This window comes from Helianthus annuus, chromosome 9 (assembly GCF_002127325.2).
Source record: "Helianthus annuus cultivar XRQ/B chromosome 9, HanXRQr2.0-SUNRISE, whole genome shotgun sequence".
NCBI lineage: Eukaryota > Viridiplantae > Streptophyta > Magnoliopsida > Asterales > Asteraceae > Helianthus > Helianthus annuus.
The window spans coordinates 139,541,551-139,659,319 of NC_035441.2; the positions used below are offsets into that span (position 1 = coordinate 139,541,551).

The 117,769-nt window shown below is 37.5% G+C and overlaps 6 protein-coding genes and 2 long non-coding RNA genes across 10 annotated transcripts; 2 read left to right on the top strand and 6 right to left on the bottom strand.

Annotated features, from left to right (window-relative positions):
* Window positions 1-19,911: 19,911 nt before the first annotated feature.
* On the bottom strand, window positions 19,912-20,544 carry LOC110887900. Its single transcript, XM_022135460.1, has one exon. It carries the CDS (start codon window positions 20,542-20,544, stop codon window positions 19,912-19,914), a length of 633 nt encoding a protein of 210 aa, XP_021991152.1.
* A 9,486-nt stretch (window positions 20,545-30,030) lies between these two features.
* On the top strand, window positions 30,031-30,735 carry LOC110887901. The gene has a single exon (XM_022135461.1). It carries the CDS (start codon window positions 30,031-30,033, stop codon window positions 30,733-30,735), a length of 705 nt encoding a protein of 234 aa, XP_021991153.1.
* Window positions 30,736-46,335: 15,600 nt separating this feature from the next.
* LOC110891855 lies at window positions 46,336-46,949 on the top strand. Its single transcript, XR_002565609.2, has 3 exons — window positions 46,336-46,465; window positions 46,554-46,632; window positions 46,715-46,949. It is a non-coding gene; the product is annotated as an uncharacterized LOC110891855 (long non-coding RNA).
* Window positions 46,950-74,763: 27,814 nt separating this feature from the next.
* LOC110889803 lies at window positions 74,764-75,461 on the bottom strand. Its single transcript, XM_022137367.2, has one exon. It carries the CDS (start codon window positions 75,311-75,313, stop codon window positions 74,828-74,830), a length of 486 nt encoding a protein of 161 aa, XP_021993059.1. The 5' UTR covers window positions 75,314-75,461; the 3' UTR covers window positions 74,764-74,827.
* A 1,315-nt stretch (window positions 75,462-76,776) lies between these two features.
* On the bottom strand, window positions 76,777-79,185 carry LOC110889804 (chloroplastic group IIB intron splicing facilitator CRS2-B, chloroplastic). 2 transcript variants are annotated; one of them, XM_022137369.2, is made up of 9 exons: window positions 78,997-79,185; window positions 78,706-78,910; window positions 78,546-78,630; window positions 78,401-78,468; window positions 78,129-78,179; window positions 77,977-78,050; window positions 77,808-77,866; window positions 77,184-77,260; window positions 76,777-77,042 (listed from the first exon to the last, which is right to left on the bottom strand). In XM_022137369.2, the coding sequence occupies exons 2-9, from the start codon at window positions 78,904-78,906 to the stop codon at window positions 76,926-76,928; spliced, it is 732 nt and encodes a 243-aa protein (XP_021993061.1). In that variant the 5' UTR covers window positions 78,907-78,910; window positions 78,997-79,185; the 3' UTR covers window positions 76,777-76,925. The 2 variants fall into 2 exon arrangements, with proteins under 2 accessions (XP_021993061.1, XP_021993060.1); XM_022137368.2 differs by having other exon boundaries at window positions 78,992-79,183.
* An 8,611-nt stretch (window positions 79,186-87,796) lies between these two features.
* On the bottom strand, window positions 87,797-90,129 carry LOC110889807 (LEAF RUST 10 DISEASE-RESISTANCE LOCUS RECEPTOR-LIKE PROTEIN KINASE-like 2.1). Its single transcript, XM_022137372.2, has 3 exons — window positions 89,346-90,129; window positions 89,164-89,217; window positions 87,797-89,058 (listed from the first exon to the last, which is right to left on the bottom strand). The coding sequence occupies exons 1-3, from the start codon at window positions 90,091-90,093 to the stop codon at window positions 88,001-88,003; spliced, it is 1,860 nt and encodes a 619-aa protein (XP_021993064.2). The 5' UTR covers window positions 90,094-90,129; the 3' UTR covers window positions 87,797-88,000.
* A 4,766-nt stretch (window positions 90,130-94,895) lies between these two features.
* On the bottom strand, window positions 94,896-96,827 carry LOC118482132. Of its 2 annotated transcripts, XR_004867393.1 has the most exons (4): window positions 96,423-96,827; window positions 96,262-96,308; window positions 95,496-95,604; window positions 94,896-95,071 (listed from the first exon to the last, which is right to left on the bottom strand). It is a non-coding gene; the product is annotated as an uncharacterized LOC118482132 (long non-coding RNA). The 2 variants fall into 2 exon arrangements; XR_004867392.1 differs by having other exon boundaries at window positions 96,262-96,827.
* A 14,646-nt stretch (window positions 96,828-111,473) lies between these two features.
* On the bottom strand, window positions 111,474-115,113 carry LOC110889806 (LEAF RUST 10 DISEASE-RESISTANCE LOCUS RECEPTOR-LIKE PROTEIN KINASE-like 1.4). Its single transcript, XM_022137371.2, has 4 exons — window positions 114,158-115,113; window positions 113,131-113,160; window positions 112,686-113,036; window positions 111,474-112,613 (listed from the first exon to the last, which is right to left on the bottom strand). The coding sequence occupies exons 1-4, from the start codon at window positions 114,966-114,968 to the stop codon at window positions 111,676-111,678; spliced, it is 2,130 nt and encodes a 709-aa protein (XP_021993063.1). The 5' UTR covers window positions 114,969-115,113; the 3' UTR covers window positions 111,474-111,675.
* Between the last annotated feature and the right edge of the window lie 2,656 nt (window positions 115,114-117,769).

Consider the following 117,769-nt stretch of genomic DNA (forward strand, 5'->3'; position numbering starts at 1 on the left):
ATACCAATCTGGTATCAGATTATTCCTACTATAGACTAGGGAAAAGTATAGCAATTTTCCTAATTCCCTATAGTTATGGCTCTGATACCAATCTGTCACACCCCAACCGATGGTGGAAACATCGAGATGAGACGAACAAATCGCTCAAAAGCATCATAATACTAATTGTGACAATATAGATTAAATCAAATTTCATAAATGCTAAAATGTCATACAAGATTCAAACATTCTATCAAAAATAGTTCCAAACATTGTTTATTCTAGATGGCTTTCTAGGTTCATCCTAGCTTGTTTTCTTGATCGCTTCGTCTATCAACCTGCAACATGTATTAAAATAACATCAACAAAATGTTGGCGAGTATACAAGTTTGATACATAGCATAGTAAAATAAAATGTTTAAGTACTCGTATCCAACATGAACAACATAAAACAAGTTACTAGTTTGCCTTTCCCAATAGACTAGCGGGAGGTTAACACGTTCAATATGATCAACTTGTTCAACACGATCAACTTGTTAGATACGATCAACTTGTTCAATACGATAAAGTTGTTTAATACGATCAACTTGTTCAATACGATAAACTTGCATAACACATGAGATTAACAAGCAGCAAAATGTTTCGTGTTTAAATGTGGATAGAGTGTGAATATAACAAGTTTCAAGCGTTGCATGATTTTGTATAGAATACATGTTGCACCCAAAGTGTTTAAATGTAAAAATGGGATCGAGTATACTCACATTGATTGCGTTGTGCTTTCTTGTAGGAACGGACGAGTAAGATTGGAAAATCCAAGAGGACGAACGTATGGTTATCCTAGATATGTAAAATACCACATAACGAACTCATTAATATAAGTTGCATGATATTCCTATGTTTAAGGGTTCATAATATAATTAGTTTTGTATTTATAATTTATCTACTTATTAACTATATGAGAATTTATTTATAATTTATTATATTATTAATCCCTTTAAAAATGTAAAAAAGGAAAAGAGTTACAAAAATAAAAGAAAAGTGAAACTTAATAAATAAAATAAACTGTTATAAATTGATTAGGAAAATAAAATCAATAAGCTTTAAGGTTTTTATACATTAACTGTTATTGTTCCATATAATGATTATGTATATAAAAGAAAAATGGCAACGAGAAAGCAGGAGGCACGGCTTCAAACCCGCGACCTCTGCATGTCATCTTCATCAATTAAAAAGTAAACGTCAGTTATGTATTATACCAAATGAATATATATTAGTTTGATGTTTCTTTAAGTACTAGTATATATATCAGTTATGTATTGTAAAAAAAATGAACCATTGTTTAATATACTGAATGGCTTAATTATTTGGTTAAAGTTCTAAAAGAATGTTATAGTATGTAATGGATACTAACTAAATGTTATATTAAACGAAACTGAATGGAACAAGGAAATATATATACCGAAACGGTTCGCACCGAGTTCCGTTGTATATCCGATGAGCTTGATAGATGTTTCTCCGGTGCCTACTTCTCCGGTGAAGTCCGTTACTCCGACGGCTTGTTAATGAAACGGAGAGGGTGAAAGGGAGGTGTCAAGTGTGTCGAAACAGGTTGTGATTGATCGGGAGTGGAAAAGGTTTTCCGAGTTTCATAGTGGTATGAGGTTGGAGGTCGTTTATATAGCATTCACAAGTTTTGCCAAGTATGGAAATGAAATCGTGATTGATTTGCATATGTTTTATAACATAGACTAGGTGCATGATTGTTGTATAAAGGAAGGAAATCAATTACGAGAAATCAGGAAGAAAGAAAGAAGGAAAGAACAGGTGTACGCGTTTCTTGGGCGGCAAAGTTGAATTACAACTGCGGATTTTTCGGGTTAAATGATTTTCACACGGTTGTTATCACCAAACATGCAACTGGTGGAGTGGTTTTGTTGTGTTATTGTGACAGGAATGACCCGGGTTCGATCCCTGGTGTCTACCTGTTTTAGCTCTTTTTGATTAGAGGTTTTAAAAGTTACAACAAGGTCCTTCCATTTCACTAACTAGGTTAACTTAACTAGCTTTAAAACCTTAACGAGGTTAACTAGATTATTATTTTTATAAATAAAACTTTTAAATTGTAAGATTAATTAATTTAATTAGTTAAATAAAATAAGATAACCATTTTTATAACGGATTAGATTAACGATAAAAGTCTTTCAACGAGTATTTATTTTGCGAAGATTTCAAGTTGAAGGATTAGGATACGAATTTCATTATTTTGCGAGCTTTAATTAGTCTAACAAGAACGTCAATTTACAATAAAGGATCAAGAATCTTGAATAATATATTGTTTAAAATGCGTATTTGATTACAGTTGCACACAAGTCTAACATGAATACGCGAAAATAACTTCGTTTTCATCATGATCAATAGTCTCGGATTACAAATTGAAACAAAAGTAGATTACGATGAGAGTACAAGTGTCCAAAAGTGAAAAGTACAACACGACTTGCTAAAATAAGAAAGTACGAAAATGCGATTCGTTACAGTTTGCTCTGGGTATTTGCTGTTCAGCACCCATTTTTCAACTTCTGCGCGTGGTGCGGACTTGCTTGCTTTTGCCGGCCTGATTTCGTCAGTTGCAAGGACTTCCTTGCTTGCGTAAATTATTGCTACCCCTGTCTCTGTTGGGAAACCAACAGCTGAATGCGGCCCTGAACAAATCATATTGAAATCTCTTTGGGATTCTCTCCCCAGAAGGATATCATGTCTAGAATGCGCGGGTAACACCATGAATGTGACTTCCTCTGTTCTTGAGTTTCTTCCGTCTGAGAGCAGCAACGGAAACGATATCTGGCTGAGAGGAAAGATGGCTTCATTACAGAAACCAGTTAATGGGTAACCTACTGGTTTCAAGTGCGCCTTGTCTTCTTGGTTGAATTGATTAAAGCATTGTTCGTAGATGATATCTGCGGTGCTCCCTGGATCGATGAAAATGTAATATGTCTGGTAATGACCGATTAGCCAGAAATGACTATAGGCCTTCTCTACCTTGGACCCCCTCGTACCACAGGGAAAACGACTTGTCTTTCGCGCCAAGAGTCATCTTCTATGCGCTTGTTATAATTCTTTCGCGGCCTCCGTGGACCCCCTTGGACCATATGTGTTTCTAATTTCCGAAGCTTTTTCTTATCTGGCCCTTCTTCCCTTCTTTGAATTTGGCGGTTATCGCGCTTTTCGCCTTTCACCAGATGGGTGAGTCTTCCATCTCTCAGGGCTCTTTCTATCTCTTGCTTTAGGCTAAAGCAATCATCGGTCAGGTGACCTGTGTCTTTGTGGAATTCACAGAAGAGATTCGGGTCTTGACCCCTTTGTTTTGCATCTGTAGAGGGGGTTTAAACTGGTGGTTCTCGGTTGACAGGACCTCGGAAGGGGTCTTTGTTAGGGGTGTCCACTGTTTTTCTCTGTTTTCTCTTTTGACCTCTTTACGATGAGTGATCTGGTTAATTGTATTACGCACATCTTCTCTTACTGGGCTTCTTTCTCTGTAACCAGATGTTTTCCATGATTGGCCTTTTCCTTTCTTGTTGCGCCGATCATTGTGGTTATAACTATATTGACGGTTGTCATCACCGGTCAATTGTTTGTCAGTGCGCACAATTGTTTTTGCTGCCTCAATGAAGGTTTCCCAATCTTTGGGGCCCTCGTCTCTCCCTTTCAATCATTTGATCAAGTCGTCACACTTTACTGCCCTCATGAAGTGTGCGCGCATCATCTTTTCGCCTACGTCTTCCATTTCCAGGCATTCTTTGTTATATATGGTGATGAAGTCTTCCACGCTTTCATTGTCTTTTCTCCATATATTCAAACAATCAGCTGGATCTCTAGTATGCCTACGCTGTTGGGAGAAGTGCGCGAGGAACTTGTCTCGAAAATCGATCCATGACTTAATTCTTCCTGCTGGCAAGCTATCAAACCAGACGTACGCCGCGCCGACAAAGGTTTGTGCGAAAAGATGACACCAAGTTGGTAAGTTCCATCCATCTGTTACCCCTGCGCCGTTGAAGACTTGGAGGTGGTCGTCAGGGTCTGTTAACCCATTGTATTTGCCTACATTATGTGGCAGTTTCGTCTTGTCAATATCGGCTGTTGCAATCTCTCTGATGAACTTGGAGTTTTCAGCCATGCCATAAGGGCCATAGCTCAGTGAGTAATCATGTTCTGCCTTCGGATTGTACCCCCCCCCCCCCCCCCCCCGCGCTTGTGGGGTCTGTACGCCTCGTGTTCTATTGGTAATCTGCTGAATACCGTGCTTTCTTTCTTGTACGTCGGGTCATCTTCTTCATTATAGCTATCCCATTCATCGTTTATGTTGCGCGGGCCTAAACGACTTTGTACCGGCTTTCTCTGTTGATGAGAGTATTGCACATAGTTACTTTTCGTTTCACCATAAGTATCGCGCGTATCATGCGCACTTTACCTTCTGACAGTGGGTGCTTTTTCATGATTTAAGTTCCACGCATTGGTCTGGTGAGGCACGTGGGTGCTCGGAGGCCTTTGCGGTGGAGTAACAAAAGCGGATTGGTTAGCTTGTGCTTGGAGCAAGGCTTGCTGCGCGCTGAGCTGCGCATAGACAAGGTTTAAGGAGGTTGTTTGTTCGGCGTACCAGGAAGCCAAAGTCTTTCCTTCGGGTAGCCCTAAGAGTGCCGAAAAGTTCAGCTGTGTTTGAACCGATGGGGTTGATAGGCCAGCCCCATGGTTTGGTGTGGGAACTTCCGGAGGTGTTTGATTAACTACCCTGGGTGTGGGTTGGAAAGTGGCTCCATTTATAGTTTGGTTAACGATTCTGCACGGAGGTTGGAAAGTGGCTCCGTTTGCGGTTTGACCGACAACGCTTGATGTGCTTCCAAAGATATCAGGAAACTCGTTGTTCATTCGCCCTTCTTGGATGGTCTTGTTCCCCTGGACTCTTTGGACGTGTGCGGTGTCCAAAATGAGTTCAAAGGAAGAGACTTCTCCGTCCATTTGAGGGGAAGGGTTTGGTTCAGCCATTTAAGGAAGTTTTTCGAAGAAAAGGGAGATGAAGATGGTTTGCAAAAAATGCGGTGGGCGTCAATGATGAACACTGGTTAACACTGATGGTTAACAAGTCGGATTGTCTCTTCTATGGGTTCAATCTTCTTCCCTGCTTGCTGAATGATTGGGGTCCTGCAAAACAGCAACACCGTTAGCTCGTTAAGAGGGGAATATGGGGGTTTCCCACTTAACCGGGCTCCGGCGTGAGAAAAAGTACTGTTCTGAGGAAGAAAACAGTGTGTGTTGAGTGTGAGAGTGTGGAGAATAGAATAGAATAACCTGAATGACGAAAGGTCCTATTTATAGTCGGAGGGTGAAGGAGGGAGGAGCAACCTTGCCAGCTGCTATCGGGGGCCAGTTGTCCGACCAAGAGGAATATCCTCTTGGTCCCCTCTGATGTGGTCAGGATGGTGGTACACGTGGCACGCCGATATTCGTCCATGCTGGAGAAAACGTGCAGCTCCTGTCGGTCTGCTCCCAGGATCCGTTGCAGGTCTATATGGCGCTCGGTTACTGGTGACACGTGTCGTCCTTTCTGTCGGAAGGAGCATCTTTGGTGCCACCTTAACGTCTTCCAGAAGCTTCTGGATTTATTTGCTGATGTAGGCGCCATGCAGACGAAAAAGTGGTGTGGTCCCTGCCATGTAGATGTGGGATTGGGACCATACCTCTTCAATATGAAAGAAACCTAAACTTTAAATCAGGGGTGGACCTGAGTTATAAATACAGGCGTCTTGTGACACTAGTAGCTTTTTAACATATTATTATCATTCAACACTAGTACTGAAGACTCAGTTACCAGTTGGTCCGAGCTAACTGTGTAAGAGCCTCAGAGAGTCTTTTGCTGCAACCTGAAAGATCACAACCAAGAAGGAAACACACTGTTAGCCTTGTCACAGGGAGAGGGGCCTCTTTGTGACCAAGCTCGGGCGTTAGAATAAGTATGGGAGAAAATGAAGTAAGTCAGGGAGAGAGAGAGAGAAGAGTTAGAGAGAGAAAGTAGCAATTACCCCTCGTGCAAGGCCTTAGTAGGGTATTTATACCTTTTGGGTATGCTGATGTGGCGAGGTAGTTATGGCCGAACCAGCCACTATCAGACAGTTAAAGTTGTGGGCCCCGAGTTAGTTAGGGAAGATCCTCTAGGTCGATCGTACCTGTTTGGGTTGTCCGCCTCGGTCCAGTGGCGTCTTACCTTCGGTGACTTATCGTTCGACCTTTGACGGGGGGTGATCGGTTCGGTGATAGACGGTGTTTGGTTCGGTCTAGCACGTATCCTCATAAGTACATTTACTAGTTTTTTATTTACGTGTTCAACATTTGTGTGACACCCAACATTTCATGTTGTTATTCACCATGTGTATATGATACAATTGTGCGGATACTCATAGGATAAACCACAAAATTTTGAAACAATATGTGACTTTATTATACAAACAAAAAAGACGATGCAACAAAAAGTATCTATATTGTTATTAAAATTTTAGAGTAAACTAAATAAAAAGTAAAGTATAATTATAAACAAATATTACAAGTAATATTTATAGTATAAGTGGCAACTGTTTTTTTTTATATTAGGATTTATTTTCTATGATAACATTTCATCAATTATATATGTGTAAGGCTTGGTGGGTTGGTATCACACCTTTAGGGGCTTTATCACGTCATGTAAGCGTCACATAGGTTACCCATAAACGGGAGGTTTTATCATTAACTTGTATGGTGTGAAATAACGCCCCATATTAAGCCTCTTTTAACTATATTAAAAAAAATAAATAAAAACAAAATCTGATTGATTGATGGAGGTTGGCTCCATTGCTTTCTTCCTTTCATCCCCGTTATTCCTTTGGCGGAGGGCAAGGATAACGCTCCCATTAACAGATGTGAGGTGGTGTAGGGGCGCCATGAAGCACTAAGTGAGGTGACAGGGGACGCAAAACCACACCGGGGATGATGTAAGAAAATGACATCCTCAACGATTAGCTATATGTCTAGAAATGGCAATGGGTCGAGTTTCGGACGGGTTTAGGTAATCCCAAACCCAAATCCGATTAGATAAGCTTGTCCCAAACCCGTCAAAAAACCCGTCGGGTTTCTAGCAGGTAAATACCCATCGGATATCGCGTATACCCGCGGGTTTCGGGTAAACCCGTTAATTTAAAATGATTACCCGTTGGGTATACTCATCTCAAAACTCATTGGGTATCTATCGGGTAACTACTAACCGGTTACATTTTGTATTGTTATTATAAAAATATATATCAAATAACTATAATGTATACGGAATAGAATACATATATGTGTAAAAAATGGATGTATCATATGTAAGATTAAATATATTATGTTTTAATATTTAATCTAGTAGCCATTATAATCATTTACATTATATAGATCAAAATATATAATAACTTATTAAATAATTAGTTGGTAATTGTTGATACACCATATTACCCTTATTAACTAATTAGGTTTCCTTTTGGGTGCTTATATAAGGAGACTTATGTAGAGGTTAAAAGGTTACACACTTAGACACATAACCTAATAATCATAACATCAATATCGACCTCTTCTCCATAACCGAACTCCCTTATTCGGTTTCATCATCACCATCATCAGTCAGCACCCTAAGGAGAAACCAGGTCACATTGACTAAGATGTCGAACTCTATGGCTTCTTCTCTCACTGGATTCTCCTCTGCACTGTCTGCTGTAACAGGTATGTTTTCATGTTTTCCATTATGTTTAAATAGAACTGATTCAACATGTGGTATCATAGCATATGTTGATTAGTCAGTTCTGTTTTCGTATCCATTATTCTGGGATTGAAATCTGAAAAACAGAAATTTTAAAAGACTAACATAATTCACAGCATGGTTTCGAGTCCCTTATGAAGTCATCGATATCACTATTTTTTTTTTTTGTTGAAAATTTAGATGCTTTACTATATGACTCGAAACCAATATGGTTAAAGTTCATGTCTGAAATCTGTTTAGAAGCCTTAAAGATTCAGATTTCGGGTTCCAGAATTATGTTTTATTTTTTAGGGTTCATCATATGTTCCTAGGAAAATTCGAAAATTCCTTATGTTTTGGAATATGATTCGGATTATTGAGTGTTTTTTTCCTGTTTTGATCTGATTTTGTCCTCTAAAGATTTTCGAAAACTGTTAAAAGATAAACAGATTATAATTTTCGAAATATTTGATGAAATTAGATCACCACTAAAACAGGAAACCATATCTCAAAATCCCTAAGAATTCGAATTTTCAGTTATGTTTTTACATTAACAGATGTTAACAGGAGTTTCGAGATAACTTTTAACGACCTGAGACTAAGATCTCGACTCGAGACCACAAGTTCTCGACTCGAAATCATAAGTGTTCTCAAATCTTTACAACTCGAGACAACGATTTCGACTCGAGACCATAAGGTTTCGACTAAGGGCTTCAATCTTCACAACTCGAGACCGTAGTTGCGACTCGAGACCTCATCAAGGAGTCGAGATCTCATAAAACACAGTAGTCGAGACCATGATTATGACTCGAGACACTGAGGTTGCGACTCGAGACCTTAATGAATCGAGACCTCATAATGTTGCAAGATGAGTCGAGACTTGACTCGAGATCTCACTCGAGATCTCATAACTGAGTCGAGATCTCACTCGAAACCTCATTATTTTAGGCTGTTTAAGTTCGATCCGCGCTAACAGGTGGTTAGCTATTAAATAATTGGTTTTTGTAAATACTTAGTTAATTAATCAGAATCAGATAATGTTTTACAAAACCAAAATGGCTTAACTTGAATGAGCTTTTGATGTATCATTTCTGGCCAAAGCTGATTTGATACATCTACTTATCGTTCAAGTATTACGAAAGCCATGTTAAGTGTGCATTACTAACGTTAATGTCTTAATATCTGGCCAAAGCTGATTTAATTCTTTCATGTATAGCATACTTAACAAGTGTATAACTAAAGTGATTGTCTCAATTTCTGGCCAAAGCTGATTTGTTACAATCACTTTGCACACATGCTTAAATGATTACACTTCTGGCCAAAGCTGATTTGTCTTCGTTTAAGTAGAATTTTAACTAAGTCTATTATTTTGATGTTAGTAATAGACAATATCACAGCTTCATAATTAAAATGGTCATTATTTATGCCTGCCTTAGTATTACGTGCCCTTAGATCACATTAGGACTTCTTCCTTAGTATCATAACTTGCTCATCTTATTTCCACTATCAGCGCCCAATTGCGGGATTCCACCTTTGACTGGTGATAACTTTGCAGCATGGAAGGATGCTCTCATGCTTATACTTGGATTGCTGGACTTTGACTATGCTCTAAGAGAGAATAAGCCAGTGGACCTTACTCCACAAAGTACTGCTGCTGAGCAGTTGACTCACGAAAAATGGACTAGGTGTAACCGCATGTCTCTCATGTTCCCGAAGCAGTCCATAAGCAATGCAATCAGAGGAGCCATTCCTGATTCTGAAGATGCTAAAACCTACTTGGCTTCTGTGGAGGCATAGTTCAAGGGGACGTCTAAAGCACACGCTAGTACCCTTATCCCTAAGCTGGTGACAACTAAGTATGATGGGAGGAGCGGCATTCGCGAGCACATCATGATGATGAATGACATGGCCAATAAGTTGAAGGGGCTAGAAATGGAAATCAGTGATGGTTTCCTCATTCATTTCATCATGAAGCATTCAAGATCAATTACAACACTCAGAATGACAAATGGACGATGAGTGAGCTGGTCGCTATGTGCGTACAGGAGGAAGAGCGTATGAGGATGGATCACACTACTGATGTTGCAAACTTCACCACCTCAAATTCTAAGAAGAGGAAGAACAATCATCAGAGGAAGGATGCTTCAAAAGTCCAAAGGCTCAATCCTAATACAAGTGCACCTTCCAGCTCTAAGAACTCCTTAGGCAGAATCCACTGCAAGTTCTGTAAAAAGGCAGGACATATGCAAAAGGAATGACCTGACTTTAAGGAGTGGCTAGCTAAGAAAGGTAACGATTATTTTATGATACTTGAGTCCTATAATTTAAATGTTCCTGCTAATTCTTGATGGTTTGATTCTGGTTCTATGGTTCATGTTACCAATTCAACTCAGGGATTCCTTACAATCCAGAAGCTGGAAAGAAACCAAAGAACGCTTAAGGTTAGGGGTGATCGAGAATTAGAAGTGAAGGCCATTGGAACATTACAATTATTTATGAAAACTGGTTTATGTATTAAACTTTATGATACCTTATATGTCCCTAAGGTAACTCGGAACCTTGTATCAGGACCAAAGTTAGACATGGACGGTTTTATTGTTTCCCATGGTCATCGCAAACTCTCTATCCTCTATGATTCTATTCTTTATGGTACTGGTATTCTGGATGGTGGTCTCTATAGATTAGAACTAGATGATAATGTTTCCAAGTCTTTGTTGTCATATAACATTAATGAATCACTCACAAAGATGAAAGAGAAACGAGACTTAGAAACTTCATCCATGTTGTGGCATCAACGTTTAGGCCACATCTCAAGAGAACGATTAAATCGTCTCGTAAAGGATGAAGTCTTATGTCACGACCCCCGACCCCATCCTATCCGGAATCGGGAGTCGCGAGCAGCCCGTGGTACCGGTGGTTATTTTTAATTTTTTGAAAACATTGCAGCGGAAATTTCATCAGGACCGTGAGTTAGGAAAAATATCAGAGTTTAGAAAACACCGGATTTTATTTAAATAGATGGAATAATTCCATGTTTTACAAAGGTAGCTTTTAATAAGGGATAAACCCAAAAACAATATTTCTTAAGTTGATTTAATTAATAAAATAAGCCACTTCTTGAAGTCCTTTAGTGCCGGATCCAATCCTTACTCCAATCTACTGTAATTACTTGAAACACGTTTTAAAAAGGTTTTGTCAGCAGGGAAATACTGAGTGAATCATTCATTTTACTGAAAATGACACATTTGCTATAATTCACAGTATTAAGAGCGATTACAATGGTTTATATCTTATAATTATCTGGCGCTCTGTCACAATGGTGACAAGTCACAATGGTGACGATGGTCATACCACTATTAGATCAATGAACCTAAATAGTGATGATTATCCCTAGTAGGTCAATGAACCTAACTGGGAGCAAATTAGTAATGTGCACAATACCCCACTAGCCAGTGATTAAGATAGCTACGACTTAATCCCTGTAATTATAACCTTTGAAAATAATTTGAGGTATTGTAAAACAGTTGATAAAAAGAGAATGACTCACTTCATAAGCATGTAGTATTGATTTAACAAGCTTCTTGATTCTACTCCTTCTGATAATTAAGCGTATATTTTATTGTTCTGGATCTTCTGATGATTTAACAGCTTGTTTGATTGTAAGTGTGTAGTTGGGAGTATTCTGGTAGTTAAACATATAGTTTAACAGAATGGAATACGTATTTGTGTAAAACCCAAATCAAACCTTAACGGTAGTCACGATATTCGAACCTTAACAGAATTCACAAAGTATAGTACTTTGGCATCCGTTTAACGAACTCACAAAGTATAGTACTTTGGCATCCGTTTAACGAACTCACAAAGTATAGTACTTTGGCATCCGTTTAACGAACTCACAAAGTATAGTACTTTGGATTCCATTTAACGAAATTCACAAAGCACAACACTTTGGCATTCGTTAGATGGTTCCTGAATCGATCGGACAGAACATCGCTTTGGTGATTATTGGTTAGAACACCAACGTATAGAGAGAAGAAGAAAAGAAATGAGCAAGGAAGAATGAAATCCTAGGTTCTTATTTAAAGCAAGTAAGCAAGCACCTCAACAATCTTTCGTGGGATAAATTGACATGTCTACCTACCTGCTTGACATGCTAGCTAGCTTGCTTATATATATTAATTCAGCTGCTTCACTCGTTTTTCTCGTATAACTTTTAAAATATGACGTTTTATAAAACGACGAATATGTCTTTAGAACGAGCATATTTTTATCTATCTTTTAACCTAAGTTTCATTAAAAACGGAGTAAGGTCAAAAATAATATATTTAATTATTAATAGTAAACGTTCTCATATAGTCGACCCCATATATATTTATTTTTCATGTATATCTATTTAGGTGATTAATAAATCTTACTCAGCTTAATTAATCTTTCTTAGCTTAGCTTAACTAATCCTGCTTAGCTTAATTACTCCTGCTTAGCTTAATTAATCTTGCTTAACTTAATTAATTAATTAACTACTTAACTAATTAATTTATCTTAATTCTTATAATTTGCTTAGTTGATTACTTAACTTAATTAGCAGATTAATTGACTAGCTTAACTGCTAAGTTTCCTTAACAACTAAGTTTACTTAACTATTAAGTATTCTAGCGATTCTCTGTTTACGAGTTCTAATTTCTAGATACAATGGAACTCGTATTAGTGTATTAACTCAATTCAACTTTAACGATAATCACGAGATAGAAACCCTCACAACGAATGACAAAGTGCGATACTTAAACATCCATCTAATTCACGACGAATGACAAAGTATAACCCGAGTTTGAGTAGCACTTAAACATCCATCATATAGTCTCAATCGATCGGATAAAGTATCGTACCAGTGATTAGAGTTATTACCCTAATAACGGGCAGAGTTTCGAAATTTAGAAGGTATAATCCCGAGCTACTATTTTACTATAATAGAAGCTAATAGAAAGAAAAGAATTGAGCGAAATGGAATGAAACCATCGACTGCTATTTATAGGCTGAAACTAGGGCGCCTCGCGGCCCGCCTGAAATCCAAATTTCTTGTTTTCTTGGTTTTTCATGTACATTAGGGTTTCAGGGGTTCGGGTTTCCACTTACGGAGCGTTTTAGGATATTTTTGGGTGAGTCGTTACATCTTACCTCCTCTCGATTTCTCTGATTTTGGAACATGTGTCAAATGTCTTAAAGGTAAAATGACATTAGCAAATAAGAAAGGTGCCACTAGGAGCTCTAATTTATTAGAACTCATTCACACTGAGTCCCTACCAAATCGCTGGCATAACAGGACATACTTCATTTATCACTTTTATTGATGATTATTCTCGTTACATGTACTTGTATCTTATCAAGGAAAAATCTCAATCTCTTATAACTTTTAAAGATTATAAGGCTGAAGTTGAAAAGCAATTAGATCGTCAGATTAAAGTTGTGAGATCAGATAGAGACGGTGAATATTATGGAAGACATACTAATGTGGGTTAAGCTCCTGGTCCATTTTATGAGTTTTGTAAGGGCCAGGGGATTGTGAACCAATACACCATGCCTGGTACACCTCAGCAGAACCGTGTCGTTGAAAGAAGAAACCGTACCCTTATGAACATGGTGCGAAGTATGTTAGCCAACACTAATTTACCATTATTCCTCTGGACTGAAGCGTTAAAAACAACTGTTCATATACTCAATAGAGTTCCTTCTAAGTTTGTCCCTAAAACTCCTTATGAACTTTGGACAGGAAGGAAACCGAGTCTTAAATATATGAAAGTACGAGGCTGCATTGCTGAAGCAAAACTTTACAATCCTTTCCTAAGGAAACTTGACCCTAAAACAGTTACCTGTTTCTTTATCGGGTATCCTGATAATTCAAAGGGTTACCGTTTCTATTGTCCTTCCCATGTCACCCGTATTGTTGAAACCAAGCGTGCTGCGTTCCTGGAGGATTTCAAGGTCAGTGGGAGCAGTACCAACCCTTACAAAGAATTGCAAGAAGTACAAGACGCGGGGGGGGGGGGAGAGACTCGTCGCTTACTATTACTCCGATTACTCCTCTTGTACCCAATGCAACTACTGTACCTGAAGCTACTGCACCAACTCCAAATTTATCTCCACAATCTGAACCCATTATACCTCATGATGAAGGCACATCAAACACTCAAAACCAAGACAACGCTGAACCCGATAATCCACTCAGGAGGTCATCTACGCAAAGAAGGCCTACTAATTGGGATGATTATGTTACCTACCTGACTGAAATGGATCCCGGAAAGCTCAATGATCCTATCTCTTACAATGAAGCCATTAGCAGTGATCAGTCTTCTGAATGGAACAAAGCAATGATTGATGAGCTTGAATCCATGAATGAAAATGACGTTTGGGATATGGTAGAATTACCCAACGGTGTTAAACCCGTAGGATGTAAATGGGTGTTCAAAACAAAACTGGATCCGAATGGGAACGTTGAACGCTACAAAGCGAGATTGGTTGCAAAGGGCTACACTCAGAAAGAGGGAATTGATTATCAAGAGACGTTTTCACCTGTCTCTCATAAAGATTCATTAAGGATTGTCATGGCCCTAGTAGCTCATTTTGATTTAGAGTTACATCAGATGGATGTTAAAACCGCTTTCCTTAACGGAGACTTAGAAGAAGATCTTTACATGAAGCAACCCGAAGGCTTTAAACCTGAAGGTCAGGAGCATCTAGTCTGTAAGTTGAAGAAATCCATTTACAGGTTAAAACAAGCATCACGTCAATGGTACCTCAAGTTTGATGAAGTCATGAAGTAACAAGGTTTTATGAAGAATCAAGTGGATCAATGCACCTACCTCAAGATGAGTGGGAGCAACTTTACTATACTTGTCCTTTACATAGATGATATTCTATTGGCAAGTAATAGTTTAGACATGTTGCATGAGTCGAAGCGGTTACTCTCGCATAACTTCGACATGAAGGATCTTGGAGATGCTTCTTACGTCATTGGCATCGAAATTCACTGAGATAGACACAAAGGGATCTTAGGATTGTCTCAAAAGGCCTACATAGATCGTGTCCTTACACATTATAACATGCAATAGTGCAAACCCTCCGTCGCTCCAGTAGTTAAGGGAGATGTTTTCGGCTCATTCCAGTGTCCGACAACAGAGGTTGAGAATGAGTAAATGAGCCAGATACCTTACGCGTCAGTATTCGGGAGCCTGATGTATGCTCAAGTCTGTACTCGCCCAGATATCGCTTATATTGCTGGAATGCTAGGCCGTTATCAGACTAATCCTGGCTTAGATCACTGGAAAGCAGCTAAGAAGGTAATTCGATATCTGCAAGGGACGAAAGACTATAAACTGACTTATAGAAGAAGTGATCATTTAGAAGTGGTAGGCTATTCTGATTCTGACTTTGCCAAATGCAAAGATGACAAGAAATCCACTTCGGGCTATATCTTTATGTTAGCAGGTGGACCTATCTCATGGAAGAATCATAAACAACAGTTAACTACAACTTCCACAATGATGGCAGAGTACATTGCTGTTTATAACGCAACCTGTCATGGAATGTTTCTTAGAAATCTGATCACTGGACTCAAAATCGTTAATTCCATTTCTAGACCATTGAAGCTTTACTGTGATAATTCAGCTGCCGTTAGTTTCTCGAACAGTAACAGTTCGACTAGAGCTGGTTTATATCTCGATACAAAATATCTGTTCGTACATGAACGAGTTGAGGAAAATAATCTTTGTATCGAGTATATTAGTACTAAAGATATGATTGCGGATCCGATGACTAAAGGTCTCCCTCCTAAGGTTTACAAAGAACATGTTCGGAATATGGGATTTAGTAAAGACCTTGTTTAAGCATATTATACTAGCTTATGTTTTATGATTAATGAAATTTCCTCAGTTTGATTTTGTATGTCTCTTAGAATATGTTCAACCGGTATAATGGCATATAGACAAATAAAGTTACAAATCAAACAAAGGGATTATGCGCATGGTTGTAAAACAAGGTTTCCAAGGCCGAGTACTCCCCGAGTAGTCGCTACAAGGTAAGCTGCCTAGGCGACTTTCTTTGACTCCGCCTAATTACTCAGAATCGGTCAAACGCGGTCAACCTAGGCCAAAATCGTATCTAGTAGGTCAACTCGGGCCGAGTTTGACTTAGAAAATAATAAAACATAGTTTCTATACCTATCATATTAGAAAATGAATATTATTTTCACGTATTTTGTTATAGATATTAGTAAATTTATGTTATTTGATATATTTTATTTCCAAAAACTAATTTCTTTATAATTTTACATGTCCGAGTACTCCCCGATTACTCTCCGCCTAGGCCGAGTACTCTCAACTCCCCGGTCGACCGACTAGGGAGCGCCTAGCGACTTTTGCAACCATGCTTATGCGTATTTTGATCATGACAATTAGGTTTTAAATTAAGGCTATAGTATGACTAATGGGGGTCCTGAGTTGTATAATGATTCAACGGCTGTATTTCTCTGCTATAGTACTTGTTTAAGGCTAAAATGAGTGTTAACTCCTGATCAGGCTTATCTAATACTCATAGTAAATGATTACTCGGCTAAGTGGGAGAATGTAAGATTAAATATATTATGTTTTAATATTTAATCTAGTAGCCATTATAATCATTTACATTATATAGATCAAAATATATAATAACCTATTAAATAATTAGTTGGTAATTGTTGATGGACCATATTACCCTTATTAACTAATTAGGTTTCCTCTTGGGTGCTTATATAAGGAGACTTATGTAGAGGTTAAAAGGTTACACACTTAGACACATAACCTAATAATCATAACATCAATATCGACCTCTTCTCCATAACCGAACTCCCTTATTCGGTTTCATCATCACCATCATCAGTCAGCACCCTAATGAGGAACCAGATCACCTTGACTAAGATGTCGAACTCTATGGCTTCTTCTCTCACTGGATTCTCCTCTGAACTGTCTGCTGTAACAGGTATGTTTTCATGTTTTCCATTATGTTTAAACATAATTGATTCAACATCATATATATACATATTAATAATATAAAAGAAATTATATCGGGTATACAATCGGGTAAATGGGTACACTTATCGGGTAATTGGGTAACGGGTATATCACTAAATCCCAAACCCGTCCCAAACCCGCGAAAAAAATAAAAACTATTCCCAAACCTGCCCCAAACCCGATTAAACGACCCCAAACCCGTCCCAAATGTGTCGGGTTTCGGGTTTACCCATCGGATTCGGCTCTGATTGCCATCCCTATATATATCTTAGATCATTTTAGGTGGTGTTTGGTATGCAGGAATGAGAGCTGGAATGGAATGGATGATTACGAGGGAATGAAGAAAAGGGTGTTTGGTTGGTCAATGGAATGGAATCACCCATTCCAAAATGCATTTCATTCCCTCAAAATCATTCCTTCCACCCCCTTGTTTTTTTCCATTCCATCCCCTCTTGCACCATTCATCAACAACACCACAACCCACCACCTTCGCTACAACCCACCACCACCACCACCCACCACCGACGCCATCGCCGCCACCCGCCACCACCTCACCCCGACAGCCACCGCCGCCGCCGCCACCGTTATCACCCACAGCTGCGACCAACCGCTAACGACACTCGCCGCCGCCGGCCACCACCATCGTCAACGCCACCACCGCCGCCGCTGCCGCCACCAACCGCCACCTCTGCTGCCACCCACCACCAACGACCACCTTGCCACCACCACCACTCGTCATCGTCGCCGCCGCACCGCCACTCGCCGCCACCACCACCACCCATCGCCGCCGCCGACACCCACCACCGCCACCTATAACCACCCACAATCATTACCACTGACCACCACCACCACTCACCGCTGATTTTATTACTCCGTTTTTCTTGCCTACCGAACAATACACAATAATAACTCATTTCATTCACACATGGTAACCAAGACATGGAATGATAATGATCCATTGCATTCCATCGTCCATTCCATTACCTCGTCCATTCCATTACCCCATACCCAACAGACCCTTATTTTTTTTAATAAAATTGATCACTTATTGCCCAACCACAATCTCTTTATAAACTACATTGCGTAATAAATTATTTGCATCGTTTTTCAAGCAATAAAGACATGATTGTCTTTATTTTTGGTAAGAATAAGTTTAATGAAAGTGAGGCCAACGTCACAACAACTGATTCCTTTTTTAGTATTACACTCACTCTACTAGAGGTCATTGTGTAATTTTATTAAATACCATGCTAGTGATTCAGAAAAAAAAAAGTTGCGAGTGTAATTTTATTTTTGTATATATATTTCTATAAGGGATTTATTGTGGGTTGAGTTATTGAACTATGTAGATTATTATTTGATGGCTATAAAATTACCGATTCTTTTTAGATTTTATACTTAGATGTAAGAAGGCCAATGTATTAACATATGCTAAAAACAGGTATAGTACATAGTTAATGGTTAAGCTAAACAAATTTAATAATGATTCGATTAAATTACAACCAACAATTTTCACTATAATTAAGATGTCACACAACTAACCACATGTTTGCTCCTATGGTACATTTCACGTTCAAGAGCTTATCTACTTAACATTAATGAAGAGTCATTTTCACCTCAACTAGAATAAGTCAAGTCTTTTTGAATAATTGATATTATATAGAGGCTCAAAATAGTTGATATTGTTACTTTATTTTATCTAAAAGTAGAAGAGTCTTAAAGGCCCCTAACCTAGCTTCTAATTAATAATTAAACTATTTTTATTGTTTATCTAACCAAATTATTATATATTTTTTTTTTGTCTGTGGAGTGCACTAAAATGAGTGTTAATTTGTTATATTCGGGAAGTTAAAAATTGAAGATATATATTTGACTCGAAATGCAACTATGTCCACTTGTATTGGCACCTCCAAATTGACTTTTTGCGACCGGAACAATTTTTTCCTAATACATCACAAAGGGTGTAGGGACTTGACATGTCACAATCTAAAATCCACAAGTTTTTAATCAACTTACAATAAAAAAGATTATGTCATCTTAATTTAATCAAATATACCTAAAAAATTGTCATCTTAATTTAATCAAGAGTTAATTGCCCGGATGGTCCTCGTGAATTCACGTTTTTTCACGATTAGTCCCCACCTTTTGGAAATAGCAGGTATGTTTCCTATGGTTTTTCATTTTGTTACTCGGATAGTCCCCTGACATTTACTCTGGGGACTATCCGAGTAACACAATGACAAACCATAGGGAGCATACCTGTTATTTCCAAACTAACTACATATACTCAGGGGACTATCCGAGTAACAAAATAACAAACCATAGGGAGCATACTTGCTATTTTCAAAAGATGAGGACTAAACGTGAAAAAATGTGAAACCACAGGGACCATCCGGGCAATTAACTCTTTAATCAAATATACCTAAAAGTACTCGAAGACACTCGCCTAGCTCAACCTATTATCCAAACTTGTATTTTAATTAAAAACAAAATATAATTAAAAAAATCTGCTCTTTGTTGGCGAATTTCCGGCTGGCTACCATTGAAAAATCAAGAAACTCATCGGAACCAACATGAAATCGGACACACCTCTACTCTCCTAGTTGTGGAACCATCATCAAATCAATCTCATATTTGTTTTCCAGCGCCTTAACCATCGTTTTTTGTTTTCCGGCAATGTTTAGCTTTCGGTAGCAGGGCTAAACTAAAAGAGAGGATGTTTTCTGCCTGGTAAAAGGGAGACATCTTCAAGTCAGGCGATATTTGAGGTAATTTTGATGCCAGTCAACTTGTCTTTTTATTCCGGTCATAAGTCCTATGATTGGGTTGTTAATCTATGAACACCGAAAGTGAATTTTGTGGGAAGTGCCAGTTGTCAGGCGTCTAGACTTGAGTTCTCGAACTCGATTTTTGTACTCGTGACAAAAACTCAGGTAGGTAGGTTGTGGCGGTGTACCCGCCCTACCCGGATGAACTCGCAACTACTTTGGGGTGGCTGAGTAAGGTGCCCTCTCCACCTAATGCAATGTTTTTTTTTTGAAAGGTAAATTTCATTAACACAAAAGCCGACCCAAGCCGGGCCGACAACAAAACAGCACTACACGATTACATATTTACAAAAGAAGTCCACTCCCTCCACTCCAACCCTTTGTGTTTCGATCTGTTAGAAAACCATAAAAAACCCAAAGCTTTAATCTCGCTAAGAATACTATCTATTCTAATAGGAGAATTAGAAAATTTGGCATTGTTCCTAGCACGCCACAGGCTCCCGCAAACGATCATTAAAATACCTTGCATCGCGTCCTTCTTCTTCTCCGACAAATTGAGGTCTTTGTAGAAAGTATGGAGGACCTTGAGAGAGAAGGCGTAAATATTGGGAATTTTAACCCATGAGCTGATTCCATTCCAAACATTCGAGGCTATAAAGCAAGCACTAAACACATGTTCGACTGTTTCTTCTTCCGAGTTACACATAGGGCATATAGAATCTCCAATACCAACGTTTCTTTTCTTTAATGCTTCAGCCGTAGGGACTCTATCCATCTCCATCCTCCAAGTGTGTATGTTGACTTTGGCAGGAACCCATTTACACCAGTCTATTACAAAAGAGTTATCCTGCACAACTTCCTCTTTCAACATCCTTTTCACGGTTTTCACTAAAAACAAACCTGCCGAATTGGCGCTCCATTTCCATCGATCCTTAACAGTCGAAACCTGAACACCAGTTAATGATGACATCATCTGACCGAAGTTTGACTGCAAACCCGCAGCGGACAATTCCGACTTCTAGCACCATTGATAAAGAACCTCGCTACCATGTTGTTGTATTCTCTCAGCCACCTTGCACTTCGGGCATGTTTGGCTAAGCTTTTTGAAACAACTTATTGACTTATTGGCTTTTTGAAAGTTATAAGCTCTAGATGATGTTTGGCAATGAGCTTGTATGTGAGGGGAAAATGACTTTTCCAAAAAGTCACTCCATACTAATGTTTCCAAAAAGCCAATAAGTCAATGACTTTTCCAAAGGTTACTATTTTCCGTCTTATACCTCCATCCCCATTTTGCTAAAAGAGACGTATTCACAACTTGCAATTTGGTCAATCCCAAGCCTCCATTTTTCTTATGACGTGTGACCTTTTCCCAAGCAACCCAGTGCATTTTTCTTTCTTCCAAAGAGCCTCCCCACGGGAATTTTTTTATCATAGATTCTAAGTCGGCAATCACTTTCTTAGGCGCTTTGTAGAGCGAGAAGTAATATGATGGTAAACTTTCCATGACCAATTTGATTAAAACCACCCTACCACTGATAGAAAGAAGATGAGACTTCCATTTAGAGAGACGAGCACGGAAAAGTTCAAAAACCAGTTGCCAGTTGGAAACCCGGTTCATATTGGCTCCGACTTTAAGACCGAGATACTTGAAAGGTGGGCAATCCGGTTTGCAACCCACAATACTAGCCATCCCCCCAACTTCCTCCAAGCCCACTCCAATACCATAGAGGTTTGACTTGTCGATGTTAATTTTTAGACCCGAGCTTAAGTGGAAGCAACGAAGGATTCTTACAACATTCACCACTTCATTTCTTAACCAATCTTCCATCATAATAGCGTCGTCCTCGTATAATAGATGAGTGATGGTCGGACCATTATTAGAAGTCTTGATTCCTCTAATAATATCCGCCTCCTTCGCGTTATCGATCATACAAGAAAGGGCCTCCATCACAACCAGAAAAAGAAACGGAGAAAGCGGATCCCCTTGTCTCATACCTTTTTCACATCTGAAAGTGAAAGTAGGCGATCCATTGACCAACACCGAAGAATTAGCCGACTTAAGAATACCCATGATCCATTTGCACCACTTGTCATGAAATCCCATCTGTTGGAGAATGTTCACCACGAAGTTCCAATTAACATTATCATATGCTTTGTCAAAATCAAGTTTGAGAATGAAAGCTTTTGATTTCTTCTTTTTAGTCCACGAAATAAGCTCATTGACAATAAGGGGACCATCCAGAATAAATCTGCCTCTGAGAAAAGCCGATTGAGAATCCGAGATAACTCCATCCAACACCGTCCTCATTCGGTTAGTAAGAACTTTTGAAATCACCTTACTTATCACACCAACCAGATTGATGAGCCTGTAATTATTAAGAGAAACTGGATCTGCTACCTTAGGAACGAGGGCAATAAAAGAAGCCCCACTTCCTAAAGTAATGTCGCCATAATTATAGAACCAGTCAAAAACTTTAGCAAAGTCATCTTTGAATAACTCCCAGAAATGTTTAATGAATCTAAAATTCATCCCATCCAGAATTAAGAGAAACCGGATCTTCTACCTTGGGAACGAGGGCAATAAAAGAAGCCCCACTTCCTAAAGTAATGTCGCCATAATTATAGAACCAGTCAAAAACTTTAGCAAAGTCATCTTTGAATAACTCCCAGAAATGTTTAATGAATCTAAAATTCATCGCATCCGGACCTGGAGCCCTATCATCCCCACAATAAAAAACGGCATCTTTAATTTCTTGGTCAGAGAAAGGATCAATCAAGAGATTACTTTCCGCTTCCGTGATCTTCTTAATGTTGTTACACATCGTCACTAGCCCGATGGAACAAGAATCTTTAAATTTGTCACGAAAAAATGAAAGGACTTGTTTCTTTATTATCGACGGTTTCGAGCACCACACTCTGTTGACATTGAGGCCGTGGATAGAATTTGTTGCTTTTCTACTATTAACCATTGCGTGGAAGAACATGGAGTTCTCGTCACCCTCAAAAGCCCACTTCGAACGAGCTCTTTGCTTAAGATCTGAATTCTTTCTATAATCCCCTTCTCTAACAATTTTTTTGTTTTCTGCCAAAATCCATTCCTCTTCTTCCGAGAGATCTCTAGACTCCATTTCGTTCTCCAAAACCTCCAACTCCGCTAACGCCAAATTTTCACTTTCTTTTTCTTTTGACAAAAACTCATCCCTCCAAACCTTGAAGCGAGATCTAATATGAGCAAACTTAGGTGTGAGACTAGCGTCAGGGGGGCCAAACTGAACAAAACTATGTTTAGCAAGCAATTTAGATGCGTAAAAACCTCTTTCTCATCAAAAGACAATATCAATTCAAGAGAACTAAACAATAAAATTATTATTATAATTGTTATTAAATGTCGATTATAGAAATAAATTACATGCGTAAGAAATACTAAGAGCGTCAAAATTTTTTACGGGTTTGTAACACTATGATATTGAATAATACCCATCTAACCAGTCTAGGCCTGTAAATGAACTGAAAGAACATGAACAGAGCCATGTTAATCTTCGTTCATTTAACTTTAACCAAACACGAACATATAATCGAACACATTTTTTTCTTGATGTTTGTTTATTAAGAAAATGGTCATGTTCGTGTTCGTTTAAAACCTAAACGAACAGCACGAGCGTAGAACGAACATAAACAAACGAAATAATTTAACAAATAATAAACAACACAAATGAACAAAATTGAGTAAACATAAAAGAGCATAAAGTAATTTTTTACATAAATTAGTGCTTAGTTAAAATAAATTAAATTGGAAAACCCATTTTTATTACCAGAGAGCCCAATTACCAATTAGTTATATGTATATAAGTAGTAGAAAGTTCCCTTTATGTTTAATATTTATATAAATATAACATTTTTTGAACGGCCAACAAACTCAATCCCGAGCACTCTCGGGGCACCCACTGGACAAACGGAGTACTCCGAGAGTAACCCGAGTCCACCACCAATTCCGGGGAAAACCCGGTAACCCACACGCCTGTAGGCACGACAGTAAAATTACCGGTAAAACCCGTTTGACTCAAGGATCCAACCCAGGGTTCCCTGGGTCTCCTATCATTGCCCACCAGTGCCTCATTCTGCACCAAGTGGGAGTCGAACATGCATCTCTCAAGAGAAATACAAGCCCTGCACCACTTGATCTAGAGATCATTGGCTATATAAATATAACTAATAATGTATTTAAATTGAACGAACATATTTGAACGAACATAAACAAATATTAATAAACGAACAAACGAACATAAATGAACGAATATAAACGAACGTTCATGAACATAAATGAACGAATATAACGTGTGTTCATGTTTGTTTGTTTTATTAAATGAATAAAAAATTGTGTTCATGTTCGTTCATTTATTAAATAAACGAATATAAACGAATTTTCCGCCAAACAAGCGCATAAACAATTGATTAACGTTCAATTCATTTATATTCACCCAAACTGAAGAGAATACCACCTGTTTACCATTCTAACTTATATCATTGTACTTTAGAAAGACGTGCAAGTAACAAGAGATATACTATGAATACACCACTCAAATATTCAAATTATATATTTGTCTCAGTTTTCTTTTGTTTTTTCTTTAAAAGACGCTTGCCAACAAATGGCAAAATACACAACAATCATTTTCCATTTTCCTAGCTTCATCGACTAGTTGCACCTGGATGTATTCTTAGGTCACAATCATGATTTTTGTCGTTTTATTTGATAATCAAGAACAATTAAAATATTATATTTACATGATATATTATATACTTCGTATGTGTAATGAGATCACGTCCTTGATGAGTGATCTTGATCCAGCGCGCTATGGGGCATCAAACACCGCCCTTTGAGGCATTAGTGAATGAAGAAGGAAGGTGGGCCTTATGTCCTTTCAACCAACTTTTTTTTGACCGGTCAATAAATAGGGAAAATTACCAACATGTAACTTAACGAACCAACATTATCAAATTGTCACTCTCAAGCCCCCTTGGACGGACTCCTGCACCATGGGAGAAGTCCATTTGTCACTTAAAGAGTCCATGTATGAGGAGCTGACACGTGTCCGACATAAAGGTTGGCTGACTCCTCCTATTGCTCGGCGGACTCCTCCCATTTTGGCTGACTCCTCCCATTTTGGGTGACTCTTCCGAAGCGTCATGGACGCTTCCGAAGCGTCATGGACGCTTCCGAAGCGTCATGGACGCTTCCGAAGCGTCATGGACGCTTCCGAAGCGTCATGAACTCTTCCGAAGCGTCATGGACTCTTCCGACATAAAGGTTGGCTGACTCGTCCCATTTTGGCTGACTCCTCCCATTGCTCGGCGGACTCCTCCCATTTTAGCTGACTCCTCCCATTGCTTGGCGAACTCCTCCCATTTTGGCTGACTTCTCCCATTGCTTGGCGAACTCCTCCCGTTGCTCAGCGGACTCCTCCCATGGATGGACTATAAACGATTGTTACAATATTTTTATAATGTTTTTTTTTTAATATTTTTGTACCGTTTTTTAATGTTTAAATTTTACTATTCTACTTTAAATAATATACTTTTACTAATATACATTTTTACTCTATTTTATTTTCATTTAGTTTGTTTTTTCTTTAAGAGTTAATTACTGTTTTCGTCCCTGTGGTTTGTCAAAAATCACAATTTCAATCCATTAGTTTAAAATTGCGATTTCAGTTCCTTTGGTTTCACTTTCGTAACCATTTCAGTCCATCTCGTAACCATTTCAGTCCCTGTACTAACAGAAAAATGGATTGAAATAGTTACGAAAGTGAAACCACATGTATTGAAATGGTTACTAAAGTGAAACCACAGGGACTGAAATCGCAATTTTTAAACTAATGGACTGAAATAGTGATTTTTGACAAACCACAGGAACAAAAACAGTAATTAACTCTTTCTTTAATAATCTTAAAAAAAACTAAGTAGACAGGTGCGTTTAGTATTTTGCTTGATGTATCGATATAATTTTGCTGAAAACATGGTTGTATTTAAAGTAAACTAATTTTAGGAACTTTAAATAATATAAGCCTTTAACCCGTTTAATTTTCATTTAACTTGATTTTTTTTCTAATAACCTAAGTTCGTTAACTTTAAAAAAAAGTTGAATACGTCAGTATGTTTATTTCTATTTTTGTCTTAGTTTGGTATTTTCTTAATAATGTATGTTTTTTTTTATTTTCATTATTATATACTACATTAGATTTTGGGGAATTGGCCTGTAATAATCCCACCTGGACCTTATTGGCCATTAATAATCCCATCTCAGAATATTTCTCCCACCAGTCCCACCTTTCACCTATTTTTCCTACAATGGTCCCACGTTAAAAAAACTTAACGGAGTTAAGCTTTTTTCCAAATTACAAACAGATTTTTTAGGGCTTTTGATTAGAACGACGATACGAGTCCATTGGTGTAAAACTTGCCTCGAAACGATGAGTGACTTGATTTTGGTTAATTGGAAATTTAAACACCCGAATTAAAGCGCCGTTTTCATCGTTTGGAGCACCGTTTCGAGGCAAGTTATACATCAATGGACTCGTATCGTCGTTCTAATCAAAAGCCCTAAAAAATCTGTTTGTAATTTGGAAAAAAGATTAACTCCGTTAAGTTTTTTTAACGGGGGACCATTGTAGGAAAAATAGGTGAAAGGTGGGACTGTTGGGGGGAATATTCTGAGGTGGGATTATTAATGGCCAATAAGGTCTAGGTAGGATTATTACAGGCCAATTTCCCTAAGATTTTTTGAGCAGGTTTTCATTATTATACATTATAATAGATATTATACAATATATGGTTTATGATTTTCTGAGATAAATAAAATAATAAAATTATGAGTATTGCTTAATTTAGGGAGGAGTGCACTGACGCTTCGAAAGAGTCCACTAACGCTTCAGAAGACTTCATGACGCTTCGGAAGAGTCAACCAAAATGGGAGGAGTCAGCTAAAATGGGAGGAGTCCGCCGAGCAATGGGAGGAGTCAACCAACCTTTATGTCGGACACGTGTCAGCTCCTCATACATGGACTCTTCAAGTGACAAATGGACTCCTCCCATGGTGCAGGGGTCCGTCCAAGGGGGCTTGAGAGTGACAATTTGGTAATGTTGATTGGTCAAATGACAATTTGGTAATTTTCCACAATAAATACTATACAAGCCCGACCACCTAGTAAAACCTATCACTGAAAGACCACTTACGCCTTGCGAACACAGACAATGTTGGTGATCAAGCCCACCCACCATTTTAGGGTAAATCTATCACTCGAAGGTTCATTATGAGAAAACTCCTGACCCACCTGAAAAATATTGCATTAAGTGAGACTCTATCCTATGACCTCCACATTGAAAGATTATTGGGTGCTTCGTTGATGAAAGACTTATTGACCTTTTCAACCAATTAGACTACATCTTTTCAATGTCTTTTTCTTTATTCATTTGATTAAAATATTATTTTAATAACTGATAGATGGTCAAAACTTGTGAAACCATTATATAACAAAAAGTGAATGATATCTCATGCCTTTATGACAAACAGGTGAAACCATAGCCTAAGAGGCTGTTTGTTTGCCTCTTAATGAGACTCTTAATGGTTTAAACATCTTATTTGTTCAGCATTTAATGGTTCCGACTGTTTGTTTCGCGAGCAAATATCTGAATGGTTCAGACATTTGACTCTCAATGGTTAAGCATTTTTAGGTCACAATCATGATTTTTATCATTTTATTTGATAATCAAGAACAATTAAAATATTATATTTACATGATATATTATATACTTCGTATGTGTAATGAGATCACGTCCCTAATGAGTGATGTTGATCCAGCACGCTATGGGGTATCAAACACCGCCCTTTGCACGCTATGGGGCATCAAACACCGCCCTTTGAGGCATTAGTGAATGAAGAAGGAAGGTGGGCCCCATGTCCTTTCAACCAACTTTTTTTTGATCGGTCAATAAATAGGGAAAATTACCAACATGTAACTTAACCAACCAACATTACCAAATTGTCACTCTCAAGCCCCCTTGGACGGACTCATGCACCATGGGAGAAGTCCATTTGTCACTTAAAGAGTCCATGTATGAGGAGCTGACACGTGTCTGACATAAAGGTTGGCTGACTCCTCCTATTGCTCGGCGGACTCCTCCCATTTTGGCTGACTCCTCCCATTTTGGGTGACTCTTCCGAAGCGTCAGTGGACTCTTTCGAAGCGTCATTGACTCTTCCGAAGCGTCATGGACTCTTCCGAAGCGTCATGGACTCTTCCGAAGCGTCATGGACTCTTCCGACGTAAAGGTTGGCTGACTCGTCCCATTTTGGCTGACTCCTCCCATTGCTCGGCGGACTCCTCCCATTTTAGCTGACTCCTCCCATTGCTCGGCGAACTCCTCCCATTTTGACTGACTTCTCCCATTGCTTGGCGGACTCCTCCCGTTGCTCGGCGGACTCCTCCCATGGATGGACTATAAACGATTGTTACAATATTTTTATAATGTTTTTTTTAATATTTTCGTACCGTTTTTTAATGTTTAAATTTTACTATTCTACTTTAAATAATATACTTTTACTAATATACATTTTTACTCTATTTTATTTTCATTTAGTTTGTTTTTTCTTTAATAATCTTTTAAAAAAAGCTAAGTAGACAGCTGCGTTTAGTATTTTGCTTGATGTATCGATATAATTTTGCTGAAAACATTAAAGTAAACTAATTTTAGGAACTTTAAATAATATAAGCCTTTAACCCGTTTAATTTTCATTTAACTTGATTTTTTTTCTAATAACTTAAGTTCGTTAACTTTAAAAAAAAGTTGAATACGTAAGTATGTTTATTTTTATTTTTGTCGTAGTTTGGTGTTTTCTTAATAATGTATGTTTTTTTATTTTTATTATTATATACTACATTAGATTTTTTGAGCATGTTTTCACTATTATACAGTATAATAGATATTATACAATATCTGGTTTATGATTTTCTGAGATAAATAAAATAATAAATTATGAGTATTGCTTAATTTAGGGAGGAGTGCACTGACGCTTTGGAAGAGTCCACTGACGCTTCAGAAGACTTCATGACGCTTCGGAAGAGTCAACCAAAATGGGAGGAGTCAACTAAAATGGGAGGAGTCCGCCGAGCAATGGGAGGAGTCAACCAACCTTTATGTCGACACGTGTCAGCTCCTCATACATGGACTCTTCAAGTGACAAATGGACTTCTCCCATGGTGCAGGAGTCCGTCCAAGGGGGCTTGAGGGTGACAATTTGGTAATGTTGATTGGTCAAGTGACAATTTGGTAATTTTTCACAATAAATACTATACAAGCCCGACCACCTAGTCAAACCTATCGCCGAAAGACCACTTACGCCTTGCGAACACAGACAATGTTGGTGATCAACCCCACCCACCATTTTAGGGTAAACCTATCACTCGAAGGTTCACTATGAGAAAACTCCTGACCCACCTGAAAAATATTACATTAAGTGAGACTCTATCCCATGACCTCCACATTTAAAGATTATTGGGTGCTTCGTTGATGAAGGACTTATAGACCTTTTCAACCAATTAGACTACATCTTTTCAATGTCTTTTTCTTTAATTCATTTGATTAAAATATTATTTTAATAACTGATAGATGGTCAAAACTTGTGAAACCATTATATAACAAAAAGTGAATGATATCTCATGCCTTTATGACACACAGGTGAAACCATAGCCTAAGAGGCTGTTTGTTTGCCTCTTAATGAGACTCTTAATGGTTTAAACATCTTATTTGTTCAGCATTTAATGGTTCAAACTGTTTGTTTCGCGAGCAAATATCTGAATGATTCAGACATTTGACTCTGAATGTTGACTCTGAATGGTTAAGCATTATATTGAGTCTGAATAATTAATGCATCTAATCTGAATTGGTCAGACATCTGTCTCTGAATGGTTAAGCATTATACAAGCTCTTAATGGTTCAAACCTCTTACTGCTTAAGCACTTAACCATTCAGAAGTTGTCAAACAGCCCCTAAGTATAAGAGCATTCACATCTATTCCATCAAATTCTGTGTGTGAAGTTTTTATAATATAAAGAGTATAAAAATTGATTGTGAGTGGAGGAGAGAGAAAATGTTACTGTTCATCTGTATATTTGGAGGAATTTTATTCACCCATATAATTTTTTAATATATTTTAGTATGTAACAATCACTTTATAACGTAACAAATAACAACAATAATAATAATTGTTCGTTACAATTATAACCCGGCTTTTGACATCTCCATTTATATAAACAAAATCTTCCGACTGTTCTCTCCCACGTCTCAAAACTGTTTGTTGTTTCAACTTTCAGACGGACGGTTGGCTTCTCTCCTTTAAAACTACTCAATTTACTATCTTCTTCATCCTCCAATCAACCTTCATCTTCAAAACATTAATATGGCAATAGATCTCTACTCAGATACCACCATGACAACAACAAGCCCCAGAATCTCCTTCTCATACGACCTCTCCCAAAACGACACCGTTCCAGTCGAACAGCTTCTCCGATCACTCTCATCCTCAAGCGTCGACTTCAATTTCTGCGTTCAACAAAACTCCGACCTTCCTCACGCTTCCATGGCCGACGAGCTTTTTTACAACGGTAAAATCTTACCAACACAAGAAGTCAGATCCAAAACGACGTCGTTGTTGTCGCATCCACCGCCCCCGAAACATGAGCATTCACGATCGCCTGCAGTGACGTCGTCATTGGAGTTAGAAGATGAAGAGGTTAATATGAAACAACATAATAATAATAATAACAATACGAAGTCGTTTTGGGGGTTTAAGAGGAGTAGTAGTTGTGGGAATGGATATGCACGGAGTTTATGTCCGATTGCGTTGTTGTCTCGTAGTCATTCAACTGGATCTTCTTCTACTAGCTCCAAGCGATCGTCGTGTTCGAAAGAGGTTTTGTTTCAGAAACCGAATAGAAGTTTTCAGAAACCGGTTCCGGCTTCGGCTTCTCAGAAGCCTCCGTTGAGGAAAAGTGGTTACGGGTATGGAACCGGGAGCGGGAATGGAATTCGGGTGAACCCGGTTTTGAATTTGGGGTTCGGGTCGTTTTTTAGTAGTAATAGTAAGAATAAAAATAAAAAGTGATAAATAATGTTACAAGTTATTGGTGTCAAGAAGAATAGGAGTAACATTTATCATAAAAAAGTTGTTATTAATGTTAACTGATTGGGTGTTAGGATTAGGATGTGTGGGGTGGGTGGGTGGGGGTGGGGGTGGGGTGAAGAAGATAATTGAAGGCACATGCAATTCAGGGTTTTGCAAATAACAGGTAAGATCGCTTTCGTGGGTTTGTCCCTGTGTACCGTTTTGTTTTGCTTTACTTTACTTTTAGGTGACTTTTTCATCTCTTCAAATCCATAATGATATTATAAATTATTAGGATTTGTATAGTGTGGATGCTTATTGTATTTGGTTTTCTTTTGTTTGTAATCATTAACATTGGTTTTCACTTTTTATAATATCTTTGATTTCTATGTGTTGTAGCTTCTTGTATTTAACTATATTTTATATTCGTTAGAATTTAAATACCAACTGTCTATTATCTCTAAAGTCATGCGGATTCAAGTTTTACAAAGTGAGGCGTGAATAGATTTCAGGATATGATATTAAGGTGTGTGTTACGTAAAAAGGATAGAACTCCATGTGTCTTCCCTGTAATCGTGTGATAAAGTTAAAGTAGATAGTCAATTTTGTTGGTGTGGTTGTTGGTTATACAAAGAGAAAAGTTATATGACATGAGTAAGTAACATGCATATATATACCAAAAATGAACATGTGATATTCAAGTATAACAAACTATTAATGGAATTCTTTGGTTTTTTTTATTGGACAAATTTAAGGGGTCAAGGGTAAATTTTAAAACTTGAGGGCACTATTTGAAAAAGATCGTACATAACTACATTTTTTTTTTTTTTGAATGGCTCAGCGGAACACACCTAGACGAAGTACCTCCGCCCCCCGGGATCGACCCCCGGGCCCCCCCTAAGGTCCAGCCCACACCAGCTTTCGACCGGCTGGTAGTCGACCCCTTAGCTCACCCGTGCGGGAAAACCGCTCTAGCCCGGGATCGAACCCGTGACCAGAGGGTAAAACCCTCACACCTCCACCCAGCTGAGCTGGGCTTCATTGGCGTACATAACTACATAAATAACTTTCTTCGCCCTTTCTTAATTCAAACCAAAATCAAGATCACCCGACAAGAATTCTACTGATGAAGTTGTAAGCCAAATTTATTCCTATTAATATTTTATATATTTATTGAACATTCATTGCATCAGTTCCTTCCAGTCTAGGGGTTTTAAAATGTTGACTGAGCCTTATTTTACAAACAAAAATTATTGGCCAATCAACGTGGAAACAAGTCTTTCGAGTTTGTTTATAATAAAAGTCAAAAACAGATTTTACTTCGTATAAAGTGTTTGAAAATAGTTCTTTTTTTATTGAACTCTACATTTCATAAAAACTATCAAGATTAAGGGTTTTTTTAAGCGAAACCAAAAACCAGCCCGAATTAAATTAACCCGAGCCCGATTAATCCGAACCCGAACAAGATGGAAACGGAAACCTGAAAATAGTATCCGGGTCGGTAATTGGGTTAAAACAACGTTAATCAGGGTTGACCCGTTTACTTGAATTACGTAAAACATGTCAATTATATTTATACATACAAAATAACAGAAAAGTCTAAAATTCCTCCCATATGTTTTTTTCATTGTGAACATGATGTTTTATTCTGGTGTTTCGTTGGTTGTTTGAGCGATTAAAAAGATTCGGTTCGGATTGATTTAACATTTTCTTTTTAGGTTATACGATTGGTTGATAAGGTTTGGTTTTGTGCTTATTGTATTTCATGCCTTTTTAGGTGATATATATGTTTAATGAATGAGTTTGAACGAATTTCATATTGCGAGTGTTTTTACTTAATAATAATCATGTTAAGTTGAATTGTGAATTATGCATTGCAACTTGTATTTAAAAATCCATATACCGATTAACCTAACCTAAAAAAACCCGAAACCGGATAACCTGAAATTGATTAACCCGAATAACCATAAACACGATCAAAGAAACCGAAGAACACCCCTAATCAAGATGCTAGAGAGAGGAATACATCAAATAATTACTAATTACATGAGACATACCATTCTAGATTATGCATACATATTTGCCCTATGCTTGAGCTATAAAAACGTGTTCACAATTATCTCTTCCACGATTTCCTCCCATGACTTCACTTTACTATTAAATTAAATTGCTTATCATTTCTAGCTCTCTAAATACATATGCCTAGCATCGAGAAAAATAAATGCAATAGCTAAAAAAATAATTAAGTTGAGAATTCACCAATCGTGGGTATTTTTGATTCCTCGACATTTTTATTTAAAGAATCTTTGCAATCAACTTCGTCATCATCAATGTATTGACTTTGATTCTAAGTAGTGAGTCCACTATTTAAAAAATCTAGGCCCAGCAGAAGCAAACAAAGGTACATTATAATGTCCTAAAATGATACAAAGGGCCAAGATCACTCAACAAGTGTGTGGCGAAGACTGATGTGAGGAATCATAGATGCCGTGATAATAATATCATCAACAATAACATTATATAAAAGAATATAGATAACACGTACACTTGCCATGACAATACACAAACAAATAATTTTCATGTTTGTTGTTGGCCCTGATGGATGAAATGTATACACCAAGCCTTTATTTCGAAGTCCATTACATCTTTGTGAAAGAGGAGTGAAAGATAGCTCAACAATGGCCAAAAGGTTCACTATTTGATGAGGTTCCGCGCGATCTGGACTAATATCATAGGATATAGGATTGAGTATCTTGGATTAGGTACACATAAACTAACATTATGACATCTTTGCTAATGGCAAACATCATATCCATATGTTGTTATCGCATGAGGTCGATGGGATATATAAACCATTATCATGGATAGATTTTTAAAAGATTGTTATAGGATATAATTAATAATGTTATATATTATCAACTAGGTTAGAACCCCGTGTATTACACGGGTTGAATAAATATAATTGTATATATCAAATAATAAAACAATATATATTTAAAAATCTCGTTTATTACATGGGTTGAATAAATGTAATTTTATATATTAAATAATAATGTTGTATTTTTTTTTAAAAAATTTAACATGGAATAAATTGTTATTGCATATTTGTATATATTAATATATTACATAGTATTAAAAAATACATATAATCTATATTTTGTGTAGATATATAATGTGTTCCCTCTAGTTATTAGGTATAGAGATACAAATATAGATATATATAGAGATAAAGAAGATATAGAGGTTATATAAAGATTTAAGATGTTGATTCCATCTCGTAGCCTCGTATACCTTTATTTCTACGTATCTCTTTTTATAATTCTTTAATTTTATGATCATGATAAGTAATACATTTTGATTTTATTTAATCTTTATCTTTAGTTTTTAAGACAATGTATGTGTAAGTCCTTAACGAAATTGACTTCTTACACTAAGATTGTGTGTATTGGAGCGTCATGCGTGTCTATAAAGTCCCAATGGCGCCTGGAACACCACGACGAAGGGCGTTATGGGGCAAAAAAAGGGGGAGCGCCATCTCCTTCGCGACGTGATGGAGGGGATTTTCAAAAGTTTGACCAATCAAAAAATATTTAGGGTTTTTATAATTAATTAATAAAATTAAAAATTAATAATTAGGTAATGATGGGTAGGGACTTTATGACTACGTGCTCTAGTGATATAACGTCCCAAAAAGCCCATGTGTGACATGTCACGACACGTGTCGCATAACGCTCACAAAGGGGCTTTATGAATACGGATGGCCTAATGTCTTATAAAATGTTCGATGACAACAACTACAGCCAAGTAATTCTGCTATTCTAGAACCGATAAGACCACAAGTAAATTAGCTCTTGCACATGAACGATTTTTTTTTGAACGGTGACTTTCAATTTGAGTGACCCAATGTCACACCGCCTAAGGGTGGAGGGTATGATTCAAACACTTTAGGGTGTTTGAGTCATTGTCCAGCGAATAATATTATGCCATGTTAAGTCCCCATTCCACTCCGCATTTTGCACTCAATCACTGGCAGTGATTCAAACACCTGGAGAATGGTAAAAAATTTAAAAAAACATTTCTGATTGTTTGAAAGGGGTTGGGACCCACCATTAAACCCCCCTCTTCCTTCCCTCCTCTTCCTGCATCGGTGACTATACACCGATTTACCCACTACCTGATCACCGAAAAGGAGGCGACACCAATTAACCGCTCGGTGAAAACCTCTTCCCGCATGCATTCGGTGAATGATACCGAGTACCCTAAACGACGGCCCTAGCCAAGATCCCAACATAAGATAAAGTAATTCTAAAAAATCTTTTGAATCTAGAACGGTTACAAAACATAAAAATCATAAAATATAACACAATGTTAAGAAAAAAAGATACAATTATATAAATAAAAAATCTAAATTCTACAAGCTAAAAATCTAAGTTGGTATGAAATTAGTTGTTATACGTTCTCTTCTTTGTATTCTGTTTTTGTTTTTTCATAATAAAATTTGCCCTTAAAAAATAATGATTAATAATCAACTATGCTTGTATTACCTGTATGTTAGTACGACAATTTTTATTAAATCATTAGTGTTGTATGCATCAAAACATCAAATTTGTTGTTTTGGTGTTAAAAAATCACGAAGCAAATCATCAAATTGTTAACTGGTGATACGACACCAAATTTTGTGCAACACCATTCTTTATATATTATTTTATCCCTATTGATTAATGTCCTTTACGTTAATTAATACACTATTTATTAAATAATATTCATAATAATTAGTTTAATTAATTAAGTAGGAGATAGAGATGAGAAAACTAAAAAATAGATGGCTTCAATGAATGACATGTGTCCCTCCATTGGTTTCTTTTATTATATAGTATAGATGTGTCCATTATATAGACTTTTTAGTTTATAGATAAAAGAGTATTTATGATGTATTATTCTATGTAACAACAATATGAAACGTGAACATTGTACATTCTTAATTGGCCGGTCATTTGCCTTTTAACTTATACGATTACAATACTAGTTAGAAACAAATATGAATAACACACTACTAGAAAAAAGCTCTATTTTCTGATAAATTTTCCTTAGTAAAAAGAGTAAAATGCACGGATAGTCCCTGTGGTTTTGTAAAATAACACATATAGTCTCTAACTTTTGGAAATTACACCAGTGCTCTCTGTGGTTTGACAGTTTGTTACTCGAATAGTCCCTAGAGTGGATGGGTGTTAGTTTTCTCAGTTAAATGGATGTGAAATGACCTTAATGCCCTTACTGTATTAAAAAATTAAAAGATAAAGTTGCTCCACCCCACCTCATCCCCACCCTCACCACCTCCAACTCCCTCATCAATACACGAATTCTTCTCCCTTGACAGCCCAATATACCACCACCAATAACCCCAAATCAGTTCCATGACAGCCGACTAATATCACCGAGAACCCCCAAAATCAGAGCCCTACACTTTTTGAGAGAAATAAGAGAGGAGATTGAATGATCCTGGATTTGAGGAGAGGAATTTAATTCGAGGTGATCGAACAAAGAAGACAAACTACTTGAATTGATGAGATGATTAGATTAAACTTACAGTGATGTTGAGATTTGAGAGAGGAAATCAATTAAACACCGATCGATTTCTGAATCAAGGTTCTTTCTTCTTAGGGCTTTTAATTTCAATCATTAGATGATGTTTGATCTGTGTTTTTATTTTCAATCATGATCCTGTTCCTGTAATTTTTTTATGGAAATAAATATCCACATACCTAACTCAATGTATTATTACTTGGAATTTGCAGAAATTATCGATGATGGCCCTAGCTGCTTCTGATCCTGCCGACACCACCAATATTTGCAGTCACTAGTAATATTCATAATTATATTAACTTTGTTTATTCTTTCTTTCTTTGAGTAATTATCTGTCTGCATTTAGCATGGATTGTTTTTGAAGAATGAGAGATATGATATGTGAGTTGCAGGCAGTGAGGGTGAGGGTGAGGGTGAGGGTGAGGGTGAGGGTGAGGGTGAGGGTGAGGGTGAGGGTGAGGGTGAGGGTGAGGGTGGGGTGGGGCCACTTGAGTTAATTTATCTTTTAATTTTTTTAATATTTTTTTAATACAGTAAGGGCATTAAGGTCATTTCACACCTACTTAACTGAGAAAACTAACACCCATCCACTTCAGGGACTATCCGAGTAACAAACTGTCAAACCACAGGGAGCACTGGTGTAATTTCCAAAAGTTAGGGACTATAGGTGTTATTTTACAAAACCACAGGGACTATCCGTGCATTTTACTCTAGTAAAAAATGGTTGGAAATCACGTCCAAATTGCGACTAAATACCAACACTACTGAAAAACTTAACTTAAGTTTTATAGAAGCTTCCACAGCTTTGTCCTTTCTGCAGAATTACTTGGATCCGACTCGCCTTTAATGTATCCTTTGATGATTTCCGCACTTTTGCACTTTTAAGAGATTATCTTAGTTATAGTAGTATGCCTCTCTTTTGAAGGTGACGTTACCCTCAACCCAGTGGTTTGAGTCAGCAAAGATACAATCCCAAATGGTCGGAATATTGGAAGATAATTAATTAAGTTATTAATACGAAAAGTCGCAAGCCCATCTTTTGAAGGTGACGTTACCCTCGGCTAAGTGGTTTGAGTCAGCAGGGATACAATACCAAGTAGCCGGTTTAATGTATTAATAGTAGTTTACATATGATGGGATCAAGCCATTCGCACCCCCACCATCCAATACCAGTGGGTATTGAATGAGGTCCTAGTAAGCTTGACCCAGGTCCTTGCAGGATCTATACACTGAACAAGGCAAGAACCTTACCAAACCATTCCCTTAACCCCCGACCAGGTAGCCAACATATCTCTATATAGACCGTAGAGATACGAATGATGTAAATCTTTTACTTTATATAGACAGTAAAGTAATGCCAAGACACCACGGACAAATGATAAAGAAGTTTCGCCTTCAACACAAGAAACTAGTTATTAAAGTCATTAATACAAAACCACATAAAAAGTGCGAAAAGATTAAAAATCAAAAGTAATACATTAAAGACTTGTCTTCACCAAGTGATGTAAGAGACTTAGCCAAACATGGCCTTTGATTGATAAGAACTCTTACTATCAATGTTGGACCCCGGGACTACTACACACACTCTAAGGTGGATGATGGATGATGTTGGTGGATGTGGGTGTTGTAGTGGTGGTGGAGTGGTGGCAAAGTGGGAGAGATGTGGTTTGCCAAGGGATGCCTTTGAAGTGAACCAAGCACCCCTATTTATAGCCTGAACATAAGCCCGGCCACGACCCCGTGTTCAGCGGACATGCCCCCGTGGCCATCCCTTTCTCTTCCTTCATTAATTTTTTTTTGTCAGCATTGGGCTCCATATGGCCCGTGTTCACTGGGCACGGCCCCGTGGGCAGAAGCGTATCTGTACTACCAAGATTTTGCAAGATTCTGCGAATCTTAGCGTTGACCACGCTCCGTGCTGAGCTGGGCACGCCCCCGTGGTGGGCATAGAAGCTTCCACAGCTTTGTCCTTTCTGCAGACATCTGACCACGCCCCTGTGTCCAGTGGGCACGGGCCGTGGTCAGCCTTCTGTTTCGTGTTTTTGCTCTTGGGGATGCTGCCGAGAGGTCGGGCATGTCACGTTTATTCATTTTCTTTGTATTTATGTTAGTTTTTGATGTATATTTGTTCCTTTTGCTCGTTTAAGCTCATTTGGTCCTGTAAATTCAAAAGGAAGAGAAAAACACACTTTTTCAACCATTAGTACTAAAAAAAGGGTTAGTTTTATGCCCCATTTGATGTAATTTATATGTTGCATTTTACACACATCAAATACCTCCACACTTGAATCTTTGCTTGTCCTCAAGCAAAACTCTTTATTATGTGGCTTACACACCCAAACGGAATGGGTAGAAGAGAAGTTTTATTCAAGCTAAGCATCTTCAAATAAAGTTTGTTTGAGGACTTCGGGAAAGGGTTAGGCTTGGGCTAAAGGCAGGTGGTTTTGGTTAGTGGTTAGTAAAAAAAGGGGCTAAAAGCGTAAAAAGCGTCGGTCGTCGTAAAACTTTTTGTTTTTGTGACTTTTATTCAAGCTAAGCATCTTCAAATAAAGTTTGTTTGAGGAACTTGTTTGTTTATTGCTAGAATTTCATTTTTTTATAGAGAAACGTCACAAGAAAACCGAGCTTTTTACTAAAACATAGGGGTTGAAAAGAAAAAGGTTTTGGTGGGTAAAGGTGTTTGTTTTGTGGGTTTAGAAATGAAAAGGTTTATGCTCAAAGGGGTTAACTAGGGGGATTTTGGGTAGGTGATAAAGAAAATGAAAAATAATGGTGTTGAAAGGAAAAATGGGTTAGTCCTAATGCCTCCATCATTTACTTACTTGGATTTAAGTTGGTAAGTACCGGGAATGTATCGTCGTGGCAAGTTCTAGAGTCGTAAGGACAAATCGGCTATTCACACAAGAAACAAAAAATGAGTATTTAGTTTAAAGATGTATACTTGTATGCTCGATAAAGACTCAAAACTCACTTTTTGTGAGAATGGGTTTATGATGTGATCACGTATATCTAATCAAATTTTAATTAAGTTTGTCATGCCTTTTCATAATTTTCTTATGTTGGTTCTTTTTATCACGACGCTATCGGTTGTAAATTTGTAAAAGTATAACCTTTTTAGAACTTGTTATTCCCAAATTAAACAAATACAAGTAAAAAAAATGAAAATTTTTGAAAAAAATTTGGGGTGATTAGCGGTTCCAATAGAGTTTTGTGTAAGGCTTGTTATTAGGACTTGCAAAATTCAAGGTTTTAGCATCCCCCCTACACTTAAATTACACATTGTCCTCAATGTGTCTCAAAGATAAATTTTTAGGTTGACTGAATGTGTAAAAAGGTGTTTAAAAACAAAATTTTGTGTTAACGGGCGTCTGGCCACGGCCCCGTGTTGGTCCGGGTACGGCCCCGTGGTCAGATCGCCAGTACCAAAATTAAACAGAAGCTGGGCACGGGGTGTGTTCAGTGAGCACGACCCCGTGTTCAGTTACCTGAACTGGGAAAATTCTGCAGAGCCTTGGGCACGGGGCGTGTTGGGCTGAGCACGGCCCCGTGTTGAACTTGCTGTAATGCTGGAAAATTGTCGGTAGGCTATGTTTTTGTGCATGGGGTGTGGTTTTAACTTTCCCTTGGTAACCTCCACCTTTTCGAGTGTATTCAACCATTACAACATCATCCAAACACCATTTAATAACTAAAAACCATCATTCATTAAAAACGACAAGTATAAAGATCCTAAAAAAATAAAACTGCTAAAAATGAAAAGCTACAAAGATCCTAAGATAGATAGGTCATAAAATGCAGGAAATCACTAAGGAGTTCTACCCTTATTGTAGAAATGACAAAAACTCGGAAATAACTTTCCGGTACTTAACGGTTTTGTAGAACTCGTAACCGGGGGATGTCTTTTAGATGTCATTGAGCCATTCCTCTATCTCCCTAGGGAGAAAGAAGGCGGGCTCATTCTCCACAATGTCTTGTGGAGGAGGCTCAACGGCTACCGGAACCCCGTGTAGTACGTCTAGAGGAGGTTCCGGAGGCGTGACATGCCACTCGGCTGGAATAATGACTTCCGGCACAACATTCCACCCCCCTTGTGCGAGGAGAAGCAAGAATATTCAACCTTTGGTGCAAAAGGTTGACTTCTTAAAGGCAACCCTCTAACCCGACCAACAAATGGTTAATACGGTCAATTAAGGCTTCTTCTACTCCTGTCATCTTATCAATGGCTTCTCGCAAGGCGTACACATAGTTGACCAAGGAGTCTTCCACCGATGTTCTTCTTCCCCTTCGGTCGTTCCTTGAGTGAGCTGAGGATGTTCCGCTATTCCGGCTCGACATTCTAAGAAAACAAGTCAAAAAGTTCAAATAAATGAAACAGTAACTCCAACCACGGCCCCGTGGCCACCATTCTGCAGATTTTTGAACTCACGAATCTTATAGTTTTAAATTATTTTTCTGAACTTTGAGACATTTCTGAGCAGAAATAACTTAAAACAGTGTTGTAAAACTTATTTTTGATAAGATTCCTTAGTTAAAAACCTAGCAAAGATCAATATAAAGCTTAAAAACATAGAGGTTTCAAGTTTTAATGGAGGTTTTGAGGAGTTTTTGGAGAAGAAAGCAAGAGACAAAAGTGGTAAAGACAAGATGGTTGTTGGGAACCTTCTTTGGAATATACCTTGTAGGGTATATTTGAAAATCCCAGCAGATCTTGGTCTTTGGAATGGGTCTAAATGTGCAGGAATCATGCTGACTTTATAGAAAACGACAGCACGCTGACCACGGCCCCGTGTCGGCTGGACACGACCCCGTGGTCAGACAAGACTCTGACACATTTTGTCTGTATTCTAAACACGGGGCGTGTTGGCCTGGACACGCCCCCGTGGTCAATTTTTAGGCGGGCATGGGGCATGTTGACCTGGACACGGCCCTGTGGCTAGAGAGTTTTCGTCTTATTTTAAGGAATTTGTCCAGATCGGGCGGTTCCTTACTAGATGGAACAACACCGAAGTGCCTAAGGTACCTTAATTGCCCTTGCTTTAGACAAGAACGCAAGAGGTTGTCGGAAAGGGTAAAACCTAAGCTAAATACCGGTGGGCGAAACTAACCTTTATTCCCCTCATCCGGGCTCTCGTTAAAGAAGGTATATGTCGAATCGCTCAGCTCTATGAACGCATCGGTGGAGACCGATGGAGAGTCCTTCACAACACAATCGAAACAGGGACGACTATCGCTCAAGTCCTCACAAGAGTTAGAGGTGCTTTCGGTATCAACGATGTTGTTAGATTCCGAATTCGTCCCCAATAATTCTTCTTGATTGTCGTCTTGGGATAAATAACTTGTATCCATCTCAAGTTCTTTTAACAATTGGAGAATTATTTCATCGAACTGACATCATTCTTCGAGAATTATGTCACCCAAAAGAAGTGGTTGAGGGCACTCGGGGGAGAGACAAGGATCGTTTTTACTTTCGCTCATCTGAAGGTTACAGGGAAACGATGGGTCTATATAGTGGGGAGTGTAATTTAGGAAGTAACATCCTAAATTTTTATGAGATCCACCACATATTTGACACCACGCACCATAAGAGGATCTTACAGTTTTGTTTTCAGTAACTGGGCGTTTAGACGTGGGGGCGTGTTCAGTGGGCATGGCCCCGTGTTCAGCTAATGTCTGACTTAAAACAGGATTGCTAGTAACAAAGATTGCGCACGGGGCGTGTTCAGCGGCCACGGCCCCGTGCTGAAGTCTGCAGAAGCTGAAAAATTTAGAAAAATCCTAAAAAAGTAGAAAAATAAGAAAAATGATTAGGCCGTTGATTCCTAACTTTCTTAAAATCCTTGTGTCCTCGGTAACGGCGCCAAAAACTTGGTGTGCGTTAGGTGTGTTATGATTTTATTGATATTTTAAGCCATTTTGCACTTTTTAAGAGATTATCTTAGTTATAGTAGTAGGTCACTCTTTTAAAAGTGACATTACCCTCAATCCAGTGGTTTGAGTCATCGACGAAATACCAGGAAGATGGTTGAACTTTCCTACGCAATTTACACCAAATATCGACCAAAACACAACACCACTAAGACCCTAGGTTACTAAACAAATACCGAAAAAAGTCATTTTTGTGAGAAATTGATGGAAGTTTTTTACACATATCCCATGAAAATTTTATTTTTTAAATATATTAAATTTTAATGGGAAAATGGTTGGAAGTTTCATACGCATTTCCCACCAAAAGTTTGTTTTTCAATATAATAAAATGTTTGTGGGAAAAAGTCGGAAGTTTCCTACGTATTTCCGTATAAAGTTTGTTTTAGTATATTTACTAATTGTAATTATAATTATTTATTATTACTATTGTTATTAACTTTATTATTATTGTTGTTATTATAATAATTAATTAACATTTATTATAAAGAATGTAATTATTAATAAATAATGAAGAATTATTATAATTATTTGATGTATGTATGTATACATGCATATAGATATACATATACATGGATGTTATGTGTATATGTATGTGTGTCTATATATTTCTATACTTCTAAAGAAGTGGTGAAGGTTCTTGAAATTAGATGTCCATGTTCTAATTACATTAAAAGACAAGAGAGGCTGTTGAGTATGATCTATATTATGTCCTTCTAAAGAAGTGGTAGAGGTTTTTGAAATTAGATGTCCGTGTTCCAAATACATTACAAGACAAGAGAGACGGTTGAGTATGATCTATATTATGTACTTCTAAAGAAGTGGTGGAGGTTCTTAAAATTAGATGTCCGTGTTCCAAATACATTATAAGACAAGAGAGGCGGTTGAGTATGATCTATATATTATGTACTTCTAAAGAAGTAATGTAGGTTCTTAAAATTAAATGTCCGTGTTCCAAATACATTACAAGACAAGAGAGGCGGTTTAGTATATAAAAAAGTTTCATGATGATTACTTGTAATGAAGAAATTACAAGACAAGGGAGGCGGTTGAGTATCATCTATATAAAAAAGTTTCATGATGATTACTTGTAACGAAGAAATTTGGAATCCTCCCGACAATCCATCATCATAATTTATGTTTATTGTATCTATGGTTGAACTTACAAATTACGTTATTTGATGTATTAGATAAAATTTTGTGAACATGATTTGATGCACTGGATTGGATTTTGTAAACAAGATTTGATGCTTTGGATTGGATTTTGTAAATATGATTTGCATTATATTTTTTCTGCACTTCAGAGTATATTTTTTTTATAATTTTTTTAATCTTTCTGTCTATTTTTATTATTTTTTAGTAGGAAATCAGTTAGAAATTAGAACAGTTAAAGCCATTTTTGGTTGGACTTTAGTCGGAAATGTTTGATCAGAATTCGGTGGTGAATGTTTGGTCAGAAGTTTTAGGTCGGAGTTTGACCGGACTAAGTTTACCATGACCTTTTCCAACGAAAATGTCTTGGTTGGAAATTGGTCGAGAAAAGTTGTTTCCTACGAAATTCGGACCAAGATATGCCTAGGAAATAGGGCTTCTTCTTGTTTGTTAGGATAAATAAAATATAGTTAATTAGAGTTAAGTTCTTGTAAAAATAAAGTAAACGTACGAAACGTACGAATTGGGGGAAAAAGCAAAAAGTGGCAGTGTCATTTTGGTAATTATCAGCAACTTCAAAATTACTCTAGTAGAATAATTTTGAGCTTCTGTAGAGTAATTTTGTAAATGTTCATGTAGAGTAATTTTGGTCGTGTAGGGTAATTATCAAAATTACACAACCCCCCCCCCACCCCCCAAAAACCTAAAAAAAACTAAACCATTGTAAATGTTCATGTAGAGTAATTTTGGTCGTGTAGGGTAATTATCAAAATTGTAGGGTAATTATCAAAATTACACTAACCCCCCCCCCACCCACCCACCAAAAACCTAAACCACCCCCACCCCCCAAAAACCTACCCCCCCCCCCCCAACTAAAAGCTAAAAACTAAACCATAAAGCTAAACCCCATAACTAAATGCTAACAAAATTACTCTACAAGACATTTTCCAAAATTACCCTACATAAGTCAAAATTACTCTACTAGAGTAATTTGATAATTACCCTACATTTCCAAAAATTACTCTACAGATGCTCAAAATTACTCTACAAGACACTTTTTGCTTTTTCCCTAGTAATATTGAAGTTGCTGATAATTACCAAAATGAAACCACCACTTTTTTGCTTTTTCCCCCAATTCGTACGTTTCGTACGTTAATTTTATTTCTATTTGATCCTTTACCTAGTTAATTAACTTATGTTTAAAATTAAGTTGGTAAATTAAATAAAACATCTATATATATTCTAAAGTTTAGTTATATGTTCTATTTTAAAACCAAAATTTATGGTTGTTTTAAATGCATCATTCTATAAAAATCCTATTAATTGCATTTAATTTATATTAAATAAATAAGAGATAAGATAAAAAATAAAATAAAATAATTATATATCAATAATCATTAAAATTAATATCATCAATAACACATTATACTAAATAATATATTATAGATAAAGGTAGATTAGTTTAAAGTTAACTTTGATCTTAATTTGTTTTAATAATTGGTTTAAAGATAATTATTCCAAACTTATGATTATTCTATAAAATGATCTTTGACAAGGTAACCATAAATTTAAATTTCGAAGTAACTAATATATTAAAAGTAGCTCAAATATAATTCGTAATAGAAACACAACAATATATTTTCAAAGAAAACATATAATAAAAAAATAGGTAAAGGGATCCAAATGATATCAAATATTAAGAACTTATCCATGATATTAGTATCAGAATTTAATAGATTAAGATAAAATTTAAACCGAAAGATCATAAGTATCATAAAAATATCATTAAATTAAAGTTAAAAAGTAAAGAAAAGAATTATTATTATAATATTAAAATAATAAAAATATATAAAAAACTATATATATTATTAAAATATTAAAATTACTATTTGTACCGATACCAAACAAGATCGTACCGGTATTTTCGATACCAGTACCGGTTGACACCAAGCTTATCCCACCCCGTGATACTAAAAAATCATTAAATTAAAGTTAAACAGTAAAAAAAAGGAATTATTATTATAATATTAAAATAATAAAAGTATTAAAATAACTATATATATATATATTCTAATATATTATTAACAAGATTTTGGCTAAATTAATTAGATTATTATAAATAATAATAATAATTTACAAATAAAACAACACAATTTGCAACAAAGCAATGCATGAAACACCATATTAACATATAGTACAGTACATTAATGCTAGAACCTAATCTATACTATATTATAAAGCATTTCATAAGGATACCAACCAAATTTAAGTAATTACAATCTTTTATACTTATGGTACAACAACTTAATGATGTTAGTAAGGGGTGAAATGGTCTTTCTACATTAATATTAAAAAATAAAAAAAATAATTATCTATATCTATATCTATCTATCTATCTATATCTATACTATATTATAAAGCATTTCATAAGGATACCAACCAAATTTAAGTAATTACAATCTTTTATACTTATGGTACAACAACTTAATGATGTTAGTAAGGGGTGAAATAGTCTTTCTACATTAATATTAAAAAATAAAAAAATAATTAAATGAGAATATAATCACAGTTAATTATAATAATACAATAATAAGTTCGGTTCTTAAATGCAATTAATAAACGAAAGCTATTGGGATAAACCGCAAAAGCATTCCAAAGGTCCAATTTCAATCAATATGTAATAAATTTGACCGATTAAGGAATCTCCTATCATTGCTATAAATTCACCATTTCACTCAACATCAACTCCTTTGTCTACTATTGTGCGAGTTAGAGTCGAAAAGAAAGAGATAAGAAAGAGATAAGTTGATATGAAATTTATTTATCTTTGTGGAAAGGTGTGTTCTTTTATACCCATTTCAACATTTATTCGAAAAAACTTTGGTTTGTTTCTTAAAATATTCAAATGGGATAACAGTTTTCTTTTACATAATCTATGAGTTGATATTGATGTTTTATTATGTTTTTGGTGATTTAGTGGTTTTTTTTTTTCAAATTATGATTTTATATTACATATAAAGTATACACACAGGTTATTGGATACAAAAAGACAGACACTTCATACTTCATCAAGGTACCCTTTCATGACTATAGTATCTGGAACCATTTACCAATGTATTGTTTAATTGTTCATAAATTTATAGTCTTTTTCCTTTTTGCAGCTTCATGTATATGGAGGTGTAAAAGGGTGGGTACGAGAAAAGTTATTCATTTGGAGATAGACATTTATTTGGCCTATTGGTATTTCCTTTTTTAATTTCTACTTTACTATTTTTTTTAAACATATGATGCTTTTTTGTGATTTAATTGATACTATATATAGGCAATATAGATGCAGAGGAAATATTTGAGGAGGTATTGTTTGACAGGATTGGGCAGCAAACTTTAAGGGCTCGGATGTTTTCAACCCGCGCAAAAGATTTAAATTGATTGCGTTTATCTATACTATCGTATAAAGCATTTCACAAGGGTTCCAACCAAATTTAAATAATTGCAACATATTATGCTTATAGTACAACAACTCAATGAAGTTAGTAAAGGGAATTAGTCTTTCTACATGAGTATAAATTGATAAATACAATTAAATTGATAGCTTTATAAATTAAGTATTGTTAAATACTTGATAAAGAATTAAATCATTTGACTTAGTTGAACATCATCACCTTCCTCATATTTACATTGCTTTTCCATTTCAAGTTCTCCGTAACCGATTACTTGATTGAATTTTATAATTAAGTCATTATTATTTGGTTTAGTAATTGCTAAACATCATACAAATAAGGTTACAACCTTTTTGCAATTTTATCAGATAGTTGATGAACATCATATGAAATAAAAATAATAATAATAATAATAATAATAATAATAATAATAATAATAATAATTAAATATAAAAAAACTTAATCAACGTTATTATGAATTTAATTATAACTATAAATGGTTTTAAAACTTAAAAGATGCTAACCAATTAGAAACGAAAATTACTAAAAGGTAATTTCATGGGGTATTATTATCTATAATACCTAATAATTGCAACAATAATGATTAAATAATGAACTTAATTACAGATGGTTTAAAACTCAAAAGAATGCTCTTTGCATCTTACCCCAAGTCTCATGGAATAAGGTTCAAATGATAACCATTGCATAATTAGGAACCACTTTTTAGCCCTTGGATCGTATTTTGATGGTTGAGACCTTTAAGTGCAATATCTATATCTCTAAGATGAAGATAATGTATGGTAATGAAGATTTGGAGCAGCAAGAGGTAAAAACAGCCCGAATTTTTCCTTTTATAAATTCGATTCGATTCGTGAGTGTTAGTGTGTGTGTTTATATTGATTAGGGTTTCATCAAATGCAATGTGAGGGTTTCCAATCGGTGTTTATACAAATAATATAGAACCCAATTTTTATGTATGTGTATGTAGTGTGTAGTATGGGGTCTTGCTTACCTCATTCAAGGAATAACAATGAAAGACAGGGGTCATTGATTTCGAAAAACTCCGCCCCTTTGTTCGCCTTCTTCCTGATTTTAAGTTACGGTGAGTCAATTTCCTTTTTTCTGATTCTAATCGATTAAGAACTATACGTGATTAACCAACGAATTGTGGTAGATTTTATGTTTCTATTGCAGTATTTGGATTGAATTGAGTGTTGCAATTTAATAATCGTCAGTTATAGTTCGTTTTTTGAATATAGAGAAACACTGACTTATTTAAGGTGCTTGATTTGGGTGAATAGTAGCAATATAAACTGCTATTGTAATTTGGTGTGATATTCAATTCAATATCAGCAACCTAATCAAATTGTTCCCTAAACATAGAGTAAATGTGTTCACCAGCAAGGTAATAATAATATGTACTAATTTTCAATTATAAGAGACTTCTAATAAGGAAATATAGCTATTAGGTTATGTCAAGGTAAGCATAGTTTATAAAGAATATGTTGCAGAATAAAGTTAATACAACATTTTAGTAATAAATAATAAATTGCTTTCTTATCTATAAAAGGGAACAAAACCTGCAATTTGACTTTTAGATGTCAAAACTGAATTTATATGTATATGTGTATGTAGTATAATATATATATTTAACATCTATTTTACACCATCTAAAACAATGAAAAAGAAAAAATAAAAATAAAAAAATTTGAAAACTGTGACGTCTTTTGAAGAGGGTTGAGAAACCACACGTCCATAGAATTGAAGTTTTGTGAGACCACATGTGGTGGGGCGCAAACCTCTCTCAAAGCGTCTTAAAAACGCGGGGGAACACTGTACCCTCGGGCGTTTTGGGCCTTTTTTTGACTGGTAGTGCTACCACAAAGCGCCGAACGAGGAGTGGACTTTGGTCAAAATAACCATGGTCAAACGGCTAACTTTAAAAAAAACCGGTTTTTGTTTTAAAAATCTATACTATATTCACACTTTCGTACCGTGTCACGCACTATCTATATCAGTCGTCGTTCCAGGAAAAAACAATAACTATTATGCATGTCGTGCATCGCACGGGTGTTCCCCCTAGTTATTATTAAAATGGTGTTTACTAATTAATAGATAAATAGTAAGTTAATAATATGTTCATCAATTGTAGGGGTGAGCGTTTCGCGGTTCCGAACTGTGAGTACTTTGGACCCGAACCTTTTCGATTATATATGGGTCAGTTTCTGGTTCTAGTTGATATGAAATATCGGTTCCGGTTAGGGTCGGTTCCGAGCCAGCAATTCTAATATAAAAACCACCAGAACCGTTTGTATTTTAATTAGAATGTATAAAAAAATCACAACTTATAGAAATGGTCTTATAGATGTGTATTCTTAATGTGACAACCGTCACTTTTCCGTACATTCCGTACACTAAATGAACAGTGATCTGTGCCTTAATGAACATACATGATCTAGTTTACAAGAGAAATAAGTTTCTGAATTCCATACAAGTGAATTCATGTACGTTTTATACTACAAAATATTGCTTTATGCAAAAACGAGAGCGTTGCGTCAAAAATATTAGTAAACTCACCGGTAAGACACACTGTGTCAACGGAACTGCAGAAAGCAGTCAGACAATAAAATTGGAGCCTAGGTGTAGGTCCAATAACAAGAATACATTAAAACCCAAGAGTACATACAAGGGTTTAGTATATATGCTATATGAAAGCAAAAATAAGCACTAAAAAGCACCCGAAACACACTTTAAGAGCAGAACTAATTGCGACAAAACTGCGAAACGAACGTTGATGGCCGCCCGGATAATATTTAATCCCACAAATATTCTGTTATGATTAAAATTTTATTTTAATTAGGTTCGTGTTAAAAAATAAATTAAAACGCTTAAAAACGTTATTTTTCAAGTTTAAGCACGTACCATGTGTTCCTACGCGACACAGTGCTTACACTGCAAAATGCAGACAACGCAGAAAACCTAGGAATATTCCAGGAATATGCTAGGAATATGCTAAGAATATTCCAGGAATATGCTAGGAATATGCTAGGAATATTACAAGAATATGCTAGGAATATGCTAAGAATATTCCAGGAATATGCTAGAAATATGCTAGGAATATTCCAAAGAATATGCTAGGAATATGCTAGGAATATTCCAGGAATATGCCAGGAATATGCCAGGAATATGCTAGGAATATTCCAGGAATATGCCAGGAATATGCTAGGAATATTCCAGGAATATGCCAGGAATATGCTAGGAATATGCCATATGGAATGTCTATAAATACCTTGAGATGGCACACTAGACAATTCACCACCCAACACCACAAAACTACTCTCTCCTCTCCCTCAAAAACTTTCAGCCGAACACCCCTTGATCATCCATCATATTTTTCGATTTTGTTCTTCACATTCCAACATCATACAAGTGTCAAGTGTCACGCATAAGAAGGCTTGGTGCACTCGGAGCTCGAAGGACCTCTTTCTCTAGCTTTTATCCACCACATTCGCGTCTAGATACTTCCCTAGCCTCGAGCTAGTGGTATGTTGCTTAAAACACATTCTTGAGCTATTTTGAAGTGGTTAATGTGATGTGTAATGATTAAAACTCGAAATCTTACAAAATGGTGCATTAAAGTCTACTAAAAACATGAAAAATGATGGTTAAAAGCTCACTAGTTGTGTAAATGTTGTAGTAATTGAAATTTGTGATTATTTAGGCCCGATCTACGTTGTGGTAGCTCGGATCATCATTTAACCCTGTTTGGTTAAGATCATGGATCTTGACATAAGCTTGTTTGAAATGGTGCAAGGGTTAAAAGGTGAAACTCTACCACACAAGAAACATGAACTTGTGTAAAAGTATTTTTACTTATGAAATAGTGTCTAAAACTAGCCGATCTATGTGTCCACAAGTGGTATTTTCAAAAGACCAAGCGTCAAAAGAAATCACATGTTCTAATCCGGATCTTACACAAACAAAAGTGATTTTTTGTGATCAAACAAGTGTGCGAACACTAGTGTAACAAAAGTTTTAACAAAGAAATAATTTTCGTAAAAACCGACTAGAAGTTGTGGAACTTCATATTCTTTAAAAATAAAGTTTTTTTTTTTAAGAAATTAAACTTATTTTTAAAGATAACAAGACTTACTAAATGTGCTAGTAAATTACTACACATTTTTGTAAATATGCAAGTTCATGAAATGGGGAAAATTAGTGATTGTTGTTGATGATTATTGTTGATAATTGTTGTTGATGATTATTGTTGATAATTGTTGTTGATGATTATTGTTGATAATTGTTGTTGATGATTATTGTTGATAATTGTTGTTGATGATTGTTGACGATTTAAAAGAAAATAAACACATGTTTTGAAAACATGGGAAACCTCCATTTTTAGGGGAAACTCTGTCAAAATTTTTATAAATTTTGACACTTAGAAAAATATAAGTTTTTGAAGAACTTATTCCCTAAAAATGTATTTAAAGGTATTACCAAGGTTTCCCTAATTTTTGGTGATAAGAAATGAGGATTTCTTCAAAAATAAAAGTGGATATAAATATGTATATTTTTGAGAGAAAAATATATATATTATTTTATCACCAACTTTTGTGCTAAGTGTATATAGTATGTGTTATACGTGCTAGCGTATTGAGACGTAAAGATACACTAAATACTCATGAGGAGTATAAACATGAAAATACACATACAACATGCTTAGACACATACAAGAGGATATATTTATGAAAATATATTACTTGGACAAAATACATAATTCGGGTGCAAAATACAAGATACGTATATTTATTTTTGAGAAAATGATATAAGACAAATAGTTAAAAATATAAATATTTTTAACACAAGAACACAAATACAAAAGATAGTGACTTGCACTTGTGCGATACAAGTCTAGTGACTAACGTTAATAAAACGCGTTTAGGTCACGACGCTAGATAAGCAACTCCGGTGAAGTTTACGACGCAGGAACGCAAAGTTGTGAGTTCATGCTCCCCCTTTTCTTTAACTGTTTTTGGTTTTATAACTCTCGGGGGTGAAATACATGTTACAAATATTATAATTTTTTTACAAGTAGTAAAAATACAAGAAGCACTCTTGGTGAGAACGAGTACCGAGTGCAATACGAATCGAGAATACAAAAATACGAGAAGCACACTTGGTGAGAACGAGAACCAAGTATGATGTGCTTTAAGAAATGCCTAGAAATTACTAGATCATGTGAGCATAGACTTAATACTAAAAATGCCATAAAGTCTTGGTGAAAACTAGTACCAAGCCATTAAAAACATTCAGTAATTAGGGACGAGGGTTAGATCTAACGGGTACGGCCGAGCCCCACTCATGGTCCTTATGTGACCTCTTGAGTGCTTCGGTGTCCCAGTCGAGGTAAATCGACACAGTCGAGGTAAATCGACACAGTCGAGGGTAATCGACACAGTCAAGGGAAATTGACACAGTCGAGGTTAATCGACACAGTCGAGGGTAATCGACATAGTTAAAGGAGCCAACACTAATGTTCCATAAGTCCTCACATGCCTTAAAGGAGCCAACACTAATGCTCCATATGTCCTCACATGCTGAAATGTCTTTGTACAAACATTCAATTAGTACGTGGTGTACACAAGAAAACTTGATTTTTGCAAGAATACTTTATTTATACAAGATACATACCATGTTTTCATACTCGGTATGCAAAACGCATGAACTCGCTCAACTTTATGTTGATGTTTTCCAAAATTACATGTATTTCAGGTGACAGGATGGATCTTGGGCGCAAGTGTTGTAACTAGAAGTAGACTACAAGTTTAGATGTCATCCACTTTTGTTGAATTGTAACCTAGATGAAGGTTGTGTTTTAAAACTTAAATGACAAGTGTTTGTGATCCTCAAAAATTTCCGAATGGATGAACATCGTTTTAAATCATGTAGTTGTTTATTATGATCGAATGCAATGATAACAAGCTAGTCACACATCATACGCTTCCGCAAAAGACAGGGTGTGACAGTTTGGTATCAGAGCTTCGATTGTAGTGAACTAGGATTCCTTCTCGAGTCTAGACTACAATCACTAAAGTGCTTTCACAAAAACATTTTACAAAATGGTTTTCATTGCATTCACGAAAGCGCCAAGATCCACGAGTCAGACACTTTTCAAAGAAAAGACAAGGCAAGGACATTAGTGAGGAATACCCATAGAGTAAGGTGCCAACCAAGGCATAGTCTACAAAAGTTAGACTTGACAAAATGACCCCCCCCCCCAAAACGAGAGTTATACGTGGTATAATGCATTAAGTTACTTGATTATGCTAAGTAGCATATTTGTTATTTGTATTCATGCATACGAATAAGTGTACGGAATGATTATTGACGTGAATAAAATTCTTTCGACTCCGACTCCTATTACGGTACGTGACTCGCACGATGAAGCTATCGACCTCGCGTCCTTTGCAAAGCTCGTGGCTGGGAGTGATTACCAGACAAGACTCTGAGCTTACTTCCGTAGGAGATGGCTGCTCCTCCCTCTCGAACATGAAGATGCCAAACTACGGTGGTGATGACGAGGCAGAGGCGGCGACCTTGAACGAACTCTTAATCAACGGGACGAGATCCCTCCAGATTATGTGAAGCAAAATTGACAACATACTTGACTAGAAAAGGAAGATGAAGTATTCATCACGAAGGTGCCCCTCCAACTACTAGGAATTCTCTCCATTCCTATTCCATCTAATCATCGTGCCTATACGCGCATAACAATAACGAATGTTAGCGCATGGACCTCCGCAATGGTCCTTTCCATGGCAAGGAGTGTAAGGACAGTAGTGTCCCCTCCTAGATCAATCATCTGCTTGGACGAGAGAAAATTGGGGTAACTGTGCAAGACAATTTATTATTACGGGGGCCCACGTAATAACGACTTGTAGTGCACAGAAATCCTGGTGGACTCTACGGGTCGAGCTAATGAAAACCACACCAAATTCAATGTATAGGTGTCCTCACCTTCATCTGGTAGAACATCACATAGATCAGTGCTTTAGCACGTAAGAAAGTAGGAAGCCTGTCTCAGCCTACTTCGTGACTGACACTTCTACCTGCGTACGAGACGTTTGAGGAAAACGACATTTAAGCAAGTGAAGATGAGAAACATTCAAGAGATTCAGCGACTTTGCACTCTCTATCACCCATACACGAGCAACCCCCTCTAAGGGAAAATGTACGCCCCAGTAAAGCCAAAAACCTAAGAAAACCAATGTAGCGGCAAATAACTGAAACCTAAATGACCGAGGCAATGTAACCTCAAGTTCGTTTTAAGCCAAGTTGGCAAGCCTAAGTGAAGGCTCAGTAACTGTTTCCCGCTCATACATTGAGTATTTATGTATACATGTGAAATTGGGTGATTACATAATGGCTTATGGTGCTATGTACCTCATAGACACCTGGAATGTTGCCTAACCTACTTCATACCGTTTTGGCAGAAGGGAATGCCGTCCAGGCGAGACACAAACACCAGTACGCTACCAAGAACAGAAGCCGAGCTGCAAGAATGCATCTCGCAGGCAATTGCACGACATGAAGCCCTCCGCTCTAAGCACATCAATGGCACGACTGAGAATAACCCTCCAACTGGCTGCACCTATAAACAGTTCCTGGACTGCAAGCCTTTGAATTTTGATGGCACAGGAGGTGCCGTTGCATTTGTTCGTTGGACAGAAAAGACGGACTCAGTTCTAAGAATGAGTAACTGTTCACCCCAACAAAGCGTTACCTATATCTCAGGGTTATTTCTGGATGGCGCACTCTCATGGTGGAACCTTCAGGTTCAGACCCTTGGTGTAGATGCTGCTTATGCACTGAGCTGGGACGAGCTCAAGGAAATGATGGAAAAGAAATACTGTTCTAGGACTGAAATCCAGAAGCTTGAGGTGGAGTTCTGGAATTTGAAAATGGACGGACCGAAGATTCCTGAATACGTCCAGTGATTTCACGACTTGTCTAGGGTCGTCCCCTACCTAGTCAAACCGGAATTCAAGAGGATAGAACGATTCATTTGGGGACTTGCACCCCAGATTAGGGGCATGGTTACTACCTCAAAACCCTCAACCATCACAGAGGCTATCGATATGAGTGTCACCCTTACTGAAGAGGCTCTACGTGCGGGAAAATTTTTGGAATCTGAGGATAACAAGAAAGAGACTCATGTGGAGTCGTCAAGCAACAAGAAGAGGAAGTCCTCAAACCTAAAGATGAGCACCCAACTCAACTATGGAAGCTCTAAAGCAAACAAAAGAAAGAAAGTGAATTCGCCACATGGCAGGAGCACTGATGGAGCCATTAATAGGGCAGGTGGTAATGTTTACTCGGGGACTAAGCCGAGGTGCAGAGAATGCACTTTTCACCATAAAGGTCGATGTCTGAAGCCTAGGTGTGGAAAGTGTGGAAAAGAAGGGCACAACAGGGACGCCTGTTGGGCGAAGGACCCAGATGGAAGAAATAAGAGAATACCCGGTTGCTACAAATGTGGTGAAGCAGGGCACTTTAGGAAAGATTGCCCAAAGAAGAAACAAGCAAGGAAGGGTTTTCACGATCGAAACTCGTGAACCACGCTAGGATCCAGATGCGGTTACGGGTACGTTCCCTATTAACCACCCTTATGCATCTATTTCTAATACTGGCATCAACCTTAACCTTGCATGCTTAGAACTTAAGAAACTTCTTGGCCTAGTCTCAAGTAAGATAGACGTCCCGTATTCTTTAGAAATGGGCATATAGAAGGATAGCTTAAACAGTCGAAGCGATTAAGGATCGTGATTAGGCACTCAGAGGGCCGTAACCTTCTGTTACCATTGACTCGTGAGGTCATAATAATCAGCATGGATCGGAAATCCAAGTATGCAGCTGAAGTCGTCAATACGAGAAAATCAGACGCATCCCTCGTGCGAATGATGAAACCCAACTTTACTGTAATAGGCGCAAGGATGCTAGACCCCATAAGGCGGCAGATCTACGACATCCTTCATTGGTCGAAGAGGCATAGAAATGCCTCTGAGTAGACTGCAGAACCTGGGAACATCCCCGCGATGGAAGAAATTCTAGTAGCCTTTTCAAAAGACTTGCCAGAAATGCCCCTTCGCAGCGTCAAGAGAAGTTTAGGATAAAGCACGTGCCAAGAGCAGCACCAGTGTCGAATAATGTCTTACCGACTAACTTCGTCCGTAAAGCATGAGCTCCGGACGTAACTGCAAGAGCTACCAGACAGAGGAAGTTAAGGACATGACGCCTTTAGTTAGGGATATGAGGAGAAAGTTGACAGTTCCATTTTGCGTAAATTCCTGAGAATTGAGAATCAGAATCCTTTGCCAACGACTGGCAACATAAACAGACAAAATCATAAGATCCTAGTTGCCACCCAAGGATCAACTTGAGGACAGGATGTCCATGACTGTGTATACCAGAAGGAAGTGTCCCTGAAACGACCTTTAGGACTCGCTTTGGAAGTTACGAGTTCCTTGTCGTACCATTTGGCCTAACACATGCATCGACAATATTCATGGACCTCATGAAATCGAACGTGTAAGCCATACCTAGATAAGCCATATACTTATTGACTACATTCTCATATGGCCAATGACCAAGGAAGGTCGTGAGCAACAACTGCAATTTACCTTGCAACTCTTAGAGAAAGAACAGTTAAGCGCTATGATGACGAAAAGCGGATTTCGAATTCGCGAAGTGAGAACTTTCAGATCCATGGTGGATAAGAACGAGATTCATGCCAACCCTGCAACCAAGAGCTAAGGAGCTAGAGTTGCAATTATGTGACGCCTCTCGACAAAGTCTCGATTATACGCCGATGCAACAAGACCACGACATTACATACGTGGCACATTGATTAAGGAATCATGAGAAGAACCCTTGAGATAGGTACAGTCATTGCGCGCAGCAAACTGGGCGTTATTACCTGAAAGAAAACGTTGCACGATCTTTACTGATCGCAAGGGATTGCAGCACACCGATGATCGTAAGAACTCGAATATGAACTGAGCTGTTGAACGATGCAGACTGTATGAACAAGATGCGTGCTTGTGTGATAAACTTTGATAAAAAGTTGGAACACTCACTTACCCTTAGTAGAGTCTTCCTACAACAGTATTTATCACGCCGCCGTCTAAACCGCTTTGTGTAAAGCTTTAGATGGAACGTAATGAGTCAATTCCCGTTGTGTTGAACGGAGACCGGGAATAATGGATCAACTGGCCGAGATGGTCCAGGAAAAATCTAGAGGCAAGGTCGTTCATATATGCGATTATATCAAGACAGCCTGCAGAACACAGAAAGATTACGCCGATGAGAGGCAGAAATCGTAAGAATTTGAGACAAGAAGCACGACTAAATTGAGAGCCGCGCCTAGAAAGGGCGTAGTGTGAATTGGAAAACGAAAAGATTGAATCCCCGGTGTAGGGATCAGAACCATTGTTCACAAGATGAAGCTTCCAGAAAAAGATCAGTAGTGATCGCGACACATTCATGTGTCTAGTCTTTAGAGGAGTCTGACGCAAGGAACAGTCATAGTTCCCACAAATAAGATTCACGTCAATGATATACTATACAACCTGTTGAGGTTTCGGACCAAGAGTCCACAAAATGCAGAAAAGACATGATTGATTTACTTGAGCATGATAAAATACATGACATGAGAACACAAAGACGTGTTTCAAATATAAGTGACCATATTGGTTTCACAACTCCCCTGCGACCGATGGCATCGCTTGAATTTCGGGACGAAATTCTTTTAACGGGGGGAGACTGTGACAACCGTCACTTTTCCGTACATTCCGTACACTAAATGAACAGTGATCTGTGCCTTAATGAACATACATGATCTAGTTTACAAGAGAAATAAGTTTCTGAATTCCATACAAGTGAATTCATGTACGTTTTATACTACAAAATATTGCTTTATGCAAAAACGAGAGCGTTGCGTCAAAAATATTAGTAAACTCACCGGTAAGACACACTGTGTCAACGGAACTGCAGAAAGCAGTCAGACAATAAAATTGGAGCCTAGGTGTAGGTCCAATAACAAGAATACATTAAAACCCAAGAGTACATACAAGGGTTTAGTATATATGCTATATGAAAGCAAAAATAAGCACTAAAAAGCACCCGAAACACACTTTAAGAGCAGAACTAATTGCGACAAAACTGCGAAACGAACGTTGATGGCCGCCCGGATAATATTTAATCCCACAAATATTCTGTTATGATTAAAATTTTATTTTAATTAGGTTCGTGTTAAAAAATAAATTAAAACGCTTAAAAACGTTATTTTTCAAGTTTAAGCACGTACCATGTGTTCCTACGCGACACAGTGCTTACACTGCAAAATGCAGACAACGCAGAAAACCTAGGAATATTCCAGGAATATGCTAGGAATATGCTAAGAATATTCCAGGAATATGCTAGGAATATGCTAGGAATATTACAAGAATATGCTAGGAATATGCTAAGAATATTCCAGGAATATGCTAGAAATATGCTAGGAATATTCCAAAGAATATGCTAGGAATATGCTAGGAATATTCCAGGAATATGCCAGGAATATGCCAGGAATATGCTAGGAATATTCCAGGAATATGCCAGGAATATGCTAGGAATATTCCAGGAATATGCCAGGAATATGCTAGGAATATGCCATATGGAATGTCTATAAATACCTTGAGATGACACACTAGACAATTCACCACCCAACACCACAAAACTACTCTCTCCTCTCCCTCAAAAACTTTCAGCCGAACACCCCTTGATCATCCATCATATTTTTCGATTTTGTTCTTCACATTCCAACATCATACAAGTGTCAAGTGTCACGCATAAGAAGGCTTGGTGCACTCGGAGCTCGAAGGACCTCTTTCTCTAGCTTTTATCCACCACATTCGCGTCTAGATACTTCCCTAGCCTCGAGCTAGTGGTATGTTGCTTAAAACACATTCTTGAGCTATTTTGAAGTGGTTAATGTGATGTGTAATGATTAAAACTCGAAATCTTACAAAATGGTGCATTAAAGTCTACTAAAAACATGAAAAATGATGGTTAAAAGCTCACTAGTTGTGTAAATGTTGTAGTAATTGAAATTTGTGATTATTTAGGCCCGATCTACGTTGTGGTAGCTCGGATCATCATTTAACCCTGTTTGGTTAAGATCATGGATCTTGACATAAGCTTGTTTGAAATGGTGCAAGGGTTAAAAGGTGAAACTCTACCACACAAGAAACATGAACTTGTGTAAAAGTATTTTTACTTATGAAATAGTGTCTAAAACTAGCCGATCTATGTGTCCACAAGTGGTATTTTCAAAAGACCAAGCGTCAAAAGAAATCACATGTTCTAATCCGGATCTTACACAAACAAAAGTGATTTTTTGTGATCAAACAAGTGTGCGAACACTAGTGTAACAAAAGTTTTAACAAAGAAATAATTTTCGTAAAAACCGACTAGAAGTTGTGGAACTTCATATTCTTTAAAAATAAAGTTTTTTTTTTTAAGAAATTAAACTTATTTTTAAAGATAACAAGACTTACTAAATGTGCTAGTAAATTACTACACATTTTTGTAAATATGCAAGTTCATGAAATGGGGAAAATTAGTGATTGTTGTTGATGATTATTGTTGATAATTGTTGTTGATGATTATTGTTGATAATTGTTGTTGATGATTATTGTTGATAATTGTTGTTGATGATTATTGTTGATAATTGTTGTTGATGATTGTTGACGATTTAAAAGAAAATAAACACATGTTTTGAAAACATGGGAAACCTCCATTTTTAGGGGAAACTCTGTCAAAATTTTTATAAATTTTGACACTTAGAAAAATATAAGTTTTTGAAGAACTTATTCCCTAAAAATGTATTTAAAGGTATTACCAAGGTTTCCCTAATTTTTGGTGATAAGAAATGAGGATTTCTTCAAAAATAAAAGTGGATATAAATATGTATATTTTTGAGAGAAAAATATATATATTATTTTATCACCAACTTTTGTGCTAAGTGTATATAGTATGTGTTATACGTGCTAGCGTATTGAGACGTAAAGATACACTAAATACTCATGAGGAGTATAAACATGAAAATACACATACAACATGCTTAGACACATACAAGAGGATATATTTATGAAAATATATTACTTGGACAAAATACATAATTCGGGTGCAAAATACAAGATACGTATATTTATTTTTGAGAAAATGATATAAGACAAATAGTTAAAAATATAAATATTTTTAACACAAGAACACAAATACAAAAGATAGTGACTTGCACTTGTGCGATACAAGTCTAGTGACTAACGTTAATAAAACGCGTTTAGGTCACGACGCTAGATAAGCAACTCCGGTGAAGTTTACGACGCAGGAACGCAAAGTTGTGAGTTCATGCTCCCCCTTTTCTTTAACTGTTTTTGGTTTTATAACTCTCGGGGGTGAAATACATGTTACAAATATTATAATTTTTTTACAAGTAGTAAAAATACAAGAAGCACTCTTGGTGAGAACGAGTACCGAGTGCAATACGAATCGAGAATACAAAAATACGAGAAGCACACTTGGTGAGAACGAGAACCAAGTATGATGTGCTTTAAGAAATGCCTAGAAATTACTAGATCATGTGAGCATAGACTTAATACTAAAAATGCCATAAAGTCTTGGTGAAAACTAGTACCAAGCCATTAAAAACATTCAGTAATTAGGGACGAGGGTTAGATCTAACGGGTACGGCCGAGCCCCACTCATGGTCCTTATGTGACCTCTTGAGTGCTTCGGTGTCCCAGTCGAGGTAAATCGACACAGTCGAGGTAAATCGACACAGTCGAGGGTAATCGACACAGTCAAGGGAAATTGACACAGTCGAGGTTAATCGACACAGTCGAGGGTAATCGACATAGTTAAAGGAGCCAACACTAATGTTCCATAAGTCCTCACATGCCTTAAAGGAGCCAACACTAATGCTCCATATGTCCTCACATGCTGAAATGTCTTTGTACAAACATTCAATTAGTACGTGGTGTACACAAGAAAACTTGATTTTTGCAAGAATACTTTATTTATACAAGATACATACCATGTTTTCATACTCGGTATGCAAAACGCATGAACTCGCTCAACTTTATGTTGATGTTTTCCAAAATTACATGTATTTCAGGTGACAGGATGGATCTTGGGCGCAAGTGTTGTAACTAGAAGTAGACTACAAGTTTAGATGTCATCCACTTTTGTTGAATTGTAACCTAGATGAAGGTTGTGTTTTAAAACTTAAATGACAAGTGTTTGTGATCCTCAAAAATTTCCGAATGGATGAACATCGTTTTAAATCATGTAGTTGTTTATTATGATCGAATGCAATGATAACAAGCTAGTCACACATCATACGCTTCCGCAAAAGACAGGGTGTGACACTTAACACGGAAAATAAAACAATACTCTTCTATCGTCTTTTCGCTATTCTTTTTTACATGTTATTGTAATTGATTTCACATAATGTTAATACATACAATATTAAAATTAATATTTTAAAGAATAACAGTGTTTTTTTCATAAAATAACTCCAGCTACATGTATATGTGTGGATGCGATATGTTACATAATATATTTATTATATTCAAATTTGAAGTATATATTTATGTGTGTCACTCTAGTGTATCAATATGTATGTATTTGTGACAAAAATAAAAACAAACACACCGTAGATTGTAAATTATGATATACTCTTATTACATAGCTTTGGATTACTAGATTATGTTTAATTGGATATGTTCTGATGTATATATACATGTATCTTTGTTTTGTGATGTATAATGTTTCGAGTGACGAGAATGACAAAACCATCAACAAAATACAAGCTGAGAAACAAAAGTGAATTAAAAAGGAAGTTCATGGGCTATTTTGGTTTTGCTGAGTGGGAGCTTTCGAGCGCCTACGTCATCAATATTCAAATACCAAAAAAGAATTTATTTTGAAGAATGTTCCTAGAAAAAAGAATTTACTTAAAGATTCACTTTGAGTAATTTTCCTAAATTAGTGTTGGTGGAAAAACTATTTACTAAAATGATGTTTTCCTTTATTTTGTACTTATAATATATAAGACGTCTTTTGTTATACTTTTCTTTTATATTCAGTTAGGAAGAGGGATAAGAGGGGTAATCGGTTTGGCTTTGTTTCACTGATGGACGTGAAGAACACGACGGAGTTGGAGAAATCGCTGTCCGACATAAGATTGGGAGAATACAAACTAAGCTTTAATGTCGCCAGATTCACGTTAGAGGACGGGGAAATAAACGGGAGAAACGAAGGAAGACCAATCCCAAAGATGACAAAACAATTTGCTGGAAGTTCATCAGGATTAAAGGAAGATAACGAGGGTGTTTTTACTGGAAGGAGATCGTTCAAGGAAGTTATGATGGGTACTAGTGTGGGCGTAAAGGAGGAAAAAACAGTATTAATTAGCGATGATTTTAAGGTGAATAATTATGGGAGTGGTAAGGCAGTGATCGTTGCTATGAAGGATTTCAAGGCCTTGAAAGAGGCAGGAGAAACGATTAGAGAGTTGACGGCAGGGTCAGGGGTGGTGCAATATGTGGGAGGCAGGATTATCATGGTCTCCTTTAACAGTGAAGATGAGGTGGATAGGTTCTCTGCTCTGACAAAGGAGAAGTGTGATTGCTTCCATTCTGTGGAAAAGTGGGTTGGTCAAACATTACCCTTTGAGAGGTTGGCCTGGTTAAGGGTTCAAGGTATCCCTCTGCATCTTTTAGACAACACGGTTATTAATAAAATTGGGGAAAGGTTTGGGAAGGTGATGCAGGGTGGGCAGCACGACGACAGTGATTCAGATTTATCTTATGATTACGTAGGGGTTTTGGTTTCGGAAGGTAAGAGAATTCAAGAAGAAGTGGTAATCCAATGGAAGGGGAGGAAATACAGAGTGTGGGTGGAGGAGCAAATCTGTGACTGGGAACCGGATTTTCTGGGAAGAGATAGGGGTGTGGGCACAGTTCCGATGACTTCCAACCAGCCACAACCGTCGAAGCAGGGAAATCAATGTATCCGAGATCAATCTCAGCCGGCCGGAAATCTGACCGGAGATGGTCCACCAAGTGTTTTGGAAAGGCCGCAATCTCCGTCAGTAATTATGGAAGGAGTACAGAATAGTCAATCAAGGATTTTTGAAAAATTGGAAGTTTCCAAGAATAATGGAGTTGCTATACAAACTGATAAGGTAACTAACGTGAATTATGGGGAGGTATTCTTGGGAAGGAAGTTGGTGGATAGTGAGAGGGGCCCGCCAATAAGGAGCAAAAGAATTATTTCGAAAAGAAACTGTAACGGTAGTATGGATCCTAGACAGGCCAAAATGGTTTCAATGGATGTTAGGCCCAAATCTAGGAAAAGACCAAGGTTGGATGTGGACCCAAATGGTTTAGACCCATTTGGACTTAATGCCCTTTTGGGCCTTAACGTGTGTCAACAAAAGGAGTCTGACAACTTTTTTGAAGCTGGTCACGTGGAGGGGACTGATAATTCAAACAACTCATCTCAGTCTTTCAGAGATGAGGAAGTTAAATCGGTAGATGGGGATACTAAAGGTGAAAAACGTCTAGATGAAGCCGACCAAGGTGAAGATTGGCAGAACAATCCTGATGCCCATTCGGTCAGCACAGGGGTTAATGGGGGTCTCACGGAAGAGACAGAAAATACGATAAAGCTTGGATCGGTTGTTGGAGCTCAATTGGATAGTTTTAGATCTCTGGTGTCTCTAACAGTGGAGGAAGAAGGGGTACAAGCAAGTAACTCATGAACTTTTTATCCATAAATGTCAGGGGTTTGGGGGATCAGGAGAAGAAGAAATGGGTTAAGGAATTACGGGTAAAAAATGGAGTTGATTTTCTAGTGCTGCAGGAAACTAAGATTACAAATTCGGAGGGATTTGATAAAAGTTCTTGTTGGGGAAGGGGGAATGTAGATTTTGACATCGTCGAAGCTATGGGTAGATCAGGAGGTATTATTAGTTTGTGGGATTCTAAGGTGTTTAAAAAGACTTCTGGGATTCACGACCCCAATTTTTTACTTACAACGGGGTACTTGGTGGAGGATGGGTCACTGATTAACGTTTTAAATGTGTATGCCCCTCAAAATGTGGTTGCTAAAAGGTGCCTCTGGGATAGGTTGAAAGAAGCGATTAACAGTCATCAAGGTATGTGGGTTGTGGTGGGGGACTTTAATGCGGTTCGATGCGAGGAGGAAAGGAAAAACTCTTCTTTCAATCATGCGAGTGCAGAGGATTTTAATGCTTTTATTGATGGTTCAGACTTACACGAATACTATATGAGAGGGAATAGATTTACTTATATGGCGGCCAGTAACTGGTTGTTTTAAGCTTAGTAAAATTGACAGGGTGCTGGTGTGTCAAAGTTTTTTCAATAAGTGGCCACGGGCGTGTCTTAGATCGCTTCCAAGAGAGTTGTCGGACCACTCCCCTTTACTATTGACTCTGGTGGACACTAACTTCGGATATAAACCATTTCGATGGTTTAACTCGTGGTTAGATAGAGAGGGCTGTAAAGAGGTAGTATTGAAGGCGCTTAATGAGTGTTCAGTGAAAGGGAGGCCAGATGTCATCATTTCGGGTAAACTGAAGTATGTCAGGGAAGCAATTAGAATATGGTGGAAGGAGGAGTTACAAAGAGAAGAGTATGAAGTAGAAAATTATAAGTCGGAAATCCATAAACTAGAGAGCATTATGGAGGATAGGGAGTTGGAGGAAGAGGAGTTGTGGGTTTGGGAGGAATGTAAGAAGGGTATAGAGCAAATGAATCAATGGAAAGTGTAGAGATTTGCAACAGAAGTCTCGGGTTAAATGGGCTTCCAAGGGGGATGAAAACTCGGCTTATTTTCATAGGGTGGTGAATGGGAGAAAAGCTGCAAACGATATCCCAGGTCTTAGTGTGGATGGTCAGTGGATCTCGAAACCTAATTTGGTTAAGAGAGAAGTTCTAAAATTTTTTCGGAATCATTTCGCGGACAGGTATGTTAGGCGGCCTACTCTACTTTGTGATAATGTTAAACTAGTGTCTCCGGAGGATGCTATAAAATTAGTTCGGCCTTTCTCGAAAGAGGAAATTAGGGAGGCGGTGTTCGACTGTGGCTCTGATAGAGCGCCGGGGCCGGATGGGTTTAATTTCAAGTTTATAAAACACTTTTGGAACGAATTGGAAGGTGATTTCCTAAAGATGTTCGATATTTTTTATGAAACGGGGGAGATTAGTAGAGGGTGTAGTACTTCGTTCATTACGCTTATTCCGAAGTCTAATTCTCCGGTTGGTTTGAAAGATTACAGGCCTATCACTTTAGTGGGAGTCATTAGTAAAATTATTTCAAAAGTTCTTGCGGAAAGGGTGAAGGAGACGATGGGGAAGATCATATCAGAAACACAGACAACTTTTCTCAAAGGTAGGTTCATTCTGGATGGCCCTCTTATAATTAATGAATTGTATGGGTGGATAAAGAAGACATGGAGACAAGGTTTCTTGCTGAAAATAGACTTCGAAAAAGCTTACGATAACGTTAATTGGGAATTCCTTTTATCGTGTTTGGACCAATGGGGTTTCCTTGTAAGTGGTGTATTTGGGTGAAAGGGATTCTTCGTTCGGCGAGATCGGCGGTGTTGGTAAATAGGTCTCCCACTTTTGAGTTTCAAAATCAAAAGGGAGTTAGACAGGGAGACCCATTATCCCCGTTCCTTATTTCTTATTGTCATGGAAGCGTTTTCATGTCTTATCAGAAAGGCCACGGATTTGGGGGAGTTAAAGGACCTGCGTGTTTTTGAAGGAGGTAATTCTTTTTCGCATCTTCTTTATGCAGATGATGCCTTGATTTTGGGGGAATGGTCTAGAGATAATATCGTAAAAACGACTCGTCTTCTTAGAATTTTTTATATTTGTTCGGGTTTAAAAATTAATCTCAAAAAATCGTTCTTATTTGGGGTTGGGGTTAACAATGATGCTGTGTCGGAGATGGCCAATATTTTGGGATGTAGGATTGGAGGGTTTCCATTTGATTATTTGGGGATAAAAGTGGGGGCGAACATGAATAAAAGTTGTCATTGGGTTTCGGTCATTGACACTATCAAAAGGAGATTAGCATCTTGGAAGGCCAATACGTTGTCTATGGGTGGGAGACTCACTTTAATTAAATCGGTGTTGGCTAGCCTTCCGGTGTACTACTTATCGCTATATAAAGCTCCGGTAAAAATAACATAACAAATTGAAAAACTGATGAGGAATTTTCTGTGGGCGGGGTCGGGTGAAGATAAAAAGACGAGTTGGGTGGCTTGGGACACAATATCTAAATCGAAGAAAAATGGCAGCTTGGGGATTACGAAAGTGAGGGATGTTAATTTTGCTCTTTTGTCCAAATGGGTTTGGAGGTTTAAGACCCAAGCAGAGAGTATTTGGCGTAAAGTGGTGGAGGTGGTGCATGGGGGGAGGGGTCGATGGGTTGGCTTGCCTGCTAACCGTCGTTTCAGAGGTTGTTGGAATTCTTTGGCTAGGGAGGTTGAGAGACGGTATGTTAATGGGAGGAATTTTAGTGATCTTCTGTCGGTAAAGGTGGATAATGGTTTAAGCACCAAGTTTTGGTCCGATCTTTGGGTGGGTTCGACAGTTTTAAAAGATAGGTGGCCTAATCTATATGCCTTGGAACGGAAAAAAACAATGCTTAGTTGCGGAGAGGTTCGTGTGGGATTGCGGTAGATGGAGATTCGCTCCGGTTTGGAAAAAATACCTATCGTCTGTTGCGGAGTTTTCGGAGATGCAGGATGTTGATTTTCTGCTTAATAACGTGAATCTTGCAGGTGGGAGGGATAGGTGGTCTTGGGGTGAAAAAGATTCGGAACCAATGTCGGTGGCGGCCATCAAAGATTGGATTAGAGCCGGCTCTGAAGTTCGGCGACAACAATGTATGAAATGGGAAGCGTGGATCCCGATTAAGGTTAACTTATTTATTTGGAGAGCGGAAATGGGGCGTATTCCAACAAAAGAAGCATTAGTTAGGAGACACATTAATATACAAGATACTTCCTGTTCGATCTGTGGCTCCGGTGACGAAACTGTGATGCACCTTTTCACAGGTTGCATTTTTGCTCATGGTGTTTGGTCGGCTGTCGGCCGGTTGTGCAGGGTGTCCGTGATTATGGCTTTTGATTTCACCGATTTGCTAAATGTGCACGATCAGGTCAGTGGCGGCAAATGGGCACAAAGAGTGATCAGAGGAATCATTTATATTTCATGTTGGGTTATATGGAAGCTAAGGAACTCCAAGGTTTTTAATGACTCGAATCCTAAGGTTGTAGAGGCGACTGCGATGATTAAATCTTGGTCTTTTCTTTGGTTAAAAAATAGATCTAAGTTTGGTTCGTTAGTTTGGGAAGAATGGTCTCGTAATCCTCTGTATATGCTGTAGCTTTTTTGTGGCGATCCTTGTTTCGAGGGCTAGCCCGTATTTTTAATGAAGTTCACTGTTCAAAAAAAAGTTAATCTAAGTTACTTTTTTTTTCTTTCTATCTTTAATTTCATCTTCTCATGACAAATCATCCATATCGGTTTTAGTTCATCCAACATTACCATGTTGTTCACAACAGCACGTTTGGATATTGCATTAACTGGGTTCATGACTTCATTTCGTAAAACAAATGCAATCGGTTATGATTATTCATTTATAATCATATGTAATATCACAAAAGCAAGTTTCTTCTTTCATTACTGTAATATGCGAAATTGAAATTCATATAAAACTATGCTTATTTTCAAACTCATTCCTTTATTCTTTCTGTTTCTAATGTGTGAAATCTATTTGCAGAAGATCCATTTTGAGAAAAAAGAACCTAAAAGTGTAAAAACAAACATTCTGAGGCAAAATTCTTTATGAAGTTTCAGAAATCTATCTGAGACAAAATTCTAAGCTAAAATGTTTAGTTTCATATAAAAGGGATATTAGATTTAAATAACCCTAACTTTCATCAATTGATCAATAACATTTCCAACTTTTGATTTGTACACCAGCACTCCCAACTTTCAACTTATTGGCCGATAATGCTCCCTAACTAACAGAACCCTAACACAATTAGTTGATGTCTGCTGCCACGTCATCAAAAAATGTCATGTCAGCTGCCACATCAGCTGCCACGTCAACAAAAATGGCCACATCAGATTCCACATCAGCAAAAACTAACTGGGTTACGGTTCAGTTAGTTAGGGAGTGTTGTCGGCCAATAAGTTGAAAGTTAAGAGTGTTGGTGTACAAATCAAAAGTGAGGAGTGTTATAGGCTAAGTGGTAAAAGTTGGAGTTATTTAAATCTAATATCCAAAATTCACCTGTTAAAATTATGAAATCCTCAAAAGTCATTCTTACTGGAAAAAAAAAAAACACTTGTTTCATTTGTCGAGAGGATTCAATCGTCAAAACTCAATTTTAATGAATAAAAAATGAATGTTTTGATCATTAAAATCCAATCTTAATTAAATCACATCGAACAGGTTATTCATGAGCCGAGCCGAGTCAGGGCAAGCTCGGGCTCGGCTGGGATTTGAAACCGAGCTGAAAGTCTTAAAAAGAAAAATTAATACATGACTATCAAAATCCGGTAGTCTACAATATTATTCAATAGTTCAAAAGAACATATCTAAAATAAATTTAACCTAATACATTACAAACCAAAAACAAGCTTAACAACGAAAAATAAGTTTTAAATTTCAACGAAATACAATAATAGTTCATTAGCATGGTAATCAACCTTCAAATATGATATAGATATCAAATAACTCCTAAATACATGTAAATAATAGTCATTTTATTGTAATATATTATATATAAAATAAAATATATTACAAGTAAAATAATCCGAGCTAAGCAGAGCCGAGCTACCAAGCGAGTCAAACCAAGCCAATCCGGCTCGTTACGAGCCGAGCTGAGCCATGCTAGGCTCACTTTTTAACCGAGCCGATCCGGCTCGGCTCAGTTTCAAACCGAGCCATATCAGGCGAGCTTTTTCAATTTTCCGAGCTAAATCCATACGAGTTCCGAGCCGCGAACTTTTTGAACAGTCCTACCCAACAGAGAGGGATTCTGGTTCAATGGCAGCTGCAGAGATTATGATCCGATTGTAAACGTCAACAGTGAGGGAAGATGTTGTCTACCCCAAATTGACACAACCAGAGATAATCAAATAAGGAATTAAGAACGTGGAACGATTACAATGAAAATTATAGAACAAGTAATATAGAAGAAGATGGGAAATTAGACTAGAATCTGAGATTAGAAGAACAACAATCACATTTTCTAAACATACTTCATAAGTTCATAACCTATTCTTTCAATCCTTTTTCTAAACTTGCTCTCTTATTGGGCTCCCAGAACGGGCTATTAGGTTGGTGAATGGTGCGCTACTATGGTTCATAACATTATTGAAGTCCGATTCGATTTTGCTCCAACTGAAACGTCGGACAGACGGTTTATAAAAGGATTTGTTTCTTTTTTTTTTGAACGGCAAATTTGGATCACTGACGGACCACTGGAGTATCATCGTGCTACGAGCGGAACCACCCGATCATATCCACCTCTACTAGGCATAATGCCTATACACCAATTCAGGGGGAAACCCAATAAATATGAGAAAAACCTCCTTTGTGGGAATCAAACCCAGGACCTTTTGGTCCCAAAGCTTTATTCCACCCCGAAAATACCACTAATGTATACAATATAATTTAATAATCACTAGCTTTTATAAACACCATTTTTGGTAAATAGTTTTTCACTGATACTTTAGAAAGAAAAGAAAAAAAAACCTCACTCTACAGCAAACCCACACAAAAATCCTACTACAAATTAGAGGAGGCAATCTTGACCCAAAGCCTTTCAAATGGGTCAATTTGGGTTGATTTTAAAATTATATGGGTTGGTTTGGGTTAGATATTTTAACTAAATGGGTCACAATGGGTCACTTGAAATTCCATCTTTTTATTTTCGGGTCAAAGCGGGTCGACAACATTAAAGAAATGGGTCGATGTGGGTTAGTGTCTTAAGGAAACGGGGACGGTTACGGATCGGAATGAGTTTCGAGCCGGCATAAGTATCCGCACGAGACGGGTTACGGCACGAAACAGGTTCAGTTCAAATTGAGTTTCGGGCCGAGACAGGTTTCGGCACGACGCAGGTTTTGGATCGGAACGGCGTCGGTTCAGGTTGGGTTTCAGGACGACACGGGTTTTTGCATGAGACGGGTTTCGGATCGCAACGGGTTTTGGACCGACACGAATTTCCGCACGAGACGAGTTTCAGGTCGGGGCGGGTTTCGTACCGTTTCGACCCGTACTGTTTCGAATCGAACCGTTTCGACGCAAACCGTTTCGACGCGTACCGTTTCAACGCGAACCGTTTCGACGCGTATCGTTTCGATGCGTACCGTTTCGACGCGAACCGTTTCAACCCGTACCGTTTCGATCAATACCGTTTCAAATCGAACCGTTCCGACGCGAACCGTTTCGACCCGTACTGTTTCGAACCGACGCGAACCGTTTCGACCCTTACCGTTTACCGTTTCGACAAGTACCATTTCGAACCGAACCGTTCCGACCAATACCGTTTCGAACCGAACCTAAGGCGTAAAACGACACCGGTTAAAGCCAATTCGGATGACTCGTGATCTGACATTCAAATTTTATACTAGTCGCCACAATTTCAAAACATATCTCACTGTCTGTAACGAGGATTATACATTTAAACTAATAATATTTGTGCAGAGTTAAAGTTTGTGGCATTGTTTTCCCTTTGAATGCTTATCTCATTTAAACTGTCTTTTTGTTCAAAAAGTTTTAGTTTTTTTAATGACACTTAACATGTCAAGTATGATCACCAAAGTTATATTCTTAAAAAAAAACTGACCCGACCCGAAACCCGTTCCGACCCGGACCCGTTCCGACCCGGACCCGTTCTGACCCGGACCCGTTCCGACCCGGACCCGTTTCGACCCGAACCAAAACAACCCTTTTTTATAATTGACCCGTTTTGACCCGAACCCGTTTTGACCCATGACCCAACCCAACCCAACCCGACCCGTTTGCCAGGTCTAATCTTGATTAAGCTTCTTTATGGTGCTCTCTCTCTCTCTTTTCTAGACCTGGCAAACGGGTCGGGTCGGGTTGGGTCGGGTCATGGGTCAAAACGGGTTCGGGTCAAAACGGGTTCGGGTCAAAACGGGTCAATTATAAAAAAGGGTTGATTTGGTTCGGGTCGAAACGGGTCCGGGTCAGAACGGGTTTCGGGTCGGGTCGGGTCCGGGTCAGAACGGGTTTCGGGTCGGATCGGGTCTTTTTTTTTAGAAATGTTTTATCACTTGTTTCAGCAAATAATCAGCCGCAAACAACCTGTTTTATCACTTGATGCAGACCAAATTAGAACAGAATACGCGAAACTCAGATCTGTGCAGTACGGACTGATTTCAAATAACAGCGTATGGACTGAACAACAACAACAGATCTGCAGTCAACGATTTCTGCAGCGGCTGATTTCGATCAAACAAACAACCAGTTTCAATCCCTTATCGCTGTTTTCGATCAAACAAACCTTGAACAAATAATCAGCGAAACGGATCCGTCGAACAGATTCTGCGGAGAACTGTCGATTCTGCAAGTGTAAATGCAGTGTAAATGACTGGATTCTGCGCAAAACGACAAATTTCGGCGAATGAAGGTTCTGTTCAGCAGCTGATGTTTCTGATTCGTGTGAAATGTCACAGATTTGCGCAGACTATCAAAGATTTATCTGTGCCTTCGTTTCAAAAACAATCAGTGCGAATCATGTCTATGTAGATCTGGGAATAATGTGACTTGTCAAACCATGCGAATCAGCAATCAGATTTAATTCAAACTTATGCGAATTCTGTATCAGATCTGTGCAGACTCGTTGAACTGATTCATCCAACTGTGCAGACTCAAAACAATTCGAACAGAACTGATCCGTAACAGTACAGGTCGAAACGATACGCGTCGAAACGGTTCGGGTCGAAACGGTACGGGTCGAAACGGTACGCGTCGAAACGGTACGCGTCGAAACGGTACGGGTCGAAACGGTACGGGTCGAAACGGTACGTGTCGAAACGGTACGCGTCGAAACGGTACAGGTCGAAACGCTTCTCGTCGAAACGGTACGCGTCGAAACGGTTCGGGTCGAAACGGTACGGGTCGAAACGGTACGCGTTGAAACGGTACGGGTCGAAACGGTACGCGTCGAAACGGTACGCGTCGAAATGGTTCGCGTCGAAACGGTTCGCATCGAAACGCTTCTCGTCGAAACGGTACGCGTCGAAACGGTTCGGGTCGAAACGGTACGGGTCGAAACGGTACGCGTCGAAACGGTTCGGGTCGAAACGGTACGGGTCGAAACGGTAAGCGTCGAAACGGTACGCGTCGAAACGGTAAGCGTCGAAACGGTACGCGTCGAAACGGTACGCGTCAAAACGGTTCGCGTCGAAACCCATGCGAAAACTCGTGTCGGCCCAAAACTCGTTGCGATCCGAAACCCGTCCCATGCAGAGACCCGTGTCGGCCCGAAACCGACCCGAACCGGCCCCGTTCCGATCTAAAACCTGTGTCATGCCGAAACCCGTCTCGGCCCGAAACTCAATTTTAACTGAACCCGTTCCGATCCATAATCCGTTTCGTGCCGTAACCCGTCTCGTGCGGATACTTGTGCCGGCTCGAAACCCATTCCGACCCTAAACCTACCGCGTTTCTTTAAGACACTAACCCACATTGACCCAATTCTTTAATGTTGTCGACCCGTTTTGACCCGAAAATAACAAGATGGAATTTCAAGTGATCCATTGTGACCCATTTAGTTAAAATATCTTACCCAAACCAACCCATAAAATTTTAAAAGCAACCCAAATTGACCCACTTGAAAGGCTTTGGGTCAAGATTGCCCCCTCTAATTTATAGCTACCAATTTTTTAGTTAAAATCATAAAAAATAAGAACAATAATTAGATATTCCATCAAGCTTATCAATTGCAAGAAATCATAATGGTAAACAGTAAAAAACATAACCAATTGCTCATGTAAAACTGCAAAATCTGACAAACCCGATTGCTTTGAATCCTATTTTTTCCACAGAACAGAAAAAAATTACTACAATAATCTCAATGTCATAAAAATCAATCGTATAAAGTAGAGGGGGCAATCTTGACCCAAAACCTTTCAAATGGGTCAATTTGGGTTGCTTTTAAAATTATATGGGTTGGTATGGGTAAGATATTTTAACTAAATGGGTCACAGTGGGTCACTTGAAATTCCATCTTGTTATTTTCGGGTCAAAGCGGGTCGACAACATTAAATAAATGGGTCGATGTGGGTTAGTGTCTTAAAGAAATTGGGAAAGTTTCGGATCGGAATGGGTTTCGAGCCGGCACAAGTATCCACACGAGACAAGTTACGGCACGAACGGGTTTTGGATCGGAACGGGTTCAGTTCAAATTGAGTTTCGGGCCGAGACGGGTTTCGGCGCGACACAGGTTTTGGACCGGAACGGGGTCGGTTCGGGTTGGGTTTCGGGCCGACACGGGTTTCTGCACGGGACGGCTTTCGAATCGCAACGGGTTTTGTGCCGACACGAGTTGACACGAGTTTCCGCACGAGACGAGTTTCGGGTCGGGACGAGTTTCGTACCGTTTCGAATCGAACCGTTTCGACGCGAGCTGTTTCGACCCGTACCGTTTCAACCAGTGCCGTTTCGAATCGAACCGTTTCGACCAATACCTTTTCGAACCGAACCGTTTCGATGCGAACCGTTTCGACGCATACCGTTTCGACTCGAACCGTTTCGACCCGTACCGTTTCGAATTGAACCGTTTCGACGCGAACCGTTTCGACGCGAACCGTTTCGACCAATACCGTATCGAATCGAACCGTTACGACGCGAACCGTTATGACGCGAACCGTTTCGACACCTACCGTTTCAACGTTTCACTTTATTTTCTTCAGTGATTTGGTTAAAATCTGAGATTTATTCAGATATGTATGTTTGAGATTTGAATTGAAGTTCCAGATCTGTTTTAAGCAGCGGTTGTTGTTCAGATCTGTAAAGCATTCATATGTACTTATGAGTGTTTGAAAGTGTAGATGATGTAGTGTATGACCAGGAAGAAAGATTAAATAAGTTAGTTGTTCTTTAGAGGAATAAGAAAATTGAATAAAAGTTGCAGGTTGTTAGTCGAGTTCGAAAGATTTTCACAAAAAAAAAAAAGAATTATTTGTAAAAGATGAGCTGGGCTTGTGATCTGATAAAAATGTCTAGGAAACCAGTAAATCCAACTTCTTATTACACGAATGGATCCAGAGCGGTTGAAGATCTTGGGTAACGAAGATTATAAAAATGGGAGACTTGCTGAGGCTTTGGCACTCTTTGATGCTGCGATTTCCATTCTCAACCCGAACCAACCCGGACCTGTTTAAACAGCTCATGCACTTTTTTGACCCGAACCCATTCTCAACCCGAACCAACCCGGACCCGTTTTAACCCGACAAAATTGCCCCTTGATGTACAATCTCTTAAAAAACATTTTTAACTAACCTAACCCGACCCGACCCGACCCGAAACCCGTTCTGACCCGAAACCCGTTCCGACCCGAACCCGTTCCGACCCGAACCTGTTTTGACCCGAACCCGTTTTGACCCGAACCCGTTTCGACCCGAACCAAAACAACCCTTTTTTTAATTGACCCGTTTTGACCCGAACCCATTTTGACCCGAACCTGTTTTGACCTATGACCCGACCCAACCCAACCCGACCCATTTGCCAGGTCTACTACAAATCCAACCAAAAACCAAACCATCATTTTAAACATAAAAAAAACCTTAAAAAACAAAAATCAAAATTCAATAATATTGTCTAGACCGCAGAACACTGGTTCTTCCTCCTCCCCTGTTTTCACCATTAATGGCATTAGCAGCTGCCGCAGAAAATTTCTTCAATTCATCCATATTCGCATAGCTTCTCCTCTCAGTCAACAGACCACCACTCCTCTTTGTACTCGAAAGCGACGACTTACTACCCATCAATTTCGCATTAACCTCGTATAATCTCGAAGACCTCTTAGCCGGTGGCGTTACAGACTTCTCGGCTACGGGTGGCAGCGACGGTTTCCGATTCTCCTTTCTCAAAACAGAGGAGAAGTCAGGAACAGATTGAGCCAAAACAGAGGACCCTTTTCGCCTATTGGCAGGAAACTTTACATGAATTTCCGGTAGAGTGGAAGTATTAGCAGAGCGGTGGTGTTTAGGGGGTGGGTTTGCTTTGGATCTTAACCTGAGTTTCGATTCGCGAAGATCGGCGTAAGCTTTGTATCGGGGTCCTCTCTCCATGTTGAATTTGATCGGAGGTGATGGTGGAGGGTTTTGAATTTTGATCCGGTTGTTGGTGATCAGAGTTTTGACAATTGATATGTTTTTATTAATTTTGATGGGTAATAATTGTGTTTTTTTTTTAAGAAAAAGACAGGTTTCTAACGGTTGGGAGATGGGTGAACAGAGAAGGGGGTAAAGTGTACTTTTAGGTTTTGTAACTTTACTTTCTAACGTTCTTGTTGAATTTTGGGAAGAGGTCATCTAGTTGCAGTAGTTAACAGACACACCCCTTGACATAGTAAGTATTTAGTTTCTTACTCTTTTTAATTACTTATTTTGAAGGACAAATTTGTTGTTCTTTTATAATTTTTAATAGAGAATGTTTTATAAAAATTAGAATTTACTACAACATTTCGATAGGGCAATATTAATTTTTATTCCATATTTCATTTATTGCTTTGGTCTCTATCAATGCAATGCAACTAGACAACAAAATCCAATTTTTTATTTATTTATAGTTTAGATCTTAACATGTTAATAAAACCTACCCTTAGCTTGGCAATTTAAAAACCCGGATCAGCTAGCAGGGGCGAAGCTTCTTGGTGGCTCGCGGGTGTTACGGCCAACAACTGATTTTTGGCTCCTGATGTTAATTTTACGAAAAATTTTGAAATTTTTGTTGTAGTGTCAAATATCGGATTTTTAAGAGTCCGACCCTCCACTGATTTGAGTTTTGAGGTCCAGCCCCCATTGATTTTTCGTTCAAGCTTCACCACTGCCAACTCGTTTATCGGGGCAAGATTGGCTAAACTAGTCAAATCAACAATAAAATGGTTTGATGATTTATAGAAGCTGATTGGTATAGTTTTGATATCACTTTGCGAAATCAAGTTACCGGTTAATACTAAATTTAAGTTTTGATTTGATCAAGTATCTCAAATTCATTGATAAACGAAAACTTTTGGCCGAGAAATGAAAATAGGAGGGCTGTTTTGGTCATTCCTGAAAGTACCAGGAATGGATCTAGTCTAGCATTATTGGATCCAGTACAAAGTATTTAAAATTTAAGAGTTAATTACATAGTTAGTCCCTGTGGTTTACACAAAGTAACAATCTAAGATAATAATAGTTTAAAATCACTTATTAGGGTACTAACTTTCCATGTTTTAACATGTGGGGGTATTAATTACATAGTTAATTACATAGTTAGTCCCTGTGGTTTACACAAACTAACAATCAGTACTAATAGTTAATCAGGGAATTAACGTTAATACCTCCACATTTAAAAAAATGAAAAGTTAGTACCCTAAGAAGTGATTTTAAACTATTAGTACCTTAGATTGTTACTTTGTGTAAACCACAGGGACTAACTATGTAATTAACTCAAATTTTAACTTTAATAATCCACTGTAATTATTGTAAGGGGAAAAAACATATAAAACCAGTCAAAACTAGCATGGTGTAAACATACAGTGATCTCATGGATTTTAAAAGTGGACAACTTAATTATATTTATATGATATAATCAATATATAACTAAACAGTTCTTACCTAGAGGTACAGTTGACCAAAAGTCATCAAATTTATCAATGTGTAAACTAAACATTAACTTTTACGAATCGGCTTGCCCTTAAACTTTGTTATATTTGTATTTCTGCCCTAAATTAAACCTAGTGATCCTATCATTGAATCCAAACGATATGAGGCTCCTCACCGCGTCTACCCCTTGTTCCAGGGCTTTATCTATCTGCAAAAATAGTAAAAGAGTATAATGAGAAACTATATCCAGACTCTCACAAACTGATATTGAAGATATGTGGGAATATAATTAATTAATTAGTTAAGAAATATCGACAAATATTGAAGTATATAGAACTATTTATTTCACCTCTTTTCGTTCTGTATCACTAAACTTCTGCAAAAGGAAGGCCTTCATGTCCATGGTGCCAGGTGGATCGCCGATACCTACAAGAACAGAAGCGTATTGGCATATATATATAAGAAACGAGAAGATCAATATCTCCATCCTCAATGTCCACTTCATTTTATTGGCCAATGTGTATGTTTCTTTTTTAATTTATTATCTGCTTAATTATTTAAATAATGTGGGTTCCAAGTTTAGTGAGGACTAGAGGTGGCAATTTCGACTCAATTACTTATGAATGCATCAATTCGAGCTATGTTTTATCACTAACGGGTCAAACCAGGTAAAATAAAAAATAGCTTAAAAGCAAATGGGTCAAAGATTAGAATGGTTAATAGTGGCCCAAGTTTACATTTAATGCATGTAATTGCTTAAATCATATATTCAAAATAAAGTTTTATTATTATTGAAAGATGATAAAAAGTTGGAAAAGAGCGATCCGACCCTTTTAGACATGCAACAAAAATATCCGTGATGAAACTAACCCATTGTAACCTGCCTATTTTGCCACCTCTAGTGAGGACACGTGTGTGTGTGTGGGGGGGGGGGGGGTAATTTTATGGCCACAATTCACAAAGTGAGCCACACCTATGCAGAACCGTGGGAATTCGCGGCGACCATCCAAATGTTCAATCACACTCTTCATTCTACAGAAGAAAAGACGATTTTAATTGTTGTTTATGGCTAACGTCATTGTCATGTAATTAAAGCTTTCATAACGAGAAATTAGCTCTTTAAGAAAGGTCAAAGAATGTACCCATTATGGTACCCATGTCCTCCCCTGGGCTGAAGCCTCAAAACACCATTCGGCAAGCTCATCTCGTCATATACCTAAACAGATAACACGTGAGTTATACATAAATAGACTATGATGTCTCATGCTTATACTTAATCAGATCAAAGCAATACCAGTAGGATATGACGCAGTGGTACTTGATAATATGCAGCAAGGGGCCCAACCTTTGTAAATAAGATATCAAGATGAAGATTAGAGGTTTCAATAAACAGTTAAATAGTAAGTATTACAACAAGCAGGACTGTACGATTATCACAATTTAATGCTACAAGAACATGAACACACTAATGTGGGTACATGTCTAATGCTTTGATACACAGATACATTAATCGTACGAAATGCGAGTAACAAACGCATAAAGTTGAATGAATAAATGAAAACCAACCGATTCTCCACTGAAATTCATATACCCCTGAGGCTTTGCTATCAAAACAGGTACTTCACCAATTGAACCTGTACTGATTGCAGAAAATAAGGTTTACGTATAAAACTTTATTAAGTAAATAAGGCAGCAACAGGCGGATACCTACCTATTCCGACTAAAGCCTTTGACTGTATAGTATTCATCACAATCCTTTCTTCTTGAGATATCCGATCAATCATTTCAAAACCAACCTATATACAACATATCATCAACAAAACCCTAATAAAACCCAACAAACTACATGTAAATTCAAATAGAAATCTTACATTATGACGAGTTCCGTGATACTTATTCCCAGGATTCCCCAATCCAACAATTAACCATGGTGTATACTCTACTTTATCCCCATTAGCTTCAGCGGATACTCTAAGCCTGACCCTTTTCAGATTTGGTGGATTTTGAGAGTGCCATGTGGTTTTCGGATAAGATAAACAGGGTTTAGGGATAGATGATACGGTATACAACATTGACCTAAATGTAACAATTTGAGTTATTTAGCAGCTATCATATCAAAAGAATCAGAAGAAATTCGAAAAGAATTAATTGCAGTACCTGACCTGGTGGTATTCAAATACCAGAAGAGGTTATGAGTTATGTCTCCGGTTAATAGAAATAATTATGTCGCCGGAAGTAGAAGGGTGAACGGAATACGGTACACGAATACGCTCCGATTAAATATTATTGATTGGATGAAAGTGAAACCTTGTGGTTCTACTTCCATCCATGGATGATTTGACTAACTTATGCAAATATTACCCATGTAGTTTGGATTAAATTCTACATATAACCCCTAAGACTATCCGTATTAGTGAAATGCTATCCTTTCTATAAACAGCCTAATCAGCATGCCACATCAGCTTTTCACTTATTCTTCCCACAAACACTTTTTACCCACAACAATAACATATATATATACTTCCCACAAACAACCTTATAAAAAAAAAAGAAAGGACCCACCATTAGGCCATTCTTCATCATTCTTCCCCAAGAATTGTGAAGAATGAACACCTTTCATGTCATCCTCTACAACACCCACTAATCCATCCCTCTCACAAATGCCCTCCACATAGAAATGAACACCCTCCATGTCACCTACAAACATCCTTGATGTGGATAGCCTAATACCTTATGTGTTTATAATGCTCCATTCTTATTATAATTACTTATTGTTTTTTTGGTATAACTTTAAATTGATAGCATTTGAACATGAGTAGCGGTATTGTATTCTGTTTTTTTTATTTTATTTTATTTTATTTTTTTTTATAGTTTTCTATCTTTTTGGTAGCGTAAGCTATATTGAATTCCGGTATGGTAACGTCACCGTGATGAATTGAACCGATATCACCCGAAAACATCGGTACCGGTTCGGTATTTGTTTTTATGATTTTCGATTGATATAAAAACACGTGTTGTTATATATCCCTCGAGTATATCTTTTTTGGTTGCTATTTCGAGTGCCGGTATCATATCGTATCAAATCAAACCGATACAAACTGAAAGTCTATTGCGTAGCGCGAGTAATCCAACTAGTTACATATACAATTCATTGTAATGTGTACGGTAATTATTATATGTTAAAGTATCACCTCATATTCACATGTTTTTTTATGATAATTCATTCATCATTTCATTTGATTTTTCTCTAATAACTTGCATTGTTAAATTTTTTTTTATAAAATTAAATACATGTGCACGTTTAATTTTTTATCCACATCCCAATACAAATTATGTTGATAACAAAATTGTATTACCGTACCGACATTATAACGCTACTGATACCGATAATATTGAGAGAGGTAATGTAACTTATTAACTTTAAAAATAATTATCTCTTAAATACAACGTATACATTTTTTTAAGTTCTACACTTCTACCCAACCTATCAAAATCTTCAAGAGTTCATGTTTATAAAGACTGCGAAGCCACACATGAATGGCTCATGTCTATTTACTTTGTTGAGGATGCTCTTTATCGTGGAAAGATTAAAAAAACAGTTTCATTTGTCAACATAATTGTTTCTAAGAATAGTTTTCTTTTTTTTTTTTTTTTTTTTTTGAAAGGCAACTTCATTAAAAACCGGCCAGTCTGACCAAAAAAGCGCAGGACTGCACCACACCCAGATACAAAAGGACCAAGGGAAAAACTACAAACAAATACTCCGCACAACCCCAAAAAACCCCCAGAAAAACCCAAGGGACCACACAAACCCAAAAACACCACACTAGCCCCTCTACCAAAATCAAGAACTATGAAAATCAGCTACCAGCTAGACACCGCATCGAGCCCCCGAACGATCTCCCGATACATCAATCCCCACCATCATTAAAAAACAATTATAAAATTCCCAAACCTGATTGACCGCCTTCATTCCTAATCAACTCCTCAACCAATTCCCTGTAATCGCTCAGATCCACACCCAAAACCGCCCCTAATTCTTTTGTTTTCTCAGCTTCTTTGTATACCTCCTTCTCATTAGAGAAAGACTTCTTCAGGATCTCCGGTTCAGTGCCCGTGTCGGCTTCCATAACACCACCCTTCTTCCTATGATTGTTATCCCCCTGTTGGCTGGAAACCTCTTTACTTGCCCTCACGTTAGGGTCAATTGGAAACCCATTCTCTCCAGTCGAACCGCTAGCGGACTTCGGACTAACATGGCCCGGCAGAACAACAGCCCTCCTCCTCTTTTTAGAACTAGGCTGCCCCAAGTTACTAATAAAAAGATGATTTTTTGTGGCCTTATTTTTACCGGGCTTCCTCTGAGCCCTAAAAGGTTTGCTTGGCCCAAATAGTTGGTGATATGAAGTAGAACTTTGAATGGTTTCAAACAAGTTGGGATGCCAGATTCAGTTAAGGTTTACCTAAAACACCCGGTTTCCACATTCGATAATAAAAATAATAAAATATAAATTTTAATGAAATTTGGGCATGACTCGTTCGTAAAATAGGCGATTCCCTGTTTTTCGCAATTTCAAACATTTGCAAAACTTTAACTTTCTAACACAATATAAGTCATATAAAACAACATTTAGGTACAAGGTCTGCTAATCATAACTAAGTTAAAGTACATACGAACCCCAAAAGACTACACGTATTTGGCTTGATAAACAAAATCATAATTTTAGACCCATATTCGAAGATAACTCCGAAAGCGCGAGATGGGTGTATCATGTGTGTTCGTCCCAAGTTCGCCATAACGTCTAAACTGCGGATTTACCTACATCAACTATCGAAATTAAATTCGTCAGTTATGTTACTTCTAATCTAGTAAATCGAAATTAATCCATTTTATACATTCATCTCATACACGCATTTTCTTACCCGATAGAACGGGTCAAAACATACTATCTCATAATTGAGATATAACATACCATTCTTATCCCGTTGAAACGGGCATTCACATTCGTACATAAACTTTCATTCGGTTCGTTTATAACAAACGAATACATTCCTTTCATTCATACGCATACACTCCAACCCGTGAGTGACGGATAAAGTAAATTTCATTCATTCATCACTTATCCGTTAATAACGGATAATAACATTCGTAACGTAACTTTCATTCGGTTCGTTTATGACGAACGAATTCATTCCTTTCATACTTAACTATCACAAACTATCATAATTATGGTTTTAGCACAAACGACAATTTACAATAACATTTTTGTAAGCATAGAACAACATACCTTCTATTAGTGCGACCCGTTCATACGGTCCGACTACATAGCATTCCAACGTTCATTCTATTAGTACGACCCGTTCATACGGTTCGACTACATAACATTTCAAACATTCATTCTATTAGTGTGACCCGTTCATACGGTTCATGATGTGTGCTAAACAGACTATAAAAATTAACTAAATTAGACTCTCTAAGCTAGACACTAAAAAGCTTTAATTCTAGACTCGACCTAAAACCACACAATCGGCAAGTGTACCGATCACTGTAGTATAACCCTAGGAAGTCCGGATATCAAACCACGAGACTCTATTAATCACGTAAACTAGACTCTAACAGACACTGACAGACACGACTGAAACTTGTTTAATTGTTTTTTTAGGGGGGGGGGTGTTACGGAAAATCTAAGGAAATCTATTTAAACTAATTAATTAACTAAAAACTAGACTAATACGAAAGAAGACAAAGGCTTTTCTTATATGATAAATGAGACCACCTAGACTAGAATCCTGGATTGATTTTAAGAATTACCGATTAAGTTAGATTCATGATTTATGGAGCCGGGATCTTATAGTACTTAACCTATTAAGACACGAACTAAGCCCCTCAACCCTTCTCGAGATGAAACTTATGGCGCTACCTAGGCCGTTAATCCTACCGGTTATTAGACGTCTTTCCAGTTGTCTAATTATTATTGACCTACTCTTTTCCAGTCATAGATCTAGGGTAGTTTAGGTTTCTCAATTTGACTTGATAGACTAATAAACCGACGGGGCAACTAAGGCATGACATTTTCCAAGGACTGTCTAAATCAATTCGTCGGGTAAGGCCTATCAATAGCCCCACACCTTCCAACTATTGGGACTAGTAGAACACTAAAATCTAGTAAATTACTAACAATTACTTCTAGGGTTATTTGCGCAATTTCACCCTAAAGAGTTAAGAGTTATTACGTGATATAGACACTCACCAAAATCCTAAACCCTAGCATGACTCTATTATGTGATAAAGACCGTCACCAAGAGTCATACGAAGCAAGTGATAATAATAAACCAAATTAAAGCACACATATACATCAAATCAATAGACCAAACTTTTTACTAAACACAATCAACCCATAATATTCATGCAAAAAACGAAAAAGGTAAAAACTTTATTCAATCCATTCATCAAAGTCTAGGTGGCTTAAAGAGTTTAGCCGAGCATGTTAAATAATGAAGACAAAACAAAGATAATCAAACAAGAATTCATTGTAACAAGTTTCATAAGAAAAATCAAAAACAAAGAACTAGAAAACCCGTCTAGTCTTCAATCCTTCGTCCCGAACTCGTACCAATGATTCCAAAGCTTCAAGATCTCCGAAATTGCTCAATGAATGCTCCAAAATTCGCCCAAGGATGTCTCCAATCGTAATTAGGGTTTTATTATGTTTTTCTTGGTTTTATAGTTAACCCTAGCTGTTAACGAAGGATTTCCGTCAGAACAATCCGTCGCGTCGCGCGACGGGTATTATCATTCAATGTCGCGCAGCGCGACAGCATAAACTCCCAGAATTTCATTATTTTATCTTGGCGGGGCGCGACGGTAACGTGATGTAGCTGTGGCGCGACGCCACAGCTCAAAATGACCAGACTCCTTCATTTTTTCTCCAGCTTCAGCTCTCAAAATTCTCCAAAAATAATTCTAACTCTTTTCAACCTATGTTGTCAAAGACGCAAGGTGCAGGCGAGGCGCATCAGCCTCGCCCGGAGCCTAGGCGCAAGGCGCAAAAAAAGCATGGGCTTTTTTAAGAAGAGCGTACATAGGGAAAAAATATAAAAAATATGTTATGCTTTGAAAATAAATAAGATTCCACATATATAATTAAAAAAAAACTATTATACATGCCATTTAAGATCATGGAGCTAATAGTTAGTAGCAAAAGTTTAGGACTTATATGTTGTAAGTTTTGAGTGTGTGAATAAAAGTCTCAAAAGGTGGTAAATACTTTGTCCCCACTTTGTCCCATATTGGTGTGGGGACAAAGTGAGTGGTTGTTTATAAGGTAAAGTCTTTACTACTCTATTGTAGCTTTATGACATGTTTTACCACAAGTCCTACCCGCGCGCAGGGGGGTGTGCAAAAATGAGTTTCTGAGCTGGAATTTGGTTGAACTCATGCGGACACGAATGCAGCTCCGAAAAGCCCGGGCCCGCGTGAGGCAGTTTTTATTCGTACTCAGTTCAGTTTCGTTTTTTTTCCTGCTGCGTCTCAGGCCATTTTTGTGTGCCTTTTTTGCGCCTCAGGCTATTTTTTTCAAAAAAAACTCATTTTTGCGCCTAGGCTGCCACAAGGCGCTATTGGTGCGCCTCGTTGCGCCCGGGCGCCTAGGCGCGCGCTTTTTGCGCTTTTGACAACATAGTTTTCAACTCGTTCCGGGACTTGGTGTTTCAGCATTTTGGCTCGTTTTCACTCCATTTTCAGCAATATTAAGTACCAAGACCTGGAAAACTCGAATTGATCAATAGTATGCATATTCTAACTAAAATGGAACTAAAAATAACGCAAAACTATACAAACTATACACGAATAAAGGATGTATTTTGCAATACATCAAATATCCCCACACTTACTCTTTTTTCGTCCTCGAAAAAGAATTATGCAACGAAATCAGAGATGAATAATCACTCGGGTCAAAAGTATATTTATATTTTATTAAAACCAAAGCTTGCGTTAGCCGCGATTGCGAATATACTTGTCCATTTAAACTCAAATCCGATCTTAAGCCCTTATCATGTGAATTTAATTTAAGTGCGGTCAGTCTACCTAGGGTCTCACGCTAGAATCTACAGTCCACCTACTCCCGCCTCAAACTTATAGAACTAAAGGAACGATCACTGGACCAATTCCCAACCGTCTTATATCAAAACCAAGAGAATTTATAATCAATTTTTTTTCTTTTTCCATTTTTTATCGCTTTTCTTTCTCTTTTTTTTTTCTATTTTTCCATGAGCGTAGACGTTACTTTCCCTAACCAAGAGGTATTCCGGCTCTAGAGTCGCTATCCCCAACTCGAATTACTTAGGTTACGGTACTTTTTACTTTTCTTTGTAAGGTCGATTTCACACATCCTAGCGGTAATCCGGTTGTAAAGTCACTATCCCCAACCCAGACTACATAGAAATGCGCTAATTTCATTCAGTTTCTAGCTCATCCCTTTTCTATATTTTTTCACTGTTTTTTTATGATCACAAACTCTAGCGGTTTTAACTTATAACGGTGCCCCTTATACTCTTATTGGCAGTTTCAATTTCCCATATCTCCCAGGCGAAAACCCACTAGCAGACCGACAATTAAGGTGTATTAACTCAAAGGGACTTAAAACCAAACCCGGGCCTATCCACACAACCCTAACTAGACACAAGCTCGATTCATTTTAATCTCATATTATTATTATTCGAACCCAAGCAAAAACTCATCTTTTCTATCATTTTCCGTTTTAATATGCAAACTTCTCATTTCAAAGGACATTTTTCTGATTTTTCTTTTTTTTTGGATTTTTTTCAATTTTTTAATTTTTTTTTTGTATTTTTTCATATTTAAGACTCGATTATTTACATGTATCCCATCCCCACACTTAAAGATTGCATTGTCCCTAATGCAAGAATGGAAATACGACTCAATACTACCTAAACACTAAAACGATAAATTAAGACGAAATAAATAAATAAATATAAGGGAAACGACTTAGCTGATATGTGAGACTGTCAAAGTGCCAGTCGTTTCCACATAAGCCCTCCAATTCGAAACGCGCTCAGCAAACAACTCTTAACCTCGGACACGCGAACGAAAACGGCTACTACAATCAACCTATCAATCACCATCAACAAACTAGCAAAACATATCATAATATATATATATCATCAAAATATCATCAGTTTCAACCACATACCAACCCATCCTTCCCAACCAACCTGTTTAACGTGTATCAATATCTGTATAGACCAACAAATGAGGATCAAAACAGCATAAAAGAAAAAATCAACAAAAGATATAGTCAGCTGTTGCATCCTCATCATCCCCACACTAGTCCTGCTCCTCCTCGCTGGCAGACTCCTCACTGCCCTGCTGTCGTCCAGCTGCTCTAGAGCTACTCTCACCAAACACGCGGAATGGGGGATCCGGATCAAACCTCTCACCAGCACCAGCCGGGCCACCCTGCTGCCTCGGCTGAAAGAAGTCTGGGATCCTCATGTTGTGTGTAGTCATCATGTAACGGAGAGCATCATCCTGCCTCTCCTGACCCAACTGAATAGCCTCAATAAGATGCTCCAATCTGTCAAATCTCTGCTCCAAAGTAACTAAACCTAGGCATTTCATCGAACATCTTATGTGCGTACCATCAATAAGGCATAATGTACAAGTAATTAAGCACATCTTTCCTTGTTCATTCATGGATCATCATAATCATTTAATCTTCATATATTATCATTATAATCATATGTATTCTGTTTCTTATCAAATTATTCATCAAAATATCTTCTACAACTCTACTTGAACATCAACATTACTCTAATTCACATATAAACTTCACCAATCCTTCACTTTCTTACAAATACCAAGTGGGTTTTAATCAAAACCTTCAATATGGTCAGAATCACTTTCTTACAAATACCAAGTGGGTTTTAATCAAAACCTTCAATATGGTCAGAATCAAACATATTACTACTTCTACATGTTAATATTATCTAACATTCATGTCAATTTCATACTACATTCATAGATTATACATAACCCACTTTATCATACATCACCTTGACTTACTTGATATTAAAAGAACACTAGATGATCATGAATCTTGATACATGCATCAATTTACACTTCAATTTCCCTTCCAATTTGATGAATTTAGGATGTTAGGGTTTTGAGGGGAAAGCTCCTCCTGGCCCCCTTCTCACGATCGCACACACACCCACATGAAGCACTGGACATTTTTTTGTTAAGGGTTTTAATTACATACTTTTTCATTTTGACCCCCTCATCATTTAGAACATGTCACTTTTCTCATATTTACATACTAACTTAGTAAACTTTCATGCATATATATAAAATTTTAGATTTGCTAAAATCTATTATTCTTAATAATGGTAAAAATTTATGTTTACCATTTCTTTTCGTCTAAGTATTGCGATTAAACATTATAATATGTCATACGAAATTTTGGGGTGTTACATTACCATCAATACAAAAGTACACAATAGCTATCCATCAACTTGGTAAAACATAGTGCATGTTTCTCTTTTATTTTTTTAAGTTTTAGCATAAAATATTCGGTAAGTTTAATTTATGATATATAGCATATTTCTTTTAACTTATGAAAATAAACAGGTTAAAGGGGTCAACCAGGCGGGAAGCACAGCCCGCTTAGTTAAACTTGTTCGCAGGTTCGACCGAAAACTGAACAGGACAAGTTTAAAGTAAACCCAAATCCATATTTTTGTGCTATATTTGTGTAATGTAAAAAAACTACTCTTAATTTTTTTTGTCAAAGATAGGCAAGTTCTCCTTGGTTTCTTACTTGTAATCGAAGACTGAAAATTAATAATCCTGTTTTTCCCAAATATAAAAGATCATTCTTTCATTTTTTGTTTGTTTGAACTTTCATACTAGTGATAAGTGTTCAATTCTTTTATTACCTTTTCTATTAAAAATACATGAAGGTCACACCTCTGACAAACATAATATATCTAGTTCAAATATTAAATTCATATTTGAATTATATCTATTAGCATGTCAATGTTGATTGAAGGGGGGGTTTTAAGACTTCCTAAAACCCCTTTTGATCCACCCTAATACTTGTTTGTAATCTTGAGAAGTCTTCCCTACATCCTGCGCTATTGATACTCTCATGTTATACTATGTGCGGATGAGGATGGAGTGTCTTGGAAAGGCCATGCAGGAGATGACTCGAAACGTCTAGTTGGAACTTGCAATGATTCAAAGCTTCCTTCCAACATATCCACAACTTTATCTATGGACGGTCGATCAGATGGATCAGACTGAATGCACCACAGGCTCACTATCATCATCTTCCGAGCTAATTCCTCTTCCTCTTCATCCCCAACTTGCTTGTATATCCAGTCTGGAAAATAGGCTTCACTCGAACTTGTCGAGCTAGAGTTATTGTATTTTCGTGCACCTGCCATATCAAGAACCAACATCCCATAGCTATACACATCAGATTTATGAGATGCGCCTCCAAAACTCCTGCAAAATACTTCAGGAGCCATGTATCCAGCGGTACCTCTCACACCCATTACAGACACAATACTCTCTTTCGTTTTGCACAACTTTGCAAGACCGAAGTCAGATATTTTTGGGACAAACTCTTCATCCAAGAGAATGTTGTGAGGCTTTATGTCGAAGTGCACAATTCTTGTGTTACAGCCTCGGTGAAGGTACTCTAGGCCGCGTGCAATCCCTTTTGCAATTTGGAACAATGTGTTCCAATCCAAGTTGGACCCATCGCCATGTAGAAACTTATCTAAGGATCCGTTTGGCATGAACTCATACAGTAGTGCTCTTTTCTTTCCTTCGATGCAGAAACCTAAAAGTGTGACTATATTGACATGAGAAGTTTTACTGATGCTCGCGACTTCATTAATGAAATCTTCTCCATCTCCATGAGCTCCGGTCAATAGTTTCACTGCAACTAGTCGCCCGTTATGCAACTTTCCTTTGTAAACACTTCCATACCCTCCTTGTCCCAGTTTCTCAAGAAACGAGTTTGTCATTTTCTTGATTTCTGAAAACTTGAATCTCTTAGGGGCAAGAGTTCCATAGTTCCTTATGAACATTTCTAACTGATGATTTGTTGCCTTTTGAGTTTCCAGTAACTTGTTTCCTCGATAGAGTATGATCAAAAACAACAGGAGCGTAATTCCCGTGATGCCACATGAAACACCTGCATGATATGTTTAGACTTTAGTTACCTGCATCTTAAAAAACTCATGTTTTTTGTTCGTGGACCCAATGCCCATAGATAAAAGTTATTCTGCGTAGTGCTTACCGGTTACAAGTTTCCATTTCTTGTAAAAGTTATTCTTCACAGATTCATTGGATCCTGTTTAGGGGAAGAAAGTAAATTGTAGGTGAACTTAGTAACAAAGATCATACGAAAGTCTGAAACCATTTAAAGGCCAAATTTGGCCATAACGTCGCAGAAATACAGGGTAGTAATATGAGTCATACCTTCACTTGTATCTTGACACAGGTTGTTACATGTAAATGAAAAATTTCCATTAGCACAGTAGCAGACGAACAACGTAGACCGCTGCAGGTTGGACCCGCATCTCCCGCCTGACTGAACACACTGATCACACTCGTCGTTGTTCGCTGTCCATTGTAGATTAAACCCAGCTTTCAGGGCTGATCTCAGATCACTCACTTCAGCACCTGTTAATGCCAATAGATCCCCAAAAGGTTGAATCACCGGCACAGAGATCTGAGTGGTGCATTTCACTGAGTTTTCAAGCATGTTGTTGACAATCATACTAGTTGCCATAAAATAACTGTTATTCTTGGTGTCATCACCACAATCGAAATTGTGACCTCCTGAACTAGAATCACATCCATAGTAAAGAGTGACATCCTCCTGAGCAAAGTTATCGTCGTTGAATAGATTTGAGTCGTAGGTGGTGTTGTAGAGATACTGAGTACAGAAACTGCTCCAGAGGTCGTCTCTAGCAATGGTGATCGTCTGCTGATTCATCTGAATTTTCAAGATTCTGAAGCTTAGTGATTCATAACGAAGTATTGGAACATTATTTTTGCATGTTATCTCAAATCCCGGATGACCACAGTAAGCGGGCCGACCTAACCCCCAGAACGGGTAGTGAAGTGTAGTGTTTCCACACTGGACCACCTGACTACAGACTTCGTATAATGGTTGGGTTCTATCGCACCAGATGGTCGGGAAGTGGACCGTGCCGGTTAGCATCACTGTCAATGCTAAGAGGGCAGGGTACGGGTGGAGATGAAGTTTCATGGTTATGGTATACATAGAATTAACTTGGCCTTAAAAATGTTCAAATGTCATATATTATATATTAAGATGGAAGTAAAAGAGACAAGTAGTCAGTCAAGATACCATATTAATATCCACATAATGGCTCAAACATTCTTGGTCAACTAGAAATCATAATTAGTATTACACAATTTCCATTAGGAATAATATAATATTAATTTTAATAAGCTTGGCTGGTAATATGGCTGAATCTAGACATGGGTGCACCATGCATGTACAATTACATATTCGGATCCATAAGTGGAATCTGATGTGAAATCATTTTTTTTTTATTTTTCTAGTCATCAAATCTGGTTATCAAAACACTTTGCTTCCATCTGTACCCACAGACATCTCTGCCTTGCAAACTCGTCGTCCGTAGGCGATCGCTACCACAAGAGTGTCATACAAACCATGGACGCCTCTATTGACGCCCACTGCAATTGCTCTTGATGACCTCGTGTGGTGTTTGTGTCCTACGTTCTCAAGGATGTACATGGCCTTGGTAGTATCGTTCTTCCTCAAGCTGCTAAAAAGGGAAGAGGTGGGCGCCACTACTCACAATCGGTTTTGTTTAATATAACTTTGGGTAGAGTATATTGCTATTTAAAACTATCGTGACGTGACACGACAATATTGTTTATGGCGAAACAATTCAAACACTCTTAGGAGCAATGTTTTGTAAATGGGATCTATTATCAAAACGTCCCCTTTATAGGGTTCGATAATCGATTTTGGTTTATGTTATAATTAATGCAACAAAGTTATAAAAAATACAAAAAGTATAAAATCTATACTATATAATAAAAGAAATCTGTTTTGGGACACTTGTCATTCTCTCATTTAATTGATTAAAATTATTAATAATACTAAAAATAATAATATTTAATCTATATTAATACAAATTCTTATTATTAATAATATTTAATCAAATCTAAAATCTAATCTAATACAAATTTTTATTATCAATAATATTTAATCAAATCTAATAAGAATTCATACAAATTCCAAAGTTGATATTAACTTTCAAATAATTAAAAAAAAAATTCTCCTAACATCACAAATGTTTCTGTTAAATTCGATTAATTAATTTGTTCAACAATCACTATTATCTTTATCATTCAGTGCGGTTAACCGATTTATCATAATACAACCTCCCACCTATTCAATCATATGATTTTCAATCTTATATTAACTAAATAAATAAAGATTAATATTCAATCTTATCCTACTTTAAATATAAAAAAATCCGTTAGTTCAGATTAATATTCAATCTTATCCTACTTTAAATATAAAAAAATCCGTTAGTTTTTTTAAATATATTTTTTTCTTATTTGGTGTATAAGATCATATTTATTCAACCTATGTAATACACGGGGATTTTTAAAAATATAACTTTTTTTTTATTATTTGGTAAACAATGGTACATTTATTCAACCCGTGTAATACAATGGTTTTAAAGATATATTTTTTTTTTATTATTTGGTATATAATATTACATTTATTCAACCCGTACAATACATATGGTTCTTATAGATATAACTTATTTTATTATTTAATGTATAAAATTACATTTCTTCAACCCGTACAATAAAGGAGGCTTTTAAAAAGATAATGTTTTATTATTTGGTATATAAAATTCCTTTATTCAACCCGTGTAATACACGGGGTTATAACACCTCGAGCCAACTGATTAGTTTGCTCTGAACCTTTGAGGGTTATAGAGACTAACACAGACGATAAGCCGGAAAGAAGATCAGAAGACAGAAACCCTAAGTTAGGGTTTCGTTCAGCACCAAACAGAATATAACCAAGAAGCCACAGATCTAAGCAGATCTGTCACCAACAAAAGTTTCCGAGCACATAAACCCTAGACAACACAACAACAGCAATCAGAGAACACACAATATAAAGCGGAAGAACACCAAACCTGTACAATAAAGGAGGCTTTTAAAAAAATAATGTTTTATTATTTGGTATATAAAATTCCTTTATTTAACCCGTGTAATATACGGGGTTATAACCTAGTAAATAATATGAAAACAACAATAAATGATTTAAGAAAAGTAGAATAGTATGATCTCCAAAATTTTTAAGTTAAGTAACGAGGGTAAAATTAAAACTACTGTAAAGAAGCAACAAAAACATGCAATAGAACTTGTATATTGTGCTTTATGAGTTTTTCAAAAAAAAAAAAACTTAATTTTTTACTTTTAGTCCAAAGATTTTTGCCTTTTGCACATTTAACCCTACACACTTTGTTTTTTTAACTTTAACACAAAACTTTCATTATTTGCAATTTATAATTTCACAACTTTTGTCGCTTTTAGTTTTCATCTTTCGCAAATTTTCGTTTTACGTATAGTTCTAAATTTTTCGAGTTAATACGACGCAACGTACGACTGTGGTTCAACTTTTTTATGTTTTGTTTCAAATTTTGCAAGTTAACACGGCGCAACGTGCATGTGTGGTTGAACGTTTTTACCTCTATTTTTTCATGTTGACAGGTTCGTCGCAGCACGCATATCCTGGGTCGAGTCAGTGTTGGTGGTCGATGACGGTTGTGTGGCATTAGTACTATTTGACACCGTTTTACACCCTGCCGCAACGCGGGGTGTGCTTTGGGGGTTTTCAAAGAAAAAATAGTTATGCATAAGGTTGTTGTAACCTTGGCTTTGGAGGGTTTCCAAAAAAAATTGATTTTTTTTTACATTCCACCCAAAGGTAGTTCATAAATTATTTTTAACCCAAAACTATTTGTTTTTTTTACTTTTAACCCAAAACTTTTTTATCTTTTGCAATCTATCCTCATAACTTTTTTTACTTTCAACTTTAGTCCTTTATAGTAGTTTTCATTTTCCGTAAAATTTTCGCTTTATGCTTGGTTCTGAATTTTGTGACTTAACACATCGTAACGTGCGTCTTTGGTTTAACGTTTTTACGTTTCGTTCTAAATTTTGCGAGTTAAAACGACGCAACGTGCGTGTGTGGGTGAACGTTTTTACATCGTGTATTTTTTTCCCTGTTTGACAGGTTTAACATAACGTACGGGTCCTAGATTGACTTAGTTATAACTAAAGAATCTCCGCCGCATTGCGGCGGGTCGGAATCCTAGTTGTGTATTAAATAAGCATAAAGATAATAATATAAAATGTGAACATTACAAATCCATCAACTAATGATCTTCATTACACTTAGACCCCCATAATCAAAATCATCCACTCACCAACGTAATTAAAACCACCTACCATCACAAAAACTCCTTTACTTTAAAAAATCAGCACAATTGAAGTGCTCTGTTGACTTCCTTGGAAAATAATCACCACCAAACGCAAGGTGGAAACAAAGGGTTAAGAGGGTTTGATGATCTCTGGTCACTAGAATTTGTTGGGATTTTATATACAAAATATAAGTATTTTTATATTTTTAGCTCTTCGATGAAAATTCCCACACGTCTCCACCACTAAAACACATAACGAACTACATAACCTAATCTCTCATTTGAAGCACAAAAAATTTAAAACCTTGTCCGACCATAAGCCCGAGTTTCCAGTGCAACCCAAGGCGGTCAATACCCCACGAACCAAATCGACATTGTGGGCTTATATATAATGGTGCTTTGGAAAAATACTAATATGAAAACTAAATTTATTATGATAAATAACCATGATCACAAGGAATGGAAAACTATCATCAACCGAAACACAGAGTCAAAAGCCAAAATACAATATAAAGTCTCCCATTTTAACATCCTCGACTAAGTGGTGCTTACCATAATTGGTTTCACACTTTGTTGACCACCGACATATATTACTAGTGGTATACTCGTCCCAGTCCGGGCGATAACACGAAATTATAAAAAATAAATCTACTAGCTTACACATTATATTTATTTAGTTTTTGTAGCTACCTTCATAATAATAGATACATACGTTATACAAAATGAAAAAGTTAACATATATAAAACATAAATAGATAAAAAAATCCATCCATAAACTAAAGTTAAAAAAAAAAAAAAAACTCTACGACATTCGACATTTTAACATTAAGAAACCATAACAGCTAATTTTGCACTATGGTAACATAAACAAACTAGTTTTATACCCGTCCGGTGGACGGGTGGTTTAGTGTCATTGTAACATAGGTATTTTTTCCTTGCATTCATTCTAAACAAAAACATTAGTTGTTTAAAATAGTGTTTTAGCATGAAATGCTTCAATCCAACCTATTATTAATGTTTCAATCGTTTAGATTGCGGCTTATCTCAACTGAATAAATCAAATGCCGATTCAACACAACCTTTGGTACATAACTAAAGATGATCCATCTCAGTCTCAAACTGAACCGTTTGACCCATTGTCAGACCCACCAAATCAACCAATCTCACATTGAGAAGTGCTTTTTATGAAACTGGCTCTTTCTATGTCGGTACATTTAGTGATCAAGTCAACATAATTTATGGCTTCTTGTGGGATAAGGCCTTCCATGAAAAACTTAAGCAGGTGAGATGTGTGTTGTTTGAAGTTCTTCCAAATGCATAAAAGTTAAAACATCTTAACAGTTTTTAAAACACTCAGATTATGATTATAATAATCTGGCTTTGTAATCATATTTAATGAAACAATAATTATAACTTATAATGTTCAAAAAACAATATATAGCATTATACCATCATCCTTGACCATCATGACAGATAATGAACAATACTAAAAGTATGCATTGACCCATGTCCCAAACACTGAACTTGAAGCTTAATACCAGAGAAAAAAAAAACAGTTGAATTTATTAACATAAGACTAAAAAATAAAAGAATTACCTGAAACCTAGTTAAGGCTTTCGTTAGGATAAGGCCAATGTTAAGTACTATCTGCCTCTTCATGAAAAACCAAAATTTTTGACACTCATCTGTCACCTGTGCGATATTTATGTTTACATTAGTTAGTAATATCCTATTATCCTCAACTTGATCATACCAAAGTAGACTCTAATAACACTACACAAATAAACTGAAAAACCACATCCATTTTGCATCAAAATCAAATGAAACTGAAACTATACAATCAATGAGCTAATTTACCTTATAATCACTCAGTGAACAGCATCACGCATGGCGAATAATCGTTATATGAAAAAAGCTGAGAAATGAATGCTTTGCTACTTTCACTTTATATAATAAGTCCAATTAACCTACTGATTATCCGACAAATCTTATGAAGAAAATGATAGAACAACAAAAAATTATCAAATAATAACTAATTTCAGTTTCAGTATTAATATACTACAAGTTCACTTGAACGTAACATAATCACACCACCAACAATTGAACGACGAATTACCTGAATCGTGAAGAGTGTCAAGATGAAATGACGCAGACGGTGAGCGGAGCTCTTATCACCGAAAACTGCCTGGAATCCGCTATCCAGGTCCACTTGTCATCCCCCCAACCTGAAATCAAAAGCCATAACTGCTGCAGTTAATTGGTTTACGTCAGCCTTCTCTGCATCATTATTTTTGGCTGCCTCAACCAGTTAAAAAATAAAAGTATACCCCAACAATCCATCTTGACCCGCTCAGATATTAAAACATTTTATGATGCTCTAGATGAAAAAGGTTTGGGAACTTTATACTTAGCGGCTCTTCAAAAAGCCACGCTTCCTTTCAAAACAATATATTTCGGTTACTTCCACAATAAAAAGGTCAGGAAGGTCAATACCCAAGAGCATGAGTTCACTCGATATTTTGTGAATATCATCACAAAATACTAAATCTATCTCGTAATACCCATATACGTGGTCATATTTCTTTCCTCAACATCAATTGACGTTGTTTAGTTTATTGTATAACTATTATGAGTCTTGTTTTTTTAGAAATATAAACAAAGAGCCAGCAAAAACATTGTTGAAGATAAGGTCCAGTAACACAATTCGTATCCATGACATTTTTAGAAACATTTAATATGTGAATACAAATTTATAGTATTATCAAGGGCTTAAATTCATAAAAAAAAAAAAAAAAAAAAAAAAAAAACTTTTCATATATTTATAGATAAACAAATTCACATTATGTCTTATCTAAATGGTTACCATCTTTTTGAGTTTGTACCTGTTGCCGCTGCAACTACATGTATCCACCCAGAAGCTTCTTCTGGACTGCTTGTAATCAAAGTTTTATAACACAAATTGAACAACCCAAGAACGATAAACAGAAACGAAATTAAAAAACAGAAATCACAAGGGGCTAAAATGAACAAACCCTAATTATACCTGAGCATCAGACAAGGGCATCGATTTGAAGCTTTTGAGCCAATGATTTTTGAGAAAGAAACATCTTCGTCAATCGTATTGCAATAAAAAAAGCCTGGCAGAGGGTTCTTCACTTCAGCATTTCGAAATTATTATTCAACTTTTTTGGTGAAGAGTGGAAGACGCAATGGCGTATGGAGTATTGTTGGTGTTGATCGCCGATTAGGGTATAATGAGAATTGAGAAGTATCTCCATGTGAAGATAGCAATTAGAAACGATTGTAGAAGAGACAGGGATGAGGGTAGACGTGGGGTTGTATATAGGGTTGCGAAGATGTGAAAAACTGTACATAGTAGGTTACAAAAACCGATCCCCCGTTGTTTCCGATAATTGCTCCTATACATGAGAGAGGGTCTTCAACCCCCCTGAACTGCTCCTTCTAGAAGATAGAACAGAGGTTTCAAATTTCATATAGAACGTGGAGTTCCAACAATTTCGCACGGTCAAAGTGAAACCAAAATAAACTTCCCCATCTTTTCCTGAATTATAACGGTCAGGATTTAATCTTGGCTTGATCTAAGGGCTGAGATTGCATCTTGTTCCCCTTGACTTTAAGGGGAACATAAGAATATATAATGTAATGAGGTAAACAATTTAGAAGATAAATTAACCAAAACTTAAATCGAGAATAACGATTACGGATTACCAAGTCCACCATGAGCGAAGGTTGTGGAAGTTTGTATTATATACAATTTATAGTAAAGAAAAGAATCATTACCTGTACAGTAACAAATCACGCAAAAGATAAAAGACATCATTGAAGAAAATAAAGAACAAATGAGGATATAGATTAGTTATTTGTATACTTTCAACTTCTGACTTAACTTTGTATTCATTTAAGTATCTAACCATCAATTACTAACCACAATTAGTGCGTTCAGACTCAACGCATGTAGGAGACTATAAACATTAACAATACACTTGTGGCTCTTAGCGATAATAAGAGTGACCGATTTCAACCATTTGACGTGTTCCCTTTGCACTTACCTTTTTTACTTGCCCACTACGGAAAAACCACAGCCTAAATCGACCCATTTTGAAATCCATCGGTAGATATTTCCAACTCTAGGTTAACATGTCACCTATATCACAATTGGTCTTACTAAAAGGACTATTTTGTTATGCTTTTTTTTGCTTGTTATTTCTGATAGATCACGTAAGTTATACCTGAGGCTATAAGCAACAGGATCACAAAACCACCAACCGCAACGCCAATGATGTGTCTGTTGGGAATCAGAAGACGAATATGCATGAGAGTGTGATGGTGCAGCGGAATTATGTGTGGGGTTAGTGTTGTCATAAGCGATTGATCCAAATTGAATGTGCATATTGAAGATGATATTGATGAACAAGTGCAAAGAAAGGAATGGACAAATCTCAGTAAAGTTAAGAAATGTCTTGATACCGGACATTGTTTCCGGTAACTTGAATATATACATACGAGTTTTGGCGGTTCGAATTGGCGGGTAACTGTCAAGGACAGTTATTTGAAAGGTTTGCCCACTTATCTACCGATCATTACAAAAACGTATCATTAACTAATCTAATACATATCATATGCAGTTCTACTTATATGTTCGAGTAATAATAAAAGAATAAAAATAACTTAGTTTAATAAATCCAACATAACCTCCCTTAAACTTGGTTATGTTTCCGAGCTTGATCTAAAACGCTTCGATTCGCTTCATCTACTACCCATCTTGCATAGTTGAAATTGAAGCGTTTCCTTCTTTTTCCTTGATTCCAGTCTTCATCATCAATAACTGCAAATAATGCAACTTGTGCAGCCCCTGCAGATTCTTGTTGAGCCTCTCCTGCACTTTTTGATCTTTCATGACAGCCACCGGTGGACCTTCCTTCTTCTAAGACTGTCTCCTTGTCCTGCACTCTCTTTTGAACAACTTTAAAATTATAATAATACTCTAGGATATCGAGATACATGGCATATGTGACTCTCAAGTAATCTCCGTCTTCATAATCGAATCCTAGATCCTTTGCTATTGCAGGCCACAAGTTCTCCGTTGTTACATTCCTGTAATCTCCGTCCACGGCCACCAACAAGTACAGACTCAATAAGTTGATCTTTCTCTTGTGTGAAGTAACTGGTGGAACCGGCCTTGTTGTGATTCCCATATATTCGAATAGAAACCATTTAACCAGTTCTTCAAACTTTGAATCGAGTATATGTTTATATTTGAAAACAAATTCTCGATCATCCAGTAAATTCATAAATGCTCTACAATCTTCAAATTCGTTGAATTCCATGGCCCTAACGATCATAATACTCCAATCTGTCTCTTGTGATGACAGATGAAGTTCTTCGAAATAGGAATTCAAGCAACGTTGTTTGAACTCTTCATCAAATACCCCTTCTTCAATTATGTTTTGCTTTTCTTTTAACCCAATCTCTTCTTCCCTTGTTAACCCACTCTCTTCATTCACCGAGTTATTCACCGGAACAGAAAACATGGAAAAAATTCTGCAAGTGTCACCATCTTTATTGACGGTGAAACCTTGCATAGTCAATTGATCCATGCTTAAAATGTTTCGGTCTAATTCTGGAGAGTAAAAGTGTAACAACACTCACTAAAATTAGTATTTATTAGTAGATTATGTGTTATTATATTTACCCGAAAACCCTAATTGAGAAACCCAAGTGATTTTACATAAACCCTAAAATTTTCAGAACAATCGGAAATCAGGATCAGGGCCCCTAAAACTCAGGGGGGTTAAACCCTAAGTTACGATTATCTAAATTAAACGTTGTCGAAATAAATTTTTACGAATCCAGCGACTCAGCAAGGCTATGCAAGTGACGGGGCTACCCTAGGGTAGATGGTCACCCGCCGCGACACGCGACAGGACTGGTGTCATGTGTCGCGACTCGCCTGGGGAACCAAATTTCAGTATATATAGGGGGCTTGGCACTTGCAGTTTGCTGTTCGTTCGACGTAAAAATTCCAAATATACGTTGAGTTATACACTGTTTAATACAAAACACACACGAAAAACGAAACGCTGCCGCGACAAACAGGGTAATAACTCAATCGCTGCTACGATTAAATATCCGATCGATTTAAACTATCCAACAGGATGTTTAAGTGCTGCCCGTATTAGGGTTATACTTTGTTATTCGTCGTGATTCTGACAGGATATTTGGGTATTGCCCAAATTCGGGCTATGCTCTGTTATTCGTTGTGAATCCGCTGGATATTCGAGTATTTGCACTTTGTCATTCGTTGTGAGGGTTACATCTCGTGAATTATCGTAAATGCTGTATTAGTTACTGACCTAGTTTTCGTGTGCATTGTTGTTTGAATTAGGTTAATCAAGCTAATCAGTAGGCTAAACCTTCGCTCGTTAAACTTGCAATGTGAGTCATTCTCTTTTTATCAACTGTTTTACAATACCTCAAATTATTTTCAAAAGTTATAATTACAGGGATTAAGTCGTGGTTATCTTGAATCACTGGCTAGTGGGGTATTGTGCACATTACTAATCTCTCACGGTTAGGCAAATAAGTCCTAACAGTGATAATCGTCTATTTGCCTAACCGTGATAATCGTCACTACTTGGGGAAGGACCCAATAGTGGCATGACCATAGTCACCAGGAGGTGACAAGGCGCCAGATAAAAATAAGATACTGCCATTGTAATAGCTCTTATGCTGTAAATTATAACTAGGTGTCTTTTTATTAAAATGAATGATTCACTTAGTATTTCCCCGCTGATAAAATATTTTTACAACATGTTTCAGGTGACCTACTTTGAATCAAGTACAAGTGCTCAGGAGCACTCTGAAGCTTAAAGTAGTGGCTCGAATAAAGAAATAAACATGTTTGTAAAATGAAGAAATTATGAAATTTCTCTACTGTAAATTACGGGGTTTATCCCGAATTATAAATAAATAAAACTCGGATATTTTCAAGTTTAAAACGATCCTGATAAGACTTCCGCTGTGAACATGAATACCACGTGATTTCTGTCCCGCGGCTCCTGGACCGGGTCAAACCGGACACGGGGGCTGTGACAGAAAAAGGTGGTATCAGAGCCACTGATTTAAGCCAATTAAGTATTTAGAAAATACTTAATTTATCTGATTGCCATTCTGTGATTTTATGAAACTTTAGTTTACAATATTTTAACTTATGATTATGTGCGTCTCTATGTGTGTTAACAGCATGAATGAAATATCAGAAGCCCTACAAAATATTTCCATCCATAGTACAAATATGGATATCACCGGTATTACTACTGGATACCAGGCGGACGTAGAGGAGCCATGGTATTTAAAGCCCAGCCTCAGGAAAAACCCAAAGTAGTGAAAAAGAGACATAGGTGGGCAGGTTGGAGGCGTGTGCGTAGGAAGAAGCCCGCAACTCAGAAAACCATGAAAAAGGACGACCCAAAAGACAAAGGAAAAGGCATAGAAATTGGAGAGAGTTCTAGACAAAATCAGGAACCCCTATCTTGGGAGGAAGAGCTAGATCGTAAACTGTCGCTAGGAGATATCATTGGGTCAACTGATGAAACCCTCTTTAGCCACCCAGCAGAAGCTCTATTGCCTGTTAACCTAGAACCTGCTATTCCAGACCCTATTATGCACCCTAGACCTTTTCCAGGAACCTTAGAACAGTGGTGGTCTGCCGACTGGCAATTTCAGAACATCATGAATAGCCCTAAGACTTTTCTCCCTCAATTCGACCCGGAACCTATACCCAATCCACCAATGAGTAACGAAAATCTAGCTGAACTTCGCCAATACGGCGAAGAGTTGATGGATGCAGGAAATAGAATTCGGGAGGTAGGAGAGCAGATCTCCTAGAAATACGACGAGAGGGAACGTCGTTACTGAAAAAGCCAGTCAACGGAAAATGCAGGGGGGTGGTGTAATGTATAATAGTAAAATATAACTCTTGTAAAATAGTTTAAAATAAAACCTTGTAAGATAAGCAGTGTGTACGGACGCATAGTATTAAATATATATAAAAATCGAATAGTCGCAAAGTCGACAATTTTGGCTGTAATTGTTATGTGATTATGTGTTTCCTTAATTGTTAATTAGTATTAATTGTCTACTTGTTAATGTACAGAATGGGTAAACAAAAGCTCTCGGATAATTACTATCAACTAGACAGTGCCCAAAAGACTAAGAAAACCTCATCCCGACCAAACTCCTCGAGATATTCAGTAAACACTAGTGAAGGAATATTTATCCGTAAAGCATCCTATGAAAACCCACTTACCCCCGAGAAAAGAGACTGGATTATTAGAAAAAGTCAAGAGAAAATAGGAACGCCCAAATCAAAAGAAATAGTTATGAATAAGGAAACCGCTAAAAACCCACCGTGGGAAGACGAGTTAGAGGAAAAATGGTCAGACCTTTATATGTTAGCTACTACTGCAGCGAACCTTGATCCATAATCAAGATAAGTAGCAAAACAAAGACCAACCCTGGTAAATAAATAAGTATGAGGGAATAAACGAATTACAGGTTGTAGTTGTTAAAATAATAGTATGTTTTTGAAATATCAGTTGTAATAGATCTATAAGATTGTGTGTTGTTTTCTTAAATAAAGTTTGATTATATAATGGACTCAAAGTATTTGTGCTAAATAATAGTTCATAAACATACAGATGGAACACGCTGTAAATGAACCAGTTAACGAAGTTAACCAGTCAGAACATAATAACGAGGATCACTTCCTAAATCGGCAAGACATAGAAAATATCGTTGCTCAAGGAATAGTTAATGCTATCCCAGCTATCGTCGCTGCGGTAAAAAGTCCTGTCGAGCCTTCGCAAGCTCACCCTAGTAAACGTACGCACGACGATACTGCAAGTAATAGTATTAATGGAGGTGGTAATAATAATAACAATGGAATTCAGGCCCCGCTACACAAAAAGATGAAAGCTGCAACACCTGGTTGCACTTACAAAGAATTCCTTGTCTGTAAACCTGTAGAATTTGCAGGCAACGAAGGGGCAACTGCGGCATTACGTTGGTTGGAGAAAACGGAGGCGGTAATTAAAATAAGCAAATGTGCCGAGGAAGATAAAGTCATGTACGCTTCGCACCTTTTCAAGGAGGAAGCGTTAGAATGGTGGAACACAGTGTTACAAGCTAAAGGAAGTGACATGGCTTATGTCATGAGTTGGGAGAAATTTAAACAGCTAATAGAAAGGAAGTTCTGCCCTGAATACGAGAAAGAGCAGATGGCGAATAAATTCCTAAGCCACCAAATGGTGGATATAGATTGTCGAGGGTATACCTCAAAATTCTTTGAGTATGCCAGAATTGTACCTACTCTGGCTTCGCCAGAACCGGTACTTATTTCTCGCTATATTTGGGGTTTAATTTGCGAGATTCGTGATATTGTCAAAGCTGCGAGACCACGCACAATTGACGATGCAGTAGAACTAGCCAACACTTTAACTGACGGACTGATACGCACTCGAGAAGAAAATAGAAAGAAGGATTTGGCTCAGAAAATTACTCAAGGATTTCGTGTGGGTAGTGGTAGTAACTTCAAGAAAAGAGGAACCGGGCGGTTTTCCAACATCTCATTCTGCAGTACCTGTAAAAAGAAGCATTTTGGAAAATGCAGAGGGTACTGTAGTTTCTGCAAAACTCCAGGACATCAAGAAGAAGACTGCAGAAGGAAGAAAACAATAGTCTGCTATAACTGTGGAGAAACCGGGCATTATAAGCCAGATTGCCCTAAATTAGTCAAACCAGCAGACAACAAAGCTAAACCGGCTGAAGGAACCACCAAGAGGAACGCTAGAGCCTTCCAATTGACTACTCAGGAAGCCGAACTAATTCCTGATGTCATAGCTGGTACGTTTTTAGTCCACAACATTTATGCAAAAGTATTATTTGACTCTGGTGCAAACCAAAGTTTTATAAATACTTCGTTCTGCCAAGTCCTTAATTTACCTTTAACCAACCTTAGGCAGATTCTTACAGTCGAAACGGCAGATGGAAATTCTGTTAAAATAAATAAGGTTTTGCAAGGAGGAATGATAGAACTCTTAGGCCATAAATTCTCTGCAAACCTGTTACCAATGAACTTAGCCGAATTCGATGTCGTATTAGGAATGGATTGGTTAATAGCCAACCATGCTCGAATTCTCTGTGATAAAAATTCCATAGAAATCCATACACCCACAGGAGAATTAGTAATAATTACCGGAGACAAACCACAAAAGCCACTGAAATTTATTTCAGTAATGAAGTTGGCAAGTTATTCAAGAAAACAAGGAATAGTATATATGGTTTCAGGAGTTGTTAATACCAAAAGTAAGAAACTGGAGGATATTCCAATAGCATCCGAATACCCAGATATCTTTCCAGAAGAATTACCAGGATTACCACCCGATAGGGAGGTAGAATTTAGAATTCATCTAATTCCAGGAACTATACCAATAGCCAAGGCACCCTATCGGTTAGCACCTACTGAAATGTTAGAATTAAAGAAACAATTAGATGAATTACTAAGTAAAGGATTTATACGACCAAGTTCCTCTCCATGGGGAGCCCCGGTGTTGTTTGTAAAGAAGAAAGATGGATCAATGAGAATGTGTATCGATTATAGGGAATTAAACAAAGTCACAATTAAGAATCGGTACCCATTACCTAGGATTGATGATCTTTTTGATCAATTGCAAGGAGCTAGATATTTTTCTAAGATAGATTTGCGCTCCGGATATCATCAATTAAAGGTACAAGAAGAAGACATACCAAAAACTGCTTTCAGAACTAGGTATGGACATTACGAGTTTACAGTCATGCCCTTCGGATTAACAAATGCCCCAACAGCATTTATGGACATGATGAATAGAATCTGTAAACCGTACTTGGACAAATTTGTGATCGTCTTCATCGACGATATACTTATTTACTCCAAAAGTCAGGAGGAACATTGTGAGCACCTACATGCACTCTTAACTTTGTTAAGAAAAGAAAGGCTTTATGCCAAATTCTCGAAGTGTGAATTTTGGCTCAAGGAAGTGAAATTCTTAGGACACATGGTGAATCACAAAGATATTCACTTAGATCCCTCCAAGATTGAAGCCATCACCAAATGGGAAGCCCCGCAATCAGCAACGGAAGTTAGAAGTTTTCTAGGATTAGCTGGTTATTATAGACGCTTTATTAAAGATTTTTCTAAGATAGCCGTACCATTAACCAAGTTAACCTGTAAAGCTGTAAAATTTGAGTGGGGACCAAAACAGGAAGAAGCTTTTAGGATTTTAAAGCAAAGATTAACAAATGCCCCAATCTTAGCATTACCAGATGGAACAGAAGATTTTGAAGTTTACTGTGATGCTTCTATGCTAGGATTAGGATGTGTATTAATGCAACGCAAAAAGGTAATTGCGTATGCTTCAAGACAATTGAAAAAGCACGAAGAAAATTACACAACTCATGATTTAGAATTAGGAGCAGTAATTTTTGCCCTTAAGATTTGGAGACACTATCTGTACGGAAGTAAATTTACTGTCTATACAGATCATAAAAGTTTAAGGTACATATTTGGGCAAAAAGAATTAAACATGAGGCAAAGAAGATGGATGGAAATCCTAAGCGATTACGACTGTGATATTCAATATCACGAAGGAAAGGCAAACGTAGTCGCAGATGCCTTAAGTCGTAAATACCACGAAAAGCAAAGGCGAATTCGTGCTCTTAGATTAAATCTACAGATAGATTTAATGGAACAATTAAAGAACGCTCAAACCACAGCAATCAAGGATGATGCTGAAGGAATGAAAGGACGAATTTGAAAGAATTAGAGCAAGGAAATGATGAAATTTGGAGATTCCATAAGAAAAGAATTTGGGTACCTAAACAGGGGAATTTAAGAAATAAGATTTTAGAAGAAACCCATAAATCTAGGTATACCATGCACCCTGGAAATAATAAGATGTACCAAGATTTAAGAAATAATTTCTGGTGGATAGGTATGAAAAAGGATATAGCTAGTTATATATCTAAGTGTCTTACTTGTTCACAAGTTAAGGCAGAACACCAGAAACCTTCAGGGTTACTTCAACAATTAGAAATGCCTGTTTGGAAATGGGAACTGATAACTATGGACTTCGTTACTAAGTTACCCAAAACCAGAAAAGGTAATGATGCGATTTGGGTAATCGTGGACCGATTAACCAAGTCAGCTCATTTTCTACCCATGAAAGAAACTTTCAGCATGGCAAGATTAGCAAAATTATATGTAGATGAAGTAGTATCCCTACATGGAGTTCCACTCTCGATTGTATCGGATAGGGATAGTCGTTTTACTTCACACTTCTGGACAAGTTTCCAAGAAGCCATGGGTACTCGATTAAATTTAAGTACGGCTTATCATCCCCAAACTGACGGACAAAGTGAAAGAACCATTCAAACATTGGAAGACATGCTTAGGGCATGTGTAATAGATTTTGGCGGAAATTGGGATGATCAGTTGCCCTTAATTGAATTCTCCTATAACAATAGTTATCATACAAGTATTGAAGCTGCCCCTTTCGAAGCACTGTATGGACGCAAGTGTAGAACTCCAGTTTGTTGGGCAGAAATAGGAGAAAATCAATTATCAGGACCTGAGATTGTACAAGAAACTACCGACAAGATTACTCAAATTAAAGAAAGACTAAAGACCGCCTCAGGATCGCCAGAAAAGCTATGCCGACAATCGACGTAAGCCATTAGAATTCAAAGTCGGAGATAAGGTACTTTTAAAGGTTTCTCCTTGGAAAGGAGTAGTGCGATTTGGAAAGAAAGGGAAGCTAAGTCCAAGATACATAGGACCATTCCAAGTAATCCAACGAATAGGACCAGTTGCTTATCGTTTACAATTACCAGAAGAACTAGCAGGAATACATGATGTATTTCATGTATCCAATCTTAAGAAGTGTCTATCTGACGAATCTCTGGTAGTACCTCTCCAAGATATACAAGTAAATGAAAAGTTGAAGTTTATTAAGAAACCACTCCAAATAGAAGATAGAAAGATTAAGTTTCTCAAACATAAACGACTGGTGCTAGTCAAGGTCAAGTGGGATTCAAAGAGAGGACCTGAATATACTTGGGAACTGGAATCGGAGATAAAACACAAGTATCCACACTTATTCCAGTAAATCTCGAGGACGAGATTTCTATTAAGGTGGGGAGGATGTAACAACACTCACCAAAATTAGTATTTATTAGTAGATTATATGTTATTATATTTACCCGGAAACCCTAATTGAGAAACCCAAGTGATTTTACATAAACCCTAAAATTTTCAGAACAATCGGAAATCAGGATCAGGGCTCCTAAAACTCAGGGGGTTAAACCCTAAGTTACAATTATCTAAATTAAACGTTGTCGAAATAAAATTTTACGAATCCAGCGACTCAGGAAGGCTATGCAAGTGACGGGGCTACCCTAGGGTAGATGGTCACCCGCCGCGACACGCGACAGGACTGGTGTCCTGTGTCGCGACTCGCCTGGGGAACCAAATTTCAGTATATATAGGGGGCTTGGCACTTGCAGTTTGCTGTTCGTTCGACGTAAAAATTCCAAATATACGTTGAGTTATACACTGTTTAATACAAAACACACATGAAAAACGAAACGCTGCCGCGACAAACAGGGTAATAACTCAATCGCTGCTACGATTAAATATCCGATCGATTTAAACTATCCAACAAGATGTTTAAGTGCTGCCCGCATTAGGGTTATACTTTGTTATTCGTCGTGATTCTGACAGGATATTTGGGTATTGCCCAAATTCGGGCTATGCTCTGTTATTCGTTGTGAATCCGCTGGATATTCGAGTATTTGCACTATGTCATTCGTTGTGAGGGTTACATCTCGTGAATTATCGTAAATGCTGTATTAGTTACTGACCTAGTTTTCGTGTGCATTGTTATTTGAATTAGGTTAATCAAGCTAATCAGTAGGCTAAACCTTCGCTGGTTAAACTTGCAATGTGAGTCATTCTCTTTTTATCAACTGTTTTACAATACCTCAAATTATTTTCAAAAGTTATAATTACAGGGATTAAGTCGTGGTTATCTTGAATCACTGGCTAGTGGGGTATTGTGCACATTACTAATCTCTCACGGTTAGGCAAATAAGTCCTAACAGTGATAATCGTCATTACTTGGGGAAGGACCCAATAGTGGCATGACCATAGTCACCAGGAGTGACAAGGCGCCAGATAAAAATAAGATACTGCCATTGTAATAGCTCTTGTGCTGTAAATTATAACTAGGTGTCTTTTTATTAAAATGAATGATTCACTCAGTATTTCCCCGCTAACAAAATATTTTTACAACATGTTTCAGGTGACCTACTTTGAATCAAGTACAAGTGCTCAGGAGCACTCTGAAGCTTAAAGTAGTGGCTCGAATAAAGAAATAAACATGTTTGTAAAATGAAGAAATTATGAAATTTCTCTACTGTAAATTACGGGGTTTATCCCGAATTATAAATAAATAAAACTCGGATATTTTCAAGTTTAAAACGATCCTGATAAGACTTCCGCTGTGAACATGAATACCACGTGATTTCTGTCCCGCGGCTCCTGGACCGGGTCAACCGGACACGGGGGCCGTGACAAAAAGACACTTTGAATTTTCATAATCTCATTACTTGTTTTAATCTCTACCGAACCAACCCCCGTGTGAACAAGAAATTGCTTTCTCCCGTTTGTGTCTCAACCCTAATGATGTGTTTAATGCGTTTAAACACATTTAGATTTCCGGCCATGTGATGTTTAAACACAGAACTACCGTACCATATGTCACGCCAGGGCCCTCCTTCGATACCGACAACGATCATCTCCTGATGATCTTTGACTCCTTCTTCTTTGTTCTGTATCCCCGTGCTCACTGCCTGCCGGATAAGTTGGGTTGCTTCATCGGTTTCCTTCTTCAGGCATGAAGAAATCTGGTGCCCGGGTTTTCGACAGTAAAAACAAATCTTTTCCCGATAACGTTGTTTATTCTTGCCCCTCATCTCGTCTGTACAATGTTGACACGGTAATAGTGTGGATGTTGATCGAATTTCAGTCGTCTTCTCCTTTCCTTTAGATGCTCTGATACCACTTTGTTGGGAATCAGAAGACGAATATGCATGAGAGTGTGATGGTGCAGCGGAATTATGTGTGGGGTTAGTGTTGTCATAAGCGATTGATCCAAATTGAATGTGCATATTGAAGATGATATTGATGAACAAGTGCAAAGAAAGGAATGGACAAATCTCAGTAAAGTTAAGAAATTTCTTGATACCGGACATTGTTTCCGGTAATTTGAATATATACATACGAGTTTTGGCGGTTCGAATTGGCGGGTAACTGTCAAGGACAGTTATTTGAAAGGTTTGCCCGCTTATCTACCGATCATTACAAAAACGTATCATTAACTAATCTAATACATATCATATGCAGTTCTACTTATATGTTCGAGTAATAATAAAAGAATAAAAATAACTTAGTTTAATAAATCCAACATAACCCCCCTTAAACTTGGTTATGTTTCCGAGCTTGATCTAAAACACTTCGATTCGCTTCATCTACTGCCCATCTTGCATAGTTGAAATTGAAGCGTTTCCTTCTTTTTCCTTGATTCCAGTCTTCATCATCAATACCTGCAAATAATGCAACTTGTGCAGCCCCTGCATCTTTCATGGCAGCCACCGGTGGACCTTCCTTCTTCTAAGACCGTCTCCTTGTCCTGCACTCTCTTTTGAACAACTTTAAAATTATAATAATACTCTAGGATATCGAGATACATGGCATATGTGACTCTCATGTAATCTCCGTCTTCATAATCGAATCCTAGATCATTTGCTATTGCAGGCCACAAGTTCTCCGTTGTTACATTCCTGTAACCTCCGTCCACGGCCACCAACAAGTACAGACTCAGTAAGTTGATCTTTCTCTTGTGTGAAGTAACTGGTGGAACCGGCCTTGTTGTGATTCCCATATATTCGAATAGAAACCATTTAACCAGTTCTTCAAACTTTGAATCGAGTATATGTTTATATTTGAAACAAATTCTCGATCATCCAGTAAATTCATAAATGCTCTACAATCTTCAAATTCGTTGAATTCCATGGCCCTAACGATCATAATACTCCAATATGTCTCTTGTGATGACAGATGAAGTTCTTCGAAATAGGAATTCAAGTAACGTTGTTTGAACTCTTCATCAAATACCCATTCTTCAATTACGTTTTGCTTTTCTTTTAACCCAATCTCTTCTTCCCTTGTTAACCCACTCTCTTCATTCACCGAGTTATTCACCGGAACAGAAAACATGGAAAAAATTATGCAAGTGTCAACATCTTTATTGAGAGTGAAACCTTGCATAGTCAATTGATCCATGCTTAAAATGTTTCAGTCTAATTCTGGAGAGTAAAAGACACTTTGAATTTTCATAATCTCATTACTTGTTTTAATCTCTACCGAACCAACCCCCCGTGTGAACAAGAAATTGCTTTCTCCCGTTTGTGTCTCAACCCCAATGATGTGTTTAATGCGTTTAAACACATTTAGATTTCCGGCCATGTGATGTTTAAACACAGAACTAACGTACCATATGTCACTCCAGAGCCCTCCTTCGGTATCGACAACGATCATCTCCTGATGATCTTTGACTCCTTCTTCTTTGTTCTGTATCCCCGTGTTCACTGCCTGCCGGATAAGTTGGGTTGCTTCATCGGTTTCCTTCTTCAGGCATGAAGAAATCTGGTGCTCGGGTTTTCGACAGTAAAAACAAATCTTTTCCCGATAACGTTGTTTATTCTTGCCCCTCATCTCGTCTGTACAATGTTGACACGGTAATAGTGTGGATGTTGATCGAATTTCAGTCGTCTTCTCCTTTCCTTTAGATGCTCTGATACCACTTTGTTGTGAATCAGAAGACGAATATGCATGAGAGTGTGATGGTGCAGCGGAATTATGTGTGGGGTTAGTGTTGTCATAAGCGATTGATCCAAATTGAATGTGCATATTGAAGATGATATTGATGAACAAGTGCAAAGAAAGGAATGGACAAATCTCAGTAAAGTTAAGAAATGTCTTGATACCGGACATTGTTTCCGGTAACTTGAATATATACATACGAGTTTTGGCGGTTCGAATTGGCGGGTAACTGTCAAGGACAGTTATTTGAAAGGTTTGCCCGCTTATCTACCGATCATTACAAAAACGTATCATTAACTAATCTAATACATATCATATGCAGTTCTACTTATATGTTCGAGTAATAATAAAAGAATAAAAATAAATTAGTTTAATAAATCCAACAGCGTCATCATTTGATGACTTCTTCCCTGTGGATACTCCAAATCCGAAATCATATTACTTTAGTGACAAAACAAAGTTTTAGATTTTATTTTGTATGTTTAAATTGAATAAATACTTGGAAAGCAACAATAGTTTTCATCAAGAAAGAATGAGGGTCCATAATAAGGGAGAGAAAAGAGTTGTGGTTGATTACCGTCTTGATTAAAGAGACTGTTTATTAGACCGAGACAAGTATTAAGCTAGATCATATTATAAGTTTATATGTATTTATATTAGGTATAACATAAGTTCTGTTATGTTTTTCTATTATTAATAGGGTTAACCTAAGTTAAGGGCGGTTATTCTTAAACCCCTCGGTTGTATATAGTAAACGATGTATGTATCATTCAGATTCACCAATTCATTATCTGAACATCATAAACATTCTGATCTATACCAGCGAATTCATTCCAATACTGTTGATCGACTAAAATAATCTTGACTCGGGGAAAGATGATAGCAGTCTATATTGAAGGTATTTACTGAGAGTCGCATTATAAATAAATACCAAGTCAACCGGATGTTAACTCTAACGAAAGGCATGTATCAAAGTATCATGGAGAGTCGAATAGCAGCAAAAACTGTTGATCTTGGAAACAACTGTTAATTCAGTTGGAGGGATCCCAGTTGCTTTCGCAGGAAGAGGACGCAAAACAACAAGCATACCCAAAATAATGAATGAATTCCTTTATATAGACATGAACTCCACAACTTAATAAGATATAAAAACAAGGGAATATGATTATAGTTGCTCTAGAATTTTACTATGTACATTCCCTTTAGAACTTGTCATGTGTTATCATACTATAACATCCTAAATAATCATTAACCAACAACAAAAAAAAAAATATTTTTCAGACTCATGAAAGTCTAATCAACCACTAGAAGAATTTGGTACAGAGCTAGCAACCAATTTGTTAGTAATTCCAGATTCCGGTGATGCTGGTTCTGTGTGTTGACCCTTCAACAGACCACCATCATCCACCACAATATCAACCACCTCCGGTTTCTGAGTATTCAGATCATCATTCTGAATCCCTTGTAAAGTTTCCAACACTTCTTTCATCGTCGGCCGCATATCCTTTTGTTGTTGCAGACACCGGAAAGCCAGCTCAGCCACTAACGCGGTCGTCCTCCTCACCTGCCCATTTGTCTCAAACCCGATACTCTTGTCAACCAACTCATCCAACTTATGGTTTTGAATCTTGGTTACAGCCATATTAGCCAAGTTTATATCGAGCCTGTGCCTGCTGGTGTCAACGGCTTGTAATGAAGAAATGAGCTCAACTAAGACGACCCCAAAGCTATAGACGTCACTCTTGTCTGTCAAATGATAACATTGGTAGTATTCGGGATCAACATAACCAGGCGTCCCTTGTGGCGCAGTGGACACATGTGTAACATTTTGGAACAACCTTGACAACCCGAAATCAGCAACTTTGACTTGGAAACTTTTATCCACCAAAATGTTGGTAGTTTTCACGTCACGGTGAATGATGCCTGATTGATGTAGATAGGCAATCGCGTCAGCTGTTTGTATAGCAATGTTGAACCGCACGGACCATGAGAACAAACTCGAGCTTGAGTTTGCTAGTTTTCCATGAAGATGATCGGCGACTGTGCCATTGGGAATATACTCATAAACTAGAAGAAGTTCTCTGCTTCGTTTTGAGGTGCACCCGTATAGTTTCACTAAGTGATCATGATCTAACCCTGTCAAGATCTTAACTTCGTTCATGAATTGCTCCATGCGTTTGAAATTGTTTTCGTATAAACGTTTGACAGCAACTTCTCGACCATCAAGAAGCTTACCTGAAAGCAGAATCCAAAGTGTTAAACCGACGCCTCATAGATTTCGACACAACATAGGTTTATAAGTATTACCATAGTACACTGTTCCAAAACCGCCATCTCCAATTTCTCTAGAATTATTAAAGTTATCAGTAGCGATTTCTAATTCTTCATAGGTGAAAACCTGAGCTCCAAAATATGAGCTTTTTCCGAACTCTCTAGATGTTTCCGATGTTCTTGGTGTAGGAAATGAAGGGATGCTGGAAGTGAAATTAGAATCGTCACTGGTTAGTCGTTTGCTTGAAAACTTTGTCAGAATGGCTTTGCTCTCTGTTTGGGCGGCTGATGCTTCGTTGATTGTGCGCTTTTTTCTCCGTTGTCGGCAAACAAAGATTGCCCATCCGATGCCAACACCAGCAATAACCGCTCCAACGATTGGAAGTACTAGAATTCGAAGATAGAAGAGTCAAATTTTAGTTTCTTGAAACAATGACAGATGAAGAAACTTTAGTCTGTTTGGTGGAAGTAAAACACATACCTATACTCAGAGAACTAGTCTTTGAACTCCCTGCAATTATATAAAAATTTAAGAAAGTTTTAGCTTCAAACTCATCTCATCAAAACATTAACTTAGAGTGTATATGAACAGTTCCGTATAAGTTATAAAACTTGATACTCGTTTCTTTTTTAACTTGCAAAATACAACATGTACATTGAATTTAGGATAGGTAAACTACATTTAAAAGAAACTTATAAAAATAAACAGGTTAAACGAGTCAATCTGTAACGCCAAGTTTAACTGAACATGACTAGTTTAACTAAATAGGTTCCTGATCTAAATGAAAACTAACTACAGCTTGTTTAAACTAAACCAAACTGGTAAATTTCATATTAATTTCGTAAAATCATACCCCTATGATTCTATAAATTAAAAAATGGTCCAAAGAGGGAGTCTATAATAGATACAAAATCGGCCTAACAAATTACATTAATTTCTTGGCGTCGCCTTATGGGATTCCTTCCATTTTAATACTGTTTATTATTTTTTGTTTTGTTTGTTACCTAACTATAATAATAATTTGTATAAGCTAAGATGTGAAAAATCAAGATTATTTATGTCTTCTTTCTTAATATTTAAAACAATTAATCTTGTCTAATTTGTTTAACGTGGACGTAATACTATTATAGACGAACAAGATGTATATAACCTCACCGACCAAGCTGCTTGTAGTCTAGCGGTATCATTGTGTGACAAAGATGTATCACTTTTCATGAGGTTAAAGGTTCTAATCCTATCGTGACAAAAAAGGTGTAGATTTAAGATTATAGATGGTGGGTGTGTGAACATGGGCACAACTTAAGTAGGGCGGGAGGGTGCGGCCGACCACCCGAACTTTTCGCTCAGTAGTGGAGAGTATGTAGTTTTCGTATAGAAATGTTTGGGTATATACGTTTTCGACCCCGCAATTTTATAGAAATTTTTAGGTCCGATGACTTCTGCCCCCGGGTCGGAAATCTCAAGCTTCGCCACTGTGTGTGAGTTAGCAGACGAGAAAATTACTTACCTCCACTTTCGCCAACATTGTTACAAGTTAACGAGAAATTCCCACTGGTACAATAACAGGCAAACAAATCAGGTGACGTCGAGTTTGACCCACATTGACCATCAGACTGAATACACTGCTCACACTCATCATCATTCGCAGTCCACTGTAGGTTGAAACCAGCCGTCAAAGCCGAGCTCAGATCACTCCTCGAAGCACCACTTGTCGCTAATCTAGCAGCCGAAGACTGATTCACCGGGACTGTTATATAACTGTCGCACAGGACAAAGAAATTGGCAATGTTGGGGCTGATCAAATTGGTTAAATAGAAATAACTGTCACTTTGGGTGTTATTAACATTGCAACTGAATCTATGGCCCGCTGGTACCGATATCCCACCGGGTATATTAGTATCACATTTGTAGTAGAGAGATATGTTCTGTTGATCAAAATTATCTCCGTTGAAAAGTGTGGAGTTGTAGGTGGTGTTGTGGAGGTATTCAGGGCAGTCATTGGTCCAAAGATCGTTTCTAGCGATGGTGATCGTTTGTGTACTGCTATCGGTGTCCAGGACTCGATAGTTTACGGATTTGTATACGAGCTCGGGGACATCAGATTGGCAGGTTAGTTGAAAACCCGGGTGGCCGCAGTAAGCAGGACGGTCAGACCCCCAAAATGGGTACTCGAGTTGGATGTTTCCACATTTGACTGACTGGCGACAAATATCGTATGGTCGAGTTTTTTGGCAGCGTAGGACGGGGAAATGGATTACGGTGGCTAGAACGACTGTTAGCGCGAATAGGGAAGGGGTGAGGTCTAGACGGTGGTTCATGGTGGTCGCGAGTTGGGGACAAGTGGTGGTATGAGAGGAAATGATGAACTAGCTAGAAATTTTTGTAACTGATGGGAAATATGATAGAATAATTGTCTATTTTCATCAACAAGGAATAAAAACGTTTTATATTATGAAAGAAGTTGATTGAATAGAACTATAGAAGCTTCCAGTTTGACTAAAGAAAGTAATTAGAACATTAACTATTGTTTACAAAGTTACAACTTACAAGGATCAAATAGTCTACAAACTACCAAGTATAATTGGTTATTTGGTTTGTGAGATGATCCAAAACTAACTATATTCATCATCTAGACAACCAATTTCAAACTCTAAAGCTTTTTTTTTTTTTCAACTTTATCGATGTTGATTTATTTCTTTTTATTGTGAAAGTGAATGAATCTTTGATTTAAGTAATTTATGTGTTTATTTTTATTAATGTTATTATTGTTATCCAATCAAAATTAATTTTTTTTTTTTTTTAATTTTGACTCGAGTCATCAAGTTTAGATTTACCCTATAAAAGATAGTTTGATGTAATAATTTAGTTATTTAATATTTTTTTTATTTTTATCTCAGGAGTATAGTTATTATATTTAATTATGTTTCTACTCTAATGGAGTAGCAAAACTTCTAGAAGCAACTAAAATAGAGAGGTCATGGGTTAACGAGGGTGTTTAGGATTCCTTATTTTAGCCGACTTATAACTTATTGACTTTTTGAAAAATTAAATGATGTTTGGGATTGAGAGTGTATATGAAGGGAAAAGTCATAAGTAGTTTGGAAAAACTAAGCCAAACACCCCGAAAGTCTCATAAGGAGTGAATAAAAATTTGCCGTTAAAAAATATATTTATTTTTTAGAATTTTAGATGTAGCTAATTTATTTATAGCTATTTTATCTTAAATAAGTTTTACCACAATGATAATCTAACAATTAATGTATAAATATAACATCTACACTCAAAATTAATTATATCTTATGTAAGTGTGTGAACAAATTTATCAGAATTGGACTAACTTCTAGTATGGGGAGCCAAAATTCCAATTTTGGGTGCTTTGGTACAAATCTATTGTCTTAACTCAACTATGTTGTTATTTCTGATTATGAAGGAATTTAGCAAATTCTAATGTTGAGTCTTCGAATTGGAACTTATCCAAAAACATGTAAATGTATTTGGACCAATTGTACAAAGCTAAAATGGCTAGAAAAGACGCAAGTTAAAACGAACATAAGTTATTTTTGAAAGAATATGGAATAGAGAATGCTTTTTGTTATTTGATGATCTGTATCTCCACCGAATACAATGAATATAAATAGCACTAAGGGTCCACAATTGACTCCTATGATTGTGCATATCGAAAACAATCAAATCAATGTAAATAATATAAAGATAATAATAATGATAGTGTTTCCTTTAATATTCCCCCTCAGCTTGAACGTGGATATGCAGCAACGTTTAAGCTGGATCGGAAAGCCTCGAATGAGTGTCGTGGAAGGCCCTTGGTGAAGATGTCGGCGTACTGTTCTGAGGATGGCACATGGAGAACTTTGATCTGACCAAGCTGAACTTTTTCACGAACGAAGTGAATGTCTATTTCAACATGCTTTGTACGCTGATGTTGGACAGGATTTCCAGACAAGTAAATTGCAGAGACGTTGTCACAGAAAACTACCGTAGCTTTGTGAGGCGGAGCTTGAAGCTCAAGAAGCAGATTTCGGATCCAGGTGGCTTCTGCGACAGCGTTTGCGACTCCCCGGTACTCGGCTTCCGCACTGGATCTAGAGATTGTTGGCTGGCGCTTTGATGACCAGGATATCAGGTTATCACCAAGAAAAATACAGTAGCCTGATGTAGATCGACGAGTGTCGGGGCAGCCGCCCCAGTCTGCATCTGAGTAGGCAACTAATGTGTGATCATGGGAAGCGGAGAGGCGGAGGCCAAGATCAATGGTGCCGTGAATGTACCTTAATACTCGTTTCATGAAATCAAAGTGTGTGTCTCGCGGGGCATGCATGAATAAGCAAATCTGTTGAACCGCATATGAGATGTCAGGCCGGGTGATGGTGAGATATTGAAGAGCACCTGCTAAGCTGCGGTATAAAGTGCCGTCGGGTAACGGAGTTCCTGCGGTGGCACTTAGTTTGGAGTTTGTGTCAACAGGAGTGTGGCATGGTTTGCAAGCGGTCATGTTGGCACGATGAAGTATGTCACGTGCATATTGAGACTGAGCAAGGTGTACTGATTGGTGATCTCGTGTGACTGTAATGCCGAGGAAGTGGTGGAGTGACCCCAAGTCTGACATGGCAAATTCATTAGACAATGAAGTGATGATCCGTGTGAGAAGAGCGGGTTGATTAGCTGTCAGCACAATGTCATCCACATAAAGTAGAAGGTACGCCAGTTGGTTGCCATTTTTGTAAATAAAAAGTGATGTATCACACATACTGCTACGAAAACCCAAGGACGTGAGGAATGTGGAAAAACGTGAGTACCATGCCCGCGGAGCTTGTTTTAACCCGTATAGAGATTTCTTTAGACGACAGACGTGATTTGGATGATTGGGGTCCGCAAATCCAGGTGGTTGATGCATGTAGACAGTTTCTTGAAGAGTGCCATTGAGAAAGGCGTTTTTAACGTCCAACTGATGTATCGGCCAGGACCTTGACACGACAAGAGACAAAACTGTACGGATAGTTGCCGGTTTAACCACCGGGCTGAACGTCTCGGTGCAATCGACACCTACTGTTTGAGATTTTCCATTACAGACCAGACGGGCTTTGTAGCGCTCCAAAGTTCC

Excerpts from the sequence above, each read along its gene's own strand:
- LOC110889806 (XM_022137371.2), bottom strand. The coding sequence starts at position 114,968 with ATGAACCACCGTCTAGACCTCACCCCTTCCCTATTCGCGCTAACAGTC. Across the intron at positions 113,161-114,157 it reads CAATGTTGGCGAAAGTGGAG|GGAGTTCAAAGACTAGTTCT; the intron begins GTAAGTAATTTT and ends ATATAATTGCAG. Across the intron at positions 112,614-112,685 it reads TTTTGGAACAGTGTACTATG|GTAAGCTTCTTGATGGTCGA; the intron begins GTAATACTTATA and ends TTCTGCTTTCAG.
- LOC110889804 (XM_022137369.2), bottom strand. The coding sequence starts at position 78,906 with ATGTTGTATACCGTATCATCTATCCCTAAACCCTGTTTATCTTATCCG. Across the intron at positions 78,469-78,545 it reads AAAGGCTTTAGTCGGAATAG|GTTCAATTGGTGAAGTACCT; the intron begins GTAGGTATCCGC and ends CAATCAGTACAG. Across the intron at positions 78,051-78,128 it reads CACTGCGTCATATCCTACTG|GTATATGACGAGATGAGCTT; the intron begins GTATTGCTTTGA and ends TTATCTGTTTAG.
- LOC110887901 (XM_022135461.1), top strand. The coding sequence starts at position 30,031 with ATGGCAATAGATCTCTACTCAGATACCACCATGACAACAACAAGCCCC.
- LOC110889803 (XM_022137367.2), bottom strand. The coding sequence starts at position 75,313 with ATGGAGAGAGGACCCCGATACAAAGCTTACGCCGATCTTCGCGAATCG.
- LOC110889807 (XM_022137372.2), bottom strand. The coding sequence starts at position 90,093 with ATGCTAACCGGCACGGTCCACTTCCCGACCATCTGGTGCGATAGAACC. Across the intron at positions 89,218-89,345 it reads GTGTCAAGATACAAGTGAAG|GATCCAATGAATCTGTGAAG; the intron begins GTATGACTCATA and ends TCCCCTAAACAG. Across the intron at positions 89,059-89,163 it reads GAAATGGAAACTTGTAACCG|GTGTTTCATGTGGCATCACG; the intron begins GTAAGCACTACG and ends CATATCATGCAG.
- LOC110887900 (XM_022135460.1), bottom strand. The coding sequence starts at position 20,544 with ATGTCATCATTAACTGGTGTTCAGGTTTCGACTGTTAAGGATCGATGG.